Consider the following 129555-nt stretch of genomic DNA (forward strand, 5'->3'; position numbering starts at 1 on the left):
GAGGTGCTTGCCTTTCATAAAGAGGAAAGGAAGGAAGGTTTTTCCACATCCCCTGGGCTTCAAGCCCTGGGAGCACTGAGGTGTGTCAGTACAGTGCTAAAGGGGTCTTTGGCAAAGTCAGGGAACTAGAGGGAGAGAGCAGAAGTCGGTGAGTCTGGCTCACACACAGCAAGGGAGGTGATGGTGCTTGCCACGGCAGAGCCAGGGCACTCAGAGGAAGTGACCTGGAGGATGGCAGCCGCAGGGACTGGGAATCCTGTGTGCAGAGGCCCAGAGTGGCCGGGGTGGGGCGGGGCACAGATGGTGAGGTGGTTAAGGTAAGGTAAAAAAGGCTGGAGAAAGGGTGTCTTGTTTGAGAAGCTTCGGGAAGACGTGCCATTGGGGGCTGAGCGCGACACGACCCCCACCCTATGAAAAGTAATTTTCAGGGTCCGGATTCTGGGATTGGGTCTCAGCAGCTTCGCTATAGCCATGGCATGGATAAACGTAGTAAGGGAGAGTGGCAAAGTAGAAAGGAGAGAGTCTAGTTTAGGGATAGAGGGATAGAACCAGCAGAAGGGCCTGCACGTGAGAAACTGGGAAGTGTGGCCCCGCAGGACCCGACGGAGTCCTGGCCGTGGCCCCTGCCAAACGCCCCACTCGCCAGTCATTAGCTCTAGTTCGGGGTGAAAAAGGCAGGTCCCTCACTGAAGCAATCTCCTCACCCGCAGAGGTCAGCCAAGGTCAGAGCTGGCCAGGGTACCATAGCCAGCGGCTCCTGTAGCTCCTGGGGGTTACAAGTGGCCAAAGGTGGGCAGAGGCCTGACTGCCACTGAGACAGGATCCTGCGGGCAAGGGGCGGGTTCGTGGTAAGCCACGGTCTACTGAGAGATGCTTTTGTCTGCGCCGCCGAATCCAGGCTTGCTCCCCGCACGGAGACCCTGGGACCTCTACCCCAAGCGCTTAGGCTTGAACTTGAGAAAGCGGTTGGAGCCCCGCCCTCCGAGATGGAGACTGGCCTTTAGGGAAGACTCCGCGGGAGACGTGCAGTTACTTGCGTTTACTTAAGCACCCCATTCCAGGTGGCGCCCGAGAAAGGATCGTGCTGGCGGAGGACGGGCTGAGACCCGCGCCGGGCACAGAGCTCCTCTCAGACAAGGGTCATCGCCCCGGCGCAGGGGGCTGCGCCTCTGTGATGCGATCCTGCTCCCCCAGCCTCGCCGCTGCCGCGCCCCGTCCGCGAACAGCTCCTCGGCGGCCCGATGTCCTCCCCCGTTGTGGCCCGGGCCCGCGCCTCCGTCTCCAGCCCAACATGGTGCAGCCGCGGCGACCCCGCCGAAACACCGGGCGCTCGACGGGGCCCGAAGGCGGACAAGGCTGCCAGTCCCCGCCGAGCCGCGGCCACTGAGATGGAGGCGGGGACCCGCGGGGGCGCGACCGACAAGTCCGTGGCCCGGTCCCGGCCCGCCCCGGCCCCACCGCGGTAACGGCTCCGCCCGCGGGTCCTCTCGCTGGCTGAACCGAGGCGCAAGCAGGTGTCAATGAAAGAAGTCACCCGGCCGAGGCGTCCCGAAACTGTGCGTCCAGAGGGGAAGGCTGGGAGAAACCTCCGAGGACCGGCACAACCTCCGTCAGCACAACCGCAGCCCGCTCTCGCGGGGCCGCAAGCGAGCGGACTACATTTCCCAGGCCGCAGCGCGCGGCCCCAGCGGCCAACGGCTGTCGAGGGCGTGGCCAGCCCGGGCCTGGACGTGCAGTGCTCACGGATCAGCTTGCTTGCTGGGCGCTCAGTCAGCGAAGACGCCCTTCCTACCCCCCTCCCAGAAGGGATCCCTCACCGCTCTTGGGCTTAAGCGTAACTTAGTCATCGGAGTGGGCGGGAGTGTTTTTCATACAAGCACAGGCCGCCTCCCAGGTGCACACCAAGCAAGTGGAGCGCTGGACAGGCGTAGCAGCTAAACCTGTACTGTATCTAGGGCACGAGGCCTGGCTACTCTGGCTGTAGGCCAGGGGTTGCACGTTTATTCGTAACAGTCTATACAAGACATCTCTAGAGCAGAGGCTGAGTCCAAGTCGGTTCCTGCACCTCCCAGGCCACCCTGCTGCTGACTTCACAACCCATGAAGTTGGCCCAGGAAGGCAGCACAGAAAGCATCTGGTTACAGGCTGTCACAGGGTGTTGGGCAAAGCTCTACTGGAATGATCCGAAGTTGGTCCGGCGGCTGGGACCAGTCTGCTACATGTGGGACACTTCCCCTCCACTGCAGTTAGGGCCACCAGCATGAAAGCAGGGTGAGGGCCAGAGACTGAGGACCCGTGGGATGCACAGGCTGGGGGTAACTGGGCTCGGGAGGGGCCAGGGTAGAACAGTAACTGATGATCTTGATTCAGCGCTCCCAAGGAGAGAGCAGCGACCACAGCAACTGCAGAGCTTCCCAGAGGAAGAGGGTAGTGCCTCAGAAGGGGTAGCTCTTTCAGGCCCCTGAATAAGTGGCAGCCTCCTGTCCAGTCCCCTCAGGAAGGACAGGAGCCCTGCCCAGGCTGGGACTGGGAGGTAGTGGGTGAAGAAAGTCTCTCAAGGGCCCAGAGGCCAGCAAGGGGCAGAGGCCGGCCCGTGTCTGGTCCTAACTTGTGGGTATGCTGGCCTGTGGGAAGCCTTCTCCTGGGTGGAAGGACACAGCCTGGGGAATTTTCCCCTCAGGGCTAGGCGGGGTCCAAGGGGATAGGAGCAGGGTTAGAGCCAGTTTCCAGGAAGCTCTGGAAGTGCTCTGAACACCACAGGAGTACCCTCCAGGCTCCTGCTAACCTTTAGGAAAAGATGGGAGTCGAGCCTTACTGATTGCACCCCCACAGCATGCACCAGGGCCCCCAAACCAAGTAGATGGGCAGGGACTGGGCCCTCAGGGTCTGGGATGGAACCACTGCACCTAGGATGGGGAGGGACGAGGGCCACAGCCCCAGGCTCTATGGTGTTCCAGAGCCCCCCAAGTCTCAGGTTCAGCTGATGTAGATGCGGTGGAAGTCATGGGCACCGAAGGCTGCGTTGCACTTGGGGCACTTCCTCTGGCGGGCCTCATAGCGGCCCCGCACACACTCGAAGCAGAAAACGTGGAAGCACTTGGTAAGGACTGCATCCTTCTTGCGGGTGTTACAGCAGGGGCAGGTCAACCGCGCCTGGACCAGGCAAAGGCATCAGCTTTGGAACAATTCTGACAGTGCCCAGTCCCTAAGCTGACAGCCGGAGGTGATTCAGGCTAAGCCCACCACATAGCAGATGATCTAACACCATACCCTTGGGAGGTGAAAACAAGCGCTCTACAGTAAGTGAGAAACTGAGGCTCAACAGGCTGAGGTCTCAAAACCAGAAAACCTAGGGCCGGGGATTTAGCTCAGTGGTTCCGGCACCTGCCTCGCAAGCGCAAGGTCCCAAGTTCGATCCCCAGTACCAAAAAAAACCCCAAAAACAAAACCCAGAAAACCTGAATTCTCTCAAGGACAAGGACCAGGCTGGAATCTTCTGCACTGGGGCTTCATCTCTTGCCCCACCGGCTTTCTCTACAAAAATCCCAATCCTAGCTACATCCTCTTCAGCTGCACCTGTTGGTCACAGCTGGGCATGGCAGTGCCAACTAGAAATGTGCTTTCTACCCTGGACGAGGCCCAGCCCTGGTGTGACCTGAGACACTGCTGTGAGACTTCAGCCTGAGACTTCCCATCTACCAGCAGGAAGGTCTTGCCCTCAACTCCAGGGAGGAATGGACCCAGCACTCCTCTGACCCCTTCTGGACTCAATCCCAGTCCACCCCTGTGCCTCCAGAGGTCCCACAGGCACTGTTCTCAACATGCTTCCCCACTACCCACCACAAGCTGCTCCTCCAGTCTTCCTGGCTAAAAAGTACTTGTCATTTAATTTGTTTGCAAACCAAGAACCCAAGTCCTCCCCTGTATTTCACTTCCCCTCACTCTATGCATTCAGTCCATTCCGAAACACAGCAATTCTGCCTCCTAAATGCCTCCAATACCTTCAGCTGACTAAGTAACAGTTCTGCCCCAGTGATGGCAGTGAACAACTTCCCTGCCTCTTCCGTTACCTCCTTTATCCCAAATGGCAGACTCCACTCATCCCTCGGCTCAGCCTTGGCTGACACTCCTTCTGGGAAGCCTGCTGCCACGAAAGCCTTTAAGGCCTCTCCTGTTCCTGCCCCCTTATCTCTTCAATCACATTACTCATCTCAGGGATGGGAGAATTACTCGGCTGCCCCACCTGGCCACCTGTCACTTCCAAGAGGTTTGAACCTTTCCACCACACGCTGAGTTAAGTACTGTGACTTGCCGTGGCAGGTGCCAAAGAAGCAAGTGTCTGGTTGTCTGCTTCAGTGATTCTGCTGTCCTTCCTACTGGGGTCCAGGGTTCCCCGACCACCCTCTGCCTCTCCAGCCCCAGTACCCTTGCCAGGTTCATGGGCACAGCTCAGCCTAGTGGCCCCACCTTGTACTCCTTGATCTCCTCCTGGAGAATTTCATCGGCATCTGCATAAACCTCCACCTTCCTCTGCTTCTCTAGCTTGCGCCGCAGCCGAGAGATGTCCTCCTGGAGCAGCAGAGAGGCCAGGCTAAGAGCGCGGGCTCACACCCTTGAGCAGCTTAGCCCTGGTCCCCGCCCCCGGCCTCCCAGAGGCACACACACCTGAGCCCTCTTGAGGTTAAAACTCTCTTTCTCACGAGCAGCCCGGCTCTCCGCCAGGCAGGGCTGGATCTCTCGAAGGCGAGTCTGCACATGCTCCAACTGCACCTTGAGGTCCTCGGCCAGCTGGGCCGCTTCCACAGCCTGAGGGAAGGAAGGAGGACACAGGAAGGAGGGGAGCCATCTGCAGGAGACTGGGGAGCTGTGGTCCACCACGAAATCTGCACTTGAGCTGGTCCTGCCTTCAGACCCAGCCTCACCTGCTCCTCTGCTCCCTCATCCCTGACACTGTTCCTCTCTGCCCCGAGCCTGCACTAGGCTCTTCCCTCTGCTTCCCTCAAGCCCTCCAATACATGCAACGCCCTCAGGTCTTGACTCAAGTGCAACTCCCAAGGAGCCCCCTAAGGGTGGTTTGTAACAGCATTATTTGACCTGTGTGATTACTGGCTTGCTGTCTGCAAGTCAAGACTAGAAACTCCACCCTCGACTGGAAGGCAGAGACCTTCTTGTTCCTACCATCTCTCAGTGGTCAGCACAGACCTGGTACATTGCAGGAGCATTAAAAAAATGCTGCCTCCAGGTATGGTGGCATACACCTATAATTTCAGCATTCTGGAAGGCTGAGGCAGGAGGATTGCATTTTCGAATAACATCTGAACAACTCAGCAGAACCCTGTCTCAGAATTTAAAAAAGCCTGAGGATATAGCTTGGAGGGAAGGTCCTGGGTTCAATCTCAAGGAAAACACATTCTGATTTTTTTTTTTTTCTTTTGGTACCAGAGATCGAACTCGGGTCCTTGTGCTTACAAAGCAGGTGCTGGAACCACTGAGCTAAATCCCCGGCCACTCAAGCAAAAAAACATTTAAGAAAATGAATTAACTGGAAAGAAAATAGCCCAACAGGGGAAATGATACGAAAATTAATGTTAATCTTAAGCCTTTACTATAAACTAAAAATTTCTTTTTTCTTTTTTTGGTACCTGAGATAGAACTCGGGACCTTGTGCTTGCCAGGCAGGCGTGGGGCTACTGAGCTAAATCCCTGGCCCTAAACGAGAAATTTCTTATGTGTGACAACTATGTGGCAGGACTAGTTATCTGATGAGTGGTGAGGATGTGGGTCCTAGAGCCCAGACTTGGACTCCAATCCCAGCTCCATTCTTCCTTCACCAAGGCAACTGGCCTCCCTATGCCTTGGTTTTCTCACTCATGAGACAGGGACAACAAAAACCACCCTAGTAGGATGACCACAAGACTGCAGTGTGACCAAGCCCGGCAAGTGCTGAGGCTGACACTGTGAGCTGCCCCTGAGAGGGGGCAGAGCTGGGCTTCAGCTGAGCCTCTGCTTCAGGTTCTTCAAGCAGAACCAAGGGCATGTGTGCACCACTGACCTGTGCCTCCCCAGGCCCTGCCTCACCTTCCTCTTGTTGAGCTCCAGGGCCTGGCTGCGCAGAGTCAGTTCCTTCTCCACGCCCCCCAGGCTGCCCTGCAAGGCCCGCTCCTTCTCCTCCAGCTTCTGTACAGTCAGCAGCTGGGCATCCACCTGCGGACAGGGACCTCAGTGCTGCTGGGAGCCCTGCCTGCCCGCACCACCCCATGAGCCCCACTCCGGTGCCTGTACCTGGGACTTGAGACCAAGAACCTGCTCGCCCAGCTCATCCTTCTCCTCCCGCAGCAGCTTGTGGATCTGGTTGGCCTTGATCCGCTCTGACATCAGCTTAAAGTTGGCATCATCCTTTTCCCGCAACTGCTGCAGCAGCCGCCCGTTCTGCTCCTGCATGTCCTCAAAAGCCTGGCCTGTCACGTCCATCTCTGAGAGCAGAGCCTCTTCTTCCTGCATCATGGAGGACCCACAGAGGAGACCCAAGCATCAGGGTGCCATCTGCCAGAGGAGCCAGCAGGGCCTAAGGGAATCCCAGCTTCCAGAAGCAAGGGGACCAGGAGAGGTCGCACCTGCTTTGTGGCACCCAATTTTCGCTGTAAATGTTCGATCTGCTCCTCTGCCTGGCGAATGCGCCGGAGGGCGTCCTCATCTGCAATCTTCTTGCTCTCCCTCCGGTCCCTCTCCTCCAGTTCCCGGATTCGACTGCGAAGCTCATCAACCTGGAGCCGCACAAGGGAGCCCTGTCACTACTTCCCACCGAACAGGCTCAGCTCTGGCTAACCACCTCTGCATGGGTCTCAAGCCCCACCTGCCCGCACCTCAGCCTTCGCCTTTCGTTCAGCTGCCATGAGCTGCACTTTGTCTCGCTGTTCCTTAGGCGCAGACTTGTACATATCCAGCAGCAGCTTCATCTCCTTCTGGCTCTCCTGGGCCTTCCTGGGGGAGGGTGTGGGAGGCTCAGTGAGTACAGCCACAGGCCACGTGACCGGGACAGAAGACAGCAACAGGGCCTCCTCACTTGAGCTCTGCCCGGAGTCCCTTGAGCAGTTCTGACTCCTTCCTCTTGACTTCCTCCACCTTGGCCTTCTCTCGATCGGCCCTTGAGAGCGCTGAGGCTACAGGTAAGGGTCCCAGGCCAGGCACTTCCCGTTCCCGAAGTTCTCGCTTGGGCTTGGTCTCAGGTTCTCGGCCCCGGGAGGGGCCCTGGGCCCCAGGGGTTAGAGACTGGGCATCTTCTTCAGGGGGCACCACCTCTTCCTTCTTCACTGAGGAGGTAGTAGTGGTGGCACCAGGCACTAGAGCTATTTCCTTTCTGCTGTCGGGAGTAACTGTGGGGCCTGGCCCACTCTCTTCCTTCCCTGGAGCTGAGGCACTGAGGCCAGAGTCCTCTGGGTGGCCCAGGTTGGGGACAGAGGGGGCAGAGCCACTGGCCTGGGCCCGGAGCTGCAAAGACAGAGAAGAGAGGGAATGAGGTGAGTCAGTGCTCACTGGAACCTACCCAAGGCTTTTCCTAGGCAGCCCCTCCTGACCTTGCCAATCTCAGCCTGTACTTCTCGAAGCTTCCGCTTATATCGCTGAGCATCCCCTTTCAGCTGGTGGTTGTGATTCTGGAGACTGCTAATCAGGTGGCGCATCTCACGGTTGATAGGCCCTAAAAAAAGGTGGGAAGTAAGGGTGTTAGACTCATCCCTGTCAGGGCCCCACCCCTCGCAGGGGAGGAGACTCAGGCAGAGCTGGGACCTCCAGTGGGCAGGAGGGCAAGCTTGAGGCCTCAACAGTGTGACTTCATTTAAGCAAATAATGCAGACAAAGAAACTTGCCGAAAGTAACCCCCCAAGGTCTAGTTGTATTTTTGCTAAGGAAGATTTTTTAAATCTCCAAATTTCCTTCAATGGAACAGATAGTTAACATTCACCAATATTCAGTCAACCTCTTTTAGATTCTTAAATGTCACCTTGGTTACATCTGCCTGGTCTCTCATCCCAAGCTGCAGCACCCTCTCTCCAGATACTTCCTGTCTTCCTTCCACCACTATGCACCATAAAAAGTTTGTTTTCCTTTATTGGGACACTGTTCCAGAATGGCAAGGATTCCTCATGTTTTGTTCACTGGCATAACTGCAACAGCTAGAACAGGCCTGGGTCACAGGCAATATTCAGTGAATCTTTCTAAAACCCATGTTCCAGTCAAAGACACGTCAGGGAATACCAGCTGAGCCGATAGCTCCTGTTCAGGCTGTGCCTGCTCCGCCAGCCACGTTGGGTGGCTGTGACCCTCGCTCTGCCTGTGAGCCAGGGCAGCCCCTGCTGCCCTCTGTGGAAGACAAGGTGCTGCACCATGGAGGCCTCGACTTCTTGCTCTGGATGACAGGAGCCCCAGCAGGGCCGCACCCCAGGCTAAGTGCCCACCTCCGCTAACCCACCACGTACCCGCCTGCTCGTTGGCCGCCAGGTTCTGTTCGAACTCGATGCGCAGCATCTCGTACTCCTTGCGTACCTGGGCCAGCGTGTCCTCCAGCTGAATGACCTCCGTGCGCAGCTTCTTCTGCAGCCCCAGCTCATCGCTCTGCGGGTTCAGGTGTGAAAGGGTCACACAGCCCCTTGGCCCCACCCTGGGCCTCAGTACCTTGGAAGAAGCTGCTCTCGAGGGACCTATGGCAACTACACAGGGCTTCAAAACCCAGGAATATTTCAACTCTAAAGGCCTGGCTGCACCCCACACCATCCGTGCCAGGGCCACACCTCCATGTGCTCAATGTGTCTCAAGTGGGAGTTCTTAGTGGCCAGCAGCAACCCCCGGGCTTCATCCAGCTGGGTCTTCACTTGCAGGGATTCATTGTAAAGCAGTGAGAACTGGGCCTGGAGCATTCGGTACTCTCCGGTCTCACGCACCACCTCCTCAGGAAGGCTCCGCAGGGCCACCTAAGGGGGAGGACACCCAAAGGGGGTCAGAAAGAGGATATGGGGGCCAGCCACTATCTTGGGGCCTAAGCCCTCTCACTCCCAAACACAGCCTACCTTGAGGCGTTCATTGGTCCTAACAGCCCCCTGAAGTTCGGCCTGCAGCTTCTCCAGCTCTGCCATGCGGCTATTGGCCAGTTCCTGGTTTTCCTCCAACTCTGCATTCAACATCTCAAACTAAGGAGTGGGAGAGGCTGTGGTCAGCAGGGCCAGGATGGGCAACATCTCCTCTCACACCCCACCATGTGCTGCACCCAAGACCCCTGTGCAGAACACTGACAGACTCTGAAGCCCCGAACCAGACTTCCTTCAGGACTCCCAAACAAGCAGGAGGAAACTGCACACTACAAGGGAGTACTGGATACTGGGGACTAAGATTCTCAGCTGACAGGGGTCAGTGAAGTGGTGCTGAAAACCTAAAGAACAAACTCAAGTAAAGGGAAAAGAAGGCACAGGGACCTCAGAAGGCCAATGGACTTTAACTCCCATTTATCTCTCTCTCTGTGCCTTTTTTTTTTTTTTTTTTTTTTTTTGGTGGTACTTATAACTAGCTGATCTACTATTTTATCTCTTACCTGTTTCCCCAACTGGAATCTATGCTCTATGGAAGTTCTAGTTTTAATTTAGCCATCCTCTCCAATTTGCCTAGCACTCAGTGCTCAGGATTAGGTAAGTAAAAATGTAAGTGAATGAGGCCTGGGGATTTAGCTCAGTGGTGCCGTCGCCTGCTTTGCAAGCGCAAGGTCCAGAGTTCAATCCCAGGCACCAAAAAGCAAAAAAGAGAATGAAAGAAGGCTCTGAGAATGAGAGGGAAGAGCCTCAGAGGTACACGTTTGCCCTTAGTTCTCAGGAGAATTTAGGGGAATATCATGGCCGGACAGAGAAAAAGCTACAAGAGAGACTGGGAGGGATGATGCCGCTCACCTTCTGCATGCTGAGTGTGATCTGGCCCCCTTGGAAGCCTGAGGAGCTCCCGGACACATAGTACCCAGAGTTGAGCTGAGAAAAGAGAAAGATGATGAATGTGAAGGACAGGAAGTAGGGGCTGGATTCCCAGTACCCCAGCCTCACCTGCTCCAAGGCCTCTGCCAGGTGCTTATTGAGCTTTTGCTCTCGTTTGCGAAGCTTCTCAATGTCCCACTGCAGGTCCTCCACCGTTGTCTCCATCTCTAACACCTTGGTTTCAGCTGATGTCACTTTATCCTGGAGCTCAGAGTACTGGGGACAGTGGAAGGAAAGATCAGGGTTTTCTGAGATCCTTGGGTGCCCATCTAACCCCAACCCTGTGCTGGTTCTAATTCCACCCCTAAAACTTGACTCCCACCTCCAGTGAGATTCGGTGGTGCTTCTCTTGCAGCTGAGTGGCCAAATCTTGCAGTCGCCGGTTCTCCCGGCCCAGCTCTCTCGTGCGTGCCCGAGCCACCTCACTGGGAGGCTCACCGTCCACTGGGAAGGGAAGGCCCAGGTAAGAGGCAAACCCTGGCAAGACGGCAAGGTGCCAACTCTTCAGTATGTGCCTAATGTGATCTACCAGCTGTCTTGCCTGTATCTCATGACAAAGTAAGGGGTTTTTTGTTTTGTTTTGTTTTTTGAGACAGAGTCTTGCTACGTAGTCTAGGCTGGCCTTGAACTCCTATGTAATCCAGGCTGGCCTCAAACTTATGATGATCCTCTTGCCTCAGCCTCCAGAGTGCTGAGATTATAGGCATGCACTACCATGCCCAGGTAAAGTAAAAAGTTTTTATCCCCACTGCACAAAGGAGGAAATCAGCTCAGAGAGAATGGGTTTTTGCCCCAAAAAGCCCAGGTTAGGGAGGCAGAACTACAGATGGGAGAAACCTGTCAACATCCAAAGCCTGTGGATCAACAACTGTTACTTAAATTTGCACAGCACTTGGGAGGCTGAGGCAGGAGGATCACTGAGTTCAAGGCCAGCTTGGCCTACACAGTGAGACCTTGCTTCAAAAAAAAAAAAAAAAAAAAAAGTCTGCACAAAGTGCTCCAGCAGAGAGGTGTCTAACCAGAAGGGGGTCACCAGCGTCAACTACTCCTCCACCCCACCAGCATCAACTACTCAACTACTCCTCCTCCTGGAGTTCAACTCCAGGAATCCAAGTTGGAATCCTCCATCTACAGACTAACCTTGTCCCCAAGAACATGCTGATTTGTTTCTTGGAGAATTCTGGGCTCAGGGCATTAGCATAATAGGGAGCATCAATACACAGAGCAATACACATCGAGAGTACAGAAGGTACAGAGAACTAACCTCGGCTGTACACTCGTTGACAGAGTTCCTCTACCCGGCGCTGTAGGCAGTCTGAAGCCTCTACCAACTGGGACACGGCTGCCTTGGAGAATTCCATCCGGCCCTGTAGCTGCAGTTCCACTTCCTCACTGCTGCTGGCACCCAGTGCCACTACAAAAGCCAAGGCTGGCTCACTGAGGGGGGGTCGCAGCTGCACTGGTAGGGGTTCTGGGAGGGACAGACAAACCGTTATGAAAATAACAGCAGGAGTGCCTGCCAATCTGGACCGAGTTTCAGAGTGAGCCCTTCCATGGCTCACTTACCGAATCTGTACTGCACTATTATTCCCAACTCGTGATGTTCAGGGAGATACAGTCATTTCCTCAAGCCTACAGAGCTGCCAAATCACTTCTTCAAGGAAGCTTCCTCCCCCTTCCCAGTCTAAGGAGAACCCACAAAACACATGCACCCACATTTATTTCCTGTCAGAGGCCCTAATACTTTTTACTTATTATAGTTTTAGGATAATTTCTTCTCTGAGAGCAGGAATATTTCTTTCGGTTTGTCTCTGATTTCTCCAAGTCTAGAAAAGCGTTAAGTCATCACTCAACAACTTTTTTGTTTTTAGTTACTGGAGATGGACCCTGGCCCTCTGTACTAAGCTACATCCCAGCCCTTTCTGTGTTTGCTTTTTGTTTTTGTTTTTTGAGTCAGAATCCTGCTAAGTTGCCAACACTGGGCTTGAAATTGAGAGCCTTACCCTCCCACAGTGCTGGAATTACAAGCATGCACCCTGATGTCTAGCTCACAATATTTTCTGAAGTAAAAGGGTAACAACACGAATACCATTATGATCCAAATTAGATTCTAAGACCTCTGTTCTCACCTACTGCCTTTACTGCCCAAACATGAAATCAATTTTTCAGGGGTGGTGGATGGGATGGGGGTTTTAGTTCCCTAGACCCTAAGGTTCTGGCCCTACCCCTCAGCTCTGATGTCCCTGGCTCCGTGAGAGGGATCATATCACGTGTTGGCCCCTCCTGGGTCCCAGGTGCCTCCATCCTTGCAGAGAGGTCCTGTTGATTCTCATGGCATCGGAGAAGAGCTTCCACAGTTTCATCTAGCTGAAGGGGAAAAGCACCAAAAATGTTATGAATTCCTCAGTGCTTTCCAGCATGATTCTCCTTCCCCAGCAGGGCAATTTGAAAACTGGCAACTGAATCAAGCTCAGGTCTCTGAAAGCAGAGGGCATCAACCTGGGCCCAGTAGCGATTGACAATGAGGAGTGTGACATCATCTGTGGCCTGCCGCTTCTCCAACTTTTCAATTCGTTCTCGGAGTTCATCTTCACAAGCTTGTCGCTGTTCCAATCTCTCGGCTAGCTTCTTGTTCTTGAATTGTAGTACCTTCAAGTCCATCTCCTCCTACCATGAAAAACAAAGATGTCAAGAAGAACGTGTGGTAAGTGGGTCTCAGAAACTACAACACAGTAGGAAAACAAGTGAAATGAATAGCAGGGGAATACTCCCAGACTACCTGACAACAAGATTTAAGAAGGGTCAGACACCACAGAAAAACCATCTTGCTTAAAGAAAGCTCAACTTACCCTTCTGCCTCTGTCCCTTTTGTTTTGTTTTAGAGACATTGTCTTGCTACTTAGTTCAGGCTGGCTTGAATTATGTAGCTAGCTCACACTGGCCTCAAATTTGAAACGATCACCCTGCCTCAGCCTCCTGAGTGCTAGGATTACAGGTGTGCATCATCACGCCTGACTTCTGTCCCTAAATCTGAAGTTTTTAACATATCGCACACTCTCTGGGAACCTATTTTTCTATCTGCAAAGGGAAGGCAGATGTGGCGTTCTCGGTTTCCTTCAACAGAATGTGCTGTAAAGTGCACGTTGCCATGCCTGGGAAACTGCCAATAAGATTATGGGCAGTTTGGGCGGAGACAGGAATCTAGCCAAGTTCTCAGGACTAAGGCAAAAGCCCACGGACCGTGGAAGAAATGCCTCCAAGGCGAATGGGCTCGATAAGAGTGGTTGTGGTCTTCTCCTCGCGGCTCAGCTTTTTCTCTGGGGGCCCGGAGCCCCCATCGCCCGCGGCGCGTTTGTTGCCCGGCCCAGACATAGCTGCGGGCAGCAAGGAGCGGCGCAGGGTCCACCGAGGGGCTTCAGGCAAGGGGAGGCGACACTTCCGTTATCTGCAGAAGACAGAACAGAGATGTAGAAGGGGCCAGTCCTCCACAGCCACGAGCCTCTCTACTGCACATACTCGCGGGATCCTGCCCCTACCAGCCCGAGGTCCTCACCGAGACGAGGGTCAACCTAGCGCCGCCATCTTGGATTCCACTGGACGTCACTAGCCTCCCCTGCACAGAGCGCAGGCGCCAGAGGCTGCGCCGGATGTGGCGAAGCTTCATTTCCTGTACCTATCGGTCGCACTTGGCCCCGCCTCTCGGATCTTTCGGCTACTTCCTGAACACCTCCTTTTGCACTCGGTGATTGGACAGTAGGCGGTTCCCACGGTAACTGATTCCGCACTATCCTCTTGGCCACCTCCGAGAACAATGCCAGCCATCAACAATTTGGAAGGGGGCACCTAAGTGGGCACTTGCAATCTACTACGCATGCGCGTTCGCTCCTCACTGACGGAAGTATGTACTTGAACTTTCCACCTTTCTCCTTCACGGCCACCTTAGTAACGGTTCACCATGGAGACGATGGGAGACGCCCCCCCCCCCGATTGGCTGCGCCCAGCCTCGCTGCGGCGTAGATTGGTTGGAAAGTCACTACAGGGCCAGGACTTGGCAATCGCTGCTCGAAAACTGGTTGTCCCATAACCTAGATGCGACATGATCAGCCCAAAACCAAGCCAGTCCCTGGGAGTCAAGGTACAGTCCAAACTGGAACAGCTCTCGGAACCACAAGGGGAACTGGAGAAGGATCTTAGTCCATTGGTTAGATCGGCCATGCAGATAGGAACAGGTGTGCGGACCGAGTTGGCAACAGCGGCCTCTGTCCCCGTGGAAGTGGATGAAGATCCTGAAGTCAACTTGTTTCCGGTGAGAGCGAGACAGAGTGGTCCTCTCGGGAATCGTATAGGAAGATTTCCGCAGCAGGGGGCCGCCCTTCGTTACCTTTGCTAACGTTCCTTCCCCGGGTGCCTTGGCACCAAGGCAGAGAGAGACAGGGAGGTGTGACCCGATTGTTAACATGCTCATAAGTAGTACTTGGGGCCTTCTGGGGCCCAGACCCGCCTGCATTGCTCTGCATAGTCCTAGAGTTGAGGAGATAAATCTAGCGTGTTCTCAGCGCCCTGGCCCGAGGAGATTCACGACAGACCAGGGACTAGGGCCAGGCGCAGCACAGCTCGCCCTAAGCATTGCACCTTCTCTCGCAGCCGCCACTGCCCCAGCCCCGGATCTGCTTGTGGTGAGTGAGAAGAGCCCTGGGAAGGGCCGGGGGTGAGCTCAGTGGCGCTGCGCTGGCCTGGCAAGCGCAATGTCCTGAGTTCGATTCTCGGTACCAAAAAAAAAAGAGCCGTGGGAACCTTACACGTCACACTTGCATTATTCCTTTAGCCAGGGCTTCCCCATTTTACAGATGAGATTGAGACTCAGACATGCTTTCCAGGCTCCCAGTCCAAAGAGGCAGTATAAAAAGAGAGCCAAGGCCTGAAGATATAAATGGAAACGGAATGTCTCAGTTGCCATAGCGCATTGTACAAACAGGGATACTGAGGTCCACCCTGGGGCACGGGGGCTCACCAAAGCCATACAGCAAGGCAGTAGAGCAAAGATAAGAACTCAAGTTCCCTAATTATAGGCTTTATAAATGGAGAGGATCATGAGTCTAGGCTGTGTACCTCAGTCACAGATGGAAGGGAGTCAGCAGAGCTGAGAGACCTGGCAAAGGCTGCACAGCACATTAGTGAGAGCCAAAACACAGGCCTCCTGAGTCCTGGTCTGCCACTTTAATGATTATGTGCCCACCACCACTGCCTTGTCTCCCCACCTTCTACAGGAAATACCTGGACCTCCATTCCATGCACCAGCTGGAAAAGACAGCCAGTGTTGAGGAGATGAGAGAGTATGACCAACCGATCAGGGTGGGGAAGAACTCTTAGGAAGGGAAGACAGAGTGGCTGGCTCCCAAGCACTCGGTGAGTGTAGGCCTGTGAAAGAGGGTTCTCACCATCGCTCACGCCTTCCTCTCCCTCCCAAGGGTGTTGGCCAAGTTGCTGGAGATTGACTGGCCTGAGCAGAGCTTGCGGGATGCCGTCACCCTGGACCTCTTCTCCCATGCCCTCATCTTCTGCCACCAGCAGAGCTTCTCACTAGAGCAGACATCGGCAGCATGTGCTCTGCTCCAGGATCTTCACCAGGCCTGTGTTGGTGAGAGAGAGGCAGCTGCCAGAAAGTTAGAGCCCCAAGGATAGGAGTTAGGGCTGGCTCAAGGGACCATGGGTAGCAGAAGCAGAGGTGTTACCACGTGGAATCTTTGTTCTGCCATTATTGGTTGTAGTGTCACACACCTTTTATTGCCTTTGACATCTATGTCTTTATCAGTAAATTAAGGGCCAGACATGGTAGTGCATGCCTGTAATCCCAGTACTCAGGAGGCTGAGGCAGGAGGATTGCCTCAAGTTTGAGGCCAGCCTGGGCCACGGAGTGAGATCAAGTTCAGCCAGAACTACTTAGCAAGTAGTCTCAAAATGCAAAACTAAACAACCCAATCAATAAATTAAGGACACGGCACTAATTTTATGGCACTGTTCTGAGATATTATATGCAGTGTTCAATAATGTAGCTTCTACATTCCCTGCCTTTAATTCCCATGCTGATTTTCTTCAGAATGTTTAATACCTGAAATTACATATTTCTTTTATTGTATTCCCCTTCCACTAGAATATAAGCTTTCTCAGTACAGGACCTTGTCTGTCTTGTTCAGTGCCTAGAATGGTACATAGTGAGGACTCGGTTGAATGAATTAAACAAGTGAGGATTAACATAGATCTGTCCACCTCTGAAGTCCACACTCCCTAAGAAGTGAGCTGAAGGCATGGAGGGCAGGGAGGGACTCACGACTGCACCTTGCTTTCTCTACCAGCAACCCCCTTGGGCAACGTGGAGGAATGCTACCGCTACTTTACCACTGCTCTCTTCAGCCATGGAGTCAGGGTCAGTACCCTGGAGTGGATGTCGGTCTCACCCTGTCTCCTGCCCACCAGCCTCACTCTCCTCTGAGAGCTGCAGTGGGCTTTCCCTGCTCCTAGACAGCTGGGATCTTGGAGGAAGGGCCAGGGCTTCAGGAGACCATGAGCACTAACTCCAGTCCTCGCTGCAGCGGCCCCCCTTCAGCATCGACCTCTTTAAGAAAGAACAGCTGCTGGCCCTGGCAGACTATGTGGTCAACACCTACTTCCGTCACTTCAAGCTCTACAAATATGTGTTCACACCACAGGTACTGTGCCATGGGATGCAAGAGGTCACCCTGTCTCCCACGCCTCAGTACAGGCGCCTTCCTCTCAGCCTCCCTTGTCCTGTCTTCCCAGGTGCGGCTGGATCTGTCTTTGACTTACATGGGGCTACAGCCACCCAAGCCTTGGCCCGCGGGTAAGACAGGTATGGGAGAGCACAGTGCTAGGGCTGGGCCAGGGCTGGGGCCGAGGCCTCTTCCTGTTTCTGGTTTGCAGAGAAAGAAGGGCAGGAAGCGGACCAGCAGGCAGCTACCCAACAGGAGGAAGAGCCGGAAACAGTGGCCCAGCCAGTGCGAGAGCCAGGTGAGCACCTGGGAGGGGTTCGGGTGCCCCGCGACTCTGAGCAGGTGTAAAATGAAGGTTTGGAGCACATCAGGACTTCAGACTTCTTAGTTTTAGTTTGGTTTGTGTCCTTGTCCAAATGATTCCTTATTCAGAAATCCAAGGTGACAAATAGATATGAGCACATCGGCTGGGAGCTCAGGGGGAGGCAGAGGAGGTAGTTCCAGACACAGCTGCACAGTGAATGACAGTGACAGCCAGCATGGATTTGGTAATGATGGGTACCAGGATGCCTGGTTCCATGCATTTTGTGTGTATTAATTCAATCTTCCCCCAATCCTGTGTACTGGGGTTATTATTATCCACACTTTACACAAGGAAACTGAGGCATGGAAAGGTTCGATGACCTAAGGTCACGTAATTGCCAAGCTGCAGTCTGAGTATGAATCCAGGAGACCCAGTGCAGGCCCGAGCCCACCTGTGACTCCCTCAGGGGCTGGCTGGCTGCCTCCTCTAAACTGTGAAGCCCCGGGGGCAGACACCCGGGGATAGTCCCCCAGACAGCATCTCTCCTGACCTACCCCTCCCCTGCCCCACAGGCCAGGTCTGTCACCTCCGAACCTACATCAAGACTCAGGTGCACAAGGAGCTAGGGCAGCTCCAGCAGCTGGCAGAAGAGCAGCTCAAGGCCAGTGAGGAAAGGCTCAGCAGCAAGTTGACTGCCCTGGAGCGGCCCTCCCAGGTACCACCCAGCAAAGGCAAGAACAAGATGAAGTGATCCCCAGAAATTTCCCCAATAAAGGCCAGAGCTAGAGCGTGGCCCACCACCTCTGCCCCCAGCACCTTCTGGGCTGAAGCCAGTCAGCGGACACAAGGCACTCACGACCCCTGGGTGTGCAACAGATTTTATTTCAGATACAGCACAGGCAGCACTGATGCAGCTGGGCATGGCTTTTGGAGTGGCTCTTCCACCCCAGCTCTGATCTCCAAGCCTTGGCCAACAGGGTAGGCTAGAGTTGGTCTCTATGACAGGAGCACACCACGAGGGCTAGGCAGACAGCCTGAGGTAAGGCCTCAGAGGGGCCGGAAGGGTTCAGACCTCCCGAGGAATCCTGCATCTGAGCTTCCTCAGGGGTGAGGACCTAGCCAAGCACCCGTGCTGCCTCATCCTCGGCAACAGCAGTGGAGTCCCCCTCCTCTTCAGGGCCGATGAGGGGAAAAGGCCCAGTGGGCCGGTGCTGGAAGAGGGCTGCTCGGTTCTGCTGCTCACCCTTCTTCACCCAGTGCCCATAGAGCCGGAAGGCACAGCTGTCGATGAGGCGCCGAACAGGCCGCAGTGCATAGGGGTCCCTTAGCAGTGCACTCTTGGTCAGTGGCCGCGCGCGGCGGGTACTTAAGGCCACTCGTCCAGCAGCCAGCACTGTCCACACTGCCACCTGGGAAAGGGGGAGTATGAATTCCAGCAAAGCATCTGACACGAGGGAAAGGTCAGCAGGCAGGTGCAGACACTGCCACTCAGGCTTACCCGGAAGCGCTGGTGGGGTCTAAGGTTCCAGAGTTGGCTACCTTCACAGCGCTCAAAGAAGGGATGCTGTAGGGCCTGCTCAGCTGTCAGGCGCACCTCAGGATCTACCTGCAGCAGCCTCGAGATCTAGGGAAAACCCAGAGTATGAGGGGCAGACCTTGGGCCTCCCCCGCTGTCCTCTGATGGCCCCACCTCACCAGGTCTTTGACAGTGTCTGAACGGTCGTCCCACTCAGGTGAACTGAACTGGTACCGGCCCTCCATGATCATGCGTAACATCAGGATCTGGCGTCGGTGCCAGAATGGGGGTGAGCCAGCCAGGAGTGTGAACAGGATCACCCCACAGGCCCAGCTGGGAAAGAGCAGAGTCAGGCAGGCCTAGGTTACAGCCAAACCTGAAGGGCAGTACCCACAGCAAGGACAGGAAACTAGAAACTCACAGGTCGACTTCCTTGCCATAGCCTGGGTGGGTTTCATCCATGGAACATTTCAGGATCTCTGGGGCTAGATACCCTGGGGTTCCACACAGCTCTGGGGAGAAAGGCAGAGATTGAGGGGATGCCACTTGCCCCTCCAAGGCCCTGAGCAGCAGATCTGTGCTGGAACCCTCTCAGCACTGTCAGAGTCTGACGTGTTCTACTGTGCTGCTTCCGGCTTAGCCTCAGAACTGCACAGCGACTCTGCCAGAAAATTCAAATACCCACTGAGGCTCCCAGTTGCCCTCCTAAGAAAATGTGGTTTGGGGACTGACTTCAAGGTCTTACCCAACCATGTCTTTTGCCTCCTCCAACCCTTCAGCCAAACCAACCTGCCCATCCACTCATACAACTTGTTACCACATTTCTAAATACCTCATACAAATGGAAAAGGAAATTTAAATTTTTGGTGTTCTTTTCTGCCCATACTTAATTTCCACTCTGGTTGGTGGAACCATTCCTCAACCCAAGGGGAACAAGTGGAAGTACAGGTTTCTTAAAAGCACATACTGGGTGAATCCCTTGTGCCAAATACTTTCCTGTTCCCATCGTGGAATCAAGTCAAGTTTGGAAGCCTGAGGTCCAGAGCCTCCCAGGACTCTGGACTTGATCTAGTCAATACTTGTATTCTACCACTCTGGCCACCAGTTCATCCATTCCAGCAATCTCCAGATGGCATACATCCAGATTTTAATAGGACTAAGTTAAGCTGAAAGTTACTTTCTTGGGAAATTCATTCATAGACAAAATACTTATGGAATGCATTGTATGTAGCAAGCATCCTATTAGACACAGAATTAGATATGCCCCAGAACTCGCCGTCTTCCGGAAAGGAAAGAATAGAATAAGAAATGTGTCAAAAACCAAAACAGAGGGCCCGGCCTGACCTGGAGACTGAAAGTAAAATGAATTACTCAAGCTGAGGGAGAGGGTGGAATAGGCAGGACCAAAGATGATTCCAGAAGTGTATGTAAGAAGTGAGGTGCAGTGGCAGATGCGGATAAACTCAGCTACTTGAGACTGAGGCAGAAGATTCACAAACTCAAGGCCAGTCCAGACAACTTATTAGCAAGACACTATCCAAATTTTTTTCTTTGTAGTTAGAAAGGTATGGAGATATAGTTCAGTGGTAGAGTGCTTACCTGGCATGTGTGAGTCCAGGGGTGCAATCAGCAATACCAATCCCCTCCCCCCAAGAAGTGTTTGTCTCAAAGGGAACTAAAGCACAGCGTGGTAAAACAAAGTGCATAGGTTAGTGTAAGCTCAAGTCAGACCACCTAGGTTCAAATCGTGGCCAGGTCACCTTGGGCAAGTCATCTTTTAAGCCCACCTATTGAAAAGAGACACAAATACTCTGTCCAAAGGTTGAAATGGTTCCGAGAAATCAGCCATGGGAAGGCTTTGTGTGCCTGCTTCATGGGTAAATCCCCAGTAAGTTACCTATTAATAAATCCAGGGAAGTTGGGTGTGCTGGCGCACACCTGTAATCCCAGCACTCTGTGAGGCTGAGGCAGGAGGACTGCAAATTCAAGCCCAGTCTGAGCAATTTAGGGAGACCCTGTCTCGAAAAATAAAATGGAGATGTTTCTTGGTGCAAAGGCCCTAGGGTCAGTCTCCAGTACTGCAAAATAACAATAGTAATAAAATAAATCCAATGCAAAGCCACTGAGGCAGAAGCTCTAGCATATTCCAAGCTCTGAGAGAGTGGGGGTATAGTTCTGCAGTACAGCACATGCCCAGTATGTGCGAGACCGTTGGTTCCTTCCCCAGTTCCGCAAAAGAAAAAAGGGTGAATTTAGTTTAATGTCTCTCCTTCGCACTAGACATATTTCTTGTTGCCGGGTGTGGTGGCACACACCTGCAATCCCAGCACTGGGGAGGCTGAGGCAGGAGGATCCGTGAGCGTACAAGGCCAGCCCGGATGCATAGTGAGACCAAACACTAAATACTTTTATCATGACAAACGTATCGATACGTGGGGGACCCCAAGTCCCGGTGTGCAGGGTAAGAAGTTAATCGGGCCCTCTGGGCAGGCCAGGCTTTTCGCAGCACCCCACAGTTGCCTCATCCAGATCCCAGACACACTGGCAAACCCTTGGTCCCTTTCCAGGCGGGCACTGGCTCCATGGAGCTCCACCCCGGTCTCTCTGGGACAAGCCTCAGCCCCAGAGGCCCCTCTGTGGACCCTCAGACTAAATCTATGCTTCCCTTCTGGCTTCCAGAGTGGCCTTTGCCAGCTCTGTGCCTGTCTGCTTCCCCAGGTGTACCCCTCCCAGGTCAGGGCAGCCACTCTGAGCTGCATGAAAGGCTCTGGGTCCAGTAGATGCTTGGCAAGTGCTGACTCCCCTTCCCTGGTGCCCAAGACTCAGTACGGAGACCCAGCCAACCCAACTTCAGCCCGGGTCTCCCTCCCTCCCAGACCTTTTAGGGAATTAAGTTCCCTCACCTCGAAGCTTCTCTGCAGGTCCCAAGTGGCAGGAGAACCCAAAATCTGAGAGTCGGATCTGCATATTGTCATCTAGGAGAATATTCTCAGGCTTCAGGTCTCGGTGTACAATGTTGTTGGCATGGAGAAAGCGCACTGCTTCCAGCAGAGACCGCAGGATGGACCTAGGGAGGTGCAGTCTCCTACTCTGCTTCTTTCTGCCCACCCACTCCCTGCTCAGCCCAGGGGCTACAGGCTGTGCCATTACCTGGTTTCCTTCTCTGAAAGGGCCACCTTCTCTGTGAGATAGTCAAACAGCTCTCCCTTCCGCATCCTGGAACAGCAGGGGCACAGGCGAGATGCACCCCATGGTAGGGGCTGAGAAAATGAGCCAGGTGGGGCTCCCAGAAATATCACAGAAGAGGCCAGTGTGAGGCTCCCCTGGGGACAAGCCAAGGGGCCTGCAGGCAGAGCACTCCAAGGGTCTATGAGACACCAGGGTAGTTTGTCCTGTCTCAGTCTCACTGTGCTGTGATCGGGCTCTTTACCAAGAGTCAGCGACTTCTTGTGACATAATTTATAAGTGGTCCTTGTCATCTGAGAAAATTATACCTGAAAAGCTCCTCTTAAAATGGAGTATTTACAGCTCTGTGTCTCTTCCAATAGTCACCATCCTGCACAGCTGTCTGAGGGTGGAATGGATACTCCCCAAGCCCCTTGGTACCAATGGCCATTTCTGTAAATATTCTGAAGCCTTCATGGGGTTTTTCAAGGGCCCCTCTTAAATCTTTGGTATTCAAGTCATTCTCTTTTGAAATGACCTTTGCAGTTGGTTTGAATTATTATATAAAATTTGATATTCAGATTCAGACAAACCAGAAAAACAAAGGGCAGCGACAGACAGCATAAGAGGCCGGTGAGTGGACATACTTTATATGGGCTCACTTCATTCCTGAACTCTCTCCTTTTATTTTTTTATTTTTTTGGTACTGGGGATCAAACTCGGGTCCTTGCACTTGCACAGAAGGTGGCGAAACCACTGAGCTAAATCCCCGGCCTGAACTCTTTTTTTTTTTTTTTTTTTTTGGTCCTGGGGATTGAACTCGGGACCTTGCGTTTGCGAGGCAGGCGCCAGAACCACTGAGCTAAATCCCCAGTCCTGAACTCTGCCCTCTTAAAGGAGCTCCCCCTGCTCACTCTATAACCATGGGGGACTGGGTCAAGAGAACTCTTTTACTTGGTCAAAATTATTCAATCGTGGCGCATACAGAAAAGGCCAGAGCTGCGGGCCAGTAGGCGCAACAGACAGCCCTGGCTAGAGCAGAGGAAGGTGTGACAGTGGTCTCCGGGGCAACACGTGCAGGTGGGGACAGGGTGGCGGGGGAGATACTCACAGGTCAAACACCAGGAACATGAAGCTAGGAGACTCGTAGGAATCGATGAGAGTGACTGCAGAAAGACACGGAAAGGCAGAGGTAGAGATGGAAAGCAGTGGCTCCGCCACCCGGGGCAGCAGTGGACTATTACCGGGAAGGAAGAAGGACCAATGGATGTAGGCAGTAGGCTCCCAAAGACTTGCCACTCTGAGGTGGGACAGAGCTGGAGGGAGGGGGCAGGGATAGGGCAGGGGCAGAGGCAGTGGGGTCTTCAGCTAACAGGAACAGAGAACAAGTCTCACTGATGTGGGGGTGGCCGGCGACCTGGAGAAGGATGTGAGTCTCTCGCCGAGTGGCTTCTCGCACCTCCTCCAGCTGCTCAGGGCTCAGCCGCTCAGCTGTCACCTCCATAATCTTCACTGCAAACTCATCGCCAGTGGCTCGATGAACACAACGGCGGACCACAGAGCTCACTCCTCTGCCAAAGCCAGTCAACAGCACAAGTCAGGGCTTCCGGTCCTCTCATTTTCACAAATAGAGCCTCAGCATCCTCGTGCCGGCTCCACTAAACTATGAAGATCCATCTGGATAAGACAACCACCACAGAAACTAACCCTGGCCTACGGTAGAATCATGGTGGCCTCAGGAACCTGGGTACCCAGCAAGGTGCGACAAAGCTCACAGGGAGGCAGGCAGGGGGCCTGATTTGAATCCATCTTCTAACTCCCTCCACAGTTAGACCTAGGCAAGTCCTTCCCACACTGAGCCCTAGAAACCAGCCCTTTTCAGGAAGGGGGAAGAAATAAATCTCTCCAGATTTCACAGATACTTCTCTGATTATTCCATGGTACCCGAAAGCTACCTACAACAACACTTCAGGTGCAGGAAGTGCCAAATAAATATGGAGCCACTGGGTGGGAGACCAAAGTTGAGAATTACATCTTAGTTTAGGCCTAACTCTGCCACCAGTTAACCTCCATATGACCAAAGATGTAAGGTTTCTGGGCTTTAGTTTCTTTAATTGTTTTGTTTTTGAGACAGGGTCTCTGCATGTAGCCTGGGGTGGCCTTGAACTCATGGTGATCCTCCTGCCTCAGCCAGTGCTGGGATTATGGGGTATAACACCACACCTAGCTAGTTTCTGCAACTCTGAAAGGCAACCAACAGTACCTTGAAGGGATGTTGAAGGCATTAATGAGGTAGACATAGGAAAGCCCACTTGGCTTTGGAACTTCCTTGCTTGAGCTCTGTCACCAACCTCACTGGGCCCTGCAACTGCCTCAGGCTTAGATGTAAATACATACAGGTCTTCCCTCAAACCCCATTTCTAAGGCTGGTTCCTGGGCTGCTCTTCACACGACCTCACTGCTCTCTTCTCTTACTGCCCTAGGTCTCACTCCCCTGACTCCTCTGCTTGGAACTGTCTTCCCTGTCTCGATTAGATCAAGGAATGCACTGTCCATCCTCAGGGCATAACAGCCCTTGGCATGTTACGTTTGGCCTTCTCTCAAGTGAGATAAGGACTCCTGCTGAGGCCTTAATACTTACGACTTCCTGCAGTCTTGCCCTTGGCCAAGTCTGTCTCTTTCTTTCATAGTTTCAATTTCTTCTCCAACTACTATGGGCATCAGTATCTGAGTCCCAGGGTTTAATTATCATTCACTTTGTTGTTGTTGTTGTTGTTGTTTGGTAGTAATGCTGGGGCTGAACCCAGGGCCTTGCGCTGGGAAGTGTGCTACCACTACCCTTCACCCTTCAGTTACTGCACTACTTATCTGCAGTGAGCCTCTGAGAACCTGAATGGTGTGGCCCTACCACCCACATGCTTCTTCCCTTAACTAGTCTCCAAACTCTGCAGCACTCGGGACTTAAATCTGGGCTCCCTTTCCCCCTAATACTCTATTTCCTTTGTAATCTCCTTCCAGTCCTAGGAGCTTTAAACACCTACTCCATGCAATGTGTTCCACTACACTGTCTCAATCCTTGATTGCTCTCCAGAATTCTCGATTTCAACTGCCTTGCTGACATGTCCACGTAATATCTAAAGGGTCACAGCCGGTCTGTTTTCCTGGCGTTCCCAGCATTTGACACAGTAGGCTGATAGCCCTGTAGAAGCATGTTCTTCTCGTGTTTCCGTTTTTAACTCACAAAAGGTATCTTTTCAGTCTCCCTTGCTGGCTCCTTCTCTAATTGACCCCCAAATGGTCATATGCCCAGGGCCTAAGCCTAGACCCCTTTCACTTCTCTCTACTCTCTCCCTAGCCACTATCTATATGCTGGTGCCTCCCAAGTTTATAGCTCTCATTCAGCTCATGAAATCAAGATTCCTATCTTGTCTGGAAGCTTTCATTCTTGCCCCTTTCCTATCCACTCTCTACATAAAAGGCAGAAAGATCTTTTTAAAAAATGTATTAAGGGGGGCTGGGGATTTAGCTCAGTGGTTCTGCCACCTGCCTCACAAGCTCAAGGTCCCGAGTTCAATCCCGTTACCAAAAAAAAATGTATTAAGAACCCAGGCATGGTGGCGCAGGCCTGCAGTTCCATCACTCTGGGAGGCACTTAGCAAGCCCCTGTCTCAAAACAAAGAAAATAAGCCCTGGGTTCAATCCCCAATACTAAAAAAAAAAGTAGTAAGAATACCCATATACCCAGGTACTGAGTACTTAGCATGTGTGAGAAGTGTTCTAAAGATATATCAAGTCATTCCATCCTCACAGCAACCTATAAGGTAGGTTCTATTTTTATTGCCAGCTAACTAAGGCACAGAAAGATTAAGTTCCGTGTTCCCAAATCACAGAAATATATGTCACATCATGTTACTACCTTGTTTGAAACAACCCATTTTTTTTTTTTTTTTTTGGTACCGGGGATCGAACTCCGGTCCTTGCACTTGCGCAGCAGGCGGCGAAACCACTGAGCTAAATCCCCGGCATGGGGACCTTGCACTTTCGAGGCAGGCAGTGGAACCACTGAGCTAAATCCCTTGCCTGAAACGACCATTTTTACTATGAGAAAATTAAAATTCCTTATGGCCTATGGCTCCACAAAATGTAACCCTATTCACTTCTCCAAGTTGATTTCTTCCACCTTTTCCCACTCAGTGGATCCTGGGCCGCCTAGAGTTTCTGTTCTTACCTTCCCTCCTGAGAGTATGTGTATCTTGGCTCAGCTCATGACCTAGTCATTCTCTCCCTTCAAATCTCACCTCAAAACTTAACTTATTTAGGGGCCAGGGATTTAGCTCAGTGGTTTCCCCGCCTGCTGTGCAAGCGCAAGGACCTGAGTTTGATGGCCGGTACCAAAAAAAAAAAAAACTTACTTATTTGGGCATGGGGTATACAGTGCTTGCCTACCACACACAAGCCCCTGGGTTTGATTCCCCAAGAAACCTGGTTTCTTCACAGGTTCCCCCGGCCTCCCTGCCTTCATTATTCTCATTCTATTGCCTGACTTATTTTCTTAGCACTTTATCTTGTTTTTGCTTATTGTCTCTATTATTGGCATGTAAACTCCAGAAAGACAGAAATCTTATGAGTTTCTGCCACCCCTCACTAGGAGGGCATAACATATCCTGTACAGTGTGTGTGCTTAGGAAACATTTGATGAATAAATGTATCTACCACAGACTTCACAAGTGAAGCTTCCTTCTATTCTCTGTATCCTGAACCCCTATTCATACTTGAAGACCCAGCCTAAAGATCACAGCTCCTAGGAAGCTGTGGTTTTCCAGGATGCCCGAACTCGTCATACAGACCCCTATCTATCTAGTCCAATCCCCTTTTCAGCCACTTCACCTGGAGAACCTCCAGGGCATAGATATCTCTTTCTACCTTCCCACGTGGAGCTGTGTGTCTGGCACACAGTTGGTGCTTCAACCCTCTTCCTTGAGTACATAAATGAATTTGCATAAAAACGGGGTTAACCCAAAATATGAGCCTAGTCAGTTACCAAATGTTCTCCACGGACCACTGACCTTTCCCATCTATCCAGCCCTCAGATGTAACCGCGTATCCTGTCTAGGACCCGACCTCTCCGGAGCTCCTTTCCCTGGCTGCAGCCTCACCTGCCAATGACGTCCTTAGGGTCGTACTTCTGGTAAAACTCCTTGGCCGCGGCCCAGTCGGGCAGCTCATCCTCCGTCCCCACATCCAATGTCATTCTGAGCAAAGTGGGGGCCTGTGAGGAGGAACGGAGGGCAGTGAGGGCAGGGAGGCCCACAGGGTCTGAGACACACATCGCGGGTGCCGGAGACGCAAACCCAGCGACCGGGGCGCCAGGGTCCTGGGGTATGGGATCGGGGCAGGGGAAGGATCGGGACTGGGGAGACCCCACAGAAGGGCCTAGGAGGAGGAGGGGTGACGGGGTAGGGAGGGGCGGAGAGGGGTAAGAAAAGGTGGTCAGGAAAAAGTGGCACCAGGGCCAGCGGCTGTTGCCGCGCAGACGCACTTAGCAGAACGGGGGAGGGGGCTCCGGGGTCTCGTGCAGGCTCACCCGCCAGAGCAGGCGATCAGGGTTTAGGGTCTTTGATGCGAGACCTCGAGGGAGCCGGTTTGCTTTTCGGTCCCTTGCTTTACTTCTGGCTGCGCCTGCGATGACCTACAAAGCCGCCCCTATCCTTTCAACCAATAGTCTGCGCCGCCGGAAGACTGACGTTTAGAAGCCCTTCCGATTGGAGAAAAATGGCCCAATAAGAAGCCGAGAGTTCCAGGGGTAGAGCTCAGTTACAAAAGCCGCGCCCATAGGATGGCCCTTCAGGCACAACCAATCAACTTATGTCATCTGCCGCAGAGGGCGGAACCTACGTCAAGGGTGTTGGAGGCTTAAATTGAAGCCGGGAGTTAGGTTTAACCGGAAGCGTGAATGCTGGGCCGGAGCGACGGAATACTTCCTGAAATCTTCAGTTCCCTGATTTGGGTAGGGCCCCCGTCTGTTTCCAACATCTTTATCTGAATTCGAGTCTTCTATTTTAGCAACCTGGTCCAAAAAGCCTCTTTGGTGGGGCAGATTTCTGCCCTTAAAACAACTTGGGCGCGCGCAGCGTGGGGCACGCTTGGCACTTCGGTGCAGATTTATACGGCCAGAAGCAGCCTCCTGTCCTGTGGCCGTTGACTTCTCTTTAATATTTCCCCAGCCATAGTGCTTACCATCTAGATTTATACACTTTCCCAGTGGTACACACGCGCACACACACCAAAGCCATGGGACTGTATCAACCTCAACCAGCTCTAAGCCCACCAGATTTAAAGATTTACAGGAGAGATTTCAAAATCAGTTCAGCCCTGGCATTCAGCTTGATCATACAACAGATATTTGTTGAAGGTCTAAGACCGAGGCTCTGGAATGACAACAGAACCAGCAAAAGAGGAAGAGAGTGAACCAGTATTCCAACTGCTACTATCTTAGAAAGGTCCCTTTGGGATCACAACCATATAAAGGGAGAGAAATGAATCCAAGTAACTTTTTATGGACTGCTTTGGCTTTATAGTAATATAAAGACAGAAGAATTGCAAAGAAATTTTTGAAGTTTTGATGTTTGGTAGTATAATGGGATAATTATCCTAAAACAAAATATTAATGTAGTTGGAAGCTAGGGTTCTTACTGTAGGAATATAGAATCTGAAATAGGAAAAGGAGAAGGACCCTATGATTGACTGAAATTGGAGTAATGATTAAGAATAGATCTTAGGGCCGGGGATTTAGCTCAGTGGTTCCACTGCCTGCCTCGCAAGTGCAAGGTCCCGAATTCGATCCCCAGTACCAAAACAAAACAAAAACAAAAACAAATACTGGTGAAATTTGCTAGAGAACAGGTTAATTTCTTTTTAATTACACAACAAAAAAAAGGATCATTACTTTGCAAAAATATGACACTACAGTAGTCAAATTGTTACTACTACCACTAGCAAGATAAACCAGCATTCATATGCCTTCTGATGTGAGGTGGCCTTGCTTCAAACACATCATGAAAGACAAAGGATGAGTAACTATCCAAAACTTGAAGCAGACTAAAGAGAAATGACAGCTAAGTACCGTGAGGATTCTCAAGCAGACCCTAAACAGAAAAGGCATCACTGGAGAGAATGTTACCAAGCCAGCTGTGGTGCACACCTCTGATACTAGCTCCTTGGAGAGCTGAAGCAGGAATGCTCCAAGTTCATTGTTAGCCTGGGCAACTGGTTCAGTGTAGAGCACTGGCCTAGCATGCACAAGACCCTGGTCAATCCCCAGTACTTTTCCTTTCCAGAACACTTTGGAACACTGAAAACAGCCATCATGTGCCTCTAATCCTAACTTCAGTGTACACAACTAATTCCTGTAGGTGCTCTGCTAAATTATGGTGAGGTAACCCAAAAATTCCATTCCCAGAGTACATGTACACAAACATCTAAAGCCGGGCCTGTAATCCCAACACTCTGGGAGGCTGAGGCAGGCAGATTCCACATTCAAGCCCATTTTGGGCAAGGTAGTGACTTAGTGAAACCCTGTCTCAAAATAAAAAAAGGGCTGGGGAAGGGCTGGGGATTTAGCTCAGTGGCACTGTGCCTTCCTCACAAACACAAGGTCCTGAGTTTGATCCCTGGTACCACACACACACAAAAAGTACTGGGGATACAGCTCAGTATGAAAGCTCTGGGTTCAGTCCTAAGTACCTAAAAAAAAAGGCAAGCCATAGCAGCATGATTTATATTCCAAACCAGAAACATTCTAATAACTCAACAGAAAATGAACTGATATATCCATGTAATAAATAAACAGCACTGAAAACTATAGCTATACTGAATTGAGTATTGATGAAATCTCAATATTGGGTAAGAGGCAAGACATGGTGGCACACTTGAAAAGCTAGGATAAAAGGTTCATGAGTTCAAGGCCACCTGGGGCTATACAGCAAGACCCTACCCTCATAAAACCAAAAAAACGGGCCGGGGATGTAGCTCAGTGGTGCCACACTTGCCTGGCAAGCACAAGGTCCTGAGTTCAATCTTTGGTACCACAAAAAAAAAGAAAAAAGGAAATGAAAAAACCATCCAAAGAGGCAAGATGTACAAGAATACATATGGAAGCTGAAGGTGTAGTTCAGTGGTAGAGCACTTTCCTGGCAAGTGAGAGGCTGTGGGCTTGATCTTCAGCACCATGAAAAAAAAGTTCAAACGCAGAATTACACTACATCGTCAGAATGACAGCCTGTGGGAAGAAAGGAAGAAGAGATCGGGAGGGTGTGAGAGCAGCTTTAGGGTGGTGGCAATGATCAGTTTCTTTCTTTCTTTTTTTTTTTTTTTTTCCGGTACTGGGGATCAAACTCAAGCCCTTGAGCTTGTGCAGCAGGCAGCGAAACCACTGAGCTAAATCCCCGGCCCCAGTGATCAGTTTCTTGATGGCTGGCTATTCAGATGTCTGCTGTGTGTTAATTTGAGCTGTATTGCTTGGGTACTTTCCTATGTGATATACGTCTCATTTAAAAAAAATATTTAAAATATGATGAGGCCAAAGATTATAAATAGGAAAATTCACATCATCATACAAATGTCCATCTATAGGGTAGTTGTTACTGTTACCCAACCCTTTTACTTCTCTCAACTCTGGAGCCAAACTTTCAGTCCAGTTCTGCCATGGAGCAGCTGAGAGACCATGGGCAAATCTGTGCCCATTTCCTCAACTATAAAAGAAGAACCTGCTGGGTATGGTGGCACACACCTGTGAACCCAGCATTAGGAGGCTGAGGCAGGAGGATTGCTGAAAGTTGAGGCCACTCTGGGCTAAATATGAGTTCAAGTTCAGCCTGAACTATAAAGCGAGACCCTGTCTCAACACCTACCACTGAATCATTATGAAGAAAAAATATAATTTGAACACAGCCTGGCATAAGTACTCCAGTAAATAGTAGCTTCTGCTACTACACTTCCTCTCCAGCCTCAGGGTTTCTGCTGATGTAGAAGGGAAAAGCTGTGAGTTTTTCCAAGAAGGGAAACTTCTAGAAGAAAGCAATTGTTTCCCTCTCATGGAGCTCCTAGAGAGGCCAGAGACTAGCTCCAGGCTCTGCCAATGGTCACATGTCCAGCTCTTCTCCCCAAAGGCCCCAGGGAGAGCAGAGAGAATAATTAGACAGGAGCATTTGCAACACCAAAAGAGGTTTTTATTACAAAGCAGATTCTAATAAAATTAGGCCTGGTGGTCAATCCCCTCCTGGGCCCCCAGGGAGAGCAGAGCAGGGCAGACAAAAGGTGGAGGGCACTGAAACACCTGGCCGACCTTCCTCCCGTCTCGGCGCTGCGCTTGTTAGAAAGGCCCTTGAGAGCCAGGAGCATGGCTGTCGCCAGAGCTCAGCACTCGAGCGGTGGCTCCAGCACGTCCAGCTACCCCTCAGCCTGAGCGAATGCGTAGGAGAGCAGCCACAGCAGCCCAGGGCACAGCAGGAGGACAGCAAGCCAGACGGCAAAGCTGGCCAGGATGAGCCTCCGCAACTGGGCCCCCCAGCGCGCTGCCCTCTTCGAAGCCGCCTGCCTTGTGGCGCTCTTCTGCCTGTGGGGGCAGGTGCTTAGTTAGGTTCTCCCCTACTTCTGCCCGCCAAGTACCCAGTGCCCCACTCCACTCCCCCATACGTCACAGCTTGAAACCTCACATCCACTTCGCCTTCCTTTCTGGTTTCTTAGGCCTCATCTGCAAAATAATGAACCCATTTTTACCCTACTTTTCAGAGTGGCCACAGTTAGCTCACAAGATGACACATAAGGAGCCAAGTGTGGTGGTGCATGGCTGTGATCCCAGCATATGGGAGGCTGAGGCAGGAAGATCGCCACAAGTTCAAGGCCAGCCTGGGCTCCATAGTGAGTCAAGGCAAGTCTAGACTACATAGCAAGACCTTGTCTCAAAACAGACTGTACCTTAAAAAAGTACTTTATAAGCCGGGTGTGGTGGCGCATGCCTATAATCTCAGCATTCAGGCTGAGGCAGGAGGACTGCCTGAGTTCAAGGCCAGTCTTGGGCTACAAAGTCAGTTCAAGGCCAGCCTGAACTACATAGCAAGACCGTCTCCAAAGACAAAAACAAAAAAGAAAGTGCACTATAATCTTACCCCCCCCCCCTTTTTAGTTTAACAGGGTCTCACTATGTAACTCAGGCTGGCCTCCTCCTGCCTCAGCCTCCCAAGTGTTGGGATCACAGGTGCATGCCACTACACCTGGCTTATTCCCTTCCCCATTACCCATTCCAGTCACTCAGGTGTTTTGTTTTTTTTTTTTAAAAAAAAACGGTCTCACTGTGTTGTTTAGGCTGGACTTGATCTCCTGGTGATCTTCCTGCTTCAGACTCCCAAGTGCTGGGACTATAGGTGGGCGCCACCATACCTAGCAGAATTTGGAACTTTTTTTTTTTTGGTACGGGGGATCGAACTTGGGACCTTATGCTTGTGAGGCAGGCGGCGGAACCACTGAGCTAAATCCCTGGCCCATGGAACTGATTTTTGATTCATGTCCAGTCAGACCCTATGTTCATAGCTCAATGGGGATCACTTTCTCACCATCAGGGATCCTTTTTATGATTTTTCCCTAATGAAAGCCAGAGATATTTTTGTTTTTGAGACAGGGTCTCACTATGCAGTTCAGGCTGGCTTCAAACTTGGCAATCCTCCTGCCTCAGCCTGCCAGAGTGCTGGGATTAAAGGTATGCACCATCCCCAGTTTAAAAGCCAGAAATTGGGCCAGAGATTTAGCTCAGTGGTTTCGCCACCCTGCCTCACAAGCGCAAGGTCCCGAGTTCAATCCCTGGTACCAAAAAAGAAAAGAAAGAAAAAAAAAAGCCAGAAATTCTTACGGTGATAGAGATAGTTTGTGAGTTACTCTTTTTTTTTCTGGTGGGACTGGGGGACAGAATCCAGGGCCTCACAAGTGTTAGGCCAGCTTACTCTGCCACTGAGCTACACCACATCCTGAGTTTTGTTAAAAACACATCTAGGGGGCCAGGGATTTAGCACAGTGGTTTCACCGCCTGCTGCGTAAGCATAAGGACCCGAGTTCAATCCCTGGTACCAAAAAAAAAGAAAAAGAAAACACATCTAGGGTCAGATGCAGTGGCACACACGTGTGACCCCAGCAACTTGAGAGGGTGAGACAGGAGGATCACTCTGAGTTGGAAGCTGGTCTGGGTTCCATAGTGAGAGTTCAAGGCCAACCTGAACTACATAGTGAGACTCTGTATCAAAACAAAAATAGGGGGAATCCACTTTCCAGTCTCCCTTCTGTCTCTCTTAGGCAGAAGCTTTCTTTCTCCCCCAGAAATTTTTCCTACTTTTTTTTTTTTTTTGGTTCCGGGGATCGAACTCAGGTCCTTGCGCTTGCAAGGCAGGCGACAGAACCACTGAGCTAAATCCCCAGCCCTTTCCTACTCTTAAAAAAAAAAAACCACAAAAAACATCTAGGGGCGAGAAAATTCCAGCGTGTTTAGATTAGCCTGAGTAGCCTAAGAGGTACATGTGAATGCTGGGTATGTAGCTCAGCCCTAGAACACTTGCCTAGCACATGTAAGGCCCCACGTTCAATTTCCAGCACCTCCAAAAAAAAAAAGCGAAAGGTGTATATGTGTAACTGAAGCTCTCTCAAAGACCCCGTTGCTTCTTCCACTCTTTTTTTAAATTTCTTTTTTGAGACAGGGTCTCACTATGTAGTTCAGGCTGGCCTCAAACTCATGGCAATCCTCCTGCCTCAGCCTTCCATAGTGTTAGGATTACAGGCGTGCACCATCACACGCTCTTCCCACTGGCTCTTCCAGACTTTTCCTTTGCTTTTTTTGGTACTGGGGATTGAACTCCGTCCTTGCACTTGCAGGGCAGGCAGCAGAACCACTAAGCTAAATCCCTGGCCCCTTGCTTTGCTTTTTTGTGACAGGGTCTGTCTATGTGGTTCAGGCTGGCCTTGAAACTCCTAGCAATCCCAGGGCTGGGATTACAGGCGTGTGCCACCAAGCCTGGCTCTTTCCAGACTCTTAAATAAAAAGTGCTCTTATTGTTGCTCAGCCGCCTCTACTCTTGCACCATCCAATTCACCTTCCATGTAGGCCTTGACAGTGGATCTTTCTGAAACACAAATCTGACCATGTCCCTCCCTCCTGCACAAACGTTTGATGATTCCCAGTACTTTCAACATAGTCAAAATTCCTATGCATAAATCAGAAGCCCTCCACAATCTGGATTCTCTGGCTTCCTCTGAATAGACCGGCCATGCTAAATAGTCCAGGTCTTGGGACACACTGGCCTTTCCCTCCTAGGAAATCTTCCCAGTCACCTGTGCTACCAAAGCACACACATCTCTCCTGGCCTCCTCAGTACCCTGTGCTTCCTCTGTCATGATACTGTGAACTGCACCCTACTGGTAATTATTTTCACAGCCAACTCTTGTATAGACCGAGTCCTCTGACAGCAGGAACCCTACCTGACTCTTATCTTACTCTTGCACTAGGCCCTGACACAGAAATTGTTCATCAGTGTAGCCAGGTCAGATACTCAAGACCATTCCTTATACCCAGGCCCCACTCCCATAGAAACTGCATTCCTCACCTTTAGCGCAAACACAAGAGCCATGATTCCCAGGCAAGAGCAGCCACAAATAATGCTAGTAGCTGCCAAGCAGCGGAGGAGGGGCCAGCAGCGGCAGATGGGGGGATGGAGGAGCAGCTGCCATGTTGCCCACCACAGTCTCCACTGCCTTCTCCTCATCCTCCATCACCTGTGGGCGATACAGTCAAGGCACTGGTAAGCCCAACAAAGGAACCCTTGACCTGGCTTGCTGACTCCACCCCTCTCAGAGCCTGATGTCCTCATTGCCCAGCTCAGCTCTCAGGAATGCTGCCTTACTTGGGAGTTCCTCCAGTGACTCAGACCAGGAGAGGAAATGTGTGGCTAGAATCCTTATCCCTCAGCTTAAATTTCTGAGTTTTGTTGTAAGCAAATGTGTACCTATTACTGTTTTGAAAAGTGCAACTGAGAAGCAGAAGATACAGAATCTTAAACACTCAAGACCAAGTGATTCCCCAGAGGCTGAGTCAATGAGCAGGACTCTACATCCTGCACCCCACTCCAAGCAAGGAACCACTTCACATGAAAACAACAGTTCTAGAGATGGAGGAGAAAAGGGAAAGTACACATCTAAACCTTTTTTACAGCTGACAAAACCAAGCACTAGAAAGCCCTCGCTTCTCCAAGCTGGGGCCTTTTTTTCTATGATGACTCCTTGCCATCTCCTGTCTACATTTAAACCCAGACCACAAAGAACAGCAACAGAGTCCAAGTGACGCATTACCCTCACACACTTGCATGCTACCCTACTTACTCACTTCTCTTCTACTTCTCAGGCCCTCTAAGCTTCAGTACCAAACCTCCTTTCCACTCTCACATCCAACCATTCCACCACAGCTAGGCAAAATCAAGTCCTGTGGTCCCCTGCAAACAAGACAGGAAGGGTGGGCCGGGGATTTAGCTCAGCGGCACCACACCTGCCTCCCAAGTGCAAAGTCCTGAGTTTGATCCCTGGTACCAATTTTTTAAAAAAGCAAGGGTACAGGAGGCAAAACAAGCAGAGAGCAAAGAATGATGTACACCACAAAGCTGTAGAGAGTCAGGTATGAGGACAGAACTCAGGTAAGAAAAACAGCAGGGAGAGAACCAAAGGAGAGGGCCCAGGAGTTGACAAAAAAATGTAAACATGAATAGGGGCTCTTATCTGGCTACTGGCCTTGAGGAACCCTGAGTTTTGGCTCCGGCCTCAGGTTTGGTTTGGCTCAGGTGGATGGAGCTGCCTCAGGGCTCCAAGGCAAGCCCAGAGGTGGGGCTAACTGGCCAGCCATCCTCGGAAGAGCCCCAGGAGCAGGGAAGGGGGTGTGGCTGACTCAAACCAGTTTGGCTAGGTGGAGAGCGGAGGGCCACAGGAGGAAGCTAGCAGTAGGTAGGGTGCCTTTCTTCTGGAGAAAGGAAAGAAAGCACTTCAACAAGAGGGTTGGTTGGAAGAAAGAAAAAGGCTAAGGCACTGGAAAGCTGAGGGAGATCAGGAACCAAAGCGATAGACTCGGGAAGAGGGTGTATCTGAATGAATTACAGCTAAGACTTCTGGGAAACACACCCTGCCAGCAGATCAAATCTGCCAGTCACTCCTTTTCTTGAGGGTGGAAGTTTCTACCTCAAAAGCATACAATCGGGTTAGAGATCAGGTCCACAATCTTTCCAAGAGGAAAGGGAAATGAATGATGCCCAAGTCGCCCCCCCCAACCCTCCACACCAGAAAATCAGAAGCTTCCTTACGCGGATGCTTGTACAGAAACTAAGTTTATTATTTTTCCTTCTTAAAAAAAAAAAAAAAAAAAAAAAAAAAAAGAAAAAAACCCTCATTGTAGAGAACCCCCTCCCCTTTCCCCTAAGGGGGTGGGGCTATGAAAGAGAGCTGGGGAATCAAGTACAAGGGGGTGGGACAAAGACTATCTTGCCACCCTTAACACTGCCCAGCCATGTAGGTGGAAGGGAAGCAGGATTGTGTTAAGCCCCATTTCCACAATAAGCAGTCGCCTATCCCCTACTTTGGTGGAAAGAAGGGAGAAGGGCCTTGTCTCCCTGGAGGCTTTCCCTCTCAAGACTTCAAGTAGTGGTTAACAGAGTCAGGCCTGGTCATGGAGGAGGGAGAGTGGCCACGGTGGAAAGCCTAGGTGGAAGGGCAGCCCACTCACGTCTTGGCCTTCCGGCCTCTGTGACTAATGGTAGGGCCAGACACGTGGGGAGGGGCACTGCTGCGCAGGATTCGCTGGTCCCCTTGGCTGGTGGTCCCAATGAGCCTGCGGGGGCCAGGCCGGCGTCGTAGGGTTCCTTCCCCTTCCTCTTCCTCACCTGAGGCTTCGGCCTCAGACTCTTCTACTGAACCCTCAGGCCCCAGGGGACTTGGGGGTTGTGGGCGGCCCCGCTTTGCCAACCCAGGACCCCCACCAACTGGGGCCCCTGCCCGCTTGCGAGGCACCTTTTCAGTCTCTAGTGGGGGCACTAAAGACCCTGGGCGTAGCCGGGTCGAGCGCAGTTTGGGGGCTAACGAGACCACAGGAGGTGTCAATTCTAACCCGCCTGGCCCACTATCTGCTAAATCCAGATCATCCTGAATCACAGCCACCACCATGGACCCTTCACTCTTTCGTCCCCGCATCCCCTCTGCTTCAAGTCGCAGGCGAGCCAGGCGGGTCAGGGGGCGGCTTCCATCCTCATCAGAGGAGCTGCTCTCACTTTCCCCCTGGCCCTGGGTTTGCCGCCGCCTTCCCAGTCCACAGCTCTCAAGAACAGGAGAGCTGTCACGGTCCAATACAGGGAGCTGGCTGGCTCGAGGTGAGGGTGGATTCTTGGGAGGTCGGCCCCGCTTTCGCTTGGGTGGGGACATGGAAATAGTGACTGTGGTGACAGTGTTGGCGACAGGAGCAGGAGGACAGGTTAGCAGGGGCAGGGGTGGTGGCAGTGGTGGGGGCTGCTGTGTCCGGCTGTCTAGGCTGCCGTCCCCTGGAGATGAAGTGGTCCCAGGGACAGGCAAATCTCGTGCCTTGGGGGGCCGCCCCCGCCTTCTTTTCTCCACAGGTGACAGGACGGTCTCTGGTCTCTGAACTGGAAGGGGTCCAGGAGGCCGCAGGACAGGCTCTGCAACAATTAGGGTCTCAACTCCGGGGACTGAGTCAGTCCCATTGGTTTTTCCTTTAGAGGTGGATGAAGGTGCCTCATCTGCCCCTCTCCCAGCATCTGCTGGAGACCTGTTCTTGGGGGGCCTCCCCCTCCGACGTTTCACAGCAGGTGGAGAGATGGCAAGCACTGCTCCTTCTCCGTTCTCTGGGCTGCCCCTGCCAGCCACCCCTAGCTCAATGTGACGCCGAGCTACGAAGGGCTGCTGAGTTAGGGTGGGCAGTGAGGAGAGAGCAGCTTCACCGGGCCCACTGGGGGGAGGGGAGGATTCTGGCCCAGATGTGCTGCGGGTGGGTGGGCTTCCTGGGCTGGCACCAGTCTCAGGGACCCCAGGCACTGCGGTGCTGGCAGGCCCTCGCTGCTGACGTCGGCGCCTCACAAGCTCCTTTTCCTCCACCACAGTTACTAGCCGTCCTGGCAGCTTTCGAAGCACTTTGGGGCCCGGAGGTTGCCCTGGTCGACCAGCCCCCTGACCCCGAATTTCTACATCAGCACTGGTGCGACGCCGAGGGGGCCGAGCAAGTGAAGGACCCTCAGGAGAGGAGGTGGCTGAAGATGAGGTTGATGGGGCTGTAACTGTAGATGTAGCAAGTTCTTGTGGCTTCTCTGGGCTGGAAGTTGGGGTCTGAACCTCTACCAACTCTTCCACATTCCTATTAGCCTCCTGGAGTGGCTCATCAGATGGTAGTGAAGGTGGGAGCTCCAGCCCATTGCTCTCACTCAAACCCGTGGGCAACTCCTCACAACCCAGCATTGTGAGGATGGTCCCTTCAGCAAGATCTTGTACTTCCTGCTCCTGACCATTGGGGATGCTGCCAGCCTCTGGGGTTGGGCTGGGTGCAGAAGGGATGAGAGGAAGGTTCTCTGACACAGGCAGGATCTCAACAGCAACTGGTAACAGATCCTTAGGAGGCATAAGAGTAAGTGGGGAAGTCTCAGAACTGGTCATACCAGCCATCTCCAGGGGCTCTGCAGATGCCAACACTTGTGCACAAAGTTCTGCTTCAGGCCCCAAGCCCAATGAGAGGTTATTAACTGGGGAAGAGATGGGCACAGAAGGTGAATCAAGCAGAAGAGAAGGAGGAGTTAAGAGAGAGGTCTGGTCTGATGGTGGGGTATGAGGTGCTGGAGGAGGGGTACAGGCAGAAGAACATGAAGGAGGAATATGCGGAGGTGGGGGAGAAGGGAAGATATGGACAGGAAGAATAGTTACTGGGTTTGGGGCTGAAATGGGTATCGAGACAGGGATTGGGACAGGAACTTCGGGAGGAACAGGGGCAGGAATTACAGCAGGAGCTGAAGCCTGAGTAGCCCGAGGCCTAGGTGCTGGTCTGGGAACCCGTTCCCTGGCAGGACTACAGCGGGGGGGAGTGGAAGTGCTGCGGGCATGATGGGTAGAAGTGGCAGGAGTATGATTTGTCCCTTGAGTCTCGGCCCGGGCTCCACGAAGACGCTCACTGACACGAGTCCCCAGCCTCTCTGGGCCCTTGACCTTCTTATTGCGTCGGTGGCTGCCTCCACTAGTCCCACAGGAAATCTCATCCCCAGCCCCCGGCCCCTCCTCCTCTTCTTGGGGTAGGCGGAACACCTCCTCTTTGGCTTGGTCCAGGTCTTTTCGGGCAGCCTCCACTTGTTCCTACCAACAGAGCCCGCAGGGTGGTCAGTAGAAGTAGAACAAAGATTAAGAACAGCAGCTTTCAGCTGCAAACCCCAGGCCCTAGAACTACTCACTTCTGCCTGTTTGAGCTCCTCTCGGCTCACTTCTTCCAAAGAGGCTTCCAGGAATTTCATGGCGTATCGCTCAATGGGGGTGAGCTAGAGTGAAGCAGACACTATGAACATAGTGATCTGGTGCCCAGGACCCCCAAAAAGAGCCTTCAATCCAAGGGAAAATGTTATGAAGGCAAGAACTAGTGGTTCCAGCACTGACCTGTTCTACAAGGGCAGCAATCTCCTGCTCAGCCCGGGACATCTCCTCATCATCAGCTCCTACTCGACTGGCCTCCTCTCCCTCGCCCACAGCAAATCCATCATTCTCATTAAATTCTGCAAGTTCAGCCACTTGTTCAGCCTTGGCCTGGGTGGCTGCACGGATATCTTCTTCATCCTCTGCCCGACACAATGCCTAGAGTGTACAGAAAAGAAAAAAATGACTTAAGGATTATTACATCCTGTGATTTGATTCTGGCAAAAATATGAGGCCAAATTTACATAGAACTAGATTTGTAACAGCAACAGCCTTCAAGGGTCCCACAGTGACCAAAACAATTCAGTGGTCCAGATAGGGTGAAATGGATTTCTCTCCTACTCCTGCTAGGGACAAAAGGCTACTTTAGAAACGGTTGGCTCTAGTTCTTTCCATTATAGTTAGCCTGAGTTTCTTTTTTTGGTACCGAAGATCGAACTCGGGTCTTTGCGCTTGCACAGCAGGTGGCAAAACCACTGAGCTAAATCCCCAGCCCAACTCCTTTTTTAAAGACAGGGCCTCACTAAATTGCCTAGGCTGAGTTCAAACTTGCAATCCTTCTGCCTCACCATTCCCGTGTTGGGATTACAGACATACACCACCACACCTGGCTTGTAGTTAATTTTTGCACTGAGATGGCTGAAGAAAACATACTAATCATGTCTGATCTCTTCTTGAAATGAGTATCAAAGGAATTCACACTGAAGCCACTGAGAGAAGTGGCTTAGAGCATGTCCAGCAACAAGATGACACTCCATAGGGAAAAACACTTCCATGATGCTCTATCCTATAGTTCTTAAACATCTGTCTACACCTGGAGAATTTTGAAAAAACATACACAGATCCAATACTCAAAAAGAAATGATTCAGTCAAATTTGTGATGGAGTCGGGAAACCAATCCTTTGAACAACTTTTCCAAGTGACTATTATACTTCAATTTGGAAAATAGGGTTTTGTATCATATACGAGGCACTTTTTTTTTGGTGGTGCTGAGACTTGAACCCAGGGTCTTCACATTGGCCAACATCCTCAGCACATTTTTTAAATTTTCAGACAGGGTATTGCTAAGTCTGTAAGTAGTCCAGGATGGGCTTCAACCTGTGATCCTCCCAACTCAGCCTCCCAGAGTGCTAAGATTACAGGCCTTGACCACCAGGCCAGCTAGCAGGCACCACTTTTTTTTTTTTTGCTTTTTGAGACAGGGTCTCACTATGTAGTTCAGACTGTTCTTGAAGCCTTATAGCCCAGGGCGGCCTCAAACTTGTGGCAATCCTCCTGCCTCAGCCTCCTGAGTGCTGGAATTACAGGTGTGTACCACCATGCCTTGCTACCAGGCATTTTTTTTGGTACAGGAATTGAACTCAGGACCTTGTGCTTGCCAGGCAGACACAGCGCCACTGAGCTACATCCCCAGCACAATCAGCACTTTTTACATGCATCAGATCACTTAATTCTAAGAGTTGCTATTTCCTCATTAGCATTTTGGAGATATGGAATGTAAGACTAAGAAGAGGAACACATTTGTAATTTGGCTTAACAAAAACAATTATTAAGAAGCACTACTGTTGAGGCTGGAGGACTGCTTGAACCCAGGAGTTCAAAACCAGCCTGATAACACAGTACAAACCCTACTTTTATTTATTTAAAAAAATTTTATTATTATTATTTTTTTGGTACCCGGGATTGAACTCGGGTCCTTGTGCTTTTGAGGCAGATGGCAGAACCACTGAGATAAATCCCCGGCCCACAAACCCTACTTTCAAAAAAAGCAGCTGTGGGCCGGGGATTTAGCTCAGTGGTTTTGCCACCTGGTGTGCAAGCACAAGGACCCAAGTTTGATCCCCAGTACCAAAAAAACCACAAAAAACGAAAAAGCAGCTGAATTTAAACCTTGCACTCAGAGCTCCAAATCCTGTGAATCAATAAGCAACATACTTGAAACTATCAAAGGCTGACTATAGTCTGGAAAGTAGTTCTTTCCTATGAACAAATGCAGCCAAGTGACAGCTCGCACTTTATTTTTTCCAGTACTGGGGATCAAACTCAGGACCTTGCACTTGCAAGGCAGGCGCAGCACCACTGAGCTAAATCCCGACCCAAGACAGCATGTACTGTAAGCAGTAGCCCTATTTTAGGACTGCTCATTCTTTTTCACCTGTTCCAGAATATGGGTCTGCTTGTTGGCCACAGCCTCCTCTTCTTCCTCAGGGGCAGAGGGTGCAGATGAACCAGACGGCTCCTCCAGAGGCATATCGAACAGTTCTCGAATGGTCTGCTATTGGATACAACAGAAGGAAGGTATCAGCCAGTGAAATGCTAGTGCCAGGGCTACAGGTGAATAGTTTCTAAGAGTTTCAGAGGTGCCACTGGTGCAGAGGTCAGGTCTGTGAAGATGAAGGCAACAACTCTTTAATAAGCAACAGAAACTCCTATAAGCACAGGAGTTCTCTTCTGCCCCAGCAAAGAGATCTTATTTTATACCTGTTTGAAATAGGCTGTGGTGAAGTTGCCTCCCTCAATGGCCATGTCTCCCAACATTCTCTTCTGATTTGCCTTTTTTAGGATGTTCTCCTCCACAGTCCGTTCACTGATAAGCCTAGGAAACAGAAGCCAAGTGGAAACACTGAAATATACTAAGGAACTCCTATCATTAAAGAGAATGTAGCTGGGCATGGTGGCACATGCTTATAAGGCCAGGACTCAAGAGGCTGAGGCAGGAGGATCACTGTGAGTTGAGGCCAGCCTGGGCTACATAGTGAATTCAAGGCCAGCCTGCATAGCGACACCCTGTCTCAAAAACAGAAAGGAAGGAAGGAAAGAAGGAGAGGGAGGGAAGGGAGGGAGAGAGGGAGAAAAAGAGAAGAAGGTGGATGTAAGGTGAAGGGAGACTGGACAATACCTATAGATGTGGACATCTCGAGTCTGGCCAATTCGGTGACAGCGATCCTGGGCCTGAGCATCCATGGTAGGATTCCAGTCACTGTCATAAAAAACAACTGTGTCTGCTCCTGTCAGGTTCACGCCCACACCCCCACTTCGAGTTGAAAGGATGAAGCAGAATATGCGTTTGTCTGCATTGAATCGTTCCATCAAGGCCTAGAAGGAAAGGAAAAAAAAGATCGTATTGGGAGACTTATCCCTAAAAATGGTCCAAGGCTTAACAGGGCCCAATCTGGTAGTTCAAGGCTTGAGGAAAAGAGACAAAAGGTGAGGTGAGCCTCTAAAGGGCTGTGGATGCCGAGTTACCTGTCTCTGTTCAACTCTGGTAGATCCATCCAGACGCAAGTAGAGGTGGCCATGGTAGGTAAGAAACTGCTCCAGCACATCCAGCATTCGCGTCATCTGGGTGAAGATGAGCACTCGGTGGCCCCCTGCCTTGAGCTGCCGTAACAGCACTGCCAAAGTCTGCAACTTTCCTGAAGAGATATTAGGGTAGAGGGAGCTAGCCACAACCTGGAACATGAAGAACACTTAGCACTGGGAGGCTGTAGTCGAAAGGTAATCAGGCTTTCGGCCTAGGGAATCAAAAAGAATCAACTCCAAATGCTTTCATCCCTTAAAGGTTCCCTGTTCAGAGTGTTCCTGCCTGGGGTCTGACTTGTTCATGTCTAATTAGGGTACAGAAAGATGCTGACAGACCATGGGTGTGTGTGTGTGTGTGTGTGTGTAATCCTCAATGATCTAAGAGCATGAGATTCATGAGTGCTATAATACTCATACCAGCTAGAACCAGAACAGAGTCCCAGGACAGACATCAACAAATCTATGGTCATGGCTTTCTTAGGGGGTTATCTAGTTCACCTCTCATCAAACACAAAAATAACTCCTATAGCACTTCTGATAAGTAAGTCTGAACACTTTTATTTTCTTTTTTGAGATGAGATCTCAGCAAGTTGCCCAGGCTGGTCTTGAACTCCTGGGTTCAAGTAATTCTCCCGCTTTAGCTTCCCAAGTAGCTGTGATTACAGGTGGACATGCTTGGCCTTCGTTTTTTACATGCTGGGGACTGGACCTAGGTCTCCTTGCAAATGCTAAGCAAGCGCACCACTTAGGTATGACCTCCAGCCCAATTTGAACACTTTTAACAAAGACTTTGAATTCCTCTATTCTGAACAGTTTTAAATATAAAAAACAACTGTTACTAAAATAGTTATTAAGGGCATATAAATTAAAATTCTGGTTTTCTTACACTCTAGGACAGTGGTGGCGAACCTATAGCATGTGTGCTGCAATGGGCTGTTTTTATCATTGAAAGATCTAAAAGGTTTGCCATCGCTGCTCTAGGACTTTTAGAAAACCCCCCAAATAAGTTATTATAGAAATATCTGCAGGAATACCTGTACCGGCTTCTTGGGAGGATCCCAATTTCAAGGCCAGCCTGGGCAACATAGTGAGACCCTGGTCTCAAAATAATGTGAGCTCAGTGGCACTGGGCCTGCTTCACAAGTGCAAGGTCCTGAGTTCAATCCCCAGCACTGGAAAAAATGAAAAATAATAAAATAAAAAATAAAGTGAGCCAAAGCTGGGTGTGGTAGTGCATGCCTGTGATCCCAGCAGTAAAGAAAGAGAATCATTGTGAGTCTGAGACCAGCCTGGGCTACACAGTGAGTTCAAAGGAAGATCTCATCTCAAAAAATTAAAAAAATAAAGTGAGCCAGGTGTGGGAGCACACAGTCTGTCATCCCAGCACTCAGTAGGCCAAAGGAGGAGGACTGCAGTAAGTTCAAGGCCATCCTGGGCTCCACAGTGAGTTCAAGGCCAGCACAAGGATGACAAGTTTAAGCCCCACCTGGGAAACCTAGTGAGACCCTGCCTCAAAAAAGAGGGGGCTGGAGGCTGGGGGTAGGCAAGGGATATTGCGCAGTGGTGGAATACCCCCAGGTTCAAATCCCCAGTACAGAAAAAAATAAGTGATGTCCAACAGCCATTTTCGGTGAACAGACCGCAACCAACACTGGGGACACCTGGGAAGACCCTGCCTCCCAGCAGAGGCAGGCCCAAAGCCCATGCTAGCGACTGCCCTGAGGATGGGCCTGCAGCTCAGCTTGACCAACGGGTTTTGAAGCATGATCACCTGAGAAGACTTTGGGGAGGCCTCACTAGGAGTGTTTGTAGCTATTTTTCTGAGACAGGCTCTTGCTATACAGTTCAGGCTGGCCTTGGGCTCAATGTGCTGCCCAGCCATGTCGGGCCTCCAACTTATGGCGACCCTCCTGCCTCAGCCTCCCGAGTGCGGGGCCGAAGTGCACTGCTGTGCCCAGCTTTACCTCAACACCTGAATCCCTGCCTGGGTGACTGGCACCCTCTACGGAAGCTGCTTTAACGCCAGCAAGAAGTGAGGGGAGATCAAAAAGCTGAAAGCCACAGGTGACAGGCAAAGTGGAAAGACCAGAAGGTCCTGGGTCCACAAAGACACTCAACTACTGAGCCGCCACACACTATTCTCAGAATTTCTCATTTAGTGAACAACAGATACTTGGGGTGGTTTAAGCCATTATCAGCTAAACACTCTATCCAATACAAAGGTCCTTTCCATTCTTCAAACCAAAATTTATTATTGTCTTATAGCACCTCACACCATCACCCACAAGTTTAAAACCTCTAAGCTCTGCTGATTCACTATTGTATCATAAATAATTAGCAAAATATGACAGATGCTCACAAACCAATCACTGAATTAATTATTATATACTTTCAACTTTCATGAGAGTCAAATTCATGAATGCCAAGGATCCCTTTCATAGCTAGGCACAGTGGCACATGCCTGTAATACCAGCACTGAGAGGTTACGGGAGAACAACTGCAAGCCTGAGCTCAGCCTAGGTAACTAAGTTGAGACCCTGTTCTCAAAAAAAAAAGAGCTAGTAATGTAGCTCAGTTAAAGGTCCTGGATTCAATCCCTAGTAACAAAAAGAAATTTATGAAAAAAGAAAATGAATTCATCAAAGGCCTGCATGACTCATTTTGCCCATAAGCACAAGCTAAAAAAGCCAATGATTTATAGAAATCCCTAGAGATGTGATGTGCAGCATCTCTGATGTCTCTGTGTGTACATGTGCCCACGTGTTCTCCTGTGCATGTGTTATTGGGGACGCATTCCCAGGGCCTTTGCTGAGCTACATCCTCAGGCCTTTTCTATTTTTAATTTTGAGGCAGGATCTCACTAAGTCACTGAGTTGCCCAGGCTGGGCTGGAACTTGTAATGTTCCTGCAGCAGACTCTGAGTCTCGGGATTACATGCATGTGACACCACACCTGGCTGATACAAAAGTCTCGCCACTATGAAATGAAAAGAGAGCGGGCCGGGGATTTAGCTCAGTGGTTCCACCGCCTGCTGTGCAAGCGCAAGGACCTGAGTTCAATCCTTGGTACCAAAAAAAAAAAAAAAAAAAAATGAAAAGAGATCAAGGGTTCTTTACTGCCTAATGAACTCACCGCAATCATACTGGATGAGTCTCAGGTCGGGGAACTGGGTACGCATGTTACACACAATACGATGCAAAGGGCGAGCCCGGGGCCAGAGCTCACAGGCCAGCTGCTCCTGGAAGGCTGCCTGCCGTGGGGCCAGCCAAGGAGGTGGGTGACAGGCATGCAGGGATGGGGGAGGTGCCTCCACAGGAGGCATGACAAAGATGAACCTGTGGAAGGAAAAAGGCAAGCACTATAAAGGATGGAATGCTAAAACACCCAGAAGTTAGCATCTTCACCAGCCCTAAGAACTACATCTACTCGGAGGCCCCAAGACCCACTCCCCATTAGCACTTAGCCTGCCAACCTCTCAACGATTTCTGACAGCTGGTCTAGTCGCTGCTGGGGTAACAGTACAGCCTGTTGGGCAGCCTCAGTATAAGTCCAAAAGGTGGGGTGGCTGGGGCCAGGAGAATGAGGGCCGATGGGGCTGGCAACAGGTCGGGGCAGGGTACAGAAATCCAGGACTTCAGTCCCATACATGGGTGCCAGGGCCCCATGAGCCTCACTAAGTTGGAAAATCCTTTCCAGGCGTTCAGATCGCTGCCGCTTCCTCTTTTCCTCCAGAGAGTCCTAGGAATGAGAGAGCATCACACAGAAAATAATCACTGTCAAGAGTTCACATCAAAACATTCACTACAGAAAACCAGACAAGTCTTCTCAGATGGAGCTGGGTGTGGTGGCGCACACCTGTGATCTCATCACTTGGGAGGCTGAGGCAGGAGAGTTGCCATGAGTTCAATGCCAGGCTGAACTACATAGTGAAACAAAACACCAAAAAAAGAGCTGGGGGGGGGGGGCCCTGGGGATTTAGCTCAGTGGTTCTGTGGCCTCCCTCAAAATCGCAAGGTCCCGAGTTCAATCCCCGGTACCAAAAAACAAACAAACAAACAAAACCAAAATAAAACAAAACAAAAAAAGAGCTGAGGATTTAGCTCAATGGCACTGTGCCTGCCTTGCAAGTGCAAGGTCCTGAGTTAGAACCCCAGTACTGAAAAAAAAAAAAAGTCTTCCTCGATGGACATTAACATAGTCTGTAAAAATCATGACACTCTGGGCCGGGGATTTAGCTCAGTGGTTTTGCTGCCTGCTGCAAAAGCACAAGGACCCGAGTTCGATCCCTGGTACCAAGAAAAAAAAAAAATCATCACACTCTGGAGGCAAGGACAAATTTGCAAAGGAATGCAAAGTTGAGGCTAGCCTGGATTACACAGTAACAGTAAGCAACATGAGACGCTATCTCAAAAAAAAAAAAAAAAAGAAGAAACTGTGAGATCCAAAAAAATATTTTTTGTACTTTTTGCAAGCTGTAATAAGAATCATTCCATTCACAATGTTAAATGAGCTCTACAAGAAAAACAAACAAACCAACATTTTGCCCTTATATGCTACCAAAACAGAATACTTGAATAGTCAAGATTTAAAATCCTGTAATCCCAGCACTTCAGAGGCTGAGGCAGGAGGATTGCCATGGGTTCAAGGCCAGCCTGTGCTACATACTGAGTTCAAGGCCGGCCTGAATTACATAGTGAGATCCTGTCTCCAAAAAAAAAAAAAGACTCAACTCCAGTTCTCACTTCAGCAGCACATATATTAAAACAATTCAACTTCAGAAATCTAACTTGATTATGGTGGGTCCAATTATTAGAAGCTTTTCTCAGCCTGGAGTATTAATCAATTATAGAGTGCTTGCCGAACATGTGTCTGAACCTGGGTTTGATTCCCAGCACTGACAAAACAAAACTACCTGAGCACAATGGCACACATCTGTCTCAGAAGGCTGAGGTAATTTAATTTGATTCAAGTCCTCACTGGGCAATTTAGTGAGACTAGTACTTCAAAATTTAAAAAACAAACAAAAACAAAAACTGGGGATGTAGTTCAGCATAACGGTCCTGGGTTCAATTCCCAGTACTACCATCAATCAATCAATCAATCAATCAATCAAAAAGGTATTTACTATGCTTGAAGCTTTACATCTGCATTAATTATTTAGCATCTTCTACTAGCCCCATATAACATGAACAACATTAACTGCTGCAACTGCTCAGGACGTGGCAAAGTAGGTTCTCAATAAATATATCTACTATAGGAATAAAAAAACCCCAGGCCCTACGAGTCTGTCATGTCCCAGCAGAGTGAAAAATCAACAGAAGCCAGCTCTCTGCAGCAGCAAAATAAAGGATTTGCAAATCACACATCGGAAAAGGACTTGCAACCAGAGTATACAAAGAATTCTTATAACTCAATAGTTTAAAATACTCCATTTAAAAAGAGTAGAGTATCTGAACAGACACTTTGAAGATACACAAATGGTCAAACCCTACATGAAAAGATGCTCAACATTAGTTAACAGGGAAATGCACATCAAAACCAGACATAGTGTCATATGCCTGTAATCCCAGCAACTCAGAAGACTGAGGGGGGAGAATCCCAAGTTTAAGTCCAGCCTGGTCTAGTTAGTGAGACCCTGAAAAAATTTAAAAAGATAAGGATATTGGGCCAGGAATTTAGCTCAGTGGTTCCGGCGCCTGCCTCAAAAGTGCAAAGTCCCGAGTTCGATCCCCCATACCAAAAAAAAGAGATATGGCTCTGTAGTAGAGCATCCTTGGTTTTGAGTTCCAGTACCACAAAGAAATAAGTAAATGAATAATAAATGATAAATGTATAATAATGATAGTAAGGGCTAGGTGTATCACTCCATAGGAGGCCACTTGCCTTGTATGCATAAAGCCATGTATTCAAGCCCCAGCACAAGGGGCAAAAAATGGAGATATAGCTCAGTGGTAGAGCATCTGTCTAGCATGTGCAAAGCCATAGGTTCAAGACTTTGTCTTAAAAAGTAAACAAACCACAATGTCTTTCAGAGTCAAATAAACCCTTCTTCCTTTTAAGTAAAAAAAAAAAGGAAATGAGATTCTATTTCAAACTCACTAGAATGGCTGTAAGTAAAAGGACAAATGGGGCTGGGGATTTAGCTCAGTGGTTTTGCCATCTGCTGTGCAAGCTCAAGGACCCGAGTTTGATCCCTGGTACCAAAAAAAAAAGACACAATGTTGGAATTTTAGCTGGCAATTTAGCACAGTGGTTCTGCTGCCTGCCTCGCAAGCGCAAGGACGGGAGTTCAATCCCCGGTACCAAAAAAAAAGAACAGCAGGGAGGGGAGAAAAGGGGAGAGAGAGCAGAAATAAACGTAAAAAATGACTAAATTGTACTGTTTTTGGCAGTGCTGGTGCTCAAACTCAGGGCCTTGTGCACACTAGGCAAGCACTCTTACCACTGAAGTGCATCCCAGCCCCTAACATAAGAATATACTATACAGCAGCAAGATGTGGGATACGTGATGTATGTCTCAAACCACTTAAAGGAAAATTCAGTGGCAAAAAGCTACTACTTGTAATCAAAATTCAGCACAGACCTTTGGCCGCTGCCTGGGTGGGATCTCAACTCTATTCAACTCTACTTTCTTCTTTTAAATGAGACAAGGTCTCACTATGCAGTCCAGGGCAGCCTTAAACTCAGCATGGTCCTCACCCACACGCACCACACCTAGCTCTACTCCAACTGGCCAGAGCCACCCAGAAGACCGAAGGTGGAACAGAGAAGTAGAAGTTCAGCAAAGAACAAGCAACAGCTCTAAAGCAGAGTGGGCAAAAGAAAGCCCTTAGAGAGGCTCACTGCACCTTTCGCATTAGCTTCTAAGTTATTTTACCTCACACTGAGCTGTTAAGGTTCATACACAGAACTATATACACAGCAAAGGGGTTAATATGGGTATCAGAAAGCTCATTAAGGGACAAAAGAGTTTTCTCCTTTTTTGTGTGTGGTTGTTGTTTGGTTTTTGGATATAGTTTTTGGATAGGGTCTTCGTATATAGTGAAAGCTGACCTTGAATGTGCCATGAAGCCCAGGCTGGCCTCAAACACAAGATCCTCCTGCCTCAGCATCCCAAGTGCTAGGGTTACAGGTGTGCACTAGCACACCTGGTAGAAAAGTTTCTTTTATTGCCCATTCATGACCAATGGAAATTAAAAACAAAAAATCTAGGGGCTGGGGATTTAGCTCAGTGCCACCGCACCTGCCTCGCAAGCACAAGGTCTTGGATTTGATCCCCGGTAACAAAATAAAAAAAGAAAAAGAAGTGACTATCAAAGTCAGAGACACTGCTTATCTGAAGCCTGCCTCTTGTAGAGAAAAGGAGAAAACGATGGCGTCAGCATATCTGTATTCTCAAGAACTGTGTGACTTTCACAGCCTGACAAAGTGGCCTATACCTGTAATCCGAGCACTCTGAGGCAGGAGGATTACAGGTTTGAGCCCAGCCTGGGAAACTTAAGTGACTTAGCAAAACCGTGACACACAATTTTTAAAAATTGAAAAAGGGCTTAAAAAGAGATGTAGCTTAATGCAAAGGTCCTGGGTTCAATCCCCAGGAAGCTAATTAACTCATCTATAAAATGGGGTACTTATATGCCAATACTAATGCCAGTGATTAATACTTTTTTTTTTGGTACCAGGGATTGAATGTAATTAATACTTTTTAAGCCAGGCCCAGTGGCACATGCCTATCATTCCAGCACTTAGGAAGCTGAGGCAGAAGGATTATCACAAGTTTTATTTTTTTCTTTTCTTTTGGGGGGTAGGGGGACTGGGGATTAAACTTAGGACCTTGCGCTTGCAAATCAGGTGCAGTGCCACTGAGCTAAATCCCCAGCCCTAGGATTGCCCCAAGTTTGAGGCTAGCCTGGGCCACAAATGTGTTCAAGGCCAGCCTGAACTACACAGCAAGACCCTGTCTCAAAAAAAATTAAAGGACTGGGGATTTAGCTCAGTGGTTTTGCCGCCTGCTGCACAAGCGCAAGGACCCGAGTTCGATCCTTGGTACCAAAAAAAAAAAAAAAGAAAAAAAAATTAAAGAAAAGCACATTTGAGGAGACAGGCAAAGTACAGCAAGTCCATGGTCTCAGCCACTAGAGAGGATGGAGGAGGAGGATCACTTTTTTTTTTGGTACCGGGGATCGAACTTGGGACCTTGCTCTTGCAAGGCAGGCGCCGTAACCACTGAGCTAAATCCCCAGCCCCTGAGGAGGATCACTTGCACAGGAGTTCAAGGCCAGCTTGGGTAACATAGTGAGACCCCGTCACCATAAAACAAAAACAGCAGGGATAGAGGTGGGAGTTCAGTTGTAGAGCATTTGCCTAGAATGCACAAAGCTCTGGGATTAATCCCTAGCACCACGAAAAAAGAAAGGTAAAAGTTCAGTGGTAGAATACACACTTAGCATGTGTGAGGCCCTAGATTCAATCCACAGCACCAAACAAGAAAAATCACACTACACTGGATCTTAATTACCTCTCTGGGAAAGGTAGAAGATGGAGTAATACTCTCATTTTAAAGACGAGTACAGACCCAGGAAAAAGGAACTTTAAATTTCAATCAAAGGGTCAGGGATGGAGCTCAGTGGCGCACGAAGTGCCTGCCTGGCACGCCCAAGACCCTGAGTTTGATTCCCAGTACCACAAAAGAAAACAAAATAAAGACAAAAACAAAAACAAAAAATCAAATACAGTGGTACCACACTTGGGAGGCTGAGGCAGGAGGATTACCACGAATTCAGGGCCAGCCTGAACTACAAAGTGAGACCTTGTCTCAAAAAAACAAAACAAAACAAAAATACAGTGGTACCTTAGTTCACAAACTTAATTCGTTCCAGGATTCTGGAAAAGATGACGATCTATGGCCATGCCATCTGGAACATGCCCGATCTTGTCTGGGAAAGATGGCCATGCTCATGTTTGTGTTCATGTGGGAAAGATGGCCTCAATGGTGTTGGTCACCCAATGCAGGGTTCACAGACAAAAAAATACTTTGCCAATCGCATCTGTGTACCAAATTGTTCACAAAACATTTGTGAATCGAGGTACCACTGTACTCCATCCATAAAATAGTGATGTTATTTTGTCCCATCCACTCTACCAACACTCTAGAAACCCAATGCCTTCTCTTGTTCCTTTGAGCAAACAAAACTTACGAGATAGAAAGGGGAGCGAGGTGGTGGTGGGGGCTGGCGTCGAGGCCGGGGGCCACTGAACGAGGTAGCAGTGGAGGGAGGACTGGGGGGACCAGAGCGCAACGTCAGTGTCTCAGGCTCATCCTTAGGAACAGCCAGCCGGTTTACCATGGTAACAGGCAAGGAAGCAGCGCCAGATGCTGAAACCACAAGGGAAGATCCCTGGGAAGCCAGGCCCTGTGTTGAGGCTGGTGCCAGTGCCAGGGTCTGAACTGCAGGTGGACCCAAGGTGGGCACAGGAACTGGGGCTTGGCTCAAAGTCAGTGTATGCACTGAAGCTGGGGCCAGGAGTGAAGCAGATGCTGATGCTGGAGCCAAAGTCAGTGTGTGAGGTGGGGCAGGGCCCATAGGAGAAGCTGGAGCCAGAGACAGCGTCTGAGTTGGACCCAGTTGTGCTCCTGGTGCCAAAGACAGTGTCTGGCCTGGAGTTGCTACCAGAGATGATGATGGAGTCAATGACAATGTCTGAGTTGGAAAGGACCCCTGAGGGTTTCCTGTTCCCAGAGAATGTGTATGAGATGGAGATGAGCCACCAAGAGTAGATGCTAAAGCTGGGGCTACGGCCAGTGTCTGTGTAGAAGCCAGGCTTGAAAGAGGTGATGGAATTGGGCTGGGCACCATAGTTTGAGTTGATGATGTAGCCAACACAGGAGCTGGAGCTGATACTGATGAAGAAGAGGCTAAAGGGGTTCCTGGAGTCGGGGATGGAGCCATAACTGGAACTGGAGTCTGTGATGGAGCCAGAACAGGAGCAGGACCTGGTGATGGCGCCAGGACTGGAAGAGAAGCCAGAGGAGGAGGTGCAGGACTCAGGATTGCTGTTTGTGGAGCCACCATAGGAGCCAAAGAGGTGGCTAAAGCCTGGGATGCAGAAGGTGCTGGAGCCAGAATGGAAGCCTGAGCTGGAGCTGGATTTGGTGCTGCCGGAAAAGGACTGGCCAGAGCTGAAGCTGGCACCAGGACAGGTGAACATGCTGAGGCCACAGCTGAGTTCAACCCGGGAACATGGGAAGTGGTGGGAGCCAACAACAGAGGGTGACCGGGGGTTTGAGATGGGGACAGGGGTGGCGCTGTGGCCAACCCTAGAGTCAATGTTGACGCTGATGGGGAAGCCCCAGCTGGTGCCAAAGGGAGTTGTCCAGGGGTCGCTGAGACAACAGGTGCCAGGGCTGGAGTCACACTGGTCAACAGAGGTGGGCCCGATGCTGAGACAGCCAAGGGGGACGAGACAGGGATGGCGAGTGGAGCTGAGACTGGAACAGGAGGCGTGCTAGGAACAGAGATGGGGAGTGACGATGACACTGGGACTGAGGCTACAGAGGACACAGGGCTAGTAAGGGGAGAGGAGTTAGAAATTGGCATTGGAGAAGACAGTGGTCCGGGGAGAGAGGATGGCACATGGAGAGAAGAAGAGATGGTCATGGGCGCAGGTCCGGGAGTTGAAGCTGTGGAGACAGAAGATGGGTTAGCTTCAGCATTATTTTCCTGACACAGACACTTCTACCACTTCTTCCCACCCATCCTCTCACTCCCAAGCTTCACCTATTTCCTAGAAACCCCTTCATTCCCATAAGATAAGGTCAAAAATTCAAAGAACAGGACAACTTAAAATTTTCTTCTCCAAAATTCCAACAATGTATGCTGGAATTAGGTCAGGAATAAGGCAGCCCACTTCTGGGGCCCAGCGCTAATAAAGACAGCAGGGTGATGAAAAAGACTGGTTATCACTGAGAAACCTTTACAGATATCCCATCTCCAGCTCCGGAAAATATTTCTGCCTTCGGCTATCTGGACTCACCACTGACTTCAGGCGAAGGACCGTGGACCAGCTTGAGAAGGGGCCTCACCAGAGTGGGCGTGGGCACGGAGGCACGGGCAGTGCCTAGAGTAGATGTGGGTAGCCGGCCAGGGGTTAATGTGGGGCGTGGCGTCAACACAGCTGGAAGCCCAGAGCTTGGAGTACGGGGTGCTGGTGCCAGAGGTGGAACAGGAGTCAGTCCATCCCGAGGGGCCTGTCTCACTACAATCTTCACCACGCCAGTATTATTTACCATGGATGGTGGCACTGTAAGAGGAAGCTATGTTGAGGGGAAGGTAGAAAAGAAACAAAGAGTCCCAAAGGATGGAGGAAGTCCAGGAGAGGAGAGGGTGGCAGACAGATATTGGAGATACTGACAAGGAAAACCACCACAGAGAACAGGTTCGACAGACAACTGCCCAGGGCATGCCTTGAAAGAACAAGGCCAGCAGGGCTAAGTAAGTAGGAAGGCCAGGAGCCTCACCCTGGTTAGCAGCAAGCGGAAGGCTGAGGCCAGTGGGGGCAGGGGTGGTGCTGGGGGTCGAAGAAGGCAGCACAGAGACAGGGGTGGGGCCAGGGGTCGGGGCCACGGCCTGGATGAGGGCCACATGGGCAGGCTGGCTGATGAGGTGGTGCTGCCCCCCTGCTGACACCAGGTGCACCACATTCCCTGGGTTAAGGGAAGAGAAAGAGAGAAGCAGCTATCAGCCGGAGGAAGGCAGAGGCAAGAGCAAGACAGGGAAAGAATAGAAAGAAAGAAAGAAATATCTGTACAAATGACCTTTTCCCTATTTTTATTAAAAGACCCCTTCCAGGGGGCCAGGGATGTAGCTCAGTGGCACCACGCCTGCCTCGCAAGCACAAGGTCCTGAGTTCAATCCCCAGTACCCCCCCCCAAAGACCCCTTCCAACTTTTCCCCTTGGCCCCACCCACCAAAAGCTAGGAAAGAAACAAAGCCTGACATCTAAAAAGAGCCACAAAAACAAGAGGACAGGGAAGAGGAGGAAAAAGGCAGGGCAGGGGGTGGGTTTTACCTACTTTGCAGCGGGCGGGGCTGCCCCACAGCAAGCTGGCGCACCTGGGCACCAGTCAGAGTCAGCTTGTTGCCCTGGATTTGGAAGGTGAGAGGTTTGCTTCCCCCAGCACTAGCCACTGGACGTTGTGCCAGTGAGGCCAACTGCCCGATGCTGACCACTTCACCTGCTACAGAGAAAGCCTTATTGTACACACGGGTCACCCTGTTCCACACAACATCTCAGACTTCCACAAAGCACACATCTCTCCCCAAGTCTCCAGATCCTCCAGGCATTCCCCACAGTTTACCATGTCTCGATACATGAAACCTCCACCTACAGCCTTACAGCTTGTTGTTCTTTCAAACCCACTTCACTGCTTAGCAATCTCTTACATTCTCTAATGGCCTGCTACAAGACTGAACCAATCACTACCTCCTGCTCTGTGCTTCCCTTTTACCCCAACTACGCTTTTTTACACAGTACTGAGGGTTGAACTCAAAAGAGTCTTATGTATGCTACACAAGCACTACTGAATCACTGAGCTCAAATGCTTTTCTATTGCCAGGTTTACTACTATTTACTCACCTGTGAGTCACCTTCTCTTCTATTCTGCGAATTCCTTGAGGGCTCTTCACTCAATTATGGCAAAATACTTTATATGTTACCTGCCTAGAACTGCATGCTCTCAGGTACCGTTTGTTTTCCACATTAGCTCATCAGCTTTCCTCCCACCTCAAGTCCCTCGCCACAGGGCCCTAGGAACTTACAGGGCAGGCGGGCCTGCATATCAGGAGACAGAATGAGGCGCTGTGGTGCAGGAGTAGGAGCCGGCACTGCTGCAGCAGGAGCAGTTGCTGCGGTGGTAGAGGTGCTGGTGGAAGCAGAAGGGGAGAAGCTGTAGCCTGGTGGCACTGTCAGGGGCTTCAACAGGCCAGAGGAGCCTGGAGGTGGGGCTGGACTCAAGCGAACTGGGGCAGGTGGGGCTGGCTTCAAAGACAGGGTTGGCGTAGGAGGCCGTGAGGTCCCACTCAGGACTCCCAGGGAGGATGGCAACACTGTAGACAGAAACCAAAAATACCTGTCAGATGTATCCTGATAAAAGCCTTAGTCTGGTCCCAGAACTCTCCATATTCCCTGTTCCAGCATATCAGATACCACACTCCAACCAGCTCCTCAAACTTCTTAGGGTTATTACTTTTTCCCTAGTTGGAACAACCTTCCCATCACTGTTAGCTCCCTTTCAACTCACCCTGGGGGAGAGGACCACTGTTCGGCTGCAAAGCAGGCAAGAGAACAGGTCCAGGGGGCCGGGATGCAGGAACAAGTGGGGGCCCGGCAGGCGGGGCTGACAACATCAGGGGTGCTGGCAGCACTGGGGGGGTCGGGCCAGGGATGGGCTGGGCTGAGAGCTCAGGGCCTGGAGGGGGTCGGACTGGGACAGGGCCAAGGGGCGTCCGGGGACTGTTCACAACCATCACTGTGCGGCCTTCTTGCTTGGGGACAGGCTGCAGCATCCTATGAGGAAAAACCAAGGAAGTGGATAAAAGGGGAAGAAGAATAAGGAATAGCGAAAGAAAGAAAGAAGGAAAGTGAGGCAAAAGATAAGAGATTTTATTGGTTTTTTTGTTTTTTGTTTTTTTTGGTGCCAGGGATCGAACTTGTGACCTTGCACCTGCAAGGCAGGTGCCAGAACCACTGGGCTAAATCCCTGGCCCCAAGATAGACATTTTAAAAGCAAAAAGAGGAAAAAGACAGGGACAAAAAGAGAAATAGGGAAAAATATCCAAGAAAATCAGATAGTACTAAGCTAAGCAAGAGAAAACAAAATAGCAGTTAACAAACACAGAAGCCCATCCCAGAACCTCTTCTACTTATTCTCTTCCTTAATTCCTCCAGTGTTTAGCACCCATCCCACATAATCGCTCTAGCCTAGCCACCAACTCTTTCCACCCAGTCTCCTTCAGCCAGCTGTAGCCACCTTTTCTAGGAAACCACCCCTTATTGCTTAGTCCTGGTACCTGTTGACCTTCATCTTGACTGGCTTAGGCCGGGGTGGAGGGTCAGGAGCAGTAGCCACCTCTAGCAGTACCCGGCGAGAGAGGCGGTGCCGGGGCAGAAATGTGTCAGCCTCATATCGGGAGATGCGACCTTCCAGGCCAATAAGGTCAAATCGACCCATGTCGATCCGCTGCCACAAGAAGGAACACAAAGCATGGAGTCAAAGGGAACAATCTGGCAATGACTTCTTGGATATGACACCAACAAGTACAGGTAACAAGAGAAGGTAAATTGAACAAAAATTGGTAAATGGGTAAATTTAAGAACTTTGTTTTTGTGTCTTTAGACAAGGTCTCACTATGTAGTCCAGGCTGGCCTCAAACTCTCCACCAATCTTCCTGTCTCAGCCTCCCAAGTGCTGGGTAGTGTGCGCCACCACACCCAGCTAAGATGCAAAATGTTTGAACATCAATGCATGCCATCAATATGGTGAAAAGGCCACCAGGGCAAAATATTTGCAAATCATATACCTAATAACAGGTTACTTTATAAAGTATACAGAGAAGTACAACTCAACAACCACAAAAACAAGTTTCCCAGTTCAAAAAAAATTACTAAAGGTTTTTAATAAGCATTTCTCCAAAGAACACATAATAAATGATCAAAGGGCACATGAAAAGATGCCAAAACTTAGTCATTAGAGAAATAGAAACCACAACTATAGCCAGGTGTGGTGGCAGCGCATGCCTATGATCCCAGCACTTGGGAGGCTGAGGCAGGAGGAATGCCATGAGTTAGAGGCCAGCCTGGGCTACATAGTGAGACCGTATCTCAAAAAACCAAAATAAATAAATAAATAATAAATTTTTTAAAAATAGAGAAATCACAACTATAATGAAATACACGTATTAATGTGCCTCTTACAAAAAAAAAGAAAAATCCCCTGGAAGGATGTGGAAAAATCAGAACCCTGCACTGCTGGTGAGAATATAAAATGTGCATTTGCTATAAAACAAAAAGTACTCTCACAAGCGCAAGGTCCCAAGTTCGACCCCTGGTACCCACCCCCTGAAAAAAAATATGGCAATTCCTCAAAAATCAGAAAAAAGGGCCGGGAATTCAGCTCAGTGGCACCACGCCTGCCTGGCAAGCACAGGGTCCTGAGTTCAATTCCCAGTACCCTAAAGAAAGTTAGTTAGAAAAAGAATTCTCATATGATAAACCAACTCCACTTTTAGGCATATATACCCAAAAGACTAGAAAGCAGGGACTCAAGCAGGTATCTGGACTCCATGTTCATAGCAGCACTATTCATAATAGCCAAAAGGTGGAAACAAATGAAAAACAAAACAACAAAAAAAGTTTGGGTGAAGTGATGAAAATCTGTAAATCCCAGCACTTGGGAAGCTGAGACAGGAGGATCACTGAGTTTGAGGCCAACCTGAACTACATAATGAGAGCCTGTCTCAAAAGATTAAAAACAAAACAAAAAAACAAAAGGTGGAAACAAACCAAGTACCCAACAATACGTAAGTGGATAAGCAAAGTATAGTATATATCGGCAGAGTGAGATATTATTCAGTCTTAAAAAGGAAAGAAGATTTCACACATGATACAATATGAATGAACCTTGAAGATATTCTACGAGGTGAAATAAACTATTCACAAAGGGACTTTGATTCCATTTATAGCAAGTAACCAGACTAGGTAAAATTCATAAAAACAATACAATGGTATTTACCAGAGGCTGGGAGAAAGAATGGGCAGCTGTGAATAGGTAATGGAATTTCAATTTGGAAAAATGAAAGTACAGTAGTTCTGGAGACAGATGATTGTTAATGATTGCACAACAATGCAAATGTACTTCATGACACTGAAAAATATATTTTAAAAATTGTTCAAACAGCAAATTGTTAAATTTATTTTATCACAATAAAATGAAATTGGGGAAAGTACTCTAAAATAGGGAGGAAAAGCAAAATAATATTTACAGAGTATCTATAAATGTTTTGAGACAGGGTCTTGTATTGCAGTTCAGGCTGGCCTTGAAGTCACTAGGTAGCCCAGAGTGGCCTCAAACTCATGCCAATCCTCCTGCCTCAGCCTCCGAAGTGCCTGAGATTCCAGGGGTACGCCACCATGGCTGGCTTAAAGAACAGCCTTTATACTCTTGGTTAACTCTTTGGGTTAGAGATTAATAAACTTGCCAAATCACATGGCTAGAAAACAATAAAACTAGTGGAACAGTACAGAAGGGATGAAATGAAGGAAGTAGTAAGGATGAAAAAGGTCAGACTCAAGAGGTATTAGGTCCCGTGGGGGGCAACCACTTACCTGGAGTGGGTGGACATCAGTGGCACTAAGCACCAAAGAGGCGGTGCTGAAGCAGATGCCTGGGGTGATGAAGGGGGAAGTAACAGGTCGAGGGTCAAATAGATTTGGATGATTGCAGACTTTTCGCAGCTGCATCAAAATGTTGATGACACTCATGAAATGGCCTGTGGCTAGTGTCTCCTTAGTTCTGGAGAGAGATGAAAGATAAATCAAACATTCTGACAACCACCCATACGCCAGTCTAAGGCTCACTACCCTCACCCTCCCTTACGTGGTCTGTGCCATGAAGTCATCATAGAGACAGCGCTGGCGCTTGGAGAGCCGACAGCGGATAACATGCTCATACTTTTTGGGCATCTGCTTCTCAACATCCACCTTAACTCGACGCAGCAAAAAAGGCCGCAAAACCTAAGTAAAGAAGCAGGAGGTTGTCTGGAGAACAGTGGGCTCTAAGTCCCACCCTACCCCTTCTCAATGGAGTCATGTGGCACGCCAGACACCACCACACAAAGCTGAGTCAGATGCAAGCCCTCCTCTCAAGGGACTCGTGTCTGCTGAAGACAACAGACACAGAAGGAACTGCAGGTCACATACAAACTGACAGGAGGAAGCAATGAGTAAACCAAATAACAATGCAGGAAAGATGCTTCCAACTACATTTCAAGGAGTGACACTAAGTTTACCAGATTACAAAAATAAATCCAGGAAAAAAGCTATGAACAGAAATTTTTTTTTTTTTGGTACCGGGGATTGAACCTGGGTCCTTGTGCTTGTGAGGCAGGCAGTGGAACCACTGAGCTAAAACCCCAGCCCTCTGAACAGAAATTATGATCTCGGGTGTTGTGGTATGACTCAGTTGTAGAGTGGGTCCTCAGCATACATAAGGTCCTGCGTTCAATTCCCAGCAGTAACAGTAATTTCAGCTGGGGACATATCTCAGCACTACAGTGCCTGCCTGGCATGTGCAAAGTCCTGAGTTTGATCCCCAGCACCAAAACAAAAAAACTGTGGCTTTGACAGGATAATATACAAAATCCTGTAAGACATCGACTTCAATATCCATAGTGGCCATGGAGGAAGTGAAGCGAGGTAAATGAAGGAAATACAGTTGTTAAAGAAGACTTCCTGGTTCCTACCTTGGTTTTACCAAACAATGGTGCAGCTAGAAAAGATTATAAAACCAGAGATTTTTCGCTGACAAATAACAGGTTATATGGCCAGAGATATTTGGCTGAGAAGACAGTGAATTCAAGAGGAACTTTAGGGCCGGGGATTTGGCTCAGTGGTGCCGCTGTCTGCCCCACAAGCACAAGGTCCCGAGTTCGATCCCTGATACCCAAAAAAAAAAAAAAAAAAGAGAGAGGAACTTTCAGGGATAGGAAGGTACCCCAGTGTTAAGAGCACTTCCCTAGAATGTGCAAGACCCTGGGTTCAATCTCCAGAAAGAAAAAAACAGCAGGTCAGGGATTTAGCTCAGTGGTTTCGCCACCTGCTGCGCAAGTGCAAGGACCCGAGTTCGATCCCCAGTATCAAAAAAATAAAAAACAGCAACTTTCAATTAAAGGCATCAAGTCAGAAATTAGAATTCAGCCAAGTGATCTAGAAACTCGAGGGATTACAAATTCAAACCGAGGTGTCATTATCACACAGGAAACAGCCAAAATCCCTGGGAATGAGGATGCCTGTGATATACACACAGATTGAGAAGACAAAAAAGTAAAAACTAGAATGGTGAAAGACGTGCTGCCCTACCTTGTGGAGCCGTTTGACTAGACCTTCATTATACTCTTGGCTGCCCTCAATCATGCCAGTTAGGGGGTTAGAGAACCATTCTTTGAACTCTCGATGAGACTGGAAGACATGGGGCATCAAAAAGTGCATCAAGGACCACAGCTCCATGAGGCTATTCTGCAAGGGTGTTCCTGTGAGGAGCAGGCGCCTCTGGCTGCAAAGACAAGGAGTCAGGAGGAGGACGGTTAGCAAGGGCCCAGGCTTCCCAACAGCCCTGACACTTCTCATCCCACGCCAGCCCTCCAGTGATTCCCCACCTCCATCTCTACCTGTTGAAGTTCAGCAGTGACTGCCAGCGCTGAGACTTAAAGTTCTTGATGTTCTGAGCCTCATCCAGAATTAGATAGCGCCAGTTCTTGCGACGGAAGGCCTGGTGGTCCTGCAGCACCAGCTTGTAAGATGTGATACACACATGGAAGGCATTGGGCTTGGTCCAGCCCTGAGGGATTAAGGAAAGAAAGCAGAAGGTAAGGTAAAGCAGACATGGTGACCACCTGAAATCTAAATATTTTGGGGAGGCTACGGCAGGAGGATCTCAAGTTTAACCCCAACATGGGCAACTTACCTAGACCTTGTCTTAAAAACAAATAAATAAATAGCCAGGCATAGTGGCACACACCTGTAATCCCAGCACTTGGGAGGCTGGGACAGGGGAACTGCCAAGAGTTCAATGCTAGCCTGAGCTAAATAGTGAGTTCAAGTCCAGCCTGACTGCTATCAAGGAATCAACCAATAACAAATGCTGGCAGGGGTGTGGGGAGAAAGGAACCCTTCTCCACTGTTGGTGGGAGTGCAGACTGGTGCAACCACTGTGGAAATCAGTATGGAGATTCCTCAAAGAACCAGGGCTAGAGGTCCCATTCGACCCAGCTATCCCCCTGCTGGGTATCTTCCCCAAAGAATTAAAAGAATCATACCACAGTGATATATGTGGCACCCATGTTTATAGTGGCACAGTTTGTAACAGCTAAAGCTTGGAAACAGCCCAAGTGTCCATCAACTGGAAACTGGATAAAGAAGATGTGGGGTTTTTTTATAAAATGGAGTATTACTCAGCCATAAAGAATGAGAAACTAGAGACATTTATAGCTGAGTGGATGCACATTGAGGCCATACTTTTTAGTGAGATAAATAGGACACACATGTGTAAATACCAAATAGTTTCTCTAGTGTGAGAAACTGAAAGTGTAAATAAGGATTAAAATGATTAAAATGAATAACTGATAATCTGAAATAGGAAAAGGTCCAAAAGTGTAGGGGTGGTGGGAGGGGAAGGGGAAAAAAAAAGAAGGGAAAGGAAAAATTATGAGACAAGGAAAAAATGGAAACAAAATCTATGTAAATAGGGAAGGGTGGAGGGGGTGAAGGGCGCACAGGTAACGGAAAAAAAACTAACCAAGATACATCAGGTACAGGTACAAGTACCCAATGATAAATGTAAATGTACTGTATACCTAAAATGTACCAATAAAAGAATAAAATGTTAAAGAAAAAAAAAAAGACCAGCCTGAACTATAGTATGACCTTGTCTCAAAAACAAAATGGGGGGGGGGCAGGGGGGCAGGGCGGGGATTTAGCTCAGCGGTTCCACCATCTGCCTCGCAAGCGCAAGGTCCTGAGTTCGATTCCCGGTACTGAAAAACCAAAACAAAACAAAATAGGGGCTGGGGATTTAGCTCAGCGGTGCTGCCACCTGCCTCACAAGTGCAAGGCCCTGAGTTCAATCCCTGGTATTAAAAAAAAAAAAAACGCTTGATAGCTCAGTGCAGAGGCTCTGGGTTCAATCCCTAGTACCAGAAGAAAAAAAAGAAAAAGCACTAAGAGTAGGGGGAAAAAATAGGCCAAAGGGAAGACTTAAATATTAAGATCCTCAAGGTAAGATATAGCAGAAGAAATGGAAACTTTCCAGCAGAAGAAAGCAGCAATAAGCAGATAAGGAAAATGAACTAATCTGAGAAAAGAGACTAAAAACAGAATTCGAGTGACATCAATGGGTTAATGTGACCATATGGAGAATCGAACCTGCCGCTTGAGCTTCCTCTCTTTCTGGGCTCCATAGTAAGTAAGGATTTTAAAGCTGGGGCACCATCGTTTCAACTCCATCTCCCAGTTCAACATCACGCTGGTAGGAACAATGATTAAATGGGGACCCCAGTTACCTGTTTAACAAAGGAATGAGACATATAGTAAAGGTATGTGAATAGTGGTTTCCTGACCACCCTCTCCTGTTAATGACCCTAAGAATACTAGCACCTACACTACCCTCCAGGAGCAATTACCGACAAGAGAACAAGTATTTCACCTTAATACAGGTGGAGTCACCACTAAAACAGCTCCCCAGGGAGCTGGCCAAGACGGGTCCTGCCTACTTACCTTTCTCACAGGCCAAATGAGCAAGCAAGGAGATGGTCTGGATAGTCTTCCCTAGCCCCATCTCATCTGCAAGAATGCCATTGAGCTTCTTCTCATACATAGTAACCAGCCAGTCGAGCCCAATATGTTGGTATTCCCGGAGCTGACCCCGCAGGAGGAGGGGGATGGGTGTCTTCACCTGACGGGAACAGAAAAAAATAATTACCATGGTGGAACTGAGACATCGGACACCAGACACTGTAAAGGTAAGACATAAGCAGGAGCTGGGGCCTGAGGATACCTGGGTAGTGGCCAAGGTGTACCCCTTGGGCTGGAGACTTTCAGCTGCTGCAGCAATGTCAGTAATTTCTTTCTTTGGACCTAGAGTGGTGGTGGGCCCTGGGGTGGGAGGACCACTCCCTCCATCTGCCTCACTCTGTTCTTCATCCCGGGCAAGCAAGTACTCCACCCCAAAATCATCTTCTTCCTCTTCCTCATCTGCCTGGCTCTGTGATTGGGCATCCTCAGATTCATCAGACTCAGATTCTTCCGATTCTGAACTCCCACTTGTTTCTTCCTCTTCTGAATGTTCATCTTCCTCATCCTCGCTCTGTTCTTCTGAAGAGTCTAAATCGTAAGACCAAGGCTTAGTGCTCACCACACCTGCTCCACCCACACCTGCCCTCCCCAGTTCCCACCTAGAACACACATTCACCTGACTGGCTGCTACTGTCCTCATGGGGAGCCTCTTCAGCTGCTGTGGCCCCCTCTGGCTCACATTCAAAGCTATTAGCTTCAACCTCTTCTTCATCTTCTTCACTACTCCCAGATCCTGGAGCAGAAGCATCAGAGGCATAGGCCCCTGCATACTGCTGAAGTAGCTCCTCCATAGACAACTCACCTGGTAGGGAAATGAAGGAGGGGAGAAGGTGGGGAGGGGCTGCATGATGCCAGTTCCTTTTATCTAGGCCTTTGAAGACACGACTATGCCGAGGTGTAAGGGGAGACCAGTTTACTCTGAGCACTAGCTACCGATGCCAGCCCTACAACCTGGGCTACAACCAGGGAAAGTGGTGCTTTCTTCTGAAAAGGACGTTACCAGTCTGGTGAACCTCCTTTTCAAAACTCAAGTGAAATATTGTTGATATCCTTTCAAGAGAGGGCAATTACGAGCCTTAAATCCAAGGGTGCACTACCACTTCATTTTGAGACAGGATCTTGCTAAACTGCCTGAACTGGCCTTGAATTTGTAATCCTCCTGCCTCAGGCTCGAGTTCCTGAGATTACAATGTGCAACATCCTGCCCAGTACCAATATTCTCTTACAATTATCTCTACTGAGCTTCCATATCACTTTGTCCAAACTTCCATGAGAAACACTCATCATTTTCTACTTATAAGTTCTTAAAGAACTTATTATTCCCAAGTCTTATGCCTATCTTTGTCATTAGACACTCCTTCCATCAGAGATGACATCAGCTCTCTATCCCTGGCACTCTGCACAGGGGAGGTGCCAAATGGATGCTCAGTAAAGTATCTGATGAGTGTCACCTTCTCGAGCCAATTCACTCAGCTCCATGGCGTGATCCACCTCCCCTTCCAACTGTTCCTCAGCTGCTATGGTGTCTTCTTCATCCTCAGCTAGGAAAAAGAAGCAGCCCAATCAATGAGGACAAAGACACAGAACACATTCTAAAAGAAAAAGGTGAAAAAGCCTGAAAGGTTAGGGCCAAACAATTAATTCTAGGGGTATGTGACAACCAGATAAAGTGAACAGGCCTGACCTTCATCCTCATTGGCAGTAAACTCTTCGTCATCTTCATCTGGATGCCAAGGCCGTTTGCTGCACTGTGTGACAGACAAAGGTGGGGGCTTCACCTGTATGCCAAAGGATAACAAGTGGGAGCACCTAACGTGTTTTTGTTTTTTTGCTTTTTGAGACAGGGTCTCACTATATATTTCAGCCTGGCCTTAAACTCACTATGTAGCCCAGGCTGGCCTCAAACTTGCAGCAATCTTCCTGCCTCACCCTCCCAAGTGCTGGGATTACAGGCGTGCATCACCACACCTGGAAGCATCTAAGGTTAGAGAAGCAGGAAGGCATAATGTTGACAATCACAAAATGGTGTCTGTCCCACTGAGTGACAGCTGCCACTGGTGTAACACCAGGGCAAGTATGCCATCAAGGTTTTCTTTCAGCACCAGCTACCAAATCCTGGCCCCACTGTCTAGGGGAGGACCTGTGAAAGTGCTAAGTAAGAAATAAAGGCCTCCAGGGCTGGGGATTTAGCTCAATGGCACCGCATCTGACTCACAATCACAAGGTCCTGAGTTCGATCCCTGGTACCAAAAAGAAAAAAGAAATAAAGGTCTCCAACACCCAGATATGTGAACAAAGAGAACACAGAAGTCCTGAAGAGACATCAAGGTGACCATTCCAGCTCCTAATTTACAAACCAATAAAAGAATATTAGGGTCATTTTGCCAAAGTGGCAAGTAAGGGTCAAAAGAAGATCACACAGCCATTTAAAGAGGGAAGTACTGGGCTGGGGATTTAGCTCAGTGGTTTTGCCACCTGCTGCCCAAGTGCAAGGACCGGGAGTTCAATCCCCGGTACCAAAAAAAAAAGAGGAAAGTACTGAGGATTTAGCTCAGTGGCACCGTACCTGCCTCACAAGCACAAGGTTCTGAGTCTGATCCCCAGTACCAAAAATAAATAAATGAATAAATAAATAATATAAAGAGGGAAGTAATCTCGTCCAGTGGTACACTGTTGTAATTCTAGCTACTTAGGAGACAGGAAGATGGTAAGTCTGAGGACAACCAGGAAACTTAATTAAATCCTGTCTCAAAATTTAAAAGCAAAAATGGCTGGAGATGTAGCTCAGCACTCCTTGGGATACCCAGTAACCCTCCTCCCTACACAACATAAATTATAGTACTTTTCTGCTACATCAGACACTCTGCCAAATGTAAGCTACAAGTTGCCCAAACCCAAGTTCTTCCCCAGCTGTCCCCAAATGATAGTCCCACCAACTCTCCTTAACAAGGGAGGACTCAAAACCCACAGCCAACCTATGAGCCCAGGACTCAGACCTGAACCTCCCGCTCTGCTCCCACCCTGAGGCCTCTCTCCACCTCTCTTGCCTATACCTCCAAAACACTCGAAGGTTCCTCTTCAACACTTTCCTCAGGCCCATCTCTGGTGTCACTGTCATGGGAGGAGGTGGTCTGAGAGGGGCTTGAAGGCCCTCCCAGCAGCTGAGGAGGGAGGGAACGGATCAGCTCTTCCAGTGGCAGTTCTCCCTCACGTCGAAGTAGCTCAATCTCACGCCTCTGGGTCTCTGCATCATTGCCTTCCTGTTGTTCTTCAACCTCAATGGTCTCCTCATCATCCTCCTCCTCCTCTTGGGGTTGGAAGTCCCCATCTATAGCAGGAGAACAAGGTCACAAAGTCCACGGGCCCTGCAAGCCACAGGGTGGATTTTTCAGCTCTGGAACGGGTACATAGGGAAGAGTAACAGAGCCCAAGAGAACACACACCTTCATCATCCAGCCTGGAGGCAGGGGGTAGAGGACTGGAGGCAGCTGAGGAAGAGCCAAGGCAAGGGGAAGAGCCAGCTTTGCTGGAGGCCAGTGGCTGGTTGAGGCTTTGAGACAGAAGGTCTGAGTACTTTTCAGTCTGACCCACAATGAAGTCCAAGTGCAGGTCCAAGGCTTTTTTGCGCTTTTCCTCAAGGCGAGACTGTTGCTTAAATTGTACCACCTGCCATAATCATGAAAGGAATAAATCACAAAGATAACTTTATTTATATACTTTTATTCAATGTTTAACATGTTCCCACCAGCTTGAAATGCCAGTGCTACATGCATGACTGTCCCATCAGGCAGCTTGAACAACCAGTGGTTAGCTATCTAGCATCCGTCCATAGAATTCAAATCAGAGGCACCTAGCAGTGAGATATACAAGTCACATCCCTATTGTGAATGTTAAGGGACATCTCCCTGAGGCTGGCCATTCAGGAGAAAAGAACTAAATGATTTTAAGAGACTCGTGATTAACAGGGTGCTTCTGAGGAAGGAAGAAAGGAAAAAAAAGTGAGAGAAGAGCCAGATTAGCATTGAATGATTTGCAAATGCATTTGGAGCTAGATCTTAAAAAATAAATAGGTTGGGCCAGGGATTTAGATCAATGGGTTCTGCTGCCTGCCTCGCAAGCGCAAGGACCCGAGTTCGATCCCCGTGTACCTAAATAAATAAATAAATAGGCGAAGCCTGGGGTGTCACTCAGGGGTACAGCACTTGCCTAGCATGCACAAAGTCCTGGATTTGATCCCTAGCACAGCAAAATAAGGAAGATAAAAAGAAGAAAAAGCCAGGCATGGTAGCACACACCTGTACTCCCAGCACTTGGGAGGCTGTGGCAGAAGGACTGTCTTGAGTTCCAGGCCAGCCTAGGCAGGCTACCAGTAAGTCGGAGGCCAGCCTAAACTACTTATTAAGAGCCTACCTTGAGGCCGGGGATTAAGCTCAGTGGTTTCACTGGCCTGCTGCAGAACCGCAAAGACCCAAGTTCGATCCCTGGTACCAAAAAAAAAAAAAAGACCCTACCTTGCCAGGTGCATTGGCACACATCTGTAATTTCAGCCCTCGGGAGGCTGAGGCAGGAAGATTGCAAGTTCGAGCCCAGCCTGGGTAATTTAGCAGGGACTCTGTCTCAAGACCAAAAAAAAAAAGACCCTATCTCAAAAAAATAAAATAAAACAAGAGGTAGGCATGGTGGCACACACCTATAATCCCAGTGCTTGGGAAGCTGAGGCTATCAGTTCAAAGCCAGCCTGGGCTACACAGTGAGTTCAAGGCCAGCCTGAACTACATGTTGAGACCCTGGCTCAAAAAATAAAAAGAAATAGAAAAGGAAAGAAACAAGGTGTTTCCTAAGTGCAAATGAGAAGAAAAGCATTCCCAACAGCAGAAAGAATATAAGTAAGTCACCAGGGATGTCCACCAACCTGCGACTGAAAATGTTCAAAAAGGGTAGAGATACAGGACAACAGTAAAATGAAAACGTAGTATGCACAAGGCCCTGGGCTTCATCCTCAGAACAATAAATGAATAAACTGCTGCCAGATGTGGTGGCCCACACCCATGATCCCACCTACGGGGCTGAGTCCAGGAGTTCCAGATCACTTTCCACAATGAGCAAAACCTCATCTCAAAAAAACAAAAAGCAATGGGACCTGGAGCCAAGGACGTGGCTCAGTGGCAGAGTACCTGCCTAGCATGCAGGAGGGCCTGAGTTTGATCCCCAGCATGACAAAAACGATAGAACAAAATACACTTCTACTGAACAAATACAAGTCTTTTTCTTCATCATTATTCCTTAAACAATACAACTACTGGGCTGGGGATTTAGCTCAGTGGTTCCACAGCCTGCCTGTCAAGCACAAGGACCTGAGTTCGATCCCTGATACCAAAAAAGAAAAATAATAATAATGATACAACTATTTACACAGCACTCACATTGTATTAGATAGTACGAATAATCTAGAGATAACGTATTGGTGTGTAGGTTATCAGTTAATATGCAATTTTACATATAGGACTTAGCATCACCAGATTTTGAGGCCCACAGGGCGTCTTGGAATGAATCTTCCATGGACACTGAAGAACAACAGTACTTAAGAAATATTTACAACTTAACATGGGGGCAATGGGAACTTTAATGGTACTCCAGCAAATAAGTGAGTTGTAGGTTGTTTGCTTTTCGGGTTTTTTTGTTTTTTGTTCTGGTTGATTTTTCAGAGTCTTGTTATACAGCCCAGGCTGGCCTCAAACTCGTGGCAAGCCTCCTGCTTCAATCTCCCATGTGCTTGGATTACAGCCTGTGCCACCAAGGTCAGCTTCCAGCAAATAAATGCAACAAATGTGTTTTAGAAAAAGCAGACTATAACATATAGAAAGCAGTGTTTGAAATAGCATTTAGCCAGGGATTTAGCTCAGTGGTTCCACCGCCTGCCTTGCAAGCTGAGGGACCCGAGTTCAATCCCCAGTACCAAAAAAACAAATAAATGTTATTTCTTTTTTCTGGAACTGGGGATCAAACTTGGGACCTTGCGCTTGCGAGGCAGGCGGTGGAACCACTGAGCTAAATTCCCAGCCCAGAAATAACATTTAAATAAGTTATAAATTTAAATTTAAGTATATCGATCCTTCTTGAATATTATGGTGACTTAAAATTGACAGGAATCAAGTATCTGATTATAAAATTATATTTTGGGCCGGGGATTTAGCTCAATGGTTTCACCGCCTGCTGCGCAAGTGCAAGGACCTGAGTTCGATCCCCAGCACTAAAAACATAAAATTAAATGAAATTTAAATTAAAATAAAATTATACTTTTAGGAGCCAGGGATTTAGCTCAGTGGTTCCGGCAACTGCCATGCAAGCGCAAGGTCCCGAGTGCAATCCCTGGTACCAAAAACAAAAAGAAACAAAAAACAAACAAAAAAATTGTATTTTTAAGTTTTAAAAGAAATTAATTCAGCATGTAGTGAATGGTATTTCATCTGGTGTATAATATAGTGTTACTTGTTTATACCTGTAAACAGCCTTTTTGGGGGGGCGGGGGATAATGGGGATCGAACTAAGGACCTTGCACTTGCACGGCAGGTGCCAGAACCACTGAGCTAAATCCCCAGCCCTAAACAGCCATCTTTTATGAAGATGTCCTTCATTAAAGGTACTGGTCTGTGTATATATAATAAAAATTAATATGAAAGAAAGAAAAAAACAAAAAAGAAAAAGCAGATTAGATACCTGGCAAAAGGGAAATGGGCTATAAGGGTAAATCCAAAAATGCATGGCCCAATTTTTGGCACTATACCTTCTCATATCACTCCATGCTAGAAAAGTCCCATGCACAGCAGATGTGGCATTAGAGCTGCCTGAGAATGTTCACTCCCTCAGGAAGACTTGATCATCCCTATTACCAGACCACCCTCCAACCTAATCCAAGGCCCTTTCTCTTTGCCAACCCCAAATACTTACTTTCTCCACATTGCTCCAGAACTGTCTGACATCCTTGGCCATGGTGGAAGCAATTCGACGCAACTTGGCCTGCTCTTCCCTCCGAGCCCGTTCCTCTTTCTGCCGCTGCTCCTCATGATGTCGGATCACCATGCGCACTACCTATGGGAATAGACTCAGTGTAAAAACATTCAAAGCCAGATATTCTAACCCACCAAAGGCAAAGAAAACAATCAAGGCCAATAACTCTAGGATGTTAGAACTGTGCTCAAAATGCTGTAAGACAAGCATCAAAAATGACTACACTGGGCCGGGGATTTAGCTCAGTGGTTCCGGTGCCTGCCTTGCAAGCGCAAGGTCTCGAGTTCGATCTCCGGTACCAAAAAAAAAAAACAACACACAAAAATGACTATACTGTTCAATCCCATGAACTAACCCCACAGATGCATCAACGAGATGCCGCTGAGAAGTAAATGAAGACGGACCCAGAGAACATACCTTACGGGCCACACCCCGTTTCCATCTGCGCTCCTGAGCGAAGTCAGCAGACAGCCACTGCATCTCCTCACACAGGTAGTCCCAGTGGCCTTTGGGGCGGGGGGGCTCTGGCACCTTAGGTAACCTCTTCAGGGACCAGAAACCCTCTTTCCGCAGCTCAGCAATCCGAGTCTCAATCTCAGCTTCCTAATGAGAGGGATCTAAGTCCATCAACAGTTCCATTATACCTTTTAGTCCTTTTTTTTTTTTTTTTGGTCAATTCTTTTATTGGTACATTTTAGGTATACAATAGTTACATTCATCATTGGGTGCTTGTACCTTTACATGATGCATCTTAGTTCTTACTTTTCTCCCCATTACCTGTGCACCCTTCACCCCCTCCACCCTTCCCTATTTACATAGATTTCGTTTCCATTTTTTTTCTTTTCTCATAATTTTTCCCTTCCCTTCTTTCCTTTCCCCTTCCCCTCCCACCACCCCTACACCTCTGGACCTTTTCCTATTTCAAATTAACAATTACTTGTTTTAATTGTCTCCTTCTTACTAGATATAAGGGCTCCTTTCACTGTAGAATTCTATTTCCTCGAATATGTCCAAGCTGTATTGAAACTAGAAATATACCACACAGCCCAATTTACACAATCATGTTTCTGTTTTTAGAAATACAATTTGGGGCAGCTGGGGGACATAGCTCAGTGGTACAAAAATGCCCAACACGTGCAAGGTCCTGGGTTCAATTACCAGCATACAAAAAAAACTTACATGAGATATACTGAAAAGTTACACAAGACTAACAACAGGTAGGTGTAACAAAAAAAGATAACAAGGTGGTCATTTTTACTAAAAAATCCATATTGATTAAATTTATAAGGAAAAAACTAAATCAACTGGCTGGGTGTGGTGGGACACATCAATAATCCCAGCGGTCAGAAAGCTGAGGCAGGAGGACTACCACAAATTCAAGGCCAGCCTGTGCTGCATACACAGTGAGTTCAAGGCCATCCTGAACTACACAGTGAGATTCTGTCTCAGCAAAACGAAATCACCTTCAGAACCAAATTATTTCTGTTCTCTCCTCATAAAACTCAGAGAAAATACAGTCAGAGATGAAACAAGGAACTACATGGCCATACTGGCAAAGGAAACAAGAAAGTCACAGCGGCTCTCAAATTTGACCATGTATCAAAATCACCTGCAGTGTTTTACAGCAGATCCAAATTTTTCAAAAAGGGCTGGGAACATAGCATAGTGTGAAGCCCGTAGATTCAATCCTAAATACCACAGGGGAAAAATAAACCCAGGTGTGGTGACACAGTCTATAAACCCAGCACTTTACAGGCTGATGCAGGATTGCTATGAGTTCAAGGGCAGCCTATGCCACACAGAGCAAGACCCTGATGCAAAAAACAAGTAACAAAAAACAAGTAAAGGATCTGCATTTCTAAAAGATGTTGCTGATATTACTGGCCTAAGGGACCACACTTAACACCATATAAATTTAACAGGCTGCAGGATAGAAGCAGAAATAAGTAAATCATAAGAGTACCTACCACAGTTTACAAACTTGCATGTCTAATTCCTCCCTTCATCTTCATAACAAATCAGGCCATAATGGTACCAGCCTACAACCCCAGCTACCTACCAAGAAGGCTAAAGCAGAACTGTGAGTTCAAAGCCAGCCTGTACTACAGTGAGCCCTTGTCTCAAAACTCCAAAACAAAGCCAGGCACAGGGCACACCCTTATAGTCCCAGTCCTGAGAAAGGCTAAAGCCTGAGGATCACAAATTCTAGTCTCATCTAAGCAATTCAGCAAAACCTATCTCAAAATAACAACAACAACAAAAAAGGGCTGGTAGCTCAGCTGGAGAATGCCCTGGGTTTAATCTTTAGCATCCCAAATAAAAAAAAGAACTTATAACAGGGCTAGGGGTTTAGTTCAGTGGTAGAATACTTGCCTAGAATTCTCAAAGTCCTGAGTTAGATACCTAACAACACACAGGAAAAATAAAATAAAATTTCACAGTAAACCAAGTAGCAGACGCCTCTATTTTTATTTATTTTTGTTTTCTGAAACACGGTCTATGTAGTCCAGGCTGGCCTTGAACTCATGGTGAACTTCCTGCCTCACCCACCCAAGTCCTGGGATTACAGGCATGTGCCACCATGCCCAGCTGTCCCTATTTATAAAGAAGAAAATGAGGTAGCCAGGTATGATGCTATACTTCCATAAGTCCAGCTACTCAGGTGGCCGAGGCAGATCATAAAGTCAAGCTAGGCAACAAGATCCCATTTCAAAACAAAACAAAAGAACAAAAAAAGGAACTGGGTTTAGTGACACATGCCAGTAATCCCAGCACCAGGGAGGCTGAGGCAAGAAGGCTGCCAAGAGTTCATGTCCAGGGCTGGGATTTAGCTCAGTGGTGCTGCACCTGCCTCACAAGCACAAGGTCCCAAGTTCAATCCTTGGTACTGGAAAAAAAAAAAAAAAAGAGTTCATGGCCAGCCTGGTCTACACAATGAGTTCAAAGTCACCCTGAATAACACAGTAAGACCCTGTGTCAAAAACAAAAACAAAACAAAAAATGACAGTTCATACCCTAAATCCTAAACTCACAATAAGAAACAAAGACATGTAAAATACCCATGGAGTATGACAGTTAAGAGAAGACTCTCAAAAATCCTCATGGGTGCCGGGGATTTAGCTCAGTGGTTCCGCCACCTGCCTCGAAAGCAGAAGGACCCGAGTTCGATCCCCAGTACCAAAAAAAAAAAAAAAAAAAATCCTTATGGGCCTATAATTCCAGTACTCAGGAGGCTGAGGAAGGAGGACTGCCGCAGGTTTAAGGCCAGCCTGCGCTACATAATGAGTTCAAGGGCAGTCCAAACTACATAGGAAGACCCTGTCTCGATAAATGAATAAGAATGGTCATGGGCCTTTCCAATACATAATACATACATGCTTGGCCTGCTCTGCAATTTCAGCATGGCTCTTCTCCCACTTTGGGCCCCTGTTAGCCAGGTCAGCAGCCTGGGTTAAGCTAAGTCCCTCCAGAGGTACTGTGACACTATCTGGGGGGCCTGGAGGTCCATCCAGAGAAGAATCTTGAGCTATGTGCTGAGGAGAGATACCACCTGCCCCACTAGAGGCTGGGGAACTAGATGAGGCAGGGGACACAGGATTGCTGCCTGTCATGCCGTCCGACACCATCTAAAAAAGAGAAAAATGAAGAAAGTGAATGCTAGATTTTCACTGCATATTTTAAGTGTATTATTTTGTTCTGTTTTCAAAAGGAAAAAGTCTGAAATAAAATGTAAATCTCGGTTTTACAAACACCTAGAAAGAAGTTCTAACAAGGTGCTTATGATAGCAGAATCATACTTATAGCAGATGCTTGACTTGCAAAAGTTACATACTAACATTTACGCACTTTCTAAATTCAAGAACATTACTATACTACATTTCAAATTTAGTGATCCTTCCAGGGCCTCAATGACTTCACTCAATAAGCAATTCTTTGTCTCTCAACTTCCCAGCAAATATGGGAAATTGACCTATGCAATATATCTGAGCTGCCATCAAATTCATCAGACACCAGAAAAAAGCTCCTCAATAGGGCCAGGGATTTAGCTCAGTGGTTCTGCCTCCTGCCTCCCAAGTGGAAGAACCCGAGTTCAATCCCCGGTACAAAAAAAAAAAAGGGCCAGGGATTTCACTCAGTGGTTTTGCTGCCTGCTGTGCAAGCGCAAGGACTCGAGTTTGATCCCTGGTACCAAAAAAAAAGCCCCTCAATATATTCACTAGGGATGTGGGGTTGGAGATGAACATGGCTCCCAAATATGCACACATCACTTTACATAGTGAGTTCAAGGCCAGCCTGAACTATATAGTCAGACCCTGTCTTAAAAAACATAAAACAAGCCGGGTGTGGTGGCACATGCCTGTAATCCTAGCACTTGGGAGGCAGAAGCAGGAGGAACACTGTGAATTCAAAGCCAGCCTGATGGGCCGGGGATTTAGCTCAGTGGTTCCGGCACCTGCTTCAAAAGCACAAGGTCCTGAGTTCGATCCCCAGTACCAAAAGAAAAAAAAAGGAAAGAAAACAAAGCCAGCCTGAAATATATAGTGAGACTCTGCCTAAACAAAAAACAAAAACAGGGCGAGGGATTTAGCTCAGTGGTTCTGTCACCTGCCTCGAAAGAGCAAGGTCCTGAGTTCAATCCCCGGTACCAAAAAACAAAAAACATACAAACAAAAGAATCAAACCCATAAACTTCAAAAGCCTGCTGTATCCAAAGCTAAATCTATCCAGTTGCAAAAGCCAGGCTTTTCTCCTACCCTCCATGCTTACTTGGCTTACCCTCTGCCAGTTCCAAAACAAGTTAAACTAGTCTCAAAGCCTATATAATCTTAAAACCATATTGCACAAACACTTCGACCTTTTTCAAGAAAGAAGGAGCTTCTGTACTCTTGGAGATCAATAAATACTAAAGTCAAATCGAACTTGAGTATCCAACAGGTTTTACACTAGAGTCAAGTGCAGCTGAGCACCAAAGATGCTCCAGACTCAGCTACTCAGGTAGCTAGCACGTGGCACATTTCTTCTGCCTCAAACCCTGTATTCACAAAACAGAAGCAGAGAAGGAATCTTCCCCACTTTCAAACCTGTGTCTGTAGAATTGAGAGCTGAGGATGAACAGGGGAGGGGCTGCTCTGCATGGTCCCACTCCCAGGCTCCTCAGTGGATGCCTGAAGAATGACTGTGTCCTTATTACCACTGCTGCAGGCCAAGGGGCTGGCGTCCGGCTGCAGGGCATGCTGGGAGCTGGCCTCATTCTGGGCCACCGGCCACCGGGACCCGTCTTCCAGGGCCCGGGGCCCACCAGGGCGTCCCAGCCTCCGCTCAGGTCCACCAGCCTCTGGAGCACCTAAAGTAAAATAGAAAAGACAAAAATGAAGTTGAAGCTTTTTTGGGGGGGGGAGGGGTGAGATACAGTCTCCCTGTTTAATCCAGGCTGGGCTCAAACTCCCAGCAATCCTCCTGACTCAGCCTCCCAAGTGCTGGGACTACAGATGTGCACCACCATACCTGGCTAAAGAATTCTTAAAAAAAAAAATTAAATCAAATAAACATGTCAAGTAAATATTGTTTGATGTTTCTAAAATTCCCATCTCTGCTTATGAACCAGATACATTTCACACCATAAAAATGTTCACATAGTAGCCAGGCACCGTGGTACACACCTACAGTGCTGGCACTCGGGGAAGGCAAGGCAAGAGGGTGACAAAATCAAGTCCCACTTGGGCAACTCGGCCAGACTCTGTCTCAAAATAAGAAAAATAAAAATAAGTCAGGCATAGTGGCATACACAGCTCCTGGGAGGTTAAACCAGGAGAAACTGCCATGCGTTCAAGGTCCTCCTGAACTACATAAGGAAACCTTGCCTAAAAAAAGCCACAAGCAATAAAAATAAAAAAGAGCTGAGGATACAGCTCAATGGTAGAGCAGCTCTAGGTTCAATGCACCAGTAACTAAAAAAACCAGGGCTGGGATTTAGCTCAGTGGTTCCGCTGCCTGCTGCACAAGTGCAAGGACTCGAGTTCGATCCCCAGTACCAAAAAAAAAAAATACACCAAAAGTTGGGCCAGGGATGTAGCTCAGTGGCACTGTGCCTGCCTGGCAAGCACAAGTTCAATCCCCAGTACCAGGGGGGAAAAAAACTTTACTTACCCACAGCAGGCATAGTGGTGCACACCTGTAATCCCCAGCATTCAAGAGACTGAGAAAAAATTATCATAAGTTCAAGCCCAGCCTAGGCTACATGAGTTCAAGGGCAGCCAGTACTACATAGGAAGGCTTTAACAAAACCAAAGCTGGGCACTGCGGTGTATGCCTGCAAACTCAGCACTATGGGACACTGAGGCAGAAGGATCTCAAGTCTGAGCCAGCCTGGGAAACTTAGTAACGTAGTAACCCTGTCTCAAAATAAAAAATTTTAGAAGGGCTGGGAATGTAACTTCAGTGTGAATGCCCTAGGTTCAATCCCCAGTACAGGCAATCAATCAGTCAACCAAATATTAAAAGGCTAAACCTGTAGTTCAACCGTAGCACACTTACTTAGCATGAACTAAGCCCTAGGTTGGGGGGCCCCACAGAAAACACATCTGATCTAAATAGATTATATTCCAATACTACCTCTTTTTCTCCTGTCTCAGCCTCCCAAAGGGAATTACAATTGAATACAATTGTATGCGAAGGGGGCTGGGGATTTAGCTCAGTGGTTCTGCTGCCTGCCTTGCAAGTGCAAGGTCCCGAGTTCAACCCCCAGTACCAAAAAAACAAACCAAAAAAACCAAACAATTTTATGTGAAGGGATTACAATCGTGTGCCACAACATCCAGCTATGTCTACTTCTTTTCTTTGGTATGTCTACTTCTTAAGTTAGGAAATGAGGGCAGAGAGACTAAAAGATTTGAATAAGGTCACACAAAAAGGAAGTAGCAGAACTTAGAGCCAAGTTGTATCACACCAAAACCATAGAAAACTTGATTTTTTGTTTGGTTTTTTTTAAAGACAGTCTTGCTATGTAACCCAGGCTGGACTCGAACTTGCAGTAATCTTCCCACCTCAGCCTCCCGAGTGCTGGGATTACAGATATATATCACCATGTCCGGCCATAGAGAACCTGTTACTCTTCCTGGTCAAACGAAGGTGACCCTATCTTCCTCCATCCACAGCATCAAACCCTCCAAGAGAAAATCACATACAGATATTCCTATAAGGTTGTAGAACAGCTGAGCTGTTGAACAGCTCCAAGATGGAACTCTTCACTACTTAAAACAGCAAAGTTCAAAAAAAATCTGTCCAGTGATCCTAACTTTGCTTGATAGTCAAACCAAAAATCTGACTTAAACCCATACAGGGGCCGGGGATTTAGCTCAGTGGTGCCGGTGCCTGCTGCGCAAGCGCAAGGTCCTGAGTTCAATCCCTGGTACAAAAAAAAAAATCCTATACAGGCTGAGACTGGGTCAGTCACACACCATGTCTTGCTGCATACACAAAGGGATGACACTTCACTCTCACCTACAGGACATACAGAACTTCTGTTCATTAAAACATTTGTCACTGTGCTTTTTTTTGTGCTTTGTGTAAAATACTGTAACCATGGCTCCAAAGAAAGTTAGTGATACCCCTAGAAAAGCTAAGGAAAACTGTGAGAACCACTACAGAGTTAAAGAAATAAATCACTGGGCCGGTGATTTAGCTCAGTGGTTTTGCTGCCTACGCAAGCGCAAGGACCCAAGTTCAATCCCCAGTACCAAAAAAAAAAAAAAAAGAAATAAACCACTGCAAAATCTGTTAAGGTCCTGGAAAAATGAATTTATAAGTGTAATTTTTGGGCCTCAGAACCAATCATTTGGTTTCTCATTAATTCATATGGGAAAAGTATGTTCAGCTCTTGAACTTTTCAGAGTTCAAACACGAATTTAGAACAAACTGAGTTCAACAACCAAGGTATCACTGTAGCTCTTCAAGGCAAAACTCCACAAGTATTGACCTATAATTAGTCTCATTCTTATATTTTTGCCCACTAGCATCAGTACACAAAACGGCATCTGTACCCTCACCTGTGTGAGCTGAGACCACACCCCCTGTGAAAGTCTGCACTTCCACGGTGCCGCCGTAATGAGGGGAATCACACCTAAAATAGAAGGGGAGGAAACCAGCAGTGAGAAATCAACCCATATTTACCAACATCCATCAGAATCCATTATTTACTCCAGCTTTTTTGGTTGGTTGGTTGGTTTTTGGAGTCAAGATCTCATTACATAGTTCAAGCTGGCTTGAACTCACCATGGAGCCCAGGGCTTGAACTGGCATTCTTCCTGTCTCAGCCTCCCCAGTGCTAGTATTACAGACATGCACCACTACACCTACCTTACTCCAGCTTTTTGAGACTTTAAACTATACCCAAATCAGTTCCCACAATAGTAGGAAAAACTCGTATTTCAGAAAAAATAAAAGCAAATCACCTCATGGCCAGCACTTGGGAGGCTGAGGCAGGAGGATTGCCATGAATTCGAGGGCAACCTGGGCTACATAGTGAGTTCAAGGACAGCCTGAACTACATAACTAGACTCTCAAAAAAAAAGCAAATCATGTTTTGTGACAGAATTCCACAAGAACATAAAATTCTGGCCCGGTTGGAACAGGAAAGAAAACGAACACAAAAGTTGAAAAAGCTTAAACATAAAGCCTCCACACAATGAAAGGCAAACAACAAAGCAGAAATAGCTGTCACAACTAGAAATTCACACACATGCTGCCTGTCCAGTTGGCTGCTTCCCTTTGAAGTGTGGAATCAACCGGAATAAGAACAGAAACCCCAAGAAAAGTAAACAAACATCCCGATCACAGGAAACTATACCCAAGATTCAGGGCAGGAGCGGGTAAAGCCTGTACCTGTGCCACCAGACACTTCCCTAAACCTGAGACATGCAGCAAGAGACTAAGGAGCAGTCAGATGGGAGGATGGCCATACAGGGAAGAACCACGCGCCGGAAACGGGCAGGGTTAACGGAGAGGGAGCCCGGAAGTGTTTCCGCAGTGTTTAAGGAAATTCCTTAACCGCCAAGCAGCCTTCGATTCTTCCACAAAATTTTCTGATTCTTTCTCCTTTGATTCTTCCTCCACAGAATCCCCAGGACCTGGGCTAGCCGACCTAAGAAGCCTGAACTCTTGACCTCGGGCTTTACTTCCCCGGCCCGGCCGAGCCCTCCCCGCGGACTGACCCAGCGTGACCCCTGACCTCCGCCCCAGTCGCCACCGGCCCACAAGCCCCGCCCCCGGGCTCCCGCCCCACCCAACGTGCGCGCCGGTGGGGGAGGGGCCGCGCGTGCGCGGCCAGGGCGGAGGGAGCCGGCAGCGCGCACGGCCCGGGGGCTCCCGCCAGAGCCCGAGCCCACGCACACGAGGGGTGCGGGACCGCGAAGGCCCCGGCCCATGCCCGCCCAGGGCCCGCCATCACCAGGCCACGAGAAGCTCGGAGAGGGTGGGCTCCTGTGGCAGGTCCGGGCCCGACTAGATGCGGTGGGCGCGCGCCACGACCCGTCCCACGCCCCCCTTCCCGCGCGCCCGGAGTGACTGGTGCAGTGGGCGGGCAGGAGCCCACCTGGGTCCGTTCTCTCAGGGCTCGCTGGCTCGGGCACGCGTGCGCAGAAGGGCGGGAGGGAGCAGTGCCGCGCTGGGCTCGGCGCCGGCCGGCTTCGGCCCCGTCTGTCTCTATGGGCGCGCGCCGACAGCCTCGCGCACCGGCCCCGGGGCCCCGGCTGGAGGTGCGCGCGCAGCACCCCGGGAAGGTGGGAGGGAGGCGGCGGAGGAAAGATGCGCGCGCAGCCCCCTGTCGGGGCGGGGGACTGTGAAACGTCCGCCATCTTATCTCCCTCTCCTTACCTGCGTCCTCGGGGGCGTGCGCACCACCACCCCTCCCGCCGAGGAGGGGGGAGGGCCCCCTCTTGGCCGCAGCCTTCACGGCCTTTAAATTCCCCTGGGGACCGCGGCTACTGCCACCGCCTTTCCTGCACTGCCTCCTCGGCACAGAGTCGCGGGCAGTGAGTTGGGAAGAAGGCAGACGCTATTCTCAGCAAGCTGCTGCCGCCGCCGCCACCGCTGCCGAGGCCTCCCCAAAATGGCCGCCGGCGCCTCGGCCGCCACCACCACCACCACCACCACCACCACAACCACCAGGGCTGGCTAACACTACCGCCGTCGCGGCCCGTCCTCTCGCGAGAGACAGTGAGGGGTCACGTGTCGGTGTAAGACGCTGGCGCGCGCGCGGAGCACACTGGGAGGCGTAGTTCGCCCTGCGTGCGGCCCGCGCTCCTGAGCCCTTTTAACCCTGGGTCTGAGGCTCGCTTGGGGTGAGCCTTGCCTGAGACTCGGACCACCGTCTTCCCACCCCGCTTTTTTAACAGATCCCCCACTTAGGGGAAGCCAGTTAGCCATGGAACCGGGGTCTTCTAATTTCCATGGCGCCGCGCCTTCCCGGCCAGCCCCGTTTTATGTGAGGACAGTTTCCCGGCGGCACCCAGCAGTTTATGCCGTCTGTTCGCAAACTTTCTAGGTTAAGAGCCCCTTGCAGAATCGGGAACCCCACCCCAGAGTAGAACAATGACCGCTACTTTCTACTGAGGCTATTTTGTGTCTTTATTACCTTTGAATCTTAACAATGCTCCAAACAGTTCTCCATCTTACAAACAAACGCTCATAACCAAGCCAGGAGGAGGTGCTCTGCCTAGGACACAGGGTTGTGAGACCCTGAAAGAGTTTTCATTCAGCTCCCCTTAGAACAACAGCTCAGTTGTGGGAAGAAGGGATTGTTGGTTCATTTTACAAATGAAGTCTTCGTTGAATGAAAAATGAAGCCAGGCTTCGGGACACTACCAGCACTCAGGAAGCTGGGGCAGGAAGATGGCTGTGAGTTCAAGGCCAGCCTGGACTACATACCGAGACCCTGTCTCAAAAAAAAGAAGAAGAAGAAAAGTGAGTGATGCTCATATTCTTTACACCCTTCCCCATCACCCTCAGAAGGGTGGAGGCCAGGCCAGAGTCTGACTGGGTGGGACCTAACCTTAACCTTATGCTACTAATCTCTTGCTATGCAATCCTGAGCAGTTCACTTCACCTCTTTGAGCTTCAGTCTCTTCATCTGTAAAGTGGGGACAGAGTTGCTGATGTAAAGTTGCTTCAAAAGCTCTAAAGAACCACCCAAGTGCAGAATATATTTGGGACATATCTTTTTCTTTTTCTTTGTTTTGGTACCGGGGATCGAACTTGGGACCTTGCACTTGCGAGGCATATCTTTTATTGTCTCAAACTTAATGATCTTAAGGTCAAGTTTAACCTTCGTGTGCTTTACAGTGTTTTTGTTTTAGCGGTACTAGGGATTATTTTTTATTTTTTTGTTGTTATTTTTTTTGGTACTGGGGATCAAACTCAAAACCATGCGCTCGGCAGGCAGGTGCCATACTGCTGAGCTGTACCCCCAGCCCAGTATTAGGGATTGAATCCAGGAGTGCTTTATCACTGAACCACATCCCCAGCCTTTATTTTTATTTATTTATTTTTTAATTTTTGAGACAAGGTGACCAAGTTTCCCAGGCTGGCCAGAAACTTGTGATCCTCTTGCCTCAGGCTCCCTAGTAACTGGGAGTAGAGACTTAACCAAGCCGCTATCACACCAACCACATTTACATAGTGTTGTGGTTTGTTGGGTCAGTGTCTCCCCCTGCCCCCCAGCATCAGGGATTGAACTCAGGGCTTTGCACTTGCCAGGCAGGTGCGGTGCCACTGAGCTACATCCCTGGTCCTACATAGTGTTTTAATGTTCTAGGTGTCATTGCTGCTTCCAGAAGGAGAATGAGGTGTCCAAGTCAAGGTCAGCTCCCACCATTCCCAGTCCTCTTGCACTGGGCAAACTCACACATTTGTCTCATCTGTCTGAGTTTTTTTTTTTTTGGTACTGGGGATCAAACTTGGGTCCTTGCTTGCAAGGCAGGCATGGTGCCACTGAGCTACATCCCGGCCATGAGGCCCTGAGTTTGATCCCCAGTAGTGCAAAAAAAATAACCTGGCATAGTGGCTCGTGCCAATAATCTTAGCAGTCAGGAGGCTGAGACAGAAGGATGGCTGCAAGTTCCAGGTCAACCTGGGCTAAATAGTGAGTTCAAGACCAATCTGAACTACATAGTGAGACCTTGTCTCAAAAAACAAGCCCAGTGTGACGGTAATCCCAACACACTCAGGAGGCTGAGGCAGGAGGATCGCAGGAGTTCGAGTCCAGCCTGAACTACATAGTTCAGGGCCAGCCAGTTAAACTAAATAGCAAGATGGTCTCAAAATACAAAAAAAGCAACAAAAAAGAATTCAAGGCCCATATGGGCTTCATAGTGAGACCCTATCTTTAAAAAAATTAGGCACGAGGGGCTGGAAATGTAGGTCAGTGGCACCATGACTACCTTGAAAGTGTAAGGTCCTGAGTTCGATCCCTGGTAGCAGAAAAAAAAAATGTTTTTAAAAAATTAGGCATGGGGCCTGGGATTTAGCTTAGTGGTTCCAGCGCTGGCCTGGCAAGCACAAGGCTCCGAGTTTGATCCCCAGTACCAAAAAAAAAAAAAAAAAAATTAGGCATAAAGGTAGGTATTCCAGGCAGATGGCACAGCCTCAACAATGTTGGGTGGAGTGGCAAATAGATCCAGTATTTTCTTTTCTTTTTTCTTTTTTTAATTTTTGGTACCGGGAATCGAACTCGGGTCCTTGCGCTTGAGCAGCAGGCAGCAAAACCACTGAGCTAAATCCCCGGCCCGCTTTGCTTTTTTACCTGGCTATGTAGTCCACGCCAGCCTTGAACTCACTGTGTAGCCCAGGCTGCTCTAAAATTTGCACCTTTCCTGCCTCAGCCTCAGAGTGCTGGGATCACAAGCTTGTGCTACCACGCCCCAGTCTGCACAGGCTGCATGTGGGCTGTTCTTTCAGAAGCGATGGGGAGACACCAAGCTGCTGAGGAGAGGGGGCGTGATTCTGAAGAAGAGTGGTCTAACAGGAAACTTGGGATGGCTGCAAGGACGGCTGAAACGCTGGAGACCGGGAAGGGGAGGAGCAGCACCCAGGTGCAGTGGGGGCCACAGCCAGAAGGTGGCAGTGGAGATGGAGAGAGAAACTACAGAGGAAGAATTAGCACAACTTGGCTGACCCTAGAGGGTTGGCTGCCTGTGAAGATGCCCCTCTCCACAGCCCTTCAGTCACCTCTGTGAGGCCAGTGGTTCCCAGGTTCCTCCTCCCTTCCTGCTCGCTCCTTCTCAGCCTTACAGGGGACTCGCCCCAGACACTTCTGTCATTTGTTGGGGTGACTAAGGATTCTTTCAACTGTCCTCTCATATCCGACGTGTTCTGTAGGACAAAGCGATGTTCGGGTTCTGGGTGAGGTGAGCAAGTCAGGCTGTACCCAAAACCATCTGCATATGAGCATTTCTCGTATTTGCCTAGAAAGATCCCGGAAGGGCCTAAAAAGACCTCGCAGCCTCCAGTAACTTATTATCCCCATGCATTCTGATTATCATCTTTCAAGCCAATGACTCCCAAGGACTGTCCCCGGCTCAGAACATGGGTTCCCCTCTAAGTCCCATATTTTGCCTGCAGGAACCCCCCCCCCCCAGGAACCTTGAATTCGCAGGTCCAGATGAAAACTCGGGATCTGAAACATAACATCTGTTCCTCTGACCCACTTCTGAGGAGATGGCATCACCATAGCCAGAAATGGGTGTCTGTGGTCCCCATCCAGGCAAGTGTGTGTGTGTGTGTGTGCACGCGCGTGCATGTGTGGGTGTGTGGCACTGAAGAGATCTAGGGGACCCAGAGCTTCACATCTTAAATATTTCTCCCTTCTATCCATTTCTTTCCAGCTCCATCAACATCCACCCTAAGCCCTTGATGATTTGTAATCAGTGACAGTCCCAAGAACCAGCTGGTCAGTCGGGCTTTTTAGCTCCCTCCCCTCTACTGTTCTGTCTCACAGCCTCCCTGCCCTCTTCTTTGGTATGCACAATGGACATTTTCTCAGTCCCTCTTAGGTAAAGTGACGTGCAAATAAAACTTCTGCTCCCTTACTTTTCCTCTTTCTTTCTTCCTGTCCTTTTTCTTCTTCCATCTCCTTCCTTCCTTCCTTTCCTCCCTCCTTGTTTGCTTGCTTGATAGGGTCTCACTGTGTAGGCCAGGCTGACCTTGAAGTCCTGAGCCTCCTTCCTCAAGGATGCTGAGGTCACAGGCAGTGGCCACCACGCGGGGCTCAGACACCTGCTTCCAGTCCTCTGGCAGGTAACCTTTCTGGGTTCACGGCAGTGTCCCCTGGCCTCCCACTAATCGCCCTGTGGCCAGTACCTCCCACCCACCAAAGTCCTAGTTCCTGTGGGTTTCCATTCCAACGTGAGAAACAGCAGAAGCTGGAGAGTCTAACATCCAACACTGGGGCAGAGGGAGGCTCCTGGCGTCAGAGCTGGGGAGAGGAGTTTGGAGGTGTCATTGAAGTTCTCCATACGGCAACCAGGGAAAGAAATTTTTTCTAACTTCAAGTGTGGGTGTCACTCTTAGGTCCTTTCTGGAATCACAGGAAACCCCAAGACCCCCAGTTCCCCACATGGTAAACCACTGGACTATTCTGTGACCTGTTCCTCCACAGCTTTCTCCACCTGAGCCCCCTCACATCCCTTCCTCCATCCCCCACTTAGACCTCGCACCTCCTCAGGGTGGGTGTGAGTTCCTGGAGCCTTCTCAGCCTGCAGGTACAACGGATTGAGACAAGCTGTGTCTTCTGCTCCTCAGCACGGTAACCCGGGGAAAGGTCTCCCCAGTTCACACCTGTCTGGTTTGTGTTAGTGGAGGTGTCTGCACTGATCATCTGGGCAGTGCCGGGCACGTGGGAAATACCAGCTGCTGGGTCCTGGTTGAGGGTGCGTGTGTGCATGACAGCAGTAACCCCGTGCTAAGTTCACCCAAAAAGCTAATTCAGCAGGATGTGGAGGCACACGCTGGTAATCCCAGCACCCTGGGAGACTGAGGCCAGAGGATTTCAACTCAAATCCATGCTATACAACGTAGCACTTTTCAAAACAAAGAACATAAAGACTTGGAGATGTAGCTCAGTTCAAAGGCCTGCCCTGGGTTCATTTCCCAGTACTAAATCTAATAATAATAACAATAACAACAACAAATACTAAGCACTAACCTGTGTTTTTACACAAATGAATTCAGTTCTCACAAAAACCCTAGTAAATACATTATCACCCTACTTTTGCAGGGTAAGAAGGGTGGCTAAGTAAAGTGTCCCAAGTTACACAGCGGGAAAGAAACAGAGCAGGAACTTGAACCTAGGAAGACAGATTTGTGCTCCTAACTACTGTGCCTAACATACCCAGGTCTAACTGGGTGTGATGGCACAGTCATGCAATGCCAGTGGTTTGAGAGGCTAAAGCATGAGAATCACAAATTTGAGGTTGGCATAGGCAACTTAGTGAGTACTTGCTAAAAAAAATTTTAAAAGGTCTGGAGATGGGCTGGATGTGTGGCTCACAGTTGTAATCCCAGCATTCAGGAGGCTGAGGGAGGAGGATTGCCACAAGTTCAGGGCCAGGCTAGACTACATAGTGAGTTCAAGGCCAGCCTGGACTACATAGCAAGACCTTGTCTCAAAAAAAGCAAAACAAAATTTTTCATGAATCACATTTGTACAATCAAAAAAAGTACAATTATTTCCAGGGGATTTTTTTGGTACCGGGGATCAAACTCAGGACCTTCTGCTTGTGAGGCAGGTGGTAGAACCACTGAGCTAAATCTCAGGCCCTATTTCCAGTTTTAGAAACAAATGATCCCATAGGTATGTAGTTAGCACTGACATCATGTATGATGGCCAGATGTAGTGGTGCGCACCTGTAATGCCAGCACTGTGGAAGACTGAGGCAGGAGGATTGCAAGTTGGACTCCAGCCTGGGCAACTTAGTGACTTACTTAGCAGGGTCTCCAAATAAAAAATAAGAAAGGGGCCTGGGGATTAGGCTCAGTGGCACTGTGCCTGCCTTGCAAGCACAAGGTCCTGAGTTCAATCCCCAGTACCAAAAAAAAAAAAAAAGGGCTGTGGATGTAGCACAGTGCAAAGACTCTGGGTTTAATTTCCAGCACACCCACAAAAATTATAATACAATTCCATTTTGTATTAAAAAAAATCTAGGGCCGGGGATTTAGCTCAGTGGTTCAGGCGCCTGCCTCCCAAGTGCAAGGTCCCAAGTTTGATCCCCAGTACCAAAAAATAAAATAAAATAAATCTAAGGGCCGGGGATTTATCTCAGTGATTTTGCCACCTGCTGCACAAGCACAAGGACCCAAGTTCAATCCCCAGTACCAAAAAAAAATTAAAATTAAAATTTAAAAAATTTAAAAAAAAATCTAAACAAAAGATCAAAAAGTGTGGAAAAAATATACCCTAAACCAGTGATGGTGAACCTTTTAGAGCTTTCAGTCATAACAAACATCCCACTGTGGGACATGTGCCATAAGTTCGCCACCACAGCCCCAAATTGGTAAATGTGACTGTCTTATTAAAGATGAAAAAAATGAGCCAGGTGTGGTGGTGCATACCTGTAATCCCAGCACTCAGGAGACTGAGGCAGGAGGATCGCTGTGAGTTTGGGGCCAGCCTGAATGCATAGTGAGACTCTGTCTCAAAAACCAAAGCAAACAAAAGATGAAAAAAATAAAAAAGGTTTTTCCTTTATATTCTTCTATATTTAAAAATATTTTTTCAGTTACTTCATATTGCTTCTTTTAATTTATGGACTATTAAAATATTTTTTTTTCTCTTTTTTTGGTACCAGGGATCGAACTTGGGACCTTGTGCTTGCAAGGCAGGCGCCAGAACCACTGAGCTAAATCCCCAGCCCAAAGAGTAGGTACTTTTTAAGATTTCCATAGACACTAAATATTGCTTCCCAAAGAACATGTACCCATCTCTAACGCAGCCACTAGAATATGAAGATTGTGCCGGGCGTGGTGGCACACCTGTAATCCTACCACTCAGGAGGCTGAGGCAGGAGGATCACCAGGAGATCAAGGCCAGCCTGGACTACATAGGGAAATCCTGTCACAGCCAAACAGACAAAAATATGAAGATTGTTCCTCTGTCATGAATACCACCAATCAACAAGCTCTGGGGATTGAATCGGGATTTACACCCACTAGGCCAGCACTCTGCCACAAAGACTCATCCCCAGCCCTTCCCTCCTGCTTGTTTCCTTGATTCATTGACCTTCATTGATCTTTGGAGGCCTTTAGACTTTTTTTTTGTTACTGGGCATCAAACTCAGGACCTTGTGCTTGCCAGTCAGGGGGTGGAACCACTGAGCTAAATCGCTGGCCCTTGATATATATTTTTTAATTATATGTAATAGTAATGTCTCTTCCAATTTGTGACTTAAAATTTTATCCATTTATTTATTTTTCAGTACTGAGAATTGAGCCTAGAGCCTTTGCACAGAGCTATGTCGTTGCCCGCCCCCGCCCCCCCCCGTCCCCCCGAGACAAGGTCTCACTATGTAGCTCACCTTGAACTCACTATGCAGCCCAGGCTGGCCTCAAACTCACTCAGAGATCCTCCTGCCTCAGCCTCCTGAGTGCTCGGATTACAGATGTGTGTGACTTCTCTTGGTTGTAGTTTTGATTTGCATTTCCCTTGAAAATTTTATTTAATCAGTCTCCTATTTTGGACTGTTGAGTCCTTCCCATTCTCTAGCCCTAAAACTAAGGTTTTAGTGGCGACCTTCGTAGTGAATGTCTTCACACACGGAAATCCTGTTTGTGCCTGAAGCGTCGCCATGGTTCTCGGCAGCGCCTGCCCCGCGCCTGAGACGGCTGGAGAGTTCTGCTTCCCCCGTCCCTCCAATCTTCCCCTGGAAACCCACGGTGCCACTGTGATCCCCAGCTTTAGGCCTCTGAGTCTAAAGGACTTTGAGTCACTCGTCACGGATTAGGGTGCGGCGGGGAGGATGGGGTGAGATACACTGATCGTGTCAGGTGACGTCGTCCGTCCCTGTTACCCCTGCGCTAACCCGCACCCTAGAGCGCCTAACATTTTCTTTTAACATTTCATTTTTTTAGTTTGAAAGTGTTATTAGTACATGTTTGCAATACATAATGACTGTGTTCGCTGTGAGGCCCTGCGCATGGCCACGAGCATCTTTTGAAGACCTCCTCTGCCCGGCCCGGCGGCCGCGCGGGATCTGACAGGGTCTGGCAGTTTGGTTTGGTTTGCGTCGGGGATGGAACTCCGCACCCAACCCGGGGCTGCGGCCCAGGTCCTGGATGTCAGCTGACAACGTGGAGCTGGGTGCGAGTGCGGCGCTCACCCCCATTCACCGGTTTCTCCCTTTCCGAAGTTCTCGGGGTCTCGGGCGTCGGTGGGGCAGTGCGCTTCTGATCGCCGCCCAGGGAGGCCTTTTTCGTCTGCACGTCTGTCTGTCGGCGAAGTCTGTGGCCTGGTCCCTTTGACGGCGACGTGACCAGCTTTACACCAGAGCCAGCAGCCCAGGCCCCCACTCTGCCCATCGTGAATCTTTTCACCAAATTTAGGGGAGTGCTTTTCACCTTTGTGCCTCAGATGCTCGCGCATAAAATAGATTCTCTCTTTGTTCTCGGTATCCGGGATCGAACTCGGGACCTTTTGCTTTCAAGGCAGGCGGCGGCATCATCACTGAGCTAAATCCCTGGCCCTCTCATGGAATTGCTTTCTTTTCTTTTTCCTTGGTTCTCTTTTCGGGGGGGTGTGCGTGTGTTCCCGTGCGTTGGGGTTGAACCCAGGGCCTTGCACATCCCAAGTGTGTGCTGGTGCTGCACTGCTGAGCCATACCAACACTGAGCATATTTACATATTTGGTTTTTTAAAATTTTTTTTATTTTTATTTTTTTTTCGGTACTGGGGATCAAACTCAGGACCCTGAGCTTTTGAGGCCAGCACCAGAACCACTGAGCTAAATCCCCAGCCCTTGTTTTTATTTATTTATTTATTTATTTTAATTTTTATTTTTTAATTAAATTCTTTTATTGGTACATTTTAGGTATACAACACGATTACATTTCTCATTGGGAATTGTACCTTTACATAATGCATCTTGGTCCTTGTTTTTATTTTTGAGACAGGGTTTCACTATGCTGCCCAAGCAAGCTGTTCTCAAATTCATGGGCTCAAAAAAATCCTTCTGTCTCAGCGCCCCAAGTGTAGCTTTCTAGTACGATTGGTAGCAAATTATACTATATACAAAGTTTTGGGTTCTTCCTTTAACTTCTGGGGATTTAAGGGAGGCCGTGCTGGGGATTGATTCCAGCACCTCTCACGTGCTAGGCTAGTCCTACACACTTTGTTGCTTTGAGACAGGGTCTGGCTGTGTGGTTTAGGCAGATCTTGAACTCAATGTGTAGTCCAGGCTGCCCTCAGACTCACTGCAATCCTTCTGCCTCAGCCTCCCAAATGCGAAGATTACAGGAGTGCCCCACTACCCCTGGGCCAGCCCAGTGATGTTTACCCCACTGATGATTGTACTAGTTTATTCAGTAGATCTCTGCGGATATATTTTGTTTAATTCTAGTCTTCCTGCTATGACACAAAGGTTTTTGGGCAGTAGTCTTTTCTTTTTTTTTTTCAGTACCGGGGATTGCACTCAAGGCCTTGTGTTTTCGAGGCAGGCACATGCCATTGAGCTAAATGCTGCTGTGGCTGCCGCTTCTTCCTCTCCTCTTTCCTCTCCTTCATCTTCTCTTTCTTCATTATTATTACTATTATCACTTGGACTGGGGATTGTTTGCTTTTGGTACTGGGGATAGAACTCGGGTCCTTGCACTTGAGAGGCAGGCAGTGGAACCACTGAGCTAAATCTCCAGCCCTGGACTGGGGATTGAACCCAGGCTTCACACTGAGCTACCTCTACAGCCCATTTATATTTTTTAATTTTGAGACAGGGTCTCACTAAGAGCCCAAGTTGCCCAATCTTGGCTGGAACTTGAAATCCTCTTCCCTCAGCCTCCCAGAGTTCTGGGTTTGTTTGTTTATTATTTATTTATTGGCTCTGGGAATGAAACCCGGGCCTTGCACATGCTAGGCTAGCACTCTACCACTGAGCTACACACTCAGCTTGTCTTCTCTTTCTAAACTTTAATGTCCCAGAAAAGATTATCTTTGTCTTTTTCTCAATATAAAAAATATTCCTTAGCTGGGCATGGTGGTGCACTGTAATCCCAACACTAGGGAGGCTGAGGCGGAACGATCTTGCCACGTGTTTGAGGCTAGCCTGGGCTACACAGTGAATTCAAGGCCACCTGAACTACATAGCAAGACCCTGTATCAAAAAACAAAAAAATATTTCTTTTCAAAAGCTGAGGATGTAGGTCGGTGGTAGAGTGCTTGCCTGGCATGCATAACACCATGGTTTAGTCCTCAAAACTATAGAAAAAAAAGTTGTTTTTTCTTGCCTTGTTTTTTTTTTTTTTTGGTACCAGGGATCAAACTCGGGTCCTTGCGCTTGCAAGGCAGGGGCCGGAACCACTGAGCTAAATCCCCAGCCCTTCTTGCCTTGTTTTTTGAGACAGGGTCTCCCTAAGTAGTTGAACTCAGGCTGGCCTCAGGTGATCCCCCTGCATCAGCCTCCCATCTTTGTGCCTTAAGCAGAGGTGGGGATCAAACCCAGGGCACATGCTGAGCACTCTACTTCTGAGCCAGGCCCGCCACAGTTTATTCACTGCCGTGTTACTGAGGCAGAGCCTGATGTGCAGCAGGAGACTGATAAATATTTGTGGATGGACTACCTGAGGGAGTAGCTTTTACTGGGGCCAAAACACAGGCTGTAAAGACTCTGGTTTTGTGTTTTGTTTTGTTTTTTTTTGGTACCGGGGATCAAACTTGGGACCTTGCGCTTTTGAGGCAGGTGGCGGAATCACTGAGCTAAATCCCCAGGCCCAAGACTCTGAAGACCAGGGTGGCAGAGCATGTGCAGACCTGACACCTTCGGAGACAGTTCTCAGAAAATGAAAACAGAACCAGTTTTTTCATTCTAGTTTGTTTCATGCAGTTTAAAGTGAAAGTTAAGACATACAAATCACAGAAGCTTTCCTCTCTTTCCTTCTTTCTTCCTTTCTGTTTTATTTATTTTTTTGAGACAGGGTCTTGCTATGCAGCCCAGGCTGGCCTTGAACTCGGCAATCCTCCTGCCTGAGCATGTGTGTGGCACCATGCCCCGCTATACCATTTTCTTTTTTCTTTCCTTTTTTTGGGGTACAGGGTATCAAACTCAGGGCCTCAGGCTTGCCAGCCAGGCCCTGTGCCACTGAGCTACATCCCCAGCCCTATACATTTTCAACTAGAGTATTTGGCAGCAACCAAAAGCTTTTTCCTTCAAAGCTTTTTCCTGGCGAGTGGACCTGGCGAACGTGTGCAGCACGTGCTCACAGCGCACACCACATTCTAGGCCAGGGCTCTACCACTGAGCTCTGTTCCAGCCCAGCACCTGAATCCTGAAAGCATATCCTCTGGCTGTGCAAATCTGTGTGTAGGAATTCATGGTGCAGATGTATTTGCTCAAGAGTACAGATATGTGGGTATTTGCTCATGTTGTTTTAGTAGAAGACTAGAAAGAATGGAAATGTCTATGGGCAGAGATGTCTTAAATATGTATATGTTGGCATTGTCTTACAATGGAATACTATGCAAATGATAAAGAAGAAGGTAGAGCTGGCTGCGGTGGTGCCTGTCAGTAATCCTAGCACTCTGAGAGGCCAAGGTAGGAGGTTTGCAAGCTTGAGCCTAACCTGGGCAATTTAGCAAAACCCTGCCTCAAAATAAAAAAGAAAGTGCTGGGGCTGTATCTCAGTGAAAAGGCTTTGTTGTGTAGGGGGTAGACCTCTTCTGTGTGCTGAGGAGGAACAGTCCCAGGACACAGAACCTTGTGTACTCTATGTAAACGTTTGTAATTCTCCAGGAGAAACAAAAAAGAAATGAACAGGTGTCTCTGGGGAGGTAAAGTTCACCAGCGAGGGAAAGAAACTTTGTCAGTTGTTTTTTTGTTTTTTTTTTAATGTTACATTAGTAGCAGGTAGTGGCTGCAAGAAATTCCAAAGACACAAAAGGATGAACAGGACAAAGTAGGTTTCAGTGCTAGAAACACCTCTCCCCTAGGGATGGAGCTATGTCAAGGGATTTAGATGCCAATATAAAACTGGAACAATTTAGCCAGGGGCAGACGTCTGGGTTCCTAATCCCAGCATTCTGGGTGACTGAGGCCACAGAAATGCATGTTGGACCAGCCTGGGCAATTTAGCAAGACTTCTTTTCTCCATCCTCTGGAAAAGGGGTGGGGGCAGGGATCCGAGGGGACGTAACTCAGTGAGAAGGCCCCCTGGGTGTGGTGGTTCCTAATTCCAACATTCAAGAGGCTGAGGCAGGAGGATCACCTCAAGTGCATAGCGAGATCCTGTCTCAAAAAGCAAACAAAAACAAAACCAAAAAATTGTGGACCAGTACTCTTCCAAACTGTCAAGATGGGACTGAGGATGCAGCTTAATAGTAGAATACTTGCCTGGCATGCTTGAGGCCCTAGGTAAGATTCCCAACTACACACACACACACACACACACACACAAACTCTCTCCTAGCTCGGCATGGAGGTGCAACGCCTGTACTCCCAGCACTCAGGAGGCTGAGGCAGGAGCATCGCCATGAGTTCAAGGCCAGCCTGGGCTACACAGGGAGACCCCGTCTCAAAAAACCATAAAGAATTCTCCCCTAAGCCTATCAAGATCCTCAAAACAAGGGTTGGGGATTTAGCTCAGTGGTTCCGGCACCTGCCTCACAAGTCCAAGGTCCCAAGTTTGATTCCTGGTACCAAAAAAAAAGATCCTCAAAACAAGGAAAGTCAGGAAATCTGGGAAATAATCTCAAGAGGCTCCTAAGGAGAGGAGACTCAGTATAATGCAATAATCCTGGCAGTTCCAGAACCAAGGACATCGGGTGAACACTAAGGGGTGAGTGAGTGGACTTTGGCTAATGACAACATTGTTCCAGTTGAGCATTTTAACAGTTGTGCCACACAATGTTAGGTGGCTGGGTACAGTGTAAATGGGAACTCTGTACTATCTAAAAAGTATTTTTTTCCCTCAGTGCTGGAGATCAAACCCAGGGCCACCTGCATTTTAGGCAAGTGCTCTATCATGAGTTACAAAACAGTTATTATTTATTTGTTTGTTTGAGATAGGGTCTCATTATGTAGCCCAGACTGGCCTCAAACCACAGATCCTCCTGCCTCAACCTCCCAAGTGCTAGGGTTACAGATGTGCTCAACCACGCCCAGGTCTAAAAGTTTGGTTTATTATTATTTTGGGGGATGGGGTTGAGACAGAGTCTTGCTCTGTAGTTCAGGCTGGCCTTGAACTCACTATGTAGCCAGGCTGTCCTCAGACTCATAGTGAGCCTCCTAACTCAGCCTCCCAAGTCCTGGGATTACAAGCGTGTGTCACCATGCCCAGCGGGAGTTTGTGTTTTTTTTTGGTACGGGATGGAAGTTCTCTTACAGAATTCTTCGGTAATGCTGGGGAAGCTGCTGACACTTTGCACACACTGCTGGAAGGAATGCGAGGTGCTGCAGCCACTGTGGAACCGAGCCTGGCAGTTGTTACAGGATGCAGCAGTTTCACCCCTGGGTCTGTACTCAAGAGAACTGAAAACACGTTCATACAAAAAGTGTACACGAAGGGCTGGGGATGTACCTCAGTGGCACCGCCCCTGCCTCGAAAAGTGCAAGGTCCTGAGTTCGATCCCCAGTACCAGGGGAAAAAAAGTACACTATGTATCATATTCATGACATTGTCATTTGTTGTACTGGGGATTGAACACAGGGCCTTTATATATCAGGCAAACAGGCCACCACTGAGCTACATTTCCAGCCCTTTTTATTTATTCATTTTTGTGCCATACAGGACATTGAGCCCAGGGTCTTCACACTGAGCTACATTCCTAGCTCTTTTTATTTTTAAATTCAATTAATTAATTAGTCAATCTGGTTTTTGATACAGGGTCTCATTATGTAGTTCAGCTAGCCTTGAACTCACTGTGTAGCCCAGGCTGGCCTCTTGGTGATCCTCCTGCCTCAGGCTCCCCAGTGCTGGGATCACAGGCATGTGCTACCATGCCCAGCTGGGCTTTTTTTTTTTTTGAGACAGGATCTTGTAAAGTTACTGATTGGCCCAGGCTGAGTTTGAACTTGCAATCCTGCTGCCTCAGCCTCACAAGTAACTGGTAAGGCTACAGTACAAGGTGTATGCTATACTTTGTTTTTAAAGCCAGGAGCTATGCTGTGTGCTTTGTAATACAACCATTCTGGCATGCAGAGGCAGGAGGACAAATTCAAGTCCTGCCCGTGCAATTTAACAACTTAGCAAGACCTTGTCTCAAAAAATAAAAAGGGCTGGGCCGGGGATTAAGCTTAGTGGTTCTGTTGCCTGCCTTGCAAGAGCAAGGACCCGAGTTCGATCTCCAGTACCAAAAAATAAAATAAAATAAAATAAAAATAAAAGGCTGGAGATGTAGCTCAGTGCTAAGTGGCCCTGGGTTTGACCAGCAGGACCACAAAAATTATTTTGAGTAGGGTCTAAGTTGCCCAGACTGGCCTCAAACTTGCAGTTCTCCTGCCTCATCCTCCTGAGTAACTGGAATTACTGGTGGGTGTTACTATACCCAGCTGTAGCAGCATTATTTATAATAACCTACCATAAGTGTTTATAATTGAGGAATAAACAAAATGTGATATATCCACATAATGGAGTATTATTTGGCAATAAAAACAAGAGGAGAAAGGAACCCTTCTCCACTGTTGGTGGGAGCGCAGACTGGTGCAACCACTGTGGAAGTCAGTATGGAGATACCTCAAAGAACTAGGGCTAGAGGTCCCATTTGACCCAGCTATCCCCCTGCTGGTTATCTTCCCCAAAGAATTAGAATCATAGCACAGTGATATATGTGCACCCATGTTCATAGAGGCACAGCTTTTTTTTTTTCTTTTTTTGGTACCAGGGATTGAACTCGGGACCTTGCGCTTGTGAGGCAGGTGCTGGAACCACTGAGCTAAACCCCCGGCCCAATAGTGGCACAGTTTGTAATAGCTAAAGCTTGGAAACAGCCCAAGTGCCCATCAACTGGAAACTGGATAAAGAAGATGTGGGTTTTTTATAAAATGGAGTACTACTCAGCCATAAAGAACGAGAAACTAGAGACATTTATAGCTAAATGGATGCATATAGAGGCCATACTCTTTTTTTTTTTCTTTTTGGTACCGGGGATCAGACTTGGGTGCTTGTGCTTGCAAGGCAGGCAGTGGAACCACTGAGCTAAATCCCCGGCCCCAAGGCCACACTCTTAAGTGAAATAAATAGGACACAATTGTGTAAATACCAAATAGTTTCTCTGGTGTGAGAAACTGAAAGTGTAAATAAGGATTAAAATGATTAAAATGAGTAATTGATAATTTGAAATAGGAAGAAAAGGTCCAAAGGTGTAGGGGTGGTGGGAGGGGAAGGGGAAAGGAAAGAAGGGAAAGAAAAAATGATGAGAAAAGGGAAAAATGGAAACAAAGTCTTTGTAAATAGGGAAGGGCACACAGGGAATGGGGGAAAAAAAAGAACCAAGATAGTCATGTACAGTACAAACACCCAATGATAAATGTAAATGTATACCTGAAATGTACCAATAAAAGAACTTAAGCAAAAAACAAACAAACAAAAATAAACAAGTTAAGCTACAATGTGGGTGAAACTTGAAACCATAGTGCCAAGAAACCGGTTATATTTTCTTTTTTTTTTTTTTTTGGTACTGGGGATCGAACTTGGGTCCTTCTGCTTGCAAGGCAGGTGGCAGCACCACTGAGCTCAATCCAAGAAACTGGTTATAAAAGACTGGGTGGATCCAGGCATAGTGGCACATGGTGACAGTCCCAGCACTGGGGAGGCTGAGATAGGATCACTGGGCCACATAATGAGTTAAAGGCCAGTCTGAACTTTATAGCAAGATTCTGTCTCAAAAAACCAAAACCAAAACACAACTGGGTGAATTATATGGAATGGTATGTGAATCATATCTCAATTAAGTTGGTTTGTTTTTTTTTTTTTGGTACCGGGGATCAAACTCGGGTCCTTGCGCTTGCGAGGCAGGCGGCAGAACCACTGAGCTAAATCCCCGGCCCTCAATTAAGTTGTTTTTAAAACTATTTCACAAATTTAAAACAATCTATAGAACAGGGCTGGGGATTTAGCTCAGTGGTTTCGTCACCTGCTGCACAAGCAAAAGGACCCGAGTTTGATCCCTGGTACCCACCCCCTAAAAAAAATCTATAGGACAGAAACAAAATACACTGCTTGACACTACCCGGCTCCCAGGCTGCACTTGTTCCAACCAAAGTAATGCACTTCCTAACAGCAAGGTCACTGGTACAGGCTGTGGGCTTCACCTTCCTAAGAGCTGACATCCTCTCTGCACTGCCTGAGGAGTCGCTCTGAGTGAGGACCGGAGGTCAAGGGGGTCTTGGCAGCTGAGAGGACAGACAGACCAGGCAGCCCTTGGGTCTCCTCCCCTAACCTCTTCAGTTTTTATCCAGCCTATGTTGTTGGTCTTCTCACGGCAGAATGGAAATCCCAGACAGCTGGGGTGTGATTTGCTCACTTCTGTTATCCCCAGCCACCTCAGAAAGGCTGAGAGAGTAAAAGGTAGCGGCCGGGTGTGGTGGCACCCACCTGTAATCCCAGCGCTTGGCAGGCTGAAGCAGGAGGATCACTGTAAATTCCAGGCCAGCCTGAGCTATGTAGGGAGATCCTGCCTCAAAAAAAAAAAAGAATAAAAGGTAGAGCCAGGCGTGGTGGTGCACACCTTCGATCCCAGGGCTCTGCCAAGGCAGGCTACACGTCCAAGTGCAGCCTGGCCAATTTAGCAAATTAGCAAGACCTTGACTCAAAATTTAAAAAATAAAAAGGGTTGGGCCAGGGATTTAGCTCAGTGGTGCCACTGCCGGACTCACAAGCCCAAGGTCCCGAGTTCAATCCCTGGTACCAAAAATAAAAATTAGGGCCGGGGATTTAGCTCAGTGGTTTCACCGCCTGCTGCGCAAGCGCAAGGACCTGAGTTCGATCCCTGGTACCAACCCCCCCCCCCAAAATTAAATGAATGAATAAAATAAATAAAAAAGGCTGGTGATGTAGCTCAGTGCTAAAGCCTTCGGTTCAGTCTGCAGTACAGCCACCCCTTCCCAAAGGGCAACTCAAGCCGGTAAGGAGAGCAGGTTGACTGGGGAAACGGGAGATGGGAGGGAGCAGACAGCAGACTGGGCACCCCAGCTGGGTACACCGGCATCCGGGAGGACGTGCACACACAGATGTATGGGCGCTGGCGTGCAGGGCCACACTCGCGACCGCAGCCTGTTGCAAGGGGACGGACGGGCGCTAGCAGTCTGGAAGGACTGTGGCCATCTCAACTTGGGCCAGCGGCTGTTTTCAGAAGTTGCAAACCAAAACTCGCACGCGAAGTCTTGCCTGGTCACTGTTCCTGACTTAGGTTTTGTAGAACTCCAGGCCCCAGCCTTCCCTAGAAGTCTGGGGTATGTGTGGTGGTGGCAATGAATGTTGGCTCTTTACCAAAGCAAAGCTCTGGCTGGAACAAGCCGGGCTAGTTCTGGGGGCCCAGGAGAGCCAGTTCTAGTAGGTGGGTTTAGTAGTCACTGATTATTTTCCCCCTTTGCTGTACCAGGCTTCCTCACACTGTACCATGTTCTTATATTTAGTATATGTGCTGCCAAAGCAAGCACCATGTACTTGTATTTAAACTGTATGTTGAGTCATAGTGACCCTGGATTACTTAGCAAAAACCAGCAAGTCTGCAAAAATCACCATGTTCTCCTACAAAACCTCATGAATACACTGCATGTGCAAGCAACCCTTGGAGAGGAACCTAACAGCAGAGCAAGGCCACGGACAGCGGCTGCCTGTGGGAAGGGTTGGGTTGGAGCTGGCTGGCAGGTGACGGGGAAATCTGGTGCTTCTCTCAGGCTGTAGAAAAGCAGCATAAAAGCTTCCAGGCCAACATGGAGCAGCTCACCAAGAGCAGCAGCTCAGCCCCCAGCCCTGCGGGAAGGGACCCTCCCCAGGCCGTGGCCCTGGAGGTCCTCACCCCCTCACCCCCTCGCCCCAGGCCCAGCCCAACCGCCGGCGACCCACAGACTGAGAGCGCCAGAGGGCCTCATTGTAACACTCATTTTTATATAAATATCCGCAAGTCATGTTACAGAATAAGCCCCACCGGGGGAAAAAGTCAACGTTAGGGTTTTGTTAACTGAGCCCTGCCTTCCAGACGGGCCCCACTCTGGAGACACCTGCTGCTTTGGGAGGCTGGGGCTGCCTCGCTCTCGAGGCTGCTGAGGAGGAAGCTGCCTTGTCGCCCACCCCCGGGCCAGGCCCTTTCTTTGGTGTGTGGTACGGGGGACCTTTTCTGCCCACCCCCAGCCTCCAGCAGGGTTCTGGAGCACGGTTCTGTGGAGCAGGGCACTGAGCCGCAGAGGTGGTCCGGGGCTTGGCGCGGAGGGCAGAGCTGAAGGCGCGGGTGGCGCCTGGGCTGTGGCCCGGCGGGAAGGACCCGGCCTCCCCTGGCCCAGGCCGGTGCCTTCCCAGGGACAAGCCCCGGAGCCCTGCCTCCCCTCCCCCAGAGAGGCTGGAGGCTAGGAACACAGCACCAGTCTGAGGGTTTAATGAACCGGGAGGGGTCTGCGGGGAGGGCACCCCTGTAAAAATGTACAAAAGGTCTGAGGGCTGTGCGGAAGGGGAGATAAATATGTACACGGAGCCCCTTCTCTCTAGCCCCTCCTCCGCCCCGGGAGGTGAGCTCAGCCTAGCTGGAGGGGCGCCGGCCTCTGGCTGAGTGAGCCCTTGAGTAGGCGGCCTCTCCAGAGGCCCCTGGGGCAGCGGTGCACCTCAGCGTGGCAATGGCCTGCTCACACGCCCTCTAGGCTGGAGGCCTCTGCCCTCCCGGTGACCCCACAGTGCATGTGACCCTTGCCCTCATGGGGTCCAGGGCCTCAGACTGCTGAGGTTGTGACCCTTGCCCTCCAGCCTCGGCTTCAACCCCAGCCCCAAGGCCCGGCCAACAGCAAGGGGAGCTGGAGCTCTGTCCCACACACACTCCCCTCACCTGTCAGCCCGTGCTGGGCCGGGGGCCCTCGGCGGGGAGCTGGGCCGGGGGGCCGGCACGAGTGGAGGTGGCGCCCCCAAAAGGGCTCCTGGGGGGGTCTTGCTGAGAAGATGAGGGGTTCCTGGGGCCGCGGCAGGTGGCGGTGGCGGAGCCAATCGGCTGTAGAGTAGCGGGTGAGTGGGCTCCAGGCCGTAGAGGCGGGCAGCAGCCACAGCCCCAGGTCCCGTCAGCTCCTCGCCTGCCTCATAGAAGCGGGGCGGCCTGGCGAGGCGCGGGGGTCCTGCCAACCAGGCTGGCTCCAGGAAGCCTGCGCAGCGCTCTGGCGGACTAGGGCCCAGGAACGGCGGTGGCCGAGGCCTCTCAAACAGCAGGTGGAGGCCCTGAGGCCCAGTGGCTGCAGCAGCGGCGGCGGCAGCGGCGGCAGCGGCAGCGGCAGCGGCGGCGGCAGCAGCCTCCTCCTTCCGCTCTTCCTTTACCCGCACCGACTCCTTGGCGGGCCGAGCCCCTTCCTCGCCCGCCCGGGCCTTGGGCGTCGCAGGAGAAACTCGGAGCTGGGGCCGTGAGAAGGGGAGGTCCCTGGGGGTGCAGAGGGAGAAGATGCCGTACACCAGGAGGACGGGCTGGCAGGCAGGCGGCGCTGCGGGCTGGGGACTTACCTGTCCTTCTCCTCCTTGGAAATCGAGGGCTCCCTCCGCTCCACAGGCCGCTCCTTGTCTGAGCCTGGGGTCCGAGCGGCCTCAGGGGGGCGGACCCAGGCTGGGAAGGCCAAGGGGCTGCGGTGCAGGCGGCCCCACGGATCTGGGGGAGAGGCAAAGGCTGGCGGGGCCCCTGGGCTTTCTTTCTGGGCAAAGACGGCACCGGAGTCTGGGCAGTGGGCAAAAAGCAGAAAGTGGCACGGCCGAGGGACAGGAGGCCCTGCCCAGGCACGGACCCCAGCACGGCAGCCCCCAGCACACCCCTCGCACTTACTGAATGTGGGGCTGCCCAGCCCTCCAAAGGCCCCATTGGAGAGGGCAGCCAAGGAGGCAAAGCTTGTGGGGCGCCCAAAGGGGTCTGCGGAGGGAGAAAAGGGCCAACAGTCAAGAGCCGCAGCAGCCAGCTCCGAGCAGGCACAGAGCAAGGGTGGGGTCGGGCGGCCAGCGACCAGGCCTTGGGCCGGAGTCGCCTGCAGTCCCCTAGTTTCAACAAGTATGTGCCGAGTCTGGGCTGGGCAGGCACTGAGCTTCCCAGCGGCGTGGCCTCAGCCTCACTCAGCCCCGGAGGCAGACAAGGCTCAGAGAGGAGAAACGACTCCCCAGGGGTCAGCTGCCATGCCTCCCCACGCCACCCAGACTGGTGCAGATCTCTGCTTGCAGCCGGCTTCTCCCCGCCCGCGGTGCATGGTGCACGGTGCACAGGATCCTTCCTGGCCTGTCTAAACTTCAGGCATGGCTCACACCTCCTGGGAACACTGCCTGTCCTCAGGGACTCGGCCTCCCAGCCAGGCTCCACTTCCTCCTGTCCCACACACCCGGGCTGCACAGCCCCGGGCAGGCTGCTGCGCTCCCCAAGGGCCAGGGGCCCTGCTCTCCCTGGGCTATGCAGCCCCCTCCTCCCTCTCCTAGGTGCCGCTCCTCCCTACCACCGACTACTCACTGCTCAGCACACGGGAGTCACCTTGGCCTTCCCTACTCATTTACCGACGAGAAAAATCATGGCTCAGCTCAGAGCGGGTAAAGTAACTTGCCCAAGGTCACCAAGCAAATGGGAGGAGGTCTATGCCATTCTGTCTCTTGGGTCTGACTTCCTATGCCCAGCTCGAGAGCACCCAGCGGTCAGGACAGCCTGGATGCCCAGTGCACCCTTGGCTCTTACCAATGTGGGTGCTGGGGCTCAGGAAGGCTCCGTGGGCCCCGGGAGCTGCCGTGAAAGGGTTGGCTGCAGCGTGGACGGCACCTGGGGCAGAGAGGTGGGAGATTCTGATAAGGCTGAGTGGACACAAGGTGGGCTGCAGGCGTAGACAGGGAACTCGGCCCTGAGGGCTGGCTAGACTCACCAGTCGCAGTGAAGAGGGAGGCCGGGTGGGAGAGCTCCTGCCCAGGGGGCAAGGCCCCATAGGGCCCCGGAAGGCAGGGCAGGAGGTCATTCCGAAAGTCAAGCTTGTGGGAATCACCCTGCATGGGACACAGGGACAAGGGCAGTGAGGAGCCACGTCTGGTTCAGTTTTTTGTTTTGTTTCTCTCTTTTTTCTGCATCTCTTTCTTAGGTCCCTGTTCTTAGTCTCCCACCCCTGCTCCCCTCCAAGGGCTGGCTGCCACCAAGAGGGTGCTGGGGTGCCCTTCTCTGCTTGTCTTGAGAGACTTCTCTGATCACTCCTCCAACTGCCAGAGAATGCAGGTGCTGGCTGTGGACCCGCTCAGGAGTGACGGGGCCAGGAGAACTCGTTTGCCTGAGAGTCGCTGAGCCCTACTGAAGCGAGATCCCGATGCTCACTCTCAGACCCAGTCTCCCAAGCCCTTGGCCCCAGTACCTTTATCTTTTCCTGGTGTCTCAGGATCATGTAAGCCAAGCGCACGTGCATGGCGCACCATTTCCCTGGCTTCTGCTGCCCCCGAAGGATGACCAAAGGGAAAGGGAAGGAAAGAACAGCCACTCGTCACCCACTCCAGGCCCAGCCCTGGGCCCAGCCTCGCCACACAACATCCCCACTCATCAAAGCCTAGGAAACTGAGGCTCAGAGAGAGAACCATACTGCCCAAGGTCCCGTGGCCAGGTACTGCTGAGCCCAGGGCTCTAATTGAAAGACCCTTCGTTTCTTCAGTGTTACATCTGCTGCCTGCACATCTCGATCTCTCGTTCTTTCCCAAGCTGGACCCACTCCCGCAGCAACACCCTGACACCAGCCCCCAGCCTCATGCAGCCTAAGGTCCTCACCAAACTCACCCTCAAAGGTGGCCGGAAATGGTCGGGGATCTGGGGGTGGCAAAGGAGAAACAGCAGGTGACTCAGACCTGTTTCCTGCCCTTCGTGTTTCAACTCCACAGCAGGCGCTCACGCCTGACATTCCTGACACCCATCCTGCCTATGTCACTTCTCTTCCATCTCTCCCACGCTAGGTCTTGCTAGGTCTTTCTTCCAACAGCAGGCCCCAGGGAAGTGCCCTGCTGGGAGGGCCAGGGGATGGCCTGGGGCAGGCAGGCAGCACTCTCAACTGGAGAGGTTACCCTCTTATCAGCTTTATATAACATGGACCCACTTGACATTTCTTTAGGAAAAAAAACCCCATCTTTTAAAGGCATTGAAAAACCTCTGCTCTAGTCTACTCTCCTGCAAACATGTCCTGTCCTTTTCACCATGTTCAAGAGCCCTGGGGTCTATGGCTGCTATGTGTACAAATGAGGAGGGAAGGCTCTGGCTCCCTGACACTTCACGAAGAAGCTTGCTTTAATTGTTTTATGGACGAGGTTTACTGGTTATGATGTCATTTGGGAAAAAAAAAAAAGTTCTGTTACTTAAATTTGAAAATCCCCCCCTTCAAAAATGTTTTAAAAAAATAAAAAAATAGAACTGAAAATCCCTACAAAAACCACTTCCCCTGGGGCACTACAACTCCAAAGGCACTATGGTAACTATTACCTTACACCTTGCACAGCCTCAGCAAAGCTCTACTCCTCATACCTGGGAAATGCTTCTGCAGAAAGCCCTCTCTAGACACCCAGAGACACACCCTAGTCACAGATTAAAGGGCAGGACCAGCGGTCACTTTCTCTGACTCAACCCTGCTCTCCCTCCTTCCAGCTCCCCCAGGACCTGCCCTGGCCCTCACCTGTGTCCCCTTCTGGGGGAGCCCGCTTGGCACTGGCCCCAGTCGTGGTGGCGGCTCAGGGTTCGTGCTCTGGGAAAGGGAAGTGGAGGGATCAGACAGAGCTGGCATCAAGCATAATGGGGGTCTAGACCCAAGCTAGGGAAAAGCAAGCTAGAGGACAGGAGGAGCATGGCTTTGCAAAAAGCTAGGTCCAGGAGGGAAGGCAGGTGGTTAGGCACAGTTTGGGGGACAGGAAGTGGGTCCAGGGAATCTAGGTCTGTAAGTGGCAGGGGGTGGCGGTATCACCTGGACTGGGAGCTCACCTTGGGCTGGAAGGCCCCCTGCAGGGAGCCAAAGGAGACAGCTGGCGGGAGGCCTGGAGGGAGCCCTGGCACTGCGGGAGGGAAGGCCGCATACGGCTGTGGAGAGAAGGGGGCCTAGTCCAAGCAGGGGTGGAAGTGCTGCCCAGGCCTGGCCCGCCCTCAGTCCTCTGGCCTCCACCCTAACCCTCCAGGGAGTCCCCCAGGCTCAAGGCTCTTGCTTTGAAGACTGGACCCCAACAATCAGGGCAGCAGGCAGTGACATGGCCATGCCCACCACTCACTCACTCACTCACTCACTCACTCACACTCACATTATGTCGGAAAAGGCCTTCCATCTTTCCTGGGTATTTCTCAAACTAGGCAGAGAAGGGAAAAATGAACTGCCAGCCAGGGACCCCGGCCTCCCTGGAGCCCCCCCTCTGGGCTGCATCGTCGGCCCAAGGCGGAGCTCACCATGTGGGGGCCGTGGGGTGGCAGCAGGCCTGGGGGGTAAGGGGTGAAGTGCTGGTGGGTGTGCTGGTGGGTGTGCTGGTGCTGGTGGTTGTGCTGGTGGAACTGGAAGGCAAGAGGCCGGGCCGAGCCCCCTGCCGCCACCACCTCAGGGCCACCCTGGGCATTCAGGTATCGAGAGTTCAGGTCCTGGCCGATCAGGTCCTGCTCTGTGGGAGGGGAGGGAGAGAGCTTCAGACTCTGTCTGCACCATGTCAGCCTCCTCGAGCCCTGCTGTCTGCGGTGGCCCAGATCCCTTAGAGCTGCTGGGGCCCAAGCTCAGGGCCAAGGCCACCCCCCAACCCCCGGCCAGGACCCCAAACTCACCAGAGAGGGTGTTAGCAGCTGAGGCCCCAGGGTGCCCTGGCACCTGCAGCAGGGGTGGCGGTGGAGGCAGGGTGGGGCCGGGGGGGAACAAGGAGGGGTGGTGGGGAGGCGGTGGAGGCCGCAACCCAGGGGCAGGAAAGCCGTGGGTGGACAAAGGCAGGGGCAGGGAGGGCGTCGGGGGCCGGTGGCTGAGCTGCGTGGACGAGGACGAGGAGGCGGCGGATGAGGAGGAGGATGAGTGGGGAGGCTGAGCCACGGGAGGGGCCGGGGCCTTGGGGGGCGGCCGTGAAGAGCTGGGGAGAGAAGGGCAGATGAGTGAGGGAGGGGCAGGAAGCGCCTGCGCTGACGGGGCTCAGGAACCCGAGCGGTACTGGGGGAGCGAACCAGGGACCCTCCCCAGCCTGCAGTGCCCCCCTAACCCGTCTCCTCCAGGTTTCTTCCTCTGAGCAGCTGCCTCCGCCAGACTCCGGCCATGCGACTTTCCCTTTTGAGTCAACCTCAGCACAAGCCAGATCCCTCATTTTGACGCTGAATTCCAACAGGCTACCTGGCTTCCCACCCGAAGACAGTGGGCGCAGCACCAAGCTGGCCTGTCCTGGGAGTCAGGAGCCCCAAATTCCAGACCCACCTTGCCATGAATGCCCTGGGTGACCTTGAGCAAGTCACTGCCCTTCTCTGAGCCTTAGTTTTCTCAATAATGGTAACAATGATGGCGATGACAGGATGATGCCACCAGTAACAATGGTATCGGCGGTGTGTACCCTTTGGTGAGCACTTAGCCCAGGGCTGGCACCTGCTTCACAAGCTACCTACCGCAGGCTCCAAGCTTCCATACCGCATTCCCGAGAGTTGACACGGCCATGCACCCATCCGTACCTACACACTTACTTCTACGACGCCTCCCGCTAAGCAGTAACATTTGAAGTCAAGGAGTTGAGGTACTACACACAGTTTGCTAAGGCACTTAAAAGCTAACTCATGACTATTTTTAGAGTTTACTCAGGTAAGACCTGACATCATTCCATCACCCACTAAAAATGAGTGTGCATATTTTGGGAAGCACTGAATTCCCTCAGAATTAATCCTCACACACAGCTTTATGATGAAGGTATTATTATTGTTTCCTTTCACAAAGAAGAGGAAACTGAGGCTCAGAGGGGTTAAGTGACTTGCCAAAAATCACACAGCAAGTAAGCAGCAGAGCAAGAATTTGAATCCAGGTCTGACTGACACCAAAGCCAGCACTCTTAATCATGTCAGCATTTCCCAAAGTATGTTCCAAAGAACACTATTCCTGGCAGGTGTGCCTTACAGAAAGTTCTTACCAGCAAATAAAATTGGGGAACAGCATAAACTGGAATCCCCTGCATGTGAATGTGTAAAGTACTCAGATAAGCCCTGCAGGGATCTCTGTTTCCTCCACCCAGCGTCCTCCTCACATCACGCCCAAGAGGAACCATCTCATGTCTTCGCACAGAGTACAGGCACTGGAACCGAAATGACCAGGCCCTGTAGATCGGAGCGAACCCTCGGACCACTCACCTGCCAGTGCTGAGGTCCAGGCTGCTGCCGTAGGGAGAAGTGCGCATGCCGAAGGGCGAGACCCGCAGCTGCAGCTGGGGCTGGGGTGGGGGTGGCAGACTGGGGGTGGCCGGCAAGGGCGTAGGGGGTGAGACAGGAGGCCGAGGGGCCGGTGGAGGCGGTGGTTCCTTTTGGGGGAAAGGCACTAGCAGCGGGTCGGGCCCTGGGGGCTGTTCCTGGCTCCGCTCCAGGCCCGACACTTTAGGGACCACGGAGAGTTTTGCTTCACAGTTCCCATTGAAGGCGCCATGGGGGCCCGAGGCTGTGAGTTGAGGGCAGGATGCAGACATGCTCAGTTGAGGCTCAGTCAATCTCCCCCGCTCACCTCTGTCCCAGCCCTGGTTACCAACCTTTGCTGGTTGAGACAGTAAAGGATGGGTCGAGGTCATCATCAGAGACCTGGGGAAGGAGGACAGAGAGATGGTTAGGTCACAGGTAGGCCAGACCCTTGTCTAGGAAGGCCAACAGCCTCTGGAGCCCGCTGGGGGAGGTGGGGATGGTAAGTATGATCCATCAGCTTCACTGAGATTCACCACACCATGCTCCTGGCGGCCTACAATTGGAGAAAGGAGTGGAGCAGCTGAGCCCAAGAACCTGGTAGGCCAGGAGGACTGAATCAAGACAGCACAGAAGTGGCAGAGAAGCAGCCAAATCAAAACAACAACATCGCTAGGTGCTAGCCCACAGGCCTACCTGACTACAGACCTGTTTGGTCCCTGAACGTCAGCAAAAATCTTTGCTGATGCTTTGAAACCTGGAGATTCTTCATTAAAACCCAGACTTGAGGATCTCAAGACTGGGCCCCCATGCTCATGTGGCAACAATCAGTAGAACTGGACAGTAGTCACCCCCTTTAGATGGAAAACAACTCTCTGGGTTGTTCCTATCCAGCCAACATTTGAGAGAAAGTAAGATACATAAGGGGAACTGAAATTCAGTAATTTACAGGGGTCAGTGGGCAGAGCATTACTTGCCAGAAAGCATTAATTCAAAACAAGCAAATCAATCCTAGTAACAAACTGAAATATACCTTTATAGGTTGGGTTCCTAGAGTAACTACAATGGTTCCATGTCCTCACTGGCATCACCATGCCACATTCCCATGCATGAGTCCCTAATTATAAGAGCAGACCAGTGGAGAGAAGTTCCATAGCCACTCTGGATTCCTATGGACAACCAGTGGTAGCCCCAGGAACTTTGGAGAGGATGGTACACCAAGAGGTGGCCTTCTATTTTCTGGGCGGTAGCCCTGGTCGCAGAATAAAAAGCCATTTACCCTCTTAATCCCCCCTTCCTCCCAAAAACCTAATCCTGGTTCAATCTAAGCCATGTTCCCCACTCAAAAGGAGATGTCTGCTGCCTTTAACCCACAGTCCACTTTACCAGCTGTGACACTGCCCCTCAAGGAGTTCTAGCCCCACTCACCCTCTCATCCAGATCACTTTCTGCATCACACTGGGGAAAACGAGAGAGAGAGGTGTCAGGAGAGGGAAGATGAGTAGGGCCCAAGGGGAAGGGAGTACAGGTGGACAGCACTTACTATGTATCCAGCTTCCACAGAGTGCCGGGAGAAGGCCTGAGGAAGACCAGAGTCCAGAGGTAAGCGAAGCTGACTGGCCAGGCAACTGCGTTTCAACTCCCAGGCATTCACCGCCTCTCACGACCTCCTGTCAGTCTCTCTTTCGAGCTGCTTCTCCAGCTACTACCCACCCCCATTCCCAATGCTCTTGCCATTTTCTTAACAGACCAGGTTCCCACATCTAGGTGCTTCTGCCCAAAACAACTTTTCTCCATTTCTTCTCTTAGCAAACTCCTGACTGTACTTCAGAGCCTGACTAAGACATCCTAGGGGGCTTTCCCTAACCACAACTCTCCTCCCATCCCCCAGGCATAAGAGTGGCTTCCTCATGGGGGTTTCTGCAACACCTCTCCCAGATCTCTGCCTGGGGTAGCTTCTCAAGCTGTGCTCTAAGTGTCTGCTTGTCCACCATCTCTTTCCGGTTAAAACTGCCACACCTAGGGAAGGGCAGGGACCACATCTAATTTATTTACCATTCGACTAAAGAATTCTGAATTACCAACACTTCTGAAGCAGATGTACACCCAGCAAACACAAGGGAGCCCGACTGTGGACAAGCCTTTCTCAAAACCTGCGCTGGGAGCAGGGAGGCCTCAGATTTGCTTTGCCTTCCTCTCTGCCTTTAGACTTGGGTTAGAGTTTAGGACCCATAAGCAGTGGCACTCCTGACAGGAAATGGGTCTACAGAAGGACACTCCACCTGAACAGCTTCAAAGGATGAGGTCTCAGGACAAGCTCACCTCTTTCCTTCTCCGCTTATTGGGCCATTTTCGAGGCCGATCCCCAGGGGGCCGGCCAGGCTCCCGATCAGAGCTGTCCCCTGGCTCCCCGGTGGCCCCACTGGAGCCCCCCCTCTTCCGTTTCCCAGAATGCTTCAGCCGATGTTCCAGGCGCTCTGGGGGCTGAAGAGATGCATCCTTCTGTGGAGGAGGAGGGGGAACTGAACTGGATGGGAAAGAGAAAGCTCCCCACCTCTCTGGGGGTGACGAGGCTGCCAAGCCTCGCAGGCCGGGTAACTGGCTGGTCCCCGGAGACCAGCTCCACCTCCTCCCACCCCAGGGTGGGGCAGAGGCCAGGCCAGAGGAGCCGGTTGCTCTGGTTTGGGGTGCCAACCCCCCCCCCCCAGGCACCCTACCCGCGTCCCTGCCCCTCTCGAGCCCCCAAGGGCCCCTATCGCCCTCCGGCCCCACCTGCAAGGCCTCGAGGCTGGCGAAGCTAGCGATGGCAAAGCCATCGATCAGGTCCTCCTCCTCCTCCTCTTCCTCCTCCGGCTCCTCCTCGGCTTCCCCATCGTCGGCGCCACCCTCCTCCTCCTCTTCTTCCTCCTCCTCCCCGCGGCTGCCGGAGCCGGCAGGCCGCTTTCGAGCGCGGGGTCGCGGAGGCCGCGGCCTGGGTCGGGGCCGCCGCCGCCTCGGGCCCCCAGGCCGCTCTCCGGACGAAGCCGATGACCAGGGCCTGGCGGGCGGCGGCGGCGGCGACGACGAAGACGAGGAGCCGCGCGGGGCGGCCAGCAGGGCCCGGGGTGCGTCGCCTCCTGGGCCTCGGCGGCGCCGCTGCTCGCGGTCGCGGTCCCGGCGGGAGCAGCGTCGCCGCCGCCGCTCGCCTTCGGCCGCCCAGCCCGGGCCCGGGGCCGCGGCCGCTGCCGTCTCCATGGCGACGGCCCTCAGCGCCGCATCCGGAGGCGGCGGGGCCGGGAGCGGCCTGTCCGCAGGCCCGGGGTCGCAGGCGCGGCGCAGGCGAGCGCACAGAGACGGGAAGGCCACGGCTTCCCCTTCAGAGCCCGATCCGCTGGCCCTGAGCGTGCCCCAAGGCCAAGGCCTGGAGAGTCGGCGCCGCCCCCGGGGCGACAAGCCGAGGGCCCCCCCTACGGGGCCGGCGGGGCGCGACGGCGAGAACTGGGCGGCCGTCCCTTTAAAACGGGCCGCAAGTTGTGCAGCCCCTGGCCCCTTTAAGACGACCCGACCGAGTCCGGCCGGCGAGAGCGGTAGCCGCCCCCTGCCAGGGGTCGAAGCAAGTCTCCCCGAGGAAGAGGAAGGGCCACCCCTTTAAAAGGGGCCGAGAGCTCGACCCGAAACGCAGACCTCCCCTTTAAAAGTGTCTCAAGTCCTCCGGTTAAAAGAGGCCACCCCTTTAAGGAGGCCAGGATCTTTCAAACAGCAAGCCGTCCCTTTAAGGGTTCGCGAGTTAGTTTCTAGTTCTCCACAAGCGGCCGCTTCCCCTTTAAGCTGAATTTAAAGGACTGCTGGCGTGGGAGGGGAGAAGAGGTGGGAAACCCCAGTCGCTTCAATTCTCCCAACAGCCCAGTTCTCAATTTGTCAGCTTCTGTTCGACGGCTTCCCCTTTAAGGCTGGCATCTGAGTCGGCCGAGTTCGGTGACCACCCCTTTAAGAAGATTTAAAGGGGCTTCCTCCAGGCCCAGCCGCACCAGCCTCCGCCTCCGGTCGCCATGAAAGGCGGGAAGGGGGGCGGGGCTGCGGGGGCCACCCCTCCGAAGCCCCGGATGTGAGGCAACAGTGACGGGTAGACCACCTCTGTCCGCCGACATAAAAGTCTCTTCCTGCTTCTCTCCGTGTCTGACTTGTGCCTTAGGGGATCCAGAACGGCCGTTGGGCACCGGGGGAACTCCAGCGCAGCGCACCCTCCCGTCGTCTCCTTTGGAGTCTTGGGCCTCTCCTCTGCCCGGACTCTACTGCCCCTCCTCCCTCTTCCTCCTCAGCCTACGCCTCCTTCCCCTCGCTGCCTCCTCCCACTCTCCGCCCCTTCCCCTCCACCCCCTCCCCCCCCCGCAGGCTCAGTCGTTGATAGGGTAAGAGGTGCTCAGACGTCAAGCAGAGGGCGTGATCAGACCAGGGGGCGGGGAACTAGGTAACTGCCCCAAGGCTTTGATTGGGTCGCGTTAGTTAGCCCCGCCCTTCCCCAAGTCTTGTGACTGGACTATAAGTAGGTGTTTGGGGCGGTCTCCCACACGACCCCGCCTCTTCCTGCTCCTCGTTTATTGGCCGCCTTCTGACGGCGTTGACGCGGAGTTGGCTAGGGATTGGGATGTGGTGCTAGCGTTACAGGGCTGTTGCCCGCTGGGTGGCGCGCGGCGCCTCTCCGCGTCTCGCGCGCGCGCACGGGCAGGGGCACGCGCTCGCCGCGGGTCGCTTTCAGGGCGAGGTGGCTGGTGCGACGGCGTCCGTTCCCTCCCGCTGCTGGCTTGCGCGCTTGTGCGTCAGCAAGCACAAAAGCACCTGGCCCTTGTACGCCGCGCGCGTCCTCAGATCAGTTCGTCTGCAGATAATTCTCTCCTCGCCGCCCTACGGAGCACTGCCCCGGCGCCGCCGGAACTGCCTCCCTGGCCAAGGCGGGTCGCGGTCTCACTGTCTCCCGCACCCGGGCTCCACAGGGCTGTGTGCGTCCAGTGCATTGCTGTTCTCCGTGAGGAACTGCGACTGCTTGCGCTTCGCTCTTGAATCCAGCAGCAGGTCTAAACCAAGGCCTTGGTGTACTTTGAGCCTTTTGGTCTTGTTTGATTTTTTTTCTTTTTGTGGTACTGGGGATTGAATTTAGGGGCCACTGAACTATGTACATCTCCAGCCTTTTTTATTTTATGACAGGGTCTTGCTAAGCCTCTTAATCTGGACTTAAACTTGTGATCCTCATGCCTAAACCTCCCCAAGTAGCTGGGATCACAGGCAAAGTAACACCATGCCAGGCTGTCTCCTTTAGGTAAAAGAATTGGGAAGACCCCGACCAGCCACTTTTTTATAAATACCCTTCGGAAAGGGAGACTTCTCAAATCAAGAGAGGCTTTCCAATAACCACTCCTCTTCCTCCCCATACCCCTCTCTCATGTTCCCTGGGACCACTCCCTTTTCTTAGACCCGTGAGGGGGATCAACATATAAACATCAGCCAGTGTGGCCAATCTTACATTCAGCTAGAGACACAAAAAAATCAGAAACATATCGAAAATTTTACTAGAAATATAGAGGAAAAAAATATAAGTGCTTCAGAAGTTTCCCCTCTCTGTAGGGAGACGGAGGGACAAACACTGCCTTCCCTCTACGGTAGACGGTGGACAGAGTTCCTAGGACTAATGGGGCCTCTCCCCACCCACTTTCTCCTCCTCCAAGAGCAAGGCATCTAGTTCCTCCAGCCGCTTCTGCAGCAGAGGCCCCACATCCGGGCTGGGTGCTAAGTTGGGAGTAACAGTCCTGCCAGCAGTAACCCTAGCCCCTCGGGTTGGCCGGCGGGCTCGAGGAAGGCTGCTGTCCCGGAATTCTACAGCCCGGCGGAGCTTCCTGGAGCTGGTGAAAATCAGAGTCCCATTGCGCTCCCGTGGTTCCTCAAAGATGGTCTCAAAGGTCCTAGACCAGGCAGGAAACTGTTAACCAACATCCCCCCTGGTTCCAGCCTTCCTCCACCACCCTTGAGCCTTCAAAGTTTCTCACCTCCTGGTTGTGGGTGACTGATAATTCTTGTTAGTATAAATTTCTTCCAAGCTGAACTCCTTCTTGTTCAATCTGAGAGCAAAGAACAGAGGCCACTGAGAAACCTCAGGCTAATGGAGCTTGAAAAAGGGATAGGTAAACCCTAGGCTATATTTCTTTTATTTTAATTATTATATATTTTTTTGGTACCAGGGATCGAACTCAGGACCTCGAACTTGCCAGGCAGGCACAGTGGTACTGAGCTACATCCCTGGCCCCCTAGGCTATATTTTAGGTTCCGGGACATGCCAAGGCCAAAAGTGCTATCTGGGGCAGACAGGGAGCTCTAAGCACAAACCACATCAAATTAAATCTCCTGGCTAGACTGTTAGCCCTGCTCCGGTGGATGTGAGCCTCCCCTGTCTGGCCAAGGCAAGCACCCTGCCCAATGAGCTCCTCACCTGACTGGCCGAGGCAGCCCCATTGGTGTAAGATTTAGTTGAGGACGGGTGGGTGTCCTGCGTATTCTGAATCCAGAAACCTTTCCGATAGTCTGCAAAAAATGGCAGGATGAAAGAATGGCACAGTGTCAGGGCCCCTGTCTCCCCCCTTCACCTGTACTCTTACCTTGGTCTCAGGGTCTGAAAGCACCTGGTCCTTTGAGGCTCTTGGCTCCTTCCCCTTGGTTGAGGCCGACCTGCAGAAAAGTCAACACTCAGTGGCAAACGGGATTACCAGCTATATCCCCATCTCCTGCCCGCTGGGTTCTGAGAGGAGGCCAGGCTCTGACTGTGACCAGGGCTTCAAGGAGGGTTCATTGAGAGCACTACCTGGGTTCTGCTGGTTCGGAGAAGGAAGAAGTGGACGCAGTGGACGAGCAAGATGTGGCTCGAGAAGGGGAGGCTCCTACTCCCCCGAGAGGGAAGACTTCTTTCCGAAGACAGGGCAGAGGGGGTGGTGGGGCTTGGGCCATCTCCCCACCGCCCACAGTGTGCCGCCGAGGCCGTGGCCGGCTTGGTTGGGATGGACAAGGGGGCCAGGTGCAGGTGCCTGGGCCAGGGGGGCCCAGATCAGGGCAGGAGTGGCTTCGGCCCAGAGTGAGTTTAGGGAGAGGTGCAGGGATACTGTGGTCCTGAGCTCGCCACTGGCGGATAGGGGGCCGGGGGCTGATAGATGCAGTGCCCTCAGCAGCCCCACACTGCTCGGCCTCTGAGATGGCGATCTTCAACTCCAGCTTCATGGGCGGGGATGGGGGTGGGGGCTCTGGGGTTTTGTTGGGTGTGAGGAAGATGTCAGCGAAACTTTCCAGCTTGGAGCGGACAGAGCGGAAGAGGGGAGCCAAGCCCCAGGGACTAAGGCGGGGACGTAAAAGGCTGGATGGTGGTGGGGTCGATGGGGGCTCCAGAGCAGGATCTGGGGCTGAGGAAAGGAGAGTTACAGGTAGGCATTCCTCAGCTGCATGTGTCTAAGCCCCATCCCTAAACACTGATGTTTGTCCACAGAAGAATAAGCCCATTGCTAAAACTTAAGTCCTGCCGTGCCTGCCTGCCAAGCACAAGGTCCTGAGTTTGGTTCCCGGTACCAAAAAAAAAAAAAAGACAACCTTAAGCCCTATAGTTAGGAGTTGAACCTAAGCCTCTGCAGTCTAAATCCCATTTTTACATATTATATTCTGCCTTGGGTGGGAGCTAAGCCCCACCTCTACCTCTGCACCTGACACAAGCTCAACTAGGAGCTGTGTATGGTGGCACAGGCCTGTGAACCCAGCACTTGGGAAGTAGAGGCACGTTAAGGGCCAGCCTGGGCTGTATGTAAGTTCCAAGCCAGTCTGGACCACATAGCTAGACCCTGTGGCAAACAAGACAAAACAAAACAACTAGGATTTTCTAGATCCCAAGTATCATCCTTCTACCTGAGTTTTTACCTGGGGGTGGGCTGTCCGGGTGGTCTGCAGGCAGGGTGGATGGCTGGAATGGAGGAGCTCGGTCCCTGGATACAGGCATTGACTGGTGAACCATCACCACAGGCTCAGCTCTGGAATGAAAGGTCGAGGTAAAGGCTGAGGGCTTCCAGGTTCAGCTCCCCCTAGGCCAGCATCCCCCCACCCCTAAGGCCTCTGAAGGAGCTGCCAAGAAGTGGTAAATAAACCCGGAAGCCCTCAGCTCTGCTACCTGGGGGTTGGCTGTGGCATGAATACCTTGACAGTCCCTTCCCCAGATCTCACCTTGGTGCTGGGATGATGAAGTTGGGGCTCTCATTGACGAAGCCCTGGATATAAACACAGTATATTTGTGGAGAGGCAGGGAAGCCCTCTTTGGGCTCCCTAGCTCGCCATGTCCTGACTCTTTCAGTCCCCAGCGACCCCCCTCTGGGTTTACACCAGAGACTTTTTTATATAATATTTGCTCAGGCAGTGTCTGCCACCTACAATGGTGTCATCTTGCCCTGAGAGATCTGCCCGATCCAGGCTTCCTACTCTGTCTTCTACCCCACTGGAGTGCCTGTCCCAGCTGAACCCCTGATATCCTCACCCTGTTCATACCTCTGCCCTGGGCCTGTGGGCAGCAATATCTTCCAGCAGCACCACCAGGGTGGGTTGGGGGCCCCTGTCCACCTTCTGTGGAGGAATCCCCTCGGGGCCAGGGGCTGTCCTTGATCGCCGCCTCAGGGTAGAAGAGGATCGCCTCAGGGTAGAAGAGGATCCATGGATTCGACTTAAGGGCTCTCTGCATAAATGCAATGAGTCGGGAGGCCTGGTGAGGGAACAGGAAGATCAGTGGGCTCAGCAACAACATCTCTGGCTCACTGCCCATCCCTCAGTGCTCACCTGGCCTGAGAAGCCCACTTGGCCTGAATGGGTGGTGAGGTGGGTGACTGGTTACAGACAGAATCTCGGTGGTTTCTGTGGCCCCATGGCACGGAGATCTCCTTTTGTGGGGTCAGGGAAGCCTAGGAGAAGAAGTATCAAGAGCAGGGTGATGGAATGAGGTTGGGCCAAACAGGGTTTCCTTGTGCTGAATAATCCTCTTAGCCACAAAAGTGACAGAGATCATGGCTCAAATTCACTCAGACCCCCAAGAGGCAAGTTGGTCTGAATCAGCGGCTGGTTATTAAGAGTCCCTAGTGGCAGGTGTGGGTTGTAAGTAATCTTCTCAATCCAGGCTGGTTAGAGAATGAAACAGAGGGTTACTTTGGGTGGGTCCTGCCTCATTTGGGGCCTCAGTTTTTCTCACCTGTGCAATAGAGTCAACTACCACAGTATGCTTCCCACGGGGAAAAAAGCAGAAAAATTGTAGGAATGTATAATGGAGAAAGGGGAAAGATGGAGGGAGGGAAATGGGTGGGGAGGGGAGGGGAAGGGGAAAAAAAAAAGATTCAGGGGGGCCAGGGATTTAGCGCAGTGGTTTCGCCGCCTGTTGCGCAAGCACAAGGACCGGAGTTCGATCCCTGGTACCAAAAAAGAAAAGATTCAGGTTTTTTTTTCAGTACCGGGGAACAAACTCAGGACCTTGCACTTGCAAGGCAGGTGGTGAAACCACTGAGCTAAATCCCTGGCCGCAAGAATTCAGATATTTAAGTACATACACCTACTCCCTAAGATGAATGTAAACTTCCTGTACTCCAAACATGTTCTAATAAAATAAAAACAACAAAAAACCCCAAAAGACAAAGAAACCCACCAAAAATAAAAAACCAGAAAGATATGACAGCATGAAGATTTACTGAACTGGAAAGGTGAGTCATGGCACAAAAAAGGCATGTTATGAATCTGTATGTACATTATGGGAGTATTTTCATAAAATTTGTAAATATATTAAAAAAAAGAATTGTAGGAATGTGGTTCCAGCCCACCTGGGCTGGAGTAAGTGGGAGCCATGCAGAGCTCTGGCATTAGGGAGGCTGCCTCGCTGATGGGCATGAGAATGACTGTGTGGGCCTCAGTCTCCTCAACAGGTATCTGGTCTGGCTTTGGTACTGAGGAGAGATTTGGGAGGAAAAGGTCTTTCAGTTCAGGGGGCTCACCATGTGGGGAGCCATGACATCTTCCAGCACCACGGCCAAGACCCGCCGGGAGGCCTTTTCCAGGGGCGAAGGGGCCCCCTGGGGCTGCAGCCTCCGTCGTTTCGGGCTCCTGGCGTCCCATAACGCTCGAGTTAGGGGCTGACGGCACAAACTCGGCCGGCCAGAAGGGCTGGAGAGTGAACGAAGCAGAGGACAGTCGCTTGAACCTGTAGTTGGCTCTGTAGTTTCCCAGTACGGGCCAAGTTCCCAGTCTCCCGGCTCAAGACAGGTGGGCGGGGTGCGCTCTCACCTGGAGTCCCCAGGCAAGTCCATGGGGGAAACTGCGGCTTCAGGGGGTCCCTGGGGGATCCCAGGCGGCAGCCTGGGATGAGGGGGGAGCAGGGGAGCGCAGAGTGAGGGCCAGCCCCTCCCCAGGGGCTCCGCCCTTCATGGTCCGCTGGGGTACCCTACAGGCCGGAGCCCCAAGGCGCGGCAACGGCGCCCCCGACTGACTGCCCGGAGAGGCTGTCCTCTCGCTGCCGCGGCCTGGATCAAATCACTCGCGCCCTGCCTGGCATCTGCCACGAGAATCTGGATTGCCGAGCCCCAAGTTCTCTCACGGCCCGAGCCTCCCGAGGTCTTTGTCCCTGCGGATTCTGCCCTGAGATTCCCCGGGATCCGCTGGGATCCCAGTTCTGGGAAGCTTCGTTTCCGCTGAATCCCTCTGAGATCCTCCTCCCCTCTCAGCAAGTGGCCGAGGACTCCAAAGCAATACTCCTCCTCGAAGCGACGCCGCCCCCCCGCCCCGATCCCCTAGACTGGATCACTGCGGAAAGGATCCTACAGGGTATTTCCTCCAATCAGGCGCCGCGCGAGGTTCCTCCTCCCACTGTGAGCTTCGGCTGGGCAAAGCCCCACTCATTTGGGGGCGGCCCGAGCTTGGGGATAGAAAAGCTCAGTCTGGATCCCGGGGGATCCACTGTCAAGCAGATACCCCTTCACTCCGACCTGGGAGAGGTCCCGCCCATACACACCGTCGCACACCCGCCCTGTCTGAATCCCCGCCCAGCGTCCCCGCAGCCCGAGACCAGGTGGTTCAAACGTCTCCTCGCCCCCCCTCCTGGCCCTTCTTCTGCCGCCCCGCGCCCTCCCCCCCGCACGCCGCTCACCGCCGCCTCCCGCAGATCTCCAGTTTTCGACGGCTCCCACGACCGGCTCCTTTAAAACCAGCCTCACCTAGCGCTGCCCAACCACTAGGGGCCTTCTTCCCTCAATCTCCCGGCGTCACCCAATCCTTAGAACCCTTCTTCCGGGGTGGTGAGAAACGAAATGAAGCCGCTGGGCGGCCATCATCTTTAGGGGAAAGAAGCCAAATGGGACAGCACCGCCATTATAGTTGAGGGCAGGTAGCGTAGTTCAAGTTGAGCGTTAGTGTACTGGGTGGCGTCATCTTTCGAAGGCCGGTCAGTGGCTGAATGCTATGCCAGGTTTCTTGCGATATTGAGACCACCTTAGTGAAGCTGAAGTGCCTCCACATTTTTTAAGGTCATCTTCCGGTTCTTTCGTTTTTAGGCCAATAAATGTCGACCAAGTGCTAACGATTTGTGAACTTCCCGATGTCCTAGAGAGTCCGCATTTGAGGGCGGTTCCGGCGTCACACTGAGCGTCTCTACCTGGTTCCCACGGCCCGGGCTCTGTTTGGGACTGAACGGGTGGCCCTCGAGTCCCAGCACCCGAGGTCAGAGACTAGAGCTCGTGCTGCCTCCGGTTCTGGTTCATGCAGTGTCCTGGAGACAGTGGGCTGAGCTGAGGTGGGAAGGAGGCTGGTTCCGCCGAGCTTCACTTCACCTTCCCAGCGGAGGAGTGATGGGTTCTCAGTCCCAGTAGCCTACCTTGGCCCGCCTGGTGGGGCCCGTCCTGCTTCCCTCCCGTATCAGCGCTCCACAGGCACTCTTAAGGACGCTTGTATGATGGCGGAGCATCGTTTTGACGAATAAGAAGTCAGGGCTGGATTCCAGTGCGTGGAGAGACTGTCGCTGAGCCTGTATCAGGAGCTGGACTGCTGGTGGGAGGAAGTGGGCCTGTAGTGGCCTCTTACACTGTGAAGGTGCCCTCACCACCTCCCCGAAATCTGTGCCTCCACTAGTTCTCCTTCCTCCAGAATTTCTTCTCCAAACCTTTTTTTTTTCAGCCTTGGGGTTGGAGCCCAGGGCCTCTGAATGCTAGGCCAGTGTTCTACCCGAGCTACATCTCTACCCCTTTTTCTTTTTTAAAAAAATTTTGTGACAGCATCTCATTAAGTTGCATAAGCTGACCTTGGACTTGATCCTCCTGCCACATCCTCCGGAGTAGCTAATATTACAGGCTTAGGCCACTACAATTGGCCCTTACTTTTCTTTATTCTTTTCTTTTTTTTCTTTTTTTGAATACCGGGGAACCAACTCAGGACCTTGCGCTTTGGATGCAGGCGTGGTGCCACTAAGCTAAATCCCGAGCTCTGCCCATACTTTTCTTAATAAAACAAGAAACCCCAAAGCCTAGAGCCAGCCATACGTCTATAATCAGGGTACAGGTGGCTGGGCATGGTGGCATAATCCCAGCACTTGGGAGGCTGAGGCAGGAAGACTGCCTCGAGTTCCAGGCCAGCTGGGAACACATAGTGAGACCCTGTCAAAAAAAAAAAAAAAAAGTTGGTTGTGGTGGTGCACTAATCCCAGCACTCCAGAGGCAGAGGCAGGAGGATTGCTTCAAGTTTGAGGCAGTCTGGGCTACATAGTGAGTTCAAGGCCAGCCTGAATTAGAAAGCAAGATGCTGTCTCAAAAAAAAAAAAAATATATATATATATATATATGAATATATATATATATGTGAATATATATGTATATATATATGTGAATATATATGTATATATATATGTGAATATATATATATATATATATATATGAATATATATATATGGTCAGGGTGCAGAGACACTTCCCAGGCTAGAATATTTCTCTCTCAAGGGACTGAATAATGAAAGTAAAGAAACAAAGTGTGAAGGGGCTGGGGATTTAGCTCAGTGGTTCCAGCACCTGCCTTGCAAACACAAGGTCCTGAGTTCAATCCCCAGTACCAAAAAAAAAAAAAAAGAAAAAGTACAGAAAGTATGACATGAAAAGAACAGAATCTGTAACAACCCATGCTGAAAAGTGGACATTCCCCAACTCTGTCTCTGAGGGCTCTTCCAAATAGAAACACACCCAGGACTACAGCGTCCCTGTGACAAGAGGCCTGCTTGAGACTTCTGGTGGGAGCAGGCAGCAGCTTTTCCAGCTAGCAGTGTTTTCTTCCTCTGGATTCAGGCTGGCTGTGTGGTACCTGAAGATGTTCCTTGGAGTGTGGTGATGCTTTAGCTGGGTGTGCTTGGAAAGTACAGTAGTCTCAACCTTGACACATTGAGAGCTTAAACACAGTCCTTCCCAGGCCCCAGAGCAGAAGCCTCAGGAGCAGAGAAAATTATGTGAGGTTGTTTTTTTCCTTGAGACAGGATCTCACTATGTAGCCTAGGCTGGCCTTGAACTCTAGCAGTCCTGCATCAGCCTCCCAAATGCTGGGATTACAAGCGTGCACTGCCATGCTGGCTGGTGAGTTTTGAATCTCTAGGTTGCCTGAAGTTTTAACACCAAGGGCAAAAGAAGTAGCCTAAAGAAAAGGCCTGAAGTTGACACTCTGGTAGGGAAGACCCATCCCTGGAACCCTAACTTGAGGTACTAGAATAAAACAAGTAGACTGTGGCAGTTGTGGCCTTGAGCCCAGGCCGGAGATGGTGAACTCTCCAAGTCTCACAGAATTCACTTTTGCTCTTTCTGGGCTTCCCATTTCAAGAATTCCTACCAGGGCCAGGGATTTAGCTCAGTGGTTTCGCTGCTTGCTGCACAAGCGCAAGGACCTGAGTTTGATCCCCAGTACAACAACAAAAAAAGAACTCCTACCTCACCCCTCTCATGCTAGGCAAGTGCTCTACTACTGAGCTACATCCCTAGCCCTTACATTCACCCTTTCTCCCTCCTCAGTAAAAATAGATCTAGGCCCTTTGAATATTTCTTTGCCAGCTGGTGTTATGTTAATTTGTCAGTACACTGGCTAGGAGAGCATTGCAGGATGAAAGGGTGGCTGGGGATCAAATGGAGCACATCCTTACCCTAGAAGAAGGTTTTGCTTCCTGGTTACATGGACCACTCCTGACAGGCTCTGAAGTATAAGGGGTTCCCCCACCCTCTGCAGCACAGGCAGCTTCTCCAGGACCCATCCCGGTGGCCTGTGGCTGCCCTGGTACCATCCTTCGATGCCTTTGTAGTGGAGTGCCTCTGGGGAGACACCTTCCAGTGGACAGCTTTCCCTGGCACCCCAGAGGGGAAATTTCCAAAAAGTCCCAGCAGAATGGCATCTCGGGGAATTCTGTGTCCTCTGCAAAAAGTTGTGTATCTCAGTTCAGGAAAGATGGAGGCTTTTTCTTGTACGTTCAATCTAAGCTTGAGGAATGGTGCCCACTCCTTATATCCACTATTCCCGCATTCTTTAGAACTCTCTTTACTTCTTACTACTTATAGTGGGCAGAATTTTGTCCCCACCCCAAAGATATGTTTAAGTCCTAACCCCTTCCCCTCAGTTGTTTTTTTTGAGACTATGTAGCTCAGGGTGGTCTGGAACCCAGGGCAATCCTCCTGCCTCCCAATCTCAACTGCTGGGATTACAGTCCTGTGCCACCACGCCCCGCCCCCTTGGTCCTTGCAAATTTGACCTTATTTGGAAATGAAAAACTGCAGATGTAATCAAGTTAAAATGAAGTCATAGTGGATTAGGATGGCCTTAATCACTGGTGGGTTGTTTCAAGAAAAGGGAAATTTAGCCAGGGATTTAGCTCAGTGGTTCTGTCACCTGCTTTGCAAGCGCAAGGTCCCAAGTTCAATCCCCAGTACCAAAAAAAAAGAAGAGAAAAGGGAAATTTGGACACAGACACATAGAAAGGAGGATGCCATGTGACAAAGAGGCAGATTGGAGAAATGCACCCACAATCTCAGGAAAGCCAAAGACTGCCAGCAAGCACTGGAAGATAGAAAGAGGCAAAGGAAGATTCTACCTAGGAAAATAACACACAACCCACTACTCCTCTTCCTCCTTTTAAATATATAGATAAGGGCCGGGGATTTAGCTCAGTGGTTTCACCCCCTGCTGCACAAGCCCAAGGACCTGACTTCAATCCCCAGTACCAAAATATATAGATAAATAGATAGATAGATAGATATCTAAATATATCCGTTTGTGAGAATAATTAGTTCTCATAATGCTAAGGACTTGTATTTCAAAGCAGCGAGAGAGAGCCAGTTGTGATCACGTGATGTTTGGCATCATGTACTACTCGTACTGCAGGACATTGCTCGTTTATCAAGTTAAAATTTATTAGAGCAAGCCAGGGATTTAGCTCAGTGGTTTCGCCACCTGCTGCACAAGCGCAAGGACCCGAGTTTGATCCCTGGTACCAAAAAAAAAAAAAAAATTTATTAGAGCGTAGCTTTTTTTTTCTCAGTACCGTAGCTTGAACTCAGGGCCTTGGGCTTACAAGGCAGTTACAGCACCCCTGAGGTAAATCCCCAGCCCAAAATTTATTAGAGATGTTTGCTAATTCTCTCTCTTGTCTCCCTCACACTAGCATGAAAGTTTTCAAAGGTTAAGTGTAGGTTACTTTATTTTTCTTTATATTTTGTATAATATTTCAGTATTGTAATCATTTTTATATGACTATTTTGGGGTTGTGAAATAAAGCACTTGAGTTGCTATTATTTCTTATGGAGAAATTTGCCTTGATATACAAGTGCTTTGGATTACATGTTTTTGGGACAAATTATGCTTGCAAACTAAGGTTTTACTATATATATAATATATATAAAATTATATGTATAATTATTTTGGGGGGAGATAGGGTCTCACTCTGTTGCCCACACTGGTCTTAAACTCCTGGGCTCAATTAATCCTCCTACCTCAGCCTCCTGAGTAGCTGAGACTACAAACATATGCCACTATACCCGGCCCTTATAGTTGATTTTTTTTTTTTTTTTAGTGGTACTGGGGATAGAACTCAGGTCCTTCCCAGGGAGCTACTTCCCTAGCCCTTTTTTATTCTGAGACAGGGTCTTGCAAAGTCACTAATTTGCCAGGCTGCGCTTGAACTTGTGGTCCTGCCTCAGCCTCCCAGAGTGTTGGGATTTCAGGGATATGCCACCATACCCAGCTAGTTGGTAATTTTTACATTAAATTTTTCCTTGTTCACATCACCATTTGGTTTTGCCTTCCTGACTGGACCCAGACTTAATCCATTACCAACAATTATCGTAGTGTTTCAGCATGAAATAAAATAGATTTCTGAAAGTCCGTACTGTCACTGAGCAGATATTTCAGATGGCAGGCCATCTGCAGGAAAGGCATCAGTCTGCATTGCAGATATGTTCTTTTAAGCCATTTTTTTGGTGGAGGGGGTTGAGACAAGACCTTACAGTGCAGTTCAGGCTGGCCTGGAACTCAGTCTCATGCTGGGATTACGGGTGTGAGGCACCACACACACCTGCTTTATTGTTTTTGTTTTTGCTTTTTGGTACTGGGGATCGAACTCGGGACCTTGCGCTTGTGAGGCCGGTGGCGGAACCACTGAGCTAAATCCCTGGCCCTAACACCTGCTTTAACATGAGGAGAGATAATATTTATTGATGAACTTGTTATGAAGGAATGGATGGCACAGTGGAAACCTTCAGGAGTCCAAGGCCAGGAACTCCGCGATTCATGATTTCATCCCGCAGCATCAGGGAGGAGGCGCTTCTCCCACGTGTCCTCAAATTGCAGGCACCGACCTGGCCGAAGCCCCTGGAAACCTGGCTCTCCTGGCAAGGGGAACTTGACCGCCGAGGGCCTCGACCACGTGTTCCTAGCCCCGAGCGCGTCTTGGTGTGATGGACGCGAAGCCCTGTCGGAGTGAACCCTGGCCACGAGCCCCAGGCTCCCCGAAGGCACCCTCAAGGCCGGCGCTGGATAGCACCTTGTTGAAGCGTGGAGCCACGGAAACCGTCTTCGCCTCGCCTTTCACCACACCCTTGTGGGCGCAAATCCAGGTAGCTCCAGAGCTTAGGAGAGCTGCTCATATGCATCGGGCCCCATGTGGCGCAGAGCGGGGCCTCACCCACTTGTCCTGCTTCCGCTCCTCGTCACAGAGGCGGATCTGGCGTCAGGAGCCCTCGGCAGAGGTGGGCCTTGGTAGGCCGTTCTCCCCACACGGGTAACCAGACGGGTGGCCCACGGCCACAACAGGGTCCGCTGGGCGCAGAGAGACGGCCTTAAGGGCCCTGAACGTGGCTGTCGCACTGTGAGAAAAGAGCACACGCAGATGGCGCTGCTGAGGAGCGCGCCTGGGCAGCTGCCAGGCGTAGGGTCTCCTGGCCTCCTGCGGTTGCCAGTGGAGTCCAGGTCCAGGCCATTCTCAGCACGAGCCCGATGGAGGTGGTGCAGGCTAGAAAGGCGGATGGACCTGGTGCTGGGCCAGGGAGTTCCAGAAAAACAGACTTACACTGCTGTCATCTTTCCCCCAAAGAAGAACCCTGGATGCCAGAGAGCACAGCCTGGGGTGGCCAAGAAGGCTCTGCTCATCACCTGAGTTGTCCACTATCCTGTTTGCTCGGGTTGGTTGGAGACAGGGTCTCACTATGTAGTCCAGGGTGGTCTCAAACTAGCTTCCTGCCTCAGCCTCCCAAGTGCTGCATTACAGGCATGTGCCACTATGCCCAGCCTCCTTCTACGGACATGGTAGTCACTTTGAAGGTAAGTAGTAACTTGAAGGAATATGGGGTGTGTCTATGGTGCTAAACAGGTTTTAGTTTGTTGCTCTGGGTACTAGTTGTGTGCTTGTGTTTACTTCATGAAAATTCATTGAGCTTAGGATTTGTGCACTTCTCTGTATTATATCATTTAATGTTTTTTTTCCCTGGGATCAAACTCCCCACTCCCACTGAGCTACAATTCTGGCTGCCTTCCTTCCTTCCTCCTTTCCTTCCTTCCTTTCTTTCTTGGTACTGGGGATTGAATCCAAGGTCTTCCTTTGCACTATATCCTCAGACTTTTTTTTTTTTTTTTGAGAAAGGGTCTTGCTAGATCACTAAGTTGCTCAAACTTGTGATTTTCCTGCCTCAGCCTGCCAAGTAACTGGGATTACAAGTGTGCGCCCCCATCCCCAGCTTTAAAACATTTTATTTTATTTATTTATTTATTTATTTATTTTGTACTGGGGATCGAACTTGGGTCCTTGCACTTGCGCAGCAGGCAGCAGAACCACAGAGCTAAATCCCCAGCCCCATTTATTTATTTATTTTGGTACCAGGGATCAAACTCAGGACCTTGCACTTACAAGGCAGGCAGCAGAACCACTGAGCTAAATACCCGGCCCTTAAAAACATTTTTAAATGATATGTACATCAATGTGTACAACCTTGGATTGGACTTTCCCAGAAGACTTAGTGATGACAGTTGTCATATATTTTTTTTTTTTGGTACCGGGAATCGAACTCGGGTCCTTGTGCTTGCGCAGCAGGCGGAGAAACCACTGAGCTAAATCCCCGGCCCCGGTTGTCATGTTTGCACTAACATATAAGATCTCTATGAATGACCCCTATAAATGCAGATTGACAGGTGAGTTCATTTGTGATTCAAATTCTACGAGGTGGCAACTGTATTAGGCACATTCCAAAATGGCACATTCCAAACAAAAGAGAGTTGTCTTCCTTTGACTTGTACAGATATTGTCCTTCTTAGCCCCTCCCATTTGGGCAGCACTGGGGATGGAACCTAGAGCTTTACACAAATTAGGCGACCACTCTACCACTGAGCTACACCCCAGCCCCTGTGCTTATGTATTTGTACTTATAATAAAATGAATTTAGGTTCTCAGATAGCTACAAACCTATTCTAACTCTCAGAAATGGTCCATAGATTTCTGAAAATGATGGAGGACAAGGCACAGCTTTTCACTGAGAAAGCCTGTTGGGCACTGTTTAGGACCCTGGGTTCACCCGTTAATAGCAGTAGGTCGTCCATCACTGTGATGTAAAAATAAACCCACCCCATGAATTCACAAAACATCCTCTGGAGGGCGGCACTGCCCCTGTTCGGAGCCACAGGGTAGGGCCATGGACTGAGTACTTGTTTCCTACAGTGCCCTTGTCCCAGCACTGGGAAGAATGAGGTAGGAGCATCAGTTGAGTCCAGCAGTTCAAGAGCAGCCTGGGGAACATAGTGACTTCCTGTATCAACACTTAAAAATTTTTTTTAAAAAAAGCCTGAGTGTCAGGAGCATTTCTACACAGATTTGGGGGAAAATCATTTCGTAATGAAAGCATGACTGTAGCTGTCTAAGGCCCGATGTTGCCTTGCCCGAGAGCAGACTATGGCGGGGGAACACAACTCCCTTTTGCCCCTGGTCACAGCTGAGGCCTCAGTGGTCTGTGAGGCTGTGCCACTCAAGGGCAAGGTGACACTAGCCGAAGGCATCCTGGCTCCTTGAGAACCCAGTAGCGACACAGGAGAGAAAGGCCTCACCTGGGGAGGGAGGAGCTCCTGATCAGCCCAGCTCTTCAGCTGCTGAGGTGGGGACCTCTCCTTCCCGCCCTCATCAGCGTGAGATCTGCCTCGGCACAGTGAGATCAGGAATGAGATCGCCACGCCCCCCAGGTCACCCAATGCTCCCTCCGATTACTGTGTGCACCCAGCACATGGTGGCCAGCTCGGGGAGTCTTTGTCTTTGCTGCTCTGAGGCACTGACCTCCCGGCCACCCTTATACATTGAAATTACACAGGTCTCTGTTGTCTTTTTTTCTTTAGCCCTGGCCTTCCCCCTCTCTAGACAGTCAGAGAAATCAGCCCCTGATACCTGAGGATGTAGTTCAGTGTGAAGGCCCTGGGTTCAATTCCCAGTATCACCAAGAAAAGAAAGAGAAAAGAAAAGAAAAGAAGGAAAGAAGACTAGGTTGCTGCATCTGGAAAAGAACCCACACATAGACTGAGCGGTGAAAAGATTAGTCAGGGTTTAGTGTAGGTCAGTGCAGTTGAAGGAAAAAAATATAAAAAACTGGGGACTGTCAAGTATTGCTATGTTTGACTCTAAAAAGCTCTGTTAAATGAATGAGCAAGCAAATGTGTGAATGGATCCTGCAGCTACTATGGAACTTTTTTTTTTGGTACTGAGGATCAAACTCAGAACCTTGTGCTTTCGAGGCAGACACAGCACCACTAAGTAAACCCCTGGCCCAATATGGAACTATTGATACTTCATATTTAATTTGGGGGCATACTGAGGATCAAACTCAGGGCCTCCACACTCAGCTACATCCTCAGGCTTTTCTTTATTTTGAAAGGGTCTTACTAAGTCACTAAATTGCCCAAGCTGGCCTCAAACTTTCTATCCTCCTGCCTCAGGCTCCCGGAGTGCTGGGATTTTAGGCACGTGCTACCACGCATGGCTCCTAGCCTTTTTTTCACCCTGATACCAGGGATTGAATTCAAGACCTTGTGCTTTCCAGATAGGCACAGCGCCACTGAGCTACATCCCCACCCCACCCTTTTTTTTGAGACAGGGTCTCCCTACATAGTTCATGCTGGCCTTGAACTCACTATGTAGCCCAGGCTGGCTCCCACTCAGGGCTGTCCCCCAGCCTCAGCCTCCTGAGTGCTGGGGTTACACATGTGCACCTCCACACCTGGACCAGCCCATTTTTAATTTTTTTGACATAAGGTCTCAATAAGTCACTAACTTGGCCAGGTGGCACCAGAGTGTGTCCAGGACTTTAGAATACAACAAGAAGTTTCTCAAAGTAACCTTTGACTGTCTTTTCTCCACACACCCCCTTGTTCAGTGAATGATGTGGAGACAGAGGGCTATGATGGGGGGTCAGGGAAGGGAACTATACTTTTTCGGGACATAATTGAGCTCAACTCAATCTGCCCTAGTTAGCTCTCTTAAAATAACTACCTGCCATCAGCCTCATACTTTACACAAGTAAAGCATTTAGTAGGATATTTCTGTGAGATGGGTAGCATGATCCCAGTTTCACAGATGAAGAAACTTGCATTGGCAAACTGTAGTAGCTTACTTACACGGCACAGCTCCCATGACATGGAACCAGGGTTCAAGAGAAAGTCCTCTGTGGCTTGAGCAGCTTCCACTGAATCATGAGCCCACCATGTGTCCTGTACCTCACTATGGACTGAGGGTCCCTCGTGAACCCCTGGATGTAGGAAGACAATCTATTTCTTAGAGACAGAGGTTCGGGAGCACAGAGGAAAGGAAAGGAAATCTTTTGATTGCTTCAATATTTTTAGCAATTACCATACAGAAGAGTAGCTGTATAGCACAATGACTAGGGTATGTGGAATTCAGAGTTGGATACATTGGATTCAATTGCTGACTCATTAACTTCACTTTGTGGAAGATAGGATCAGCCTCTTGAGTTTGTTTTTGAGGATTAAATGAGATAATTTGAAGTAGTTTTGCATAGTTCCTTCCACATCATGTGTGTGGGTTTTTAAAAGAATTATTAACAAAAAAAATTATTAACACTACAGTATTAGATGCTTAAACACAATAAAAAATCAGATTCTGGGGCCAGGAATTTAGCTTAGTGGTGCCACTACCTGCCTCACAAGCGCAAGGTCATGAGTTCAATCCCTGCTACCAAAAAAAAGAAAAAATCAGATTCCGATTTTGCCCATTCATCTCTCAAGAGCAGTGGAGAAAAGGAAAGGAGATATTTCTCTAAGTCACTGAAGTTCCACGGCAGGCGAGGACTTGATCTGTCAGGTGTATGTGAGCTGCTTAGGGCTATGATGCCTCACCAGAGAAACCCCTAGTGATTTGGTAAGTAGGAAGAGGGCTGAACTTGCAGCCAGAGAGGCCTGGCATAACCTGTCACACACATGGGGGGATGTAGAAATTCCAGAAATGTGCTCAGCACCCTAAAATTGGCTTCTCTCAGGACAAGAGCCCAGTTCATTCTGTGGCCAGGACACACAGAGGCCTTGAGGGTCAAGAAACGAAAGGAGCCCAGGGAGAATTGTGCTGACCAATGTGGCTCACTACATGATTACTGCCTCAGAACTTCTTCACTCCTCATGTACACCTTGAGTAACAGTCTGTCACAAGTAACAGTCTGTCAGTATTGCTGAGGAACAGTATACTTTTTTTCTTTTTTTGGTACCAGGGATCAAACTCGGGACCTTGCAGTTGTGAGGCAGGCACAGGAACCACTGAGCTAAATCCCCAGCCCAGAAACAGTATTCTTGCATCTGGCTCAAGAAGCCATTCAGCACGGATCTGGTTATTTCATTGATGCAAGCTATCCAATCACTGGGTACTCCTGGAAGCCGAGCCATGGAGGGTGAAGAATTCAAGGAAGCTGTTTTATATCTGATCAGATCAAGTGAGGAGGGCCGGGGATTTAGCTTAGTGGTTCCAGCGCCAGCCTCGCAAGCACAAGGTCCCAAGTTGGATCCCTGGTCCCAAAATCAAAAACAAAAACAAAAACAAACCTAAATAAAAGATCAAGTGAGGAAAGGCAGGTACAGTGGTGTAGCCTGAAATCCTAGTACTTGGGAGGATGAGGCAGGAGGATCACCATGAATTCAAGGCCAGCCTGAGCTACATAGAGACCTTGTCTCAGTGAAACAAAACAAGACAAGGCAAAATTGTCATGCCTGACCTGGGTGAGACCCAGATGGCCATAAATAAAATCAGGATGTACAGTCTCCAGGCACCAAGAAGTCTGGTGTGATCTACACCCCTCACTGACTTCCAGGGAACCTCGACCACAAGGATTCCATCCCAGATGCCTTAAGACAACACCCCTCCCCAAACACTATAAAAACTTTCTTCTCTAGCTAATTGCTGACATCTTTCTCTATCTCAGCCTGTCTGCACCCAGACAGAATAATAAAATCACCCTTGTTGCTCACACCATGCCCATCTAGGTGGTCTTGTGCTGTTTGTCACAAAAACATCAAATGAGGAAATGAGTGACAAGGTTCAGACTGCATCTGAATGAAAGTTGTGAGGATGAGTCACAGCTTTATTCTCTTAGGGCATTTCTGGTTCCATTGTCCATTCTGGGTGCCAGAGTGACCCAACCAAGGTGATTCCTCCATTCCAACTGGCTCCACATGAGGCCAGGTCAGGGCTGGCTCAGATGCCATATTCACCCAGCAGTGTCTACTCAGTCTGGAAAATACAGTGGTCCTGGGGCTGTAGCATACAGGACTAGAGGTCCTGGGAAGGTCTGGATACCATCCCCAGATGAGCTCCTGATCCTGAGTCAAAAGAGCTTGGGAGGCTGGTGCAAAAGGCCTGGGTCCATCGGTGATACCA

The 129555-nt window shown here is 50.1% G+C and overlaps 7 protein-coding genes, 1 non-coding gene and 1 pseudogene across 26 annotated transcripts; 2 read left to right on the forward strand and 7 right to left on the reverse strand.

The window, feature by feature from the left end:
* Positions 1-1970: 1970 nt before the first annotated feature.
* Rnf40 (ring finger protein 40) lies at positions 1971-13719 on the reverse strand. Of its 2 annotated transcripts, none has more exons than XM_004856185.4 (20): positions 13561-13719; positions 13248-13452; positions 12507-12674; positions 12233-12374; positions 11272-11478; positions 10330-10451; positions 10077-10223; positions 9930-10004; positions 9063-9182; positions 8787-8966; positions 8475-8610; positions 7575-7696; positions 7064-7488; positions 6864-6981; positions 6615-6764; positions 6283-6495; positions 6079-6204; positions 4666-4806; positions 4468-4569; positions 1971-3153 (listed from the first exon to the last, which is right to left on the reverse strand). In XM_004856185.4, exons 2-20 carry the CDS (start codon positions 13377-13379, stop codon positions 2977-2979), a joined length of 3003 nt encoding a protein of 1000 aa, XP_004856242.1. In that variant the 5' UTR covers positions 13380-13452; positions 13561-13719; the 3' UTR covers positions 1971-2976. The 2 variants fall into 2 exon arrangements, with proteins under 2 accessions (XP_004856242.1, XP_021093129.1); XM_021237470.2 differs by having other exon boundaries at positions 10330-10484.
* A 42-nt stretch (positions 13720-13761) lies between these two features.
* Positions 13762-17839, forward strand: Cfap119 (cilia and flagella associated protein 119). 4 transcript variants are annotated; one of them, XM_004856187.4, is made up of 9 exons: positions 13762-14313; positions 14652-14683; positions 15275-15340; positions 15476-15645; positions 16361-16431; positions 16598-16714; positions 16806-16875; positions 16947-17033; positions 17612-17839. In XM_004856187.4, the coding sequence occupies exons 1-9, from the start codon at positions 14104-14106 to the stop codon at positions 17788-17790; spliced, it is 1002 nt and encodes a 333-aa protein (XP_004856244.1). In that variant the 5' UTR covers positions 13762-14103; the 3' UTR covers positions 17791-17839. The 4 variants fall into 4 exon arrangements, with proteins under 4 accessions (XP_004856244.1, XP_004856245.1, XP_004856246.1 ...); XM_004856188.4 differs by having other exon boundaries at positions 13770-14313; positions 16806-16866; XM_004856189.4 differs by lacking the exon at positions 15275-15340 and having other exon boundaries at positions 13771-14313.
* A 62-nt stretch (positions 17840-17901) lies between these two features.
* Positions 17902-27468, reverse strand: Phkg2 (phosphorylase kinase catalytic subunit gamma 2). Of its 2 annotated transcripts, none has more exons than XM_004856182.3 (10): positions 27305-27468; positions 26877-26989; positions 23116-23291; positions 22832-22886; positions 21706-21771; positions 21459-21622; positions 18977-19067; positions 18735-18888; positions 18538-18663; positions 17902-18448 (listed from the first exon to the last, which is right to left on the reverse strand). In XM_004856182.3, the coding sequence occupies exons 2-10, from the start codon at positions 26969-26971 to the stop codon at positions 18155-18157; spliced, it is 1221 nt and encodes a 406-aa protein (XP_004856239.1). In that variant the 5' UTR covers positions 26972-26989; positions 27305-27468; the 3' UTR covers positions 17902-18154. The 2 variants fall into 2 exon arrangements, with proteins under 2 accessions (XP_004856239.1, XP_004856240.1); XM_004856183.3 differs by having other exon boundaries at positions 27260-27414.
* Positions 27469-27632: 164 nt separating this feature from the next.
* Positions 27633-36096, reverse strand: Tmem265 (transmembrane protein 265). The gene is given in 4 exon segments (XM_087208824.1): positions 27633-31333; positions 31434-31471; positions 34362-34463; positions 34465-36096. Coding segments are annotated over 4 exon segments (369 nt in total). The 5' UTR covers positions 34528-36096; the 3' UTR covers positions 27633-31167.
* A 47-nt stretch (positions 36097-36143) lies between these two features.
* Positions 36144-80443, reverse strand: Srcap (Snf2 related CREBBP activator protein). 4 transcript variants are annotated; one of them, XM_004856180.4, is made up of 34 exons: positions 80273-80443; positions 78448-78521; positions 75484-75746; positions 73777-74028; positions 70820-71005; positions 70343-70483; positions 66838-67060; positions 66448-66722; positions 65079-65142; positions 64846-64935; positions 64011-64196; positions 63597-63922; positions 63317-63494; positions 62966-63102; positions 61213-61382; positions 60905-61097; positions 59424-59560; positions 59153-59339; positions 56839-57008; positions 56070-56335; positions 55588-55875; positions 54843-55007; positions 54288-54473; positions 53804-54070; positions 51967-53450; positions 46242-46507; positions 45902-46104; positions 42713-42882; positions 42366-42562; positions 41948-42062; positions 41622-41741; positions 39430-39624; positions 39231-39314; positions 36144-39135 (listed from the first exon to the last, which is right to left on the reverse strand). In XM_004856180.4, the coding sequence occupies exons 3-34, from the start codon at positions 75535-75537 to the stop codon at positions 36514-36516; spliced, it is 9597 nt and encodes a 3198-aa protein (XP_004856237.1). In that variant the 5' UTR covers positions 75538-75746; positions 78448-78521; positions 80273-80443; the 3' UTR covers positions 36144-36513. The 4 variants fall into 4 exon arrangements, with proteins under 4 accessions (XP_004856237.1, XP_004856236.1, XP_087064920.1 ...); XM_004856179.4 differs by having other exon boundaries at positions 65079-65172; XM_087208794.1 differs by lacking the exon at positions 80273-80443 and adding an exon at positions 79992-80122 and having other exon boundaries at positions 65079-65172; positions 75594-75746.
* On the reverse strand, positions 65422-65549 carry LOC147828620 (small nucleolar RNA SNORA30/SNORA37 family). The gene has a single exon (XR_015450521.1). It is a non-coding gene; the product is annotated as a small nucleolar RNA SNORA30/SNORA37 family (small nucleolar RNA).
* LOC110344202 (uncharacterized) lies at positions 79727-89051 on the forward strand (annotated as a pseudogene). The gene is made up of 2 exons (XR_015450355.1): positions 79727-84158; positions 84280-89051. The product of XR_015450355.1 is annotated as an uncharacterized LOC110344202 (transcript).
* Positions 89052-98677: 9626 nt separating this feature from the next.
* Positions 98678-110479, reverse strand: Fbrs (fibrosin). Of its 4 annotated transcripts, none has more exons than XM_013076447.3 (18): positions 108897-110478; positions 108447-108626; positions 107668-107703; positions 107553-107582; positions 106478-106526; positions 106089-106389; positions 104547-104839; positions 104184-104389; positions 104042-104086; positions 103731-103826; positions 103429-103497; positions 102546-102575; positions 102133-102204; positions 101659-101776; positions 101478-101558; positions 100593-100676; positions 100280-100487; positions 98678-100199 (listed from the first exon to the last, which is right to left on the reverse strand). In XM_013076447.3, the coding sequence occupies exons 1-18, from the start codon at positions 109356-109358 to the stop codon at positions 99620-99622; spliced, it is 2940 nt and encodes a 979-aa protein (XP_012931901.1). In that variant the 5' UTR covers positions 109359-110478; the 3' UTR covers positions 98678-99619. The 4 variants fall into 4 exon arrangements, with proteins under 4 accessions (XP_012931901.1, XP_087064924.1, XP_087064925.1 ...); XM_087208798.1 differs by having other exon boundaries at positions 102133-102207; XM_087208799.1 differs by lacking the exon at positions 104042-104086 and having other exon boundaries at positions 102133-102207; positions 108897-110479.
* A 1165-nt stretch (positions 110480-111644) lies between these two features.
* Prr14 (proline rich 14) lies at positions 111645-118357 on the reverse strand. Of its 7 annotated transcripts, none has more exons than XM_087208808.1 (12): positions 117292-118357; positions 116433-116504; positions 116144-116312; positions 114948-115069; positions 114663-114846; positions 114345-114388; positions 114045-114154; positions 112951-113539; positions 112748-112817; positions 112582-112673; positions 112142-112213; positions 111645-112057 (listed from the first exon to the last, which is right to left on the reverse strand). In XM_087208808.1, the coding sequence occupies exons 2-12, from the start codon at positions 116453-116455 to the stop codon at positions 111784-111786; spliced, it is 1749 nt and encodes a 582-aa protein (XP_087064934.1). In that variant the 5' UTR covers positions 116456-116504; positions 117292-118357; the 3' UTR covers positions 111645-111783. The 7 variants fall into 7 exon arrangements, with proteins under 7 accessions (XP_087064934.1, XP_004856234.1, XP_004856232.1 ...); XM_004856177.4 differs by having other exon boundaries at positions 114663-114873; positions 117292-118328; XM_004856175.4 differs by lacking the exon at positions 117292-118357 and adding an exon at positions 116967-117150 and having other exon boundaries at positions 114663-114873.
* Positions 118358-129555: the final 11198 nt, after the last annotated feature.

Source organism: Heterocephalus glaber, unplaced genomic scaffold (genome assembly GCF_053883595.1).
Source record: "Heterocephalus glaber isolate CG9 unplaced genomic scaffold, H.glaber_assembly_v1.0 deba00000943, whole genome shotgun sequence".
Taxonomy (NCBI): Eukaryota; Metazoa; Chordata; class Mammalia; order Rodentia; family Bathyergidae; genus Heterocephalus; species Heterocephalus glaber.

Coding starts and splice junctions, on each gene's coding strand:
- Srcap (XM_087208794.1), bottom strand. CDS start 75,653: ATGAGGCCAGCTCCCAGCATGCCCTGCAGCCGGACGCCAGCCCCTTGG. Junction 39,625..41,621: donor AGACCCATATTCTGGAACAG/GTGAAAAAGAAT, acceptor TGTACACTCTAG/GCATTGTGTCGGGCAGAGGA. Junction 39,315..39,429: donor TTGCTGCCCTTGTAGAACAG/GTCAGTGCTGGA, acceptor GCTTCACTCTAG/CTCACCCCCATTGAGCGATA.
- Cfap119 (XM_004856187.4), top strand. CDS start 14,104: ATGATCAGCCCAAAACCAAGCCAGTCCCTGGGAGTCAAGGTACAGTCC. Junction 16,876..16,946: donor TTGGCCCGCGGGTAAGACAG/GTATGGGAGAGC, acceptor TCTGGTTTGCAG/AGAAAGAAGGGCAGGAAGCG. Junction 17,034..17,611: donor CCAGCCAGTGCGAGAGCCAG/GTGAGCACCTGG, acceptor CCTGCCCCACAG/GCCAGGTCTGTCACCTCCGA.
- Rnf40 (XM_021237470.2), bottom strand. CDS start 13,379: ATGTCTGGGCCGGGCAACAAACGCGCCGCGGGCGATGGGGGCTCCGGG. Junction 12,375..12,506: donor TCAATCGCTACTGGGCCCAG/GTTGATGCCCTC, acceptor TTTCCCCTTCAG/CTAGATGAAACTGTGGAAGC. Junction 6,765..6,863: donor AACGAAAGGCGAAGGCTGAG/GTGCGGGCAGGT, acceptor GTGCGGCTCCAG/GTTGATGAGCTTCGCAGTCG.
- Phkg2 (XM_004856182.3), bottom strand. CDS start 26,971: ATGACATTGGATGTGGGGACGGAGGATGAGCTGCCCGACTGGGCCGCG. Junction 23,292..26,876: donor CCTAAGGACGTCATTGGCAG/GTGAGGCTGCAG, acceptor TGGCTTTGGCAG/AGGAGTGAGCTCTGTGGTCC. Junction 18,449..18,537: donor GACCCCACCAGCGCTTCCGG/GTAAGCCTGAGT, acceptor CCCCTTTCCCAG/GTGGCAGTGTGGACAGTGCT.
- Fbrs (XM_087208798.1), bottom strand. CDS start 109,358: ATGGAGACGGCAGCGGCCGCGGCCCCGGGCCCGGGCTGGGCGGCCGAA. Junction 104,840..106,088: donor CTGGACCTCAGCACTGGCAG/GTGAGTGGTCCG, acceptor TTCTCTCCCCAG/CTCTTCACGGCCGCCCCCCA. Junction 100,488..100,592: donor GCTGGGCAGCCCCACATTCA/GTAAGTGCGAGG, acceptor CCCACTGCCCAG/ACTCCGGTGCCGTCTTTGCC.
- Prr14 (XM_004856177.4), bottom strand. CDS start 116,455: ATGGACTTGCCTGGGGACTCCAG. Junction 116,313..116,432: donor GACTTGCCTGGGGACTCCAG/GTGAGAGCGCAC, acceptor TTCACTCTCCAG/CCCTTCTGGCCGGCCGAGTT. Junction 113,540..114,044: donor CCCGGACAGCCCACCCCCAG/GTAAAAACTCAG, acceptor TCCTTTCCTCAG/CCCCAGATCCTGCTCTGGAG.